This window comes from Apus apus, chromosome 4, assembly GCF_020740795.1.
Source record: "Apus apus isolate bApuApu2 chromosome 4, bApuApu2.pri.cur, whole genome shotgun sequence".
Lineage (NCBI taxonomy): Eukaryota > Metazoa > Chordata > Aves > Apodiformes > Apodidae > Apus > Apus apus.
In genome coordinates this window covers 30,185,634-30,329,812 of record NC_067285.1, presented here as the reverse complement: position 1 = coordinate 30,329,812, position 144,179 = coordinate 30,185,634, and the positions used below count along the sequence as shown (strand labels likewise).

Genomic DNA, 144,179 nt, shown 5'->3' with positions numbered 1-144,179 from the left:
AATGTTAAAATAATTGAGAAAGTATTTAAATTGAGAAATATTCTTCATTCCCATCACCTGGGAATATGCACTGTGCAAGGAAATAGAAGGTAATTATTCTAAGAACATCTGTGGTAAAAATTTTAATTATAATCATTCAGATAGAAGTTAATTAAAAGCATATCTTTAACGTAGCAGTATAGTTTTCCCTACATGCCACCATCTGGGACTGACTCTCTTCTGCCCTCTCTATTATTTAACTTAAATAGTAACAAAAACTGTGAATGTAGTTCTAATTTTCTTTTATCTGCTGAACCATTCTATGTGTTCCAAGCTGATGTTGTGCAGAAGAATGTAGCCTTTTACTTTGGAAGAAAAAGAAATAGTCTCTCTCATTCCTCATTGCTGTAGAAAGAAGTTACAGGAGTAACTGCAAAAATTAATTTTATATGCTTCTTGGGAGTTGACTTTAGCTATGTGCCCTATTTGCTCCTGTTTTCCACCACCAAGCAGGGAAATACCAATATCCCAGCTGACTGTCAGTCTTGCTAGGACAACTTGCTCTGTAAGCTGCTGATCTGGCACTACACTCACAACAGCTGCCCTGTTGCCTGAGCTCTGTGGCTTCTGATGTTTGACCATGGAAATAATGTAAGGGAGATTGAAATGCAGCTATGCAGTTGATGTCTAGTGATGAAGGTGATGTTTAAAATGCCCATGAGATTAAAACTGCTTTTCTTTAAAGAAGGAACTTTGGTAGCATTGCCTACCTCCATGTAGAGCACTGATAGGCTCCTACAGCATTTTGGTAATTAGCTGTGGCGTATGAAGGAGAACAGAGAGGACTTTTGGATTTATTTTTTTCAGAAGTAGCTTAAGAGTTTCTCAAAGGTGGAAAAGTTGACAGACATTGCAATGACTTGCAAAATCTGTGGTGTTGGATCGTGCTCCTATCCCAGACTCTTTTCTGTACATGATGTCCACTCCCAAATACTGTGGGTTTTTTTTTTTTTTTTTTTTTTTAATCAATATAGTTTGTTTTCAAAGCATTTCTGTGTTTCTTCCCTGAGTAGGCTCCAGTAGATTATTGTTAACAGGACTAATGTTTCATTTAGTTACAGGCTTCCCAAATTAGAGTTTGGTTTATGGTGTTCAAAAACAAATCAGCGCCCACACTATTGCAGCTGCCCATATTTTCTGATGCACAAAAAACAGATTAGTAATGGAATGCATCCTCTTTCTTCTCCTTGCTCCCAAAAAGTCAGATACACTGTGCAAATGAGCACAAGAGACATCAGTTCTGAAGCTTATAGGTGAGATATTAACAAGAACTTTTGAAAGGAGACTGAAAGGGAAGTGTCATAACTCCTGCATCTGCAAAATATTTGTCTGTCTTGCATGCAGTATGCCAAAACATTTGTGCCCTGTGAGGCAATGTGTCAGCTGCAATTTTAAATATGTAGGGAGTAAGCTGACTTCCAGGCTAGTGGTTTGGTACACACCTGGGGAGGTGTAGGAATTGAGCCTAGCTTTCCCATCCTGAGTGAGCACTGCAGCCATAGGGCTATAGGAACTGTCTGGTTTAGGACTGTAGAATAACTCAGGATAGAAGAGACCTCAGGAGGTCCTAACTATCTGCCCAACAGTAGTTTCCCATGCCACATAGTGTCTGCAATGTTCAGACAGATGTATTGGTTGGTAAATCCAGCACTCTGGTGCTGAAAAGTGAGACCTAGTACACTGGGGGGTCAATATTAAAGACCTGCAAAAAAAAAAAAAAGTCAGGGAACTAGAAACTACATGTATGTATTAGGAGGAGGGGAAAGAAAGTAAGTAAAAAGTCTTGGGTTCCAAATTAGCATTCTGACATACTAAAGAGCTGTATCTCAGAGCTGTTGGGTTCATCACCTTCCTTTTCTCCTGAGCATTATTAGTATTAGTAATGTAAATGGATGCAAATTGTGTAGTTCAGTGCTATGCATGAGATTCCAGTCTGCAGGTGTGCACTGCTCTGTGTGTAAGATTTAGGTCTTGCTTTATTTAACAAAGCCAACTTATTTAGCAAGTGCTGAGAATATTTAAATTCTTGAAGTTAAGCATGTGTGTTTGCCTGACTTGGGGCCTAAATCAGACATTTTCCCTTTTTATGACAATTACTGTAAGGTTGCTTGAGGCTTGAGTTAACAGAAGGCTACTTGATCACTTTTTGTGCATGACAGGTTTTTCTGTGTAGCTCTGACTGGTTATGTAGGGACTGTTTTGTAACTACATGACAGATGTAATGACAATAACATTTTCTGTCCATCCTACAAAATGGTGAGTATTTGTCATGTCCTAATTTTCTAAATTAGGATATACCACTAAGGCAGGAAAAACCATAAGAGGTGAAAGGACAAAAAGTGAAAAGGGTAGCTAATCCAGAATAGTTTTTCCAGTTTCCATTTACATCCTTAACTGCCTGGGGTCCAGATCTGATTCAAAACTCTATTATCTCTTAAATCAGAAGAGTACCACTGAGGTCTTTCAAAGCTGAAACTTAGTTCATTCTTAAATGCAAAATTTCCAGCTGGCTAGGAGATAGTATTTAAAATCCTTCCCACTTGGCTACTTCAGTGTTTCTTATAGATGCCTCCCATATTCACCTAAGAGCTCTTATTGTTTTACGTTTATATCTTCTGTTTCCCACAATGTTTACCAATTATAGGGTTATCATCACTCCTAAATTGCAGGTATCTGAGCAGAAGGGCGTTTAATGTATAGAATGCATGACATCCATGTGAAAATCTGCAGAGCCAGGCTGGGCTTGGGGAAGTAGTCTTCTGAAATCAAAGTTGAGGTGTCCCTGTTAGTTTGGATTTATTACCATTGTATAGTAGTAAAGAGAAAATACAAACCCAAAAAGGTGTCCCCTCCTGCCCCTCCTTTTTTCTTCCCCGCTTTTTAAACTCACACCTTTCAAAACAAGTCCTGTGTACAGGTATGCTTTCTGTGTTGTTTTTTTTTTTAGTACACTTCTCCTTTATTTGTGTTTCTCCTGAGTTACTGCTTTATTACATGTAGAAAAGTGCCACTAATTTAGTGGCTGTTTAAAATTAATATTTTAACATTTAAGAAATGACAGTTTATCCAGCAGATTCTATTATGATTGTGTTGATGAATTTCCTGCTCTATCCCATGCCTGTGCATCGGGAAATTGGTAGGGCGTGATCTTGACTATGACAAGACAATTACAAACACATACATGAGCAAAAGAATTTATCCTCCCACAACAGCACAACTGATCTTGAATTGAAATGCAGCCTTCTACATTTTGTTTCTTTTCTTTACACAGGAAAATGACACAGAAGATAAAGAAAGAGACCATCTCGTGTTATTAAGGTAGGATGAAAGCACCTTTTATTTAACTGCTTTATGGAAACTTCTGATATCTCACTACCAATCTACATAATATACTTCTATAATGTAATGATATCTGGTTGGTTGGAGGAATAACCTAAGAAGTGAATCTTCTAAAATTCTTAATGCTGGTGTATATCAGCTGTAGACAGATAAATGGAGGCCGAGAAGGCCAATGTCACCAGCTGATCTCCAAACAAATGTATTCTTGAGTGGGTTGGTTGGATTTTTTTTTTACCAGTATTCCCCTAATTTTTTATTCTGCTTATACACACCTATATCATGGCTCACATGTCAGTATTTCGTAAGCTGCAAGGATGGACTGTCTAATTTCAGGAAGCGTTTTGTGGGTTTGCACTGGTGTAGTAATTCACCAATAGGCTGAGATACAATCAGAGTAAATATATCAGTAATTATGTGTGCTTACTCCTGGGAAAGGGACTGGCAGTGAAACCAGGATCCTGTAAGCTTCTTTTCGGAGCGAGTTGGGGTGTGCAATGGCTGTGCTTTATGCAGATGGCAAAATATTCTGCAGAGAGAAAAACTGATGTCTAACAAAACTGAAACCCTTTGTTGTGTTTCTATCAGAAAGAGCTGGCTTTTATGAGACTTGTGTTTATGTGACCAAATAGTATTATTTTATGCTCCAAGACCAGGTTTCCTTGCATAATTTCTCCAGCATTTGACTTGTCTGACCACAGAACCATAGCAGAGCCAAAATATTTCTTAAGGGAATATTTTTACCCATAAAGCTTAAACAATACAGTAAATGCATTTTCATCCCTATTTGTATTTTGGAGTAGAAATACATGGACTAAGCTAATAGCTGCTGGAAAATGATGGTACACATTCCAGTCTTTTAGGTTTTGTGGGTTATGTTTTGAGATTCCACTGAAACACCAGAATGGAGGCCAAATGTATTGTGCTCTGCAGTGAAAAAGACAAGGAAAAGATGATGTGGTTCAGAGAAACTTCAAGCATTTCCCGGATATTTTGTAATGCCAGACCCTGTTGAAGTATCCCTCTTAATATTCTGCTTGCTTTGCCAGAAATGCAGCAGATTAATATAGCACATTAGATAGGAAATAACTTTCTGAGAGAACTAGGAAAAATAATTCAAAGTCTTAGACAAAGCTATTGAAGCAGAGACAGGCTGGTATTTCCCAAAAGCTGATCAAATACTAGTAGAGCAATAAGGGAATATAATACATCATTTGGGAGAAAAAAGTCGAGGGAGAAGATTTCAAAAGATACCATCTCTATTTGCCATCAGATAGTACCTTCCAATGCTCAGCTTCTATCACCATAGAAATTATCAAGCACAGTTGAAATAGTTGTCTGTTCTGTGAAAGGGTATCTTCTAAATCATACTGATGGTTTGGGTCTGGTGAAGGGCTGGCACATTGTCCTGACTCATTTCTGGATCTGAGATACAGTACCAGGTTCAGTACATAACAGGAATTCTGGGCGCTTTTTCTACATTTTTGATCATAATGGAGCAACTGGGAATTGCTTTTTTTTTCTGATCAAAATTAAGTCCTTTCTATCTTACACAATTGGTAAGTAATAGTTTGGATGTTCATCTGGGTTATAAACCAGCTTAATTTTAGTATTAAAATGAAAAAAAAAAAAAGAAGTGTGTATTTTATAAACAGTGGAGGACATCAACAGGAGACTGGAAATGCTCAGCTTCAACCTTTCTGGAATTTGGGCATTCTTAGGAATTTAAATTCAAATCCCTTTTTATACACAGAGTGTAATTAAAGCCAAATTTTCTATCTTGAGTTTGTGCCATACAATTTGGATTTAAAAAATAATTTCATACTCAAATACTTCTTGTTAATCCATCTGCCATGATTTTTTATTATTAACTGAAATTTCTGCAGAAAATTTCAAACCTAATTTATGTATCCTTGGGACATCCAGATTCACATTTCTCAGGGAACTTAGTGTTCAGTGGTGTTCACTCTTTTACAACCAAGGTCTGGTGAAGATCAGCAAAAGGCATTTTTTCAGGAATTTAATTTGAATATGCCTGTTTTGGAAGCCATGCCTTATTATTTTTTTCATAAGTATTACCACGTGGGCCAATTCCTGATGTAAACTTCCTCAATTGTTTGTTTTTTATTTAAAGAAAACTAAGCAAATGCTGTTGGTAAATATTCATGTTGCAAACCCTCGGGCCAGTCAGAGGTACAGGTACAAAAATGTGTAGTCATTTGTTTCTGGCAGAATAGGATGACCTAATCATTTGACCATTTAGTTTGAGTTAGTCTGGCACATTTTTGTCTGAGTAGAGAATGGAGCATCTGAGTGAAGTGACCTGACCTCCAGCAAGCAGCTGCACTACTTGGATTGAGCAACATTGTTGGTTTAAAAAAATAATCTGATGCCACAAAAAGGTCACTTCTTAAACCAGATGTGACAGTCTGCCACCCAGAAGATGTGTACTGCACAAATACTCATGAAATAAATATGTAGAAGAGATAGCTGTAGCCTCAGTCTGCTGTGATGGGAGTAGGTTTTGTAATTAAGAAATCTGCTGGATGTGCTGTAAAGTTCACTGATTCAGAACCAAAGTGTTGGTATTTGGTTACCATAAAATCACCTTCCTGTTAATCCTAAACACGTTTGAGTTCTGCCCAGGTTCTTAGCAAATACATCAGTAAAGAAAGGTGTTATCAGGAGTAAGTGACTGGGAAAGCACAGTAAGTCTGCTTTAGCTTTCCAAAATTCATGGCTAACTGATCTGAGAGCAAGGCTAATTGCTGTGCACCTGCTTTTCACATCACTGGCATTGGGCACATTATTTGTTGTTTAGCGTGCCTATAAGGTGGTGGTAGTTTCTTTTGTCATATAAGCACTCTCAGATAAAACAGGATGATGGCTGCTTTTTTTGGTTACTTGCTGCCTTTTTCTATCCTGTGCTCTTATATTCTGGAACTAAAACTTGTCCAGATGATTTAATTTTTATCAAATTCCTTTTTTCCTGGAAAAGTGAGGATGACTCACATTTTAAATAACAAGCTACGTACTTCCAATACTTTAATTTTGTGTAACAGTCGCTGACTTTGATCTAGCTGGTTTTGTGTTCTGCCGTTTTAAAGTAAACCAGGATGATACCACAAGGTACTTGTTAACTGATTTTCTGTTTTTTTGTCATAGAGGCTTAATTTGATTGTATATACAAATCTGTCAGCTGATATACAGAAATGTGTCTGATAGGTGTCTGTCAGTATGCTTAACCAGGGAATTTTAATCCCTTTAAGTTTGTTATTAAGGGTCAATAAAATGTCTGTCTTGGGAACAGACTACTGGCATATATAAGATTCTTGAAATGCTGCAGGATATTTTTATTTTGGGACAATTAATTATGGCAGATTCATTCTGTTGGGCTTTGTTTGTTGTCAATTCTTTTAGTGTAAAATCAAATTGCTGAATATAATTAGATTCACCAACACTGATGGCTAAATTAAATGATAGCTGCAGCTGTCCTTGAACCCTGTGGCACCAGGCTTATAACCAGGGTAGTGTCACTAGTCTGATTTTACATGATGCTAAATGCTGTTGAATCTAGTCAGCACAAGCAGAACTGTTATTGTTATGGGAAACTGGTCTTTTGTCCTGCCTAAGACCATTGCACACCTTCCAATGCCAGTATAATCCTGTTCCCTTTTTTTAAAAAAATATGTCCAAAGTAACCAAAGAGCTTAGAGTATAAAATATTAGCAATATAAAACCTTGTCCCACCTATCAAGAAAGCTTTGTTAGAAATTAACAAACTACAAAGAAACAGTCCAAAGTAAGAAAAGTAAAAGTACCAAAGCTAATGAAGTCCACAAATAAATGTTTGAAATGCATGAAGTGTATTTTGAAGGAAGGGATCACAAGGGTAATGTTTCACTTCCCTCCTTCAAAGTCCTAATATGCTTTTCATAAAATGTGCAAATGAAATGGCAGTTTACAGTGAAGATCAAGGATGACAAAATTTTCAGGCAAAGGCAAGAGCGTAACAAAACTTTCCAGAGTATTTTTTTTTTCTCTGATCAGATCCTTCTCTGTTTATACTTTATATTTTAAATGGAATGTTTCTTTGCTTCAGACAAGTTGATCAGGGTTTGGAAATCTGTGGCTATGCTGGAGGCTTGAGATACCAATACTTCTTGAAGTACACAGGAATGACTGCATGAGGATGCAGACATAAATTATAGAACTATTTTATGTAAATGGATATTTTGCCAAATGTCAAGCTTTCATTTTTAACTTTCACTGTTGGAAAAAAAAAATAAAAGTGTTTTTTTTTTTTTTAGTATTTTCCAAATAAATGAGAATAGTTCTCATCCAGTCTCTAGTAAAATTAAATCAAGTAACAACTGACATGCGTGCAAAATCCTTGGTAAATGTTGTCAGCCATCCGTGTAGTTTGTAGTTCAGTGGTTTATTTTTCAGCCTTGAAGGTTTCACAGTATAACTCTGCAGAAGTTTTAGGTTATGATATTTTAATATTTTAATCTGCAAGTGTAATTCTCTGAATTTCCCCCTTTTCTCCTCAAGAGCAGTCATTAAAATTTGCTAACATTGCTTTCTTCGGGGAGCATGATAGACTGAGGAAATAGCAGCTTTCCAGATTTTATGCAAAAATTTTACCTTAATTGCAAAAGTTTACCTTAATTGCTGTCACATATCCTATTTTTCTCACAGCTGTAAAGCAGGTGTCTTTGTCTCAGTATAACTAGTGCTACAATAAACTGAATGAAGCAAGTCCTAATATCTGTGAAAGCTGAAACAACTTTGAGGATCATGAGTCATTTCAGCTGCATGGGTGAAGCTGAACAAATAGAATTACATTAACTGTTTTCCTATTCATTTCTTATGAAAATAGATTTTATTTAACTTCACAGCTTTGGGTAGTTTATGTAAAAAGAGAAGTCATCCCAGTTTATAATAGGGACAGTACTGAGTAAGAAAATTCAGAATTCATCCTAAGTCTGAGACTGGGCTTGCTTTAGTTCCACCTTACACAGCCCATGTCTCATATCAAAAAGCAAATTTCACTGCAGATATACCTGGGCACCTTCCTAAACTGCTCTGGAATAATGGGGCTGCATTTGTGATGGAGCTGGTGGGAACTGAATGGGATCACCTTGGGCAGTAGATACTTCAGGAGTGAGAGGTGTATAAACCACCACAGGAAACCATTTTGTATTAGTGACTGTATTTTTATTCAGAAATGTTTTATGGTGGTGTTTAACTTGCTAAGCTAAGGTTACTTTTGCTCTTAGCTCATGATAGTTGTTCTTATGGGATAAAATTCTTTTCCGGAGAAACCTCAAGCAATTTATGCCAATGAGAGTCAGAGCTCTTGTGGAGACGAGCAGATTTCAAACATATGTTAAATATAATTTAAATTACAGATTTAGATGCTTCTGTCTGTAATTTCAAATACCTTAAGCCTTTTCTTCTTCTGAAATTTTCTTTTTTCAACTGTTTCTGAATCAAACAAAATCTGCCTGTGGTGTGAGAATTGCTAATTGGGCTTTCTAATTACTGTACAACTTGTCAGTGCTTTGTAAAGCATGTTGCTGTTGTGTGCTCTAGTGATAGTCTAATTAAAGAATATTGAAATTATATAAATAGCCAACTCTTTTTGCATCTGCTGTTCCTATCAGTGGACCAGGTGTTGGCTTCAGGGATAGGATCATTCTGGTGTTAATAGGCAGTACAAAGACATGAGGAGCAGAGGGCAGAGAAGGCTGAATGCTCAGTTCCCTGTGCACCGTGCCTGCCACCTGGTAGTGCCGTCCTTGGGCTCTGCTTTTGGAGCACTGCCTTAGCTGTAGGGGAACTTCATGGGTGAATCTTCCTTTGCACAGGAAAGGTACGAAAGAAAATGTCTCAGAAGGATTTTATTTGCTGCTGAAAAAAAAGTTAAAGAGCAGAACTGTGCAACTGATTGAATTTACCTTAGCTTCCTACTCTAGCTTCAAACACTTTTCATGACTCACACCACATGGGAAAGGTGGTATGCAAAGATTTTTCCATAAAATGAGTGCTGTCAGTATGGAATGTTTTAGCTTTTGTTTTTGTTTTTTATGGTCGAATGTTTTCAGCTTTATGTGCTCTGTTATTCTGAGAAATACTGGAGACCTGTGTTGTCCATTGACTTTGTTACTGTCCTGCTGATTTATCTTTGACAATGGCTGAACCTGGAAAACAACAGATTACGGGTTTTATTAAGTCCTTTCTCAGAAATGGAGCAGTTAAGATCTGTGGTTTTCTTCTAGTGTGACATTACTGCTGTTTGTGGCACAGCAGGACTGTCAAGAGAATTAGAAAATTAGAGGATATGAATCATCATAAAAACAGTGGCAATGTTATTTTCTGTGACTACTGATCTGTGACATAACTGTGGATCAGATCTTGCTTTATTACTGAGAGCAGAAATTCACTGGGTAGAGAAAGGTTCCCTGATACTCCTTGATAAATTTTTGATACCACAAGCCATCTAGCTCTTTAATTATTTTGGAGTAATTTAGCAATTGAGATTAATGGCACAAAAAACCTGAAAAAAACCCTCTTTACACAGAAGAGAAAGAATCTTAGTTATTTATTGCAACATAATTGCAAAATATTTCCAGAGAGGATGGAAGTTGCCAGAAAAGGTTTTCCTGTTAATTTCTCTCAGATTGCCAAATGGGGGGTCATTAGGCCAGCTGTCCTGAAAAGTGGGATCTAGCACCTGGTGTCCAAGAAGCCAACACACACAGAGAGTGGAGATACTTGCTTTAACATCCAGTTCTGCACAGAAAAGGGAGGGAGGTGGTATTCCACAAAGCTAGCTCAGCTTTCCAAAGCGTAATGACTACTTTTACACAGAAACATGTACAAGTACTTTATCTCCAATTACATTCTATCACTCCCTTTATCTTCAGTTACACTCTATCACTCCTGTACATGATTGGTTAACTAGTTCTTCACTTCCATTTAAAGTGACAGCACTTCAAAATTTTAATAGGCATGCTCAAAGAGTGGGGGGCTTTTTGTTAGCAGGGGTCCCTCTTAGCCTATGGGTGGGTATTTTAGCATGTTGATAATACACTAATACGCTGCTATGTTAATACTGTGAGTTCAATTAGTCAAGATTTTCTACATAGCGCTCAAGGCTAAAACCAAGATAAGTTGTGGGGAGTACTCCTTTCCATCTTTTTTATCTCTCTTGGAGGTCTGTTTCTCAAGGATGGATTGATGACTGCTAGGGATATGGTTTTCTCTAATTCTTGCTGTTTCAGTGTTATATAAGCTTGTTTTTTATTCTACCTTCTCTTTCTTATATGTGATTTTTCCCAAAATTTTACTTATTTCAATTAATAACCAACATCAGTCCTACTAATTAATTGTCAGGTTAAATGAAATATTCTGAATCTGGAGTTTGAAAGTGCTCCTAGACCATTAGCTATATACTAAGCCTCTGATTTTGCCTTATTTCATTAAAAATTATTAATTTGCCCTGATATTTCAAGTTCCCTGCATCTCTAGCATATTAGGATGAAATGCTATCTGTTTTGCTTTGACTGTCTTCTGATCTGAGAATTTAATTATGGTTAACTTCAGTTTTTGGCTTCTTATGAAGTACTGAAATTATTTTGCTGGTTAACAAAAATATTATTTAGCATTGCTTTTCATTACACAGTCCAGGACATTTGTGGTAAAATATTTCTGGGGATAATTAAAAGGACAAAGTCTATAATGGGGAATGCTGTGGATCTTTTGGGGCAGCTTTTTTCTTTTACCACTTAGATAGTTTAAAAGCAGTTTTTATTCTGCAGAGAAGGCTCAGACAACTTTTTGTGCTAAGCTAACGTCCCAGCTCTCTCTTGTCAAGTGCTGAAGGCTTTTGCCTAGAAGGAATAAGGGAAGGCATTAAAGAAAATCCAGATTCCGGGTGTGAGGAAAAGGGACCTCTTTCAATAAGTGTTGTGTGCAATGCATGATCCATGTTGTAAACCTTCTGTGTAGGTGGCACAGCTGTGGGCAACAGAAGAGGGCTTGGGCTGTGATATGCATTTAAGTCTTATTTTGCTGTTGAGTTAGAGGGTGAATGACCCTGACACCACTGTAGCACCCATGCTTGACCTATGAGTCTCGTTGCCCCACGGCAGGTGCTTAGGTGTGTGGGGACTTCCAGTTTTAGTCTTTTTAGGTTGTCTGTAATTCAACTGGACTTCCAGTTCTCTTCCTTGGTACCCTGGGGTGTTGGTTCTCTCCACTCTGCATCATTGCTGCACCTCCAACCTTTCCAGGTGCCCTAGTTAAACTGTTCATTGCTCAGCAAGAGAATGACCCAGAGTGATCTAAAGATCACTGTTGCAATCCAGCTCAGTGGGCAGTGTCACTCACCCAGTTCTTACACTCAGCTTAGGCAGGTTTGTCCATGAACGTGTAGGTGAGATATGACTTGCTCCATCTGCCATTTCATACTTGAAGTTGTTATTTTTTTCAGAGACTTCTTAGTTTTGTCTATGATATTGAAGATTTTTGTAGGAAACCCTTAACACTTGTTTGCTACCTACTTTTCCAAAGTATTTTCCATTTTAATTCAAGAATTTCCAAAGCTTTGGCATTTTTGCATCAAACATGTTGCCTATAAGCTTTTTCCAATTAATATGGGGTTATACTGAATTTAGGATATCTCTCAAAAATTTGTTTTATTGTTTGTTTTCATGCCCTATAACCATGGCTTCAAAAGGAATAGCCTCTTTTTAAAAAACAACACCACCACCACAACCAACAAACAAACAAACAGTATTCTTCCTACTACTTCACCTTCATGAAACCAAACTCTCAATTTCTATTTTGGTTTCATTATAATATGTTGAAATGGATATGTCAGCAGTAGCATTTTTCTTCCTAGGTTTGAAGTTTAGTAGTTTTCCATAGAAATAACATATTCCTGAATTAATGGAAAATAAGTGCTGAGCTACTTCATATTGGCTAGCTGTGCATGCCACCTCTGATGTTTCTGTTGGCTGGCAGAAATGACTGGTATTTTATCTTTATCAGTTCTTTTGACTCTTTCTCTGCAAAGCACTAAAGCTAATAGCCTGCAGGTGGAAGGCTTCAAATATCAAAAGGAAAAGATGACTACATTGAAAGCAGGCAAGCCTCCAGTCACACTGCTGAAATGTTTTAAAATCAATTGTGATATCTAATTTGTTTTACCTGTGTGATGCTTTTGAGATATATTTTTATAGCTTTGAGAAGGCTGATATGGGAATCATTTACTCTTCAATGTGTGCACAAATGAAGAAATGTGTTAGATATTTTTTATTTTGACAGTTCTATGAAGCAAAAAATACATTATACAATCTTGTTAGGCTTTAAGCTCAGCATGAAAAAAGCTATCTGTCTTCAAAGAAAACTCTGAGAAGTCTAGTCTGCTGCTTACATTTCCAACTCTAGAGACTATTCAAAACTGGTAACAAGTAAGACAATATCCTGAGTGAAATTCAGATCATAGTTTTATTCTTGCTTTCTTATGACTGTGTATTCTTCCCTCACCAAAAAAAAATCTCAGGAAAAGTTTTAACTAAGCTCTTACAATTGTCAGATTTCATGCTTTAACATTTGCAGATTAAAACCACAATGTAGTGACACAGATTCAGAATCTCATTAAAACTGCATGCCACAGATGTTTCCTCATGGATAAATCTTTCCAGTAAAACTCTTAATGTGCCAAAATGCTGCTTTTTTTTTCCATGCTACCCCCTTAAGAAAATCAAATCAATGACTCCTTCAAATCTGCCCTGGAGAGAAGCAAGTTGATAGTGGTTTTCAAGGGAGTAGCCAGAATGCCCTTCTACCCCTGATGCCATTTGTATTTTGAATTCTGTATATTGTATTTCTTCTTAATTCTTCAATGCAGAAAGTTTAGGGTTTGGGGTTTTTTTGGGGAAAGAGGGGGAAGTTGTTTTGTTTTTTGTTTGTTTGTTTTTTAAATTATAGAAATACTCAATTTTTTCATCTGTTCAAACAACTATACCCCTTCTTAGTCCATAGCATCCCATGGGAATGTTTTTTGTCATGTTTTCTTGGGTTTTTTGTGTGTGTTATTTTAAGAGATATGTTCAGAAGTGCAAGTTACTGCCCTGAAAGGCAGTAACAGGGTTATAAATAAGCTGTATAGAATTAAAATGGTAATTTGGAAAATTTTACGGAATGTTTTTTTTGAGAATATTTCAAACCCTCAGCATGGTCTCATCTGAGCACCTAGAAAGACCACAGAAGATGTTAACAAGACTTGTAAAAGTGTAATATGGCTATACTGGGAAAGCAGATGGTACAAGTACAGTGTGGGTGGACTCCTGAATAATATCTGTCTAAATCATATCTCAGGTGTCACAAAACCTAGAGAAAATAGTGTAGTTATGCAAAGACACTGATACATATCTTCAGACTGACAGGTAGAGGGTAAATTTACACCTTTTTCCGGCCGAGGCTGTGATGTAGTCAAGGAAGGGTTGCATGAACCAGAGGTGCGGCAAGTGTGTGGACTCTCTGAGCTCCAGGATGGGAGGAGGCACCCTTGTCCTGCAATTCAATGTGTGATGAACAGCTTGTTTAGTCTTCCTTCAGTGGAGCTGAAAGGTGTGAGAAAGGCTAATGAAAATATTATTAAGTAGTCACCAAGAAAATATGGGTTTCTTGCAAATGTTACATTAACATCCCACTTAAATCTCTCTTTGGAATAACCTCATCTGTTTTAGTCTTTTTTTAACTCATCTGCTCAGACTAAAGCCAAAAAATCCCCTTTGTTTTCAAATACACTTTAAAGGCAGTAAAGCATTCATTCTATGATATATTTATGGAGTGCATCCGAGATTTTTGTTCTAAAGATTTGTCTTCTATGTCTACTTGCCTACTGCAGTCTAGCAGCTGAAACTTTTGTATCATGTAGGTAAATGAACAGTATGTTATTAACTAATTCATGTTAGCTGAACTAACATAAATGTGGCTGCAGATTTCCATGTAAGTTATAAAAATCATGTTAGCATCTGATTAAATACTGAGAAAAGGAGCCCACAATGAGCTGTGACCTCACTATGGCAAAGCAGCACCTGTAGTTGAGCTAACTAGGGTAAAATTTGCTTTATGTACATGCTGTATTGCAGCTGCAACAGTGACCACAGAGGATGTGGTGGGGTGTTCCCAGGGAAGTTCTGCTAGAAATACTTGAAAATAATCAAATTATAAACATTTATGTTTAGTTTTTGTACTTCTCTGTATTAATTGACTTTTTGCTTCAGACTGCAAATATTTTCATGCAAAGTGAAAAGCCACTGTATGTACCAGTAGCATAATTTACTCTGCTTAACACAGCTAATACTGAATTTGAAAGCAGCACCTTGACAACACTTGAGAGGATGGCAAAGTTTCATTTGGAGAAAGCTAATTATCTTATGTGGCATATTTTATTAGCAGAGATCTCTCCCAGTACATTTTTAAATTGGCAAAATGATTATTAGCTCCTTTATCATCTATTAATCTAACTGAGATATTAATGCTCATCTTAAACTGAATGCTTCTAGTTGTACAGTATCCAGAGCTATATAAATATTTTTTTACAATAATGATACAATTTTTACTTAATTTTAGGGTAGCTATTTGAGATTGCATTCAGTGCCTATGCTGTTTTCTGTCACCTGGAATGCTACTGGATAATCCCTTATGTCCAGTTTACCTACCTGGTTAGAACAGGCACCTGAGCTGGTAGCTTCAGGCTTTCCTCCCTCTCTGCTTCAAACAAGCATGTTCAGGAAAATTTTAATTTCTCATGAGGAGATGGCTTTTTTAATTAATAGTCAGATGGTTCCAAATTCAGCTAAAGAATTCTTTTTTTTTTTTTTTTTTTTTTTTTTTTTTTTTTTTTTTTACTGAGGGAAAACCTTGGGCTCCTTCTACAGTCTCCCTTTGATATTATAACATAGAGCATAAGGACAGATTTATCCATCTATGTGTATCTTGAGCTTCTTGTTTTGTGTGTTCTTTATGTTGTTAAATCTTGGACAAAAACTTTTTGGCAGAGATTCTCTTTCACATGTTCCTGCTGTCAAGGGAAGAATGATTTCATCAAAGGATGAGGTCATTCCATTGTCTCTTTTGCATACTTTGAGAGATCATCATAGATTACATTTGTTATGCTATCATTCCTTAATGGTTAGTTTCAGTATTTAGGCATATATTGACACATTCAATGTATTTCCAGTTTTTTTGTTGGTTTTTTTTTTTCTGTATGCTAAGGTGGATATAATGTTTCAGCTTTCATTGAAGCCCTAAATGCTTGTTTAATTGCTCAGGCCATATTTTACTGTAACATCTTTTCTAATACTGTTAACATAATTGTGGTTAGGTGAAGTTCAAATTCCATTAATAACTGCAAGTTCAGACTTCAGGCATTGTTTTAACCCCTCAAGAGATCAGTGTATCAATTTACATGGTAAGCATGGTCCTGACAGCCAAATGCTGTGTAACCTTTTTTTCCATCATCTTCAGAGAGTATAGAAAATTATGCAGAATGAGACCTTTGGGTGGGTAATTTTCCTTTGAAACACATGCACAAATGCCATTAAGGGGTAAACAGTGTATATGTTTTACTAATGGGATCAATGTTTTATTCTTTCTGACCACTGCCTGTCAGGGAGGATCAAGGTAGTGGTGGATGAGGAAGGATGTTTTACTGCTTCTATTGGTTGTTTTTTAAACCAGTTGGAAAATGCAGGAAGTAAATATTTTAGACACAAGGCGTTAAGGTAAGGTAATGTTTACTGATTCCCAGAGACTGAGCTTCATTTGGTGCATGCTTCTGCTGGGAGATAACCACTAGTGTAAGAAACATCAAGGACAAAGTGGAGAAGTTCTTAATATGCCTATTTTAAGGCAATTTCCTATTCAGATTGATGTAATATTTTGACTAGTTTTCTCAAGAACTAAAAATAATTTCACCATGACATGGTTCTCCCCTAGCAAAGAGTCTGTCTTTCTGGACTTTCAAACCCCAAGGAATTTATAACCTACTGTAAGTTTCCTAATGTAATATCTAAAACTAAGGCAATAAACCAGGTTATCATTAAAAAAATAGATATGCAATATCACAGTTGGGCAAGAATGTCCGATATAAGTGTCTCCAGGCAAGCTGCTGTCAATTCTCAGTAGTTAAATCACACTTCATACCAAAAGATGTCACATATATTTCCCTAAAATCAATAAATTAATGAGAATTTTCTCAGTATCTGACCACACACTCAGAAAATAAGTGCCCCTCACTGAAACAGGGTGATGAGAGGGAAAGATTTACTGCTGCTCAGGATTCTCTGAATTTCTGCCAATGCAATTTCAGGAAATGTTTGATATTTGCTATCAATTATTGTATTTCTGTCTTGCTTAGGAAAGAAATATAGAAGCTATCTTAATTTGACTGACCTAGGGATTGCCCAACACAAGCAATGAAGATTTCCTAGCTTGCAAATAAATAAATAATATAACAGGAGGCTGATGCCACTGAGGGTGTCAGCACTTTCGGATGAGCCTGTATAAAGGGATCCATAAACCCATGTGAGTTATGGGCTGCTTTGGAGAAGTGTTGAGATGTCACAGCTACGCTGGTTGGGGTAAGACCTGCCAGTGCCTCATCACGTCTGCCCAGCTGGGTTAAATGAATGTTCATCTAATGCTCTTTTATAAAGAATGTCAAGTATTTTAGTGAGTTTTGTAATGTTGTTGAGGGAGGATAACATAGGCTAACTCTTGCAGTTCTCCAGTGGGAAGTAAGACATCACAGAAGAACTTTATCCACTTTTCAAAGGCAGAATTGAACAGCTGGCAAAAATGTTTGTTCAGCTCAAAACCACTCTGTTCCTAAGATTAATGAATTAAAGGAGAGGACTAGAAAAAAGGGTTGCTGCCTTAGAAATCTTATCTCTGGGCAAAAGGAAAGGGCAGTTTATACTTATTATTTTTTTTTATTTTATTTCTTTATTTTTATTTTTTAATATAGTTTTTCACTTTTTTATTGCAATACTCCCCATTACTGTTCTTTCTCTTGGAAAGTGAATTTTGAATTTTGTTGGAGATTATACCCTTATTTGTGTGACAGGTATAGTGTTCTTCAAAACTTGCAGCCCTTTACTCCTTTGAAGAAAGAGAAACAGTTTGATAACAAACTATTGAACTTTTAAAACCTTTCCCAGGAATATCAAATGCAGCATACCTATCATTAGCTATTCCTCAAAAACAATCTGAACAATTTGTGGGATTAGTTTCTCTAAATATCACCCGGTTAAATACTACCATCTTAAGTTATTTGTTGATTTATGCTTTCCATCTTATTAAATATGGTAATGACTAAAAAGATTATATATATATAAAAAAACCCAATAAGCACAAGAAGGTAAATTTGTATGCTTTCCAAAAAGCAAAAGTCAGAATGCACTAAAATAGTTTTGTGTATTTCAGTATTATATGTGGAATGTAATAAGCAGATTACTGACAAAGCACTAAGTGAAAGTAAATTCACAGCTGTAGGTAAAATAAACAAGAAAAAGCTCCCAAACGTAAAGACCTGAATTCTGTCTTAGAATAACCAAAAAATCTGTTACAATATTTTTGCCTCAGTGAACTTCAGGTGCACATCAACTGAAAAATCGGAGCTAAAGAAGGACACCTGCTATGATTGACAGTGATGTGCCTCACCACTGGATCCCAGAAAGAATTCCATAATAAATTTAGCAATATCATTAGTTGGGTTCCAGTATTGATTAACAGGCTGGACATCAGCTGAAACAATAATTTTTTTCTCAATTTTTTTCTGTGGAAAAGCTTTGTTTTTAAAACAGCCAGCCTTTCAGGAAGCAGGCCAGTAATTACTATTGGCAAGCCCTTTGCACAGCGATTCTTACAGCAAGCAAGGTCAGATTTGACATCTTCTTAGAAAGTCCAGATAAAAATGTTTGCCAAAACTCAGAGAAGGGAAAAAATAATCCTTGAGATAGTATTGTCTAGTAACTTTAGGGTATAGAACATTATGCGTGTTCATTTATTTCTTTAGTGGTGGCTCCTGTTTGATTATTTCCTTGATTGGAAAATGAGGCAAATAGAATTACAGGTTCCTGACATACCTCTTTTCTGTCCTCCTTTCCTCAACCTGATTCTCAGTACTGCCTTGGGTTATTGGTGGGGATTTTTTATATGCTAAATTCACTCTAACTCTTCATTTTTCTTGGGCCAAGACAGATATAAGTTGGCTGAATCACAGTTAACCTCAATTAGCTATAAAATTAATAATTTATAAATTGCTTCCTTAGTATTTGGGATGCAAGAAAAAGACCCATCTATGTGAGGACTTTAAAATATATATGTAATAAATATAAGGAAAAATGTATGCCTGTACATATGTTCTCCTGTCTTGCACTTAGACAATACAGGATTTCTAGGTTTGGTAAAACTTGTTTCTAAAATAATATCAAGGTGTGGGTGGATGATACTGAGAAACACAAGTGGCAGAACCGAATTCACCTTGGGATAGTTTCCTTTGTCATTTTGTGATCCTTTGCTTTTGCTTTTTGAACCTTTAGGTGGTTTGCTGTTTCTCCCATAAATACAGCAGTCTGTGCAGGGGACTGATGGAAAGATCAGAAGAGTGGCAGTGATGGGATGGTAGAGTCTTTTCCATAGAGACAGTGGGACCTAACTGCTGTCGGAAGTTATATCTGTAGGTGGTACTTTTGCACAAAGAACACATGGCAGACAAACTGTTTACTAAAAAAATACTTCTATAATTGGTATAAACATATTCCATGTGTTCACCATTATGTCTGTGTTTACATAAAAATGAAATTGATTGAGGCCCAGAATGTGAATATGTAAAGGTCAGATTCAGAAAATGTAGATTTCTAGAAACTGCAAGGAAGAAGGAATTTCTCGAGCAGTTTAGCAAGTTTAGGTTTGCTTAGCAGAGAGATCAAGTGTGTTTACAGTCTTACCTCTGGTAGAATTTCAGTGAGTCTGTATCTGTATGACAGTGACCATTCTGGCTTCTGCTTAAAGCATGAAATATTTACTTCCTTCAAGGTGATGGTATTGGAGAGTTGTACGCTTCTTGAAATGTTTTCACATTTTAAATACCGTACTAATTTCTCTTTTCTACAAAATAAAGTAATTTATTTCTAGTACTACACTTAATGGTCCCTGGTACAAATATGACCTTTAACAAGCTCTTGCATCAGGGGTATGTGCAAGACAACCAGTGAAAAATAAGTAAAGGCTGATTTTATTAGGTCAGCCAGAGAGATTAATGACTCCAGGACAGCTGCAAAGGTCTCAAGATGGCAATACTTGTTCTTTATTTTAAACAATGAGAATAAGAAAAAACCTCAACAAACACAGCACCAAACCATAAAAGACAATACTGCTGCAGTCCAGATGCTTTTGTTTGTCTGTTTATAAGAAACAGCATTGTGTTAATACTTGAAAATGTGGGGGGAAAAAATCCGCACAATTCTGGGTGTAGACTTAGACATTTATGACATTTTGGGAATTCCAATATTAGATTTCCTTGGTTATTAAGATTGGCATCAACCCTAGGATCTGAGCTGTGTGACAGCAGGTTGTCCTTCATGACCTGGTATGTTTCCTTGTTGTTTATAAAATCTGGGATTGTTTGCCAGTCATCCTGACTGTTGATGTATCATAGCAATGGTCCTGCTATTTCTCCCTACGTGGTTTATCTCTGCTATCAGCAGCACAATGTGTTCACAGATGTTATCAAATACAGTTAAACAGAAAAAAGTTGCCTCGTGCCTGAAGAGCTTTCCAAGCTCTGACGTACCAAAAAGACACTGGTGATCTCTAGAGTTCTTCTTTTATTCAGTGTGCACCGTGAAACTGACCCTTTTTTATTGAGAATGTGATGGCCTGACAGATGCTCTCAATTGTGAGGTATGCTTCCTGCGTGTTGCTACATTTTTGTTTCTGTTTGTAAGAGCTGATTAGTCCCACATGCTGAAAGGAAAGTTTGGCCAGACTTCAGAGTAGGCAATGAGGAGCTTTGATCACCTGCATAGACAAGCTGGGCAGTGAGACCACTGATGCATTGAGCTTTGACTGTTCAGTGGGAATCCTGGTGGTGCTGCTATTTGATCTGCAACATAGGAGTTTGGTGGTGGTGATGATGTGGGTGTTTGTCTGCTCTCAGGATGAATTAGGGCTCAGATGTGCGTCATGACAGATTCTGGAAGGTGATTTCTTTCAATGTTTCCTAAAACATTACTGTCAAAAGTGACATAGGCAGGTATTTAGGAGCCAAAATCTCAATGATAGATCAATGGATCTGAGCATCTGACTCACTTCGGGGCTACGTAAATTTTATACCAAGCTGATGTAAATATCTTTGATCCTAAAAGTGCTTATCACTTTCTGTCCTGAAGTCTCTTACATGCTCCAGTGATGTAAAACTCCGTAAGAAATGTGTTTCTTTCCAGCTGCAATGAGGTAGCACAGGTCCTACCTGGTGAATGTGATAGCTTTTAGTGAAAAGTTAGGGAGTAACAAAGTAGAGCAGAACTCTGAAGTTCTGCTTCATCAGTGGGATTAAAAATAGAAACATCAACAAGCAGGGAGAATACATAGAAGAAACACGTAAACGCATCTCCTTGTATGTGTGCATATATATAAAAGAATCTTTTTTTCTTCTCATTTAATAGGCTGCCAAAGATACTGCATTGAAGTTCCACAATAGTAATTTTGGTAGCTTTCTTGCAGATTCTAAGGAACTTAGATTGTGTTCTTCATTTGTCATTCTGCTTTTAGCTATTTTATTTCATGTTTTTGAAAGACTTGCTTTATACTAGTGTCTGTTTGAATGTCATCCTTGTTTCCTTTCAAGAAGTGTATATTCTGCTTATTCCTGAGAGTTTACCAGACTTTGGAGCAGTAATAGGTTGACTGATCTTGTTCATAAATTATTTGTTAAATAATCAAACATTTTAGTTTTAATTAGTGCCTGTTAAAAACAAGTAGAGGAATTTAATAAGAGCATTTCATAGTTATAAGTTTTGACTGTAGAAAAGAAAACAAACAAACAAAAAAAACCCCAAACAAAAAACCCAAACCATTTTTGCCTTTTATTACATTTACAGCTATAGTGGCTCTCTGGATGTGATATTGATCACAACTCATGGGGCCTTCAAACTTGTCACCAAATTTACTGCAAACTGTTTTCAAGAAGTTTTAGAAAGCTTTGAGATTCTTTGGATTCAATTGGCTTGAGTATTGAATGTGTGTAAACTAATGAAACATTTATAATAGTTGTGTTAATGAAACACAAATTTCATAATGGGTCTCTTTATCTGTTACTACATCATACTACGTATGACAAACCACTATAGCCCACTCTGAAGCATGGCAAAACTTTCCTTAATGCAGCATGTGCTGTCCTCTTCTTCCTTCTACATTTGGGAATAATTAGCTCTTACAAGAAGAAAAATAAATCAAATAATGCCAAGAAAATATAGGGTTCTGTTATGATAGTTCATGATGTTTCAGTCAGGTGCTCACTTTAAAGCAAAAAAAATAAAGTGCAAGTACAGTACTTTTTTTCCTCTCTCTGAATTGCTCCCTGATTACTTGTCTCAATATGTCAGACTTGTTTTCTATTAAATCAGCTGTCATTTGCTTTGAGGTATGTGGTGAAAGAAGAAAATCTGAACTTTTGGAAATGCTTTCTCCTGTGGTTTGTCTATTATGTTTCAAGCCATATTTTAGATACAATTGAATGAATAGTTTCAGGGTAAGAAATAATTATTTTTGTTAAAAGCTGTCCCATTTTTCCCAAAATACACAGTATCAGTTTCTGTCGGATTTCCCCACAGAGATACTGCCTCTGTCTCTCAATTTCTTCATCACACAGAACTGTTTTCCTGAAACATGCCTGTGGATCATAGAATCATAGAATCATAGAATCTTAGGGGTTGGAAGGGACCTCGAAAGATCATCTAGTCCAACCCCCCCTGCTAGAGCAGGGTCACCTAGAGCACATCACACAAGAACGCATCCAGGTGGGTTTTGAATGTCTCCAGTGAAGGAGACTCCACAACCTCCCTGGGCAGCCTGTTCCAGTGCTCTGTCACTCTCACAGTAAAAAAATTTTTTCACATATTCACCTTGAACCTCCTATGCTCCAATTTCCACCCATTACCCCTTGTCCTATCACTGGTCATCACTGAGAAAAGCCTAACTCCATCTCCCTGACACTCACCCTTTACGTATTTGTAAACATTAATGAGGTCACCCCTCAGTCTCCTTTTCTCCAAGCTAAAGAGACCCAGCTCCCTCAGCCTCTCCTCATAAGGGAGATGTTCTACTCCCTTAATCATCTTTGTAGCTCTGCGCTGGACTCTCTCAAGCAGTTCCCTGTCCTTCTTGAACTGAGGGGCCCAGAACTGGACACAATACTCCAGATGCGGCCTCACCAATGCAGAATAAAGAGGTAGGAGAACCTCTCTTGACCTACTAACCACACCCTTTCTAATGCACCCCAGGATGCCGTTGGCCTTCTTGGCCACAAGGGCACATTGCTGGTTCATGGTCATCCTCCTGTCTACCAGGATTCCCAGGTCCCTTTCTCCTACACTGCTCTCCAGCAGGTCAGCCCCCAACCTGTACTGGTGCATGGTGTTTTTCTTCCCCAAATGCAGAACTCTACACTTGCCCTTGTTGAACTTGGATGCCAAAACAGAAATTGAAAACCTGTTTCTGACCTGGAGATGTTGGGCTGTGAGGAGGTGATAAAAATGAATGCTTGGCTTTCATGCTGTTATTACCATCCTTTAAGTCCTGCTAAGGAAACTTTAAAATGGAAAGCATTATTTTAATTTGTAGTAGCTGTTTTGAATTGTGACAGGTTTTTTGGAAGAACAGAAGTATAAGCACTGCAAAACAGAAAAAATGTTTAATACATTGAATAGATAAAGCTTTCCTTCCCACAGGCACAGATGGTCTTGGGGCAGTGCCAAGAACCTCCAAGTGCAGAAGGCCTTCCTTTAGTCCTCATTCCTCTCAAGCAGCCCTGAAACCCACAACTTCCTGAGTTCTGGAAGTACATTGCTTTTTGCTTCTCACCAGATGATTTATAAAGGTTTTGCCAGTCAACTAGAAAGGCTGTTGCTTCAAATCCTTTAAAACACTTTGTCTTACCTGGTAAGATATAGTCAGCTAAAGAAAAAAAAATGCACATCTTATGGCAAGTCTCAGAACTCTTACTCATTTTCATCATTTTGCCCTTTAGAAGAAGGTGAAGTAGCTGTGTGATGTTGCTATCGCAGCTGCAGTTCTTCTTGAGTGTCATCCTGAAAGTTACAAGGGCCATGAAGGCTACTCCAAAGACAGAGTGTGATTAATGCTACTATATTTGTAGACTCACAGATCTGAAAGAAACCTCAGGAGGTCATCAGATCCATACTTTTGCCTGAAGGCAAGGTAAACTCCACTGAAAACATTCCCTATAGATATTTGTCTAACCTGATCTCTCAAGCAGAGATGGAGACTGAGCAACATCCCTGGGTGATTTACTCCAGCACTTAATTTGTCTCTCTTTATCTTCAACTACACAGTGCTTTTTGTCATCTGTCATGGTTCCTTAGCTTTGGTGATGTGCTTATTTCTGAGTCTTGAGCTGAAGGTAAAATAGAGTTATCGAAGTCTCCTATATTAGTTTAAAATGTATAGATAAATACATAGATAAAATAAATAGAAGCACTAGTAGTTGACTAGTAGTTGACTTCCAACTACAATTCACTTACAGTAATACAAGCAAATTGTGTTCCTGAAGCACATAATGCTGAATAATTTAGGCACTCTGGGACTGTTTATTGTACATTAAGGTATTGCAGGGCATAATATGTCATTAGATTGCACAGAGGTTTTATGTAATTTGGAATAGAATGTATACTGTATTCTAGCTGAAAATAATGTATTTTTGATGAAAAATATCTGCCTGAGCATTAGTGGCTTTGTCAAAATAACAGATAAAAAATTCTATGTGGAATTTGGGTTTTAATAAAATTAATGGAGCTGATCACTAAGATTTGAGAAAGTACTTTATGATGCTTGGACAGTGTAGTGGCCATAAATCAGCTGGATCAGTTTCCCAGAGAGCATCCAAACAGGCAAAACAAGTCTGCATTGCAGCACATGGTAGCCTGGAGTATGCCAGGCATGTTAGAGCCCAGGGGTGTGACAGCAGCTCTGCTCTAGTTATACCAGATGCAACTGTTGGTTGCAAAGACCTGTACAGCTCTGGGTACCTGAACACGGTGTCACCTGCCTGCAGGTGATTCAAGGCCGTCCAGGACTCAGCAATAGGTCACATAGCCCTTGTCACATCTCTCCCCTGGGTGGTGTGTCAGGCACAGCTTGTTGTAATGTTAAGTAGCTTCTGAGCATGTTGCTTCTGGTGTCATGTTTTTAAACAAATATTCAGTTAAAAATATTTATAACTGTTGATAAGCAAATCGTTTTTATGTTTCTCTGTGTCTGTTGCTTGTGAGTGTTATGCTAAGGTTTCTGGGAGTGTCAGGGGAGATGAGTCAAGGTTTTCTGTGAGGGAAGGTCCAGACATGTGATTAAGCCATCTGATGTGAAAGACTAAGTGAAAATGCCTACAGTGAGCCCAGCAGAAGGAACATCTCATCTATTTAATTTACTGGGAATAATTCATTAACCAACACTTCTGATTTGTGTTAGTCAAAACTACCATCTTGAGCAGGCTCTCACTTTATGGCTCTTCTGTTTCATTTGGGAATGTATGCTGGGTTTGACCTTAAAACAGCTTTATGTACATGGTTCTGTTTGATTCTGCTGAGTGCCATCAGTATTCTAACATATACCGTTACTTGAGAATTATGTTGGTCCTGAAAGTTGTTGCAAGAGGTAAGAATATTAAATTCAGTGCCACTGAAATATCTGAGTTCTGGTGTCAGTTTTAAGACTGTGATGCCTTAAATGGTGACTACTAGAAACTAAAGCTGGATGTGCATATGTACCTTTGCAACAGTCCGCTGCCCATGCAATGGACTGGCTGGAAGCAATGCAGTTGCACTGGTCAACTATAATTTAGGATTTCTCTGCAAAATACTGTATAAAGTCTGTTTAGTAATCTGCTGAAGGAAGGCATCTCTGTTGAATGGCAGTGGACTTCTCATTTTTTCTGACAAAGTTGCTGTGGAAAAAGATTGGCACATCTTTGCCTCATCCTCCAGAAGAGTATCTGCTTGTTTCACTGCTGTGGTAAGGCTAGGGCAGGAGGTCAGGGTGTGACATCCTTCCCCTTGTGTGATGATTTCTTGAACATGGCTATATGTAGTGATGCATTCAGAAAGCAGGAATGGCACCTGAGCTCCTGAACTGCTCTTTCCTGTTAGCTGACATTATGTCTCAAGTATGAGGAATAGGATGTTTGAATCAATTTCAGGTAGTCTCCAGCTAGAGGCTGACTTGGCTGTGTTTCTCTTCAGCGATGCATATTTTAGTCAGAGCTTCACTATGCTTTGTAAATAGAATAAAGTACTGAATAAAAACCATGGATTGCATTTGATGAGAAATTTAGTCTCTTAACTTTCCAAGTAATTTTTCTTTTCTAAGTTCACTGAAATATTTCTATAATGTTTAAGTTTGGGGAATGGGATTAATGTTGTCAATTGTGCACCACTAGACTAAGAGATGCATCCAGAGTCCTTGTCCTCTCTTGTGTGAAGTTACAGTACAAACTGGAACAGTTTTAACAGGTGAGGTCAGGAGAGATTAATAGGCTGTATCTCACAGGTTAGGGCAAACTGAGCTGTGATTCGTGGCACCATTTGTGCACAAATTATGTGAATGGTAGGAGACAAGGGTAGGAAAAGGGTAAGCATGGCTTTTCTTGCCATTTTTGGTAAGCCAATGTATGAGACTGTTTTGTACTTTTTTTCCTTTAAAATAAATCTGCAAATGGAAATGTTTTATTTTGGATAAAAATAGGTACAGTGTTGGTACTTTTAACTTCTTTTATCAGTTTGTCACTGATGGAGTTCTGAACAAGTGTGGTTTTAGTTCAGTTCTAGAAACCCATACAAGGGTTGCTCTTAGACACGGTATTAAATTAACTGGGCCCATTCTGATTTCGTGCACTAACATTTGACAAAAAATAAACAGTTTTAAAGAAAAATTTCAGTCCATTAAGAAGTGTTACTGAAATGTGTGAGTCCAACTGGATAGAGAACACAACTTTATTATGCGTTGTTGAAAACTTACTGGCTTCCATTTATATTTGTACTCAGGTAGAATCAAGTTCTAATTTATTTCTGTCCCCCAGTCTCATCTGCCAGTATGTCCTATCTCTTTAGCCTCTATCACTGCAGATATGAATGACTTCCGAACACTGGACATACTAGAATTTCTGCTTCTGTTTTAGAGTGAAAGGCAATGTGCACAATATCTGCAAATCAGAGCTGGCAGCAGGAGCCATTGAATTAAAATACAAATCTGCTGCGGCTGATACAAATATAAATCAAAGTACAAATATTACACTCATCTGAGGTAGTTGTATATGAAAAAAAAAATTCATACAGTCCTGTTAAAAAATTAAAACTAAAGTCAAACAAGGTTTTATCACATCCAAAAAAAGGAAAATTGTACCAAAATATTTATTAATTTTACGGAAGTTGTAATTTAAATTTAATCCAAGTTCTTATCAGTCAGTTCTGTACTTATTTCTAATTGTTCCAAACTCACAAAAGTTGTTATAAACTGTACTTCATAAAATATTCTAAAACCCAGAGTGTTAGCAAACTGCCAGAAGATCAAAGTAGGTACATACAAAAAAGTCTGTTTCCCATATAATTTGTATTAGTTTTATCATGATTTAATGCAAATAGGTATTGCACACATACTTATGCAAACAGATGATCATTTGCACATGCAGAAATCCAGTTTAATGAGTATATAAACAAAGCAGAAATGCGGACTGTATTTTCCTATTTGCTCAAACCAGGACAATATGTTACTGTCTGTGTATGTACATAAACATTGAATCACAACTATCTGGGGTGCTAAGGTTAAAGAGCAGTCACTGGGCTTGATTCCATGGCTAGAATTACCAGATGGCTTTTTAAGGTCATGCATATTTCTGATCATTAATTAAATGAAAAACTGTAACATACACAATTTTTTGAATTAAATACAAAATAAAGCAAGCATGGTTACCAACACAACCCCCTGCCCTGGGTTAATTAGTTTTGCACATTTTCCACAATCCTGCAGCGTATGTTTGGATACAGCTGGAAACAATGTCAAGCGTGACAGTGTCTTTACAATGCACAGTAAGAATATATCACCCACAAGATGTCTCATCTAAGCAGTTTGGTTTGCAGTGTCCTTATTATAGGTTTTGCAAAAAAACCCCTGAACAACCAAAGGGTGATTTGTGTGTTTCTAGAAATACAGGAAAGATAAATTACTCTGGCTCTTATAAATGTTTTTTCTTCTACTATGATATTTCTGCTATCTTAATTCTTTCCGTGCTTAAGGGAAACTTATAAATTATTTTCAATTCTCTGTATTTTGTTTTTCAAGTTCAACATGAGACTGGTTCCCCCTCCTGCATTTTCTTTCAGTGCATCTTCCCACCCTACTTGAACAAATGATGTTTTGCCAGCCTGCTTGACAACCATGAAACCATGAAAAGACCCTTTTCGGTCTTTTAATAGTTTTATTTCTTATCACCCTCAACAATTAATTAACTTTTTTTTTTTTTTTCAGGTGTAAGAGCAGTGCCATTTCTTCCTTTTTAACCTTGCCCTGAATCTAGTTTTGATACCACAAGTCAAAAGGCTTTTTTGCGTACAGGGTGAGTGGAACAAGGGGCTTTAGCAAGTTACTCAGTGTCAGTAAACTTGAGAACATCAGCACATCCCTACCAGGCACTGACATTTTTGTTCCACTCACTTATCTTAGACTGGCTTTTAAGAAAGCAGCAAAACTTTTTTCATCTCTTTATTTATAGCTCCAGAGCTTTTCAGTTTTGATCTTACTTTGAATAGCAATTGGAAAGGAATATTCAAGCTCATATTCAATGTCTAGGGATTTAGCAACGTCATGTTAAAACCAGTTCCAAGTAAGTAGTATGAAGCTCCATTCAAATAGTGCTGATATATTTCTGATTTGTGTTGATGTGAGTGGTACTAGGAACATACATTTTTTGGAGATGTTGTCTATGTCTGTATCTGAAATGGGTTTACAAGACTGTTTACTAGATTAATGGTAGGTTTCAGATTCTTAAAATTGTATGGCTGTTTTTAATCTTACAGTTGGGTAACTTCTTCCTTCTAAGGAATATGTTTGGTTGACCTAAGGAATAGCAATAAATTCTGAAAACTGCACAGTGTGGAAACATATATAGAAGCACAGATAGCTGGACTATGGTTTAAAAAAGGGAATGATGTGACTTTTAAGATTCTTAGGATGTTTCATGACTTGGCTGCTCTGCACCAAGAAATGGATTGTGCTGCCTACATCAATGCTATGATGACACTTTAAAATTATGGCAATGGTCCCAAGTTAGAAGTAGACTTGCTGCTTGCCTCCTTATGGATTATGAAGGAACCAGGTGGTTTGCTTATATATGAGGAGTTTTGAGTTTATTTCCTTAAAATCTTTAATTGTCAAGAGAGACAGCTTAAGTAACAATTTGTAAGACTTGTCCTCCAGAGAGCCTAAGCAGGTCAGCAGCTTTGCACGAGGTAGATGAAAAACGTAGGAGATAGCAGGATGACTTTAGAATATGTGCGGCGCAGCAGAACTTTCTATTGCATGAAGCTAATCTGGCTGCTAATCTCCTAGAAGCTCTGCAGCAAGGAATCTCCAGTCTATAATGTTAACAACTTGGCAGCTTTCCAGGAAAATACAGGTATGAGCTTGGAGATGGGGGCTCCTGCATGCTTTGACTATTAGGTGCTTACCTTAGGCCTGTGCTTCTGGAGCAAGGGAACTGCACTGTTATTGATGAACTCCTATGTAACTCAATACATCAGAGAGACTGAGAATTAAACTCGAGGGTAGATGCAGAGACTTATCATTTGCAGGTTTTTCACTCTGCTACAGTAAAGTCAGATTAAAAAAACAACCTGCCAAGGTACTTGACTAAGATCTGCAGGAATTCCTCAATATGCCTCCAAAATTCTTACTAATTCTTTTCTAGATTCGTAATGTTCTGTATGTAATTTCACTGCCATGGGAGGGACTATGTCCTGATGTTTTTCTAGTTGTTTACTTTGTATTGCTGTGTAAACAGGTTGCTACTGACAAATACTTAATTTTGTTAAGACTACTTTAGCACATTATGGGAAAATGTCACTATTTTTTGAGCCTAAATCTAAAATGTGTTTTTCCAGTTTTACTGTTTTAGAATTTTCCTGTTAAAGCAGAAAGATCAGAGGAACTGACCAAAAAAATTATTCATTTCAAGTGGCAGCACTGTTGTGACTCACCCTTTTCATAGGCATCATTCCCTACATTCATAATGGATTTTCAAAATTGGAACAGGCTTCTGCCAACAAACAAAATATTAATAGAATTTAGGGTTGAATTATATAGTTTTTGCATAATGTAATTTTTCCCAGAAAGTACAATGACCACCTCCTAAAATAACTGAGTAAATTCTTTATAGACTTATTCTGCTGTGAGACAAAAGATACTTGGGCAAGTGCTTGAATGTGTGTGCATTGGTGTAATTCTTATTTATGTGGATTCTGCAGTTTGATGCTTAAGATGAAACTCCTGAAGGTGTGTTCTGTGGTTTATCACAATGACTGCTGCATTGTGACAGCTGCATATCATACGTTTGAGTATGAAACAGTTTCAGATTTGTTGACTTGTACAGTGCACAAGCAAGGAAGCGAGGATGCTGAGGACTGGAAATTCAGTTCAGCAGCCCACACAAGTAAAGATTTTCTTACAAATTACCTGGAAATTTTCTTCCAGATAACAGAGAGAGATGTTTGACTCTTCTACAGCAGTTGTTAATCAATCATGCAAATGCTCCCTACAGTATTAATTAAATTTAGTATGTCCTTGGTTACAGCCTGATTCCCCAAGTGACAGCACAAACCTTTTGTTCCCTTTCTCATGCTTCTCCTAGCTGAGGCTTTTAAGTGAGGGTTCAGATCAAGGCCTTTAGAACAGCTTGGAGAAAGCAACTGGATTTTCTACAGTCAAGGGGAGGATAATAAATAATAATAAAGCCCATTAATCCTTTTTCCATTAGTGACAATGTCAGATAAACCTGCTTAGAGATTCTTGAGAAATGTTACATGGATGATTTATTGTTGGTGTAGTTTTAGATGTAAGTGTAATTTTGAAATGTGGTACCTCTATAGATTCACCAAATGATAGAGTAGACTAGAAGATGAATTACAGCAACATATAATGGGCAATTTCAGTATATCTCTCCAACTGATTTCACAGCCTTTTCCATTAGTGCTGGCTGCATTGCGTGGATATGAATATAATTTCCTGCAAAGGTGACAGGACACTTTGTGGTAAGAGCTGATATTAAAAAGCTTTCTTTGGTGATGCACTTGAAGAATAGGTTTCATTCATTTCCTTTTCTCCTGCCTACTTGCTGTTTGACTCATATGACTGTTTGTAAAAACAATCTAGTAATAAGTTCATTTGCCTACTCTACATCACAGGTGCAAGCAGCACAAAGCTGTAATGCAATTGAGCAGTGAGTTGTAGAGCACCTGCAGGCAGGGTGCAGGCACCTGATAGCAGGATTACTCAACCCTCTGTCCCTCCAGTCTGGCATTCACTGGCATTTGACTAACAAATAATCTGCTAGATTCTAGACAAATGCACTTTCCTAACACATACTATATGTTTTATCTAAAGCTTTAAGATGTATGTCATTGTGATTTGCTTAGATCTACACTGTGATTGTGCTTGGGTAATCATTTTAAAATTAGGAAATGCAAAGCAATTGAATAACAACACACAGAAATTACTTAAAGGCTGACTTTTAAGAAAGCTATTAAACAGGTTAGTCACAACCATGAGTCACTTGAATTGTGTCATGCTTACTTTTTGGCAGCTAGAGATTATCTGGTTTTCCTGTTTCTCCACACAGTTGTGAGTAATGCTGCGTTAAGAACTAGAACTGCTTGGGAAAATGGCTTTTCCCTTCTTTGCATGATGCCCTGTGTGAATGCGTTTTTTGCATTGGGCAGTTTAAGATGTCATTATTTGGCCTGTTCTTTTAAAACACTTGAGAGTTTGGTTGCATAAAACAAGCAATGGAATATGTGTCAAGTGTTGAGTCAAGGAGATGAGCAAATAAGGGACTTCACTATCAATCCATGGTTTGCACCATTTATGTGGGTGTTACTAGGAGATATTAATATTCACCCTGGTTACCTTCACCCTTTTGCCACCTACAGTGGCTGAGACAGAAGCTCTGGGGTAGTTATACAGAATGGGGACGACCTGTGAAGAACAGAAAGAACAAGTGTGTATGGGGGGGGGGTGGTGTGTGTGGGTGTGTGTGTCTGTCACAAACATGTCCTGAGATGGTAGCTGGGTTAATGGTTTAATAGCTGTTGAAGTTGGGTGGAATGTGTTGGGGTTTTTTTCCTTCTATATTTGTAGTGAACATGCAACAACACAGCTGTAGTGTTAGGCATAGCCCCAGAGTCTTTACAACCATCATTCTCCACACAAAATTTGCATAATATGTATTGGCCAAATGTTTTCAGCTTGGTGGCTACCTAAAATTAGTCTGCAATTGTATAGGTGCTTAAATGTGGGTTTAGGAGCCTGAATTTGGGTTGGAAAATGTAGGCTGTAGTTCTTCAAGCATCAGCAAAGAAAGGGAAGTTACTGTAGCTCTGAATACTCTTGAATATGCCTTCTTTTAGATTTTTTTTTCATTGCTCTTTAAAAATAAGTGCTGCCAGCTTTTTTTGGTTAATATGAAGGCAAGATGTCATTTTGTCGTACTCTCAAAATATATATATGTTGCAGTCATGGTTTTGAGGATTATTTGCTATTTTTCTCCATCTCTGCTTCTGAGAATTTTTCTAAAGCTCTAATTCTCTCCAGAAATGGATAGCTCACCTAGGAATAAAGCTTTCTTCCATGGCTGGTACTGCAAGACTGCTAGATGAAAAATATTATTAAAGTGAGAATTTAAGCATATTTCTTCTTTTTAATTCTCTGCTAAATAGTGTAAAACCAAAACAAATTTTCTCTGTTTATCATAGGGGTCAGGGAAGAGACAATTTGACTTAGAAAATGTGATGATGTCATGAAGAGCACTCAATGTGCTTCACAACAAAGGCTTTAAATGCCTTGAAAGGGAAAAGTAATTTTCATTGCCTTTTGTGACAAAACTATTGCAACAGATACCAAAGAGGTAAATCTCCTTGCTGCATAAATGTCTTTCTCTGTGCTTCTGTATCCTTTGAGCAGTTCTGTACAGGAAATACTTGAGTCACAAAGAATTTTCATCAGAACCAAATTTATATGAGAAATGGTCATTTGTTCATTGTCATTGGTTATAAAGCTCATCTTGGAGTAAATTCTTGCTTTCCAGTTTAAAAGCTTTTGATAACCTGGGCTGAGAACATATCAAAACAAATAACCAACTGGAAAAGAGAAGGTGGGATTCATTTTATAACTCTAGCACTGACTGCTATTCTCTGTGTGCGCTACAGCAGTTTATTGAATGAATCCTGGAGACCTCTGTGAGACATTCTAAGTCATAATGGGTGGACTGTCATGATGGGTGGACTGTTCAGTGGATAAGGAACTGGCTGGATGGTGGCATCCAGAGGGTAGTGGTCAAAAGCTCTAAGTCCAGATGGAAAACAGTAACAAGTGGTGTCTCTCAGGGATCAGGGCTGGGCCCAGTGTTATTTAATATCTTCATTAACAATATTGACAGCGGCACTGAGAGCACCCTCAGTAAGTTTGCTGATGACACCAATCTGAGTGGTGTGGTCGATATGCCAGAGAGATGGGATGCCATCCAGAGGGACCTGGACAAGCTAGAGAAGTGGGCCCAGGTGAACCTCATGAGGTTCAACAAGGCCAAATGCAGGGTCCTGTGCCTGGGCTGAGGTAACCTAAGATATGAATACAGGCTGGGGGAGGTCATGCTTGAGAGCAGCCCTGTGGAAAAGGATCTGGGGATACTAGACCTCACCTAGAATACTGCATCCAGCTCTGGTACCCCCAGCACAAGAAAGATGTGGACCTGTTGGAATGTGTCCAGAGAAGGGCCATGAAAATGATCAGAGGGCTGGAGCACCTCTCTTATGAGGACAGGCTGAGGGAGTTGGGGCTGTTCAGTCTGAAAAAGGGAAGGCTCCGGGGAGACCTCATAGTGGCCTTCCAGTGTCTGAAGGGGCTACAGGAAAGCTGGGGAGGGCCTTTTTACAGGGGTTTGCAGTGAGAGGACGAGGGGCAATGGTTTTAAGCTGAAAGAAGAGAGATTTAGGTTAGAGATCAGGTGAAAGTTCTTCAATGTAAGGGTGGTGAGACACTGGACCAGGCTGCCCAGAGATATTTTGGGAGCTCAATCCCTGGAGGTGTTCAAGGGCAGGTTGGATGGGGCTCCGAGCAGCCTGTTCTAGTGGAAGGTGTCCCTGCCCATGCAGGGGAGTTGGAACTTGATGATCTTTAAGGTCCCTTCCAACTCAAAAAATTCTGTGATTCTGTGATAATGGAAAGAAGACTCTTTCGCAAAGTCTCAGTAAGTGAAATTTGACTTGGCCATTTGATGTGGACTGAGGAGTTGGGAAGAACTGCAAAGCTTGGCCCCATGAAAATCACAGGCAGTTGTAAAGACCTTTCCATGGTGCTATGGATGGTACATCACCTGTGGTCCAGCTATGTCAGGACTCAGGTCTTGGTTTTTGAGGCAAGAAACTCCGTTACCTAAGAAATGGAGATGTTTCAGTGGCCCTGGTACAGGACATGTCTGCAGTCATGCTTGAACTCAGTCCTATCACAGGATATTTCTTGCATGGCGATGGAACCAGGCCAGATAATAAGATGAAAGTGCACAGACTTAAGCAGTATGCAGAGCAACAGGAGAGTGAAAAAGCCAAGAGTACAGATGGTGTGTGGGTTTGTGGATATTTCTTAAGTTTTGTAAATAAATTAGGTCCTGTGTTTCTGTGCCTACCACAGGTTTATCCCTTCCCCAAGAAACCAATAAATGAAAGCAAATGCTTTTAACTAATGACAAGGTAAATTCAAATGTGTAGAAGACATCTTTGGCTGTTTACTTATGTTTTCTTTAGGGTTGTGGTTTTATGCCACAAAGCTCGATATTATTTAACAGGATTATGCTATTTAATTTCTGTAGAGTGCTTTGTCCTGTCCTGGCTGTTTTACTGTGTTGAAAGACATAATCTGCTGAGAATGTATGTTTGGGTGAACTAGAATTCCCTTTGTCATTCAGTCAAAAAAAGAAAAAATCATTGGCTTCCAGAGAAAAACAAAACAAAGCAAAATGTGTTGAGAGTTAAACATTTTCTCAAACTCAGAAGAAAAAAGCTTTTATCTGGGCTGAGGAGCAATGCATTGGCCTTCTTTTAAGCTAAAATAGTAGGTGACAGGGCATTAGCACAGATCATGAGCATGGATGGAAGTAGCAGCCAGAGGACTACTTGCTAGGAGAAGAAATTAGAGCAGCAAGGTAGAAGCTGAGCAGGAGTTTACCACTGAGTGTAGCTGCTGATACCGAGTGAAATACTGGTGCAGGGGAATATGCCATAACTGGTGAGAATTTTCTGATGTCAACAGATCATGATCTTGGAATCTTCAGTCCAAACCTGGGGTTTTCAAATGTCAGGGACTATACATTTTCTGAAGAGAAATTCAGAAAAACAACTTGGGAAAAAAATAGTTGTGGGACTCATTACCATGCATTTTTTGTGGTGGAAGTGAGAATGAACAAATGGAGTTTCATAAATGCCCACAAAAACAGCTAATGTCCAGAAGTGAAGGGACCTCCTCCAGCTGCTCCATCACAACTGTTTTACATTGTTATTGTTTGCTTATGTTGTTTGTTGTGTGTATTCTGGATTTTGTTTGTGCCCTCCTACTGTATCCTTCAGTATCAGTTTCATTCCTTTTACCCACCACATTATTTTGTTTTCTGTGTTTCCCTTCTTTCTGTCCAAAATTGTTTGCTCTTCCGTGTTTGAGAGCAAAATCTATTAATGGTTGTCTAGTTTTCTGTGGTTGTCTTCAGATGAAGGAAAAAAAGGTATGGAACTTCATAATTGTGGCTTTCTTTAATTTTGATGTTCACAAGATGCTAATTCATCTGAATAGCTTTACTACATGTTATACTAATTAATATTGTTAATGTCTTCTGCTGTTTTAGTAGTTTTCTAAAATAATCAGACTGTGAGTGTAAAGGAGGAACACATTCCTGCACTACTAGATAGCTCAGACAAACAGGAGGGCAACCCTGTATTAAAAAGCCACCACCACCAAAACAAACCTACCAAAACAAACCAATTAAAGAAACATTTCTGCCATTATCTAAACATACTGTCCACCCATGTTCTGCTCCAGGGAAGAAGTGTTATTTTTTAGTGTCTTTGCCTTATTCTCTTCCTACTGTCACCAGCAAAAGGAACGTGGTGACCTTACAAACACATTGGGCAGATAAACTAAATCAGAGAGTTAATTTTTGCAACTCTGATGTTTTCTTAAGTATGTAGTGGTAAAGATCAAGGTTCTTAAATAGGAATGTTTACTTTTAGGTGTAGTTGATCTGTAGAAACATTCTGGGCATCTCAGTGGAAACAAGAATTATGTAGATGTGTGTATATATTCTCCCTCATCTCAAAATGCTCAGAAGAAAAACTGATTTTAAATTAATGGCGTGTTGAGTCTAGCCTGATTTTGGTGTAAACTGGCTGGAAACAGTGTAGTCATCTGTGGAAGTATTATCTGCTGTGGATGACTGCAGTTAAGCAAGTTTTAGTGCCAGTAATGGCTCAGTCACTAGCATCAGTTTGACTGGTACAGTTGGGTTTGTCATGCAGCCTCATGCATGCTGGACAAGGATTCGTGGGCATCTCTACAGAATTTTTCAGCAGAGCTGATGGGCCATCCTAAAGCAGCTTGTTCTTCAATAACACAGGCACAGTTCTGTATTTCCTGCTTAGCACACTTCCTCAAACCCCCAGGCCTATTTCAGTAGGCGTATGCTAATTAGCCAGAATACCAGTAGCAGTGTAGGCTTCCAGCAGGGAGCTCAGTGTGGCTTCCCTGCCCCCAGCGATTACCTGTGTTCTTGGGAGGTTTCCCCATTGGCAGGGTTAGTGCTTGCTGAGGTGTGTACACCTGAGACACAGAAATGTAACCCAACTGATGGGACTGAAGTGGTTCACAAATCAGAATGGTGCATTTCTATATTTTTCCCTTTAAAAGAGCAGGGATCCAACTGGTGTATGGCAGTGCCTTTGGAGCTACAGGGTGGATGTACACTCCAACTTGGGTGTATTGTGGAAGTGTGGGTGGGATTCATGGGCACACTGCTTAGAAGACTTGAGTAAGGAAGTATGTGCAGTTTGATTGCTCACTGAAATATATTAAGAAAATATAACCCTGAGGGTCTGTGCAGTGGCACATAACTTTATTCAACCCAACATATATACGCTTGACAGAACTGCCTTGGATTGGATTATGGCAACAGCGTCTGTACCTACACTCAGCTCAAATCTCTTCCTGCATGAGCTTGTCTGTGCATTTTAAGACATACAGCAAGATCAGCTGAATGTTTACCCTCCCCGGGTCCATTCACTCAGATGATGTGGTAATTAGGTCACTGAGAAAAACCAAAGATATAGAAACTGGATTGAGTGCTCACCAACCAGCTCCTGCATGTAATTGCTGTATTTTACTTTAATTTGTTTTAGGATGTTTTCTGATGTCTCTGAGAATGTTACCTATAAAAAGGCAGACTGCACTTCAAGAAGGCGAGTCGGTGAACACATGAATATTTTGAGCTGCAGAGTGCAGCATTCAGTATTTGTCACTGCAGGAACAAGGCATGTGACTTCTCTCTCACATGGCAGCTCCTTGGTTTATGCCTTACTGATTGGAAAAGAGAAGAAGTACCCTGCAGGATCACTTTTGAAGAAAGAGCAAGGCACTGGAATGATACACAGTGCTAACATTTTGCTGCAGAATGATCCCTGCTCTTATCCCATTAGAAAGCTCTGTGTGTTGGAAGAGAATGGACTTGCTAAAGGTAGAGATGAGTTGCTACAATCTCTCTGAGAGATAAAATTAAAGTGTTCAGTCATAAGTGTGGCTGCAGAAGTTATGCTGACAAGCAAGCATATTTAATCTGCTCCTAGGTGGAGTCGAATGTATTTTGTCCAGGAAGCATAAGCTGTTTAAGCATATAGGTAGGGTTGAGTGCATCTCCTTGTTGGTACAATTTTAAAGGCAGATGAAGGACTGTTGGAGCACTTCAGGGTATTGCTACTTGGCAGGAATGTACATACTCCAAGGCAAACAGATTTGCTCAATATTTTTATGAGTCTCTGAGCTCAGCTGGTTCTGGCAGGGATGGCGTGACTTCATGCAGTGTGGCAGTAGTGGGGGAGATCATTCCAACTTTCCCTTTATTTGGGTAGCACAACACCAGTAACTTCTTCCCAGAGCTGGAAGGAGGCTCCTCATGATACACCCTGTGTATCATACTGTGACTCACATCCCTCCGTAGTCCCTGGGGCAGGTCCCTTGTATGGCCTAACCATAATGCAAAATAGAATTGCCTCTGATGCAGCACAAGCACTTTGGACTCTGTGGGATAACAAATAGTAATAACTAAAATAGTCTTGCAATAAATGCTAATCATGCCTTATAGGATTGCACTGAATTTGTCATTAGCAAGTAGATATTAAATGCAGAAATACTAACTTTCCCAAAGCCTTGGAGAGTTTAGAGTTCTTTGTAAACATGTAATACTCCTCCCCTCTAAACATACAGTTTATTTCCCAATACAGTTTCTTAATTATTCTGTAGTTAAGGCTGAAAGGTCTCATAATTTACCTGAGTCAGAAATGCCTTTAAGAGAACCCAGTAATTTACTGAGATGAGCAAATTCTGGAAATTGAGGAAAAGGTTCTGCTCTGCAGGTGAAACCAAGCTGCAGCAAAGTCTGCAGGCTGTTTTGTGTGTGTTTGTGGCCGTACAGACAACTGTAGCTTGGCAAGCTTCAGTATCCCTCCTTTTTTTTTTTTTCTGGTCTTTTGATCTTTATTGTTGCGCTCCCTTATGTTCTCCTGAAGTTGGATCTACTTCTGCCCACTTTCATCTCACTACCTCTCTCTTCTTTTGCAGTCTTCTGCAACTAGACCGTATTGTCTTTGTAAAGTATTCTCTGCCTGATGCATGCTTATAGTGTTAACTAATGATATTCTGAGCTTATGAACTTATCATTTATATTGAGCATGAGTCTCTGTTATGTGCGAAACTGAGCTGGAGGCTGATTCCCATTTCAGTGTCCTTCCTGACCTAGCAGTAATAGATGATACAAACCAAGTAAAGAATGGAATTTCTATGCCAATCTATTTGTCAGCCATAAATATGCAATATATTAGTAAAATTTTCAGAAGTAAACAGCAACATATTTCTGAATCATGGTATCTCCAAAATATACGTAGATGTTTGCTTTGGAATTCTCCACCATTTTTGTTGTCAGCTGAGAGCTGGGATGTGATATTTATCTTGGTTCAATCAACATTTGGCAAAGGAGGTTAATAACAAAAGTGGGTATAAAATGGGAAGTTTTTATCAGAGGATGGAAGTATGTTTCCATAGATACTGAAAAAATATGAATAATTTAAACTGTTAAGCATAAATAAGGAAAAACTGATTTTAAAACCTGTATTTTCAGAAATTCAGAAAGATGTATTTTAATTACTTCAAAACATCAAGTTTTAAAAAGTATATCTGCTGCTCACTGGTGAAGTCCAAAGCTAACTGCACATGCAGGTATAGCATTATTTTCATCAAGGCTGAAGGATGAGGAGAGACCTGAAACATCATCTGAATGTAGTGATGAAATATATCTGGCACTGAGAATTTCAATTTGTTGAAGAGCGATGTTTTATAGCATCAGAAGCCTAATTGGCTTTAACATCTTTAATGAAAATGAGGAGGTAACAGCAGTATTACGTTTTCGCTGCTCCTGGGAATTAGAGGGAAACAGAAATACAGGTTCAAGGGTCTTTGGCTCTCCCTTGTAAGGCAGGGTAGGGCCAGGGGCTCTGCCTGCTTTAGTCTCACCCAGAGCACACAGGTAGGAAGCAGGTGAAAGGATGTGGGGTCAGTCAATAGGCTCGAGCCAACACCATTGGTGAAATAAGCTTTTGCCCCTAAAGAGAAGTTACATCTGGGAGGAAAAGAAGTTATCGTGTGCCTACTGTAGTTCCTCTCTTGGGTTCCCTCAGGAGCAGCATGGCTTAGTCTGTCTCATTGGGAGATTAGCTCTGAAACAGAATCCTGGCTTTAGTTGGCCTTTAGTTTCATGTATTTATTAATATTATTCTGTTTTACATGAAATTTGCTTTTTGTTGGATGATTTCACAACCTAGCAAGAAGAGACTGTCCAACAACACTAGTCAAACACCATCTTTAAAAAAAATGGAAGTTTGTGAGTGACCTGAAATAAATGTAAAGTGCTTGCCTAGAAGAGATTTAACAACAGCTGTGTAGCATTGAAGTTCAGACAAACAATAGAAAAGTGATGACATTTTAAACTTGGTCTCAGTCCAAAGCATCGCTGTTCTGCAAACTGATCTTCAATCATACCCTGTTACCAGTAATAGCAACAAAGCTCTGCAGTATGTTTGGACAGGGCACGAATTAGCAGAGAACGTGACCTTAGTTTTTTCACTTAGAAATGGAGAAGTTACACTCATAGGAACATTCTCTGTTTACCCCCCTTCTTATGTGGGTGAAAGCAGGGGCCTGGACATAAATACCCAATCTCTCTTTAAGCCCTACTCTAACCAAGCTGTGATAAACTTTGTATAAAAAGTTGTGATTCCTCTGTTGCACACTTGCAATGCTAAGTGTAAACCTAGCCTAACTATTAAAAATCAAGAGCCAACCACTTAAATGTCTGAAATTTATCTATTAAAGATAGTATCAGATTTTTTTTAATGGCCCTCTACTTTTTAGCATGTAAATTGAGGTTTTGATTGCCACAACTAGAAGCATACCTTTTGTTAAGGTACTCTGCTGCAAATGGGAAAACAATAAAGACATTTATATTTGTATGTGTTCCAAGAAACTGGAAAAAGGAGGAGGAAAAACCTGAAACTTTAGGTCTAAGGCATGATTTAAATGCTAACCATTAAATTTAGCTTTTCTGTTCACCCTTCTTCAACAAAATCTGCTACTTTTTAGGGCAGCAGACTGGCTGTGATATTCTGATCCCCAGGTAACATGTGCCATCATGTAAACTGACATAAATATGGGAAAGAAAACAGCAAAATACTCTGTGCAAGCAAGTAGGAAGGCTGGTAAGAGGTGAAGAAAAGCTGCATTGTTAGCAGTGTAGCTGGGAGAAGGGAAATGGTCAGGGCTGTGGCTCCTGGATGCTGCTGCTGCTGCTGCCGCCGCCGCCTGGGAAACGTGTCACCTCCACACAGCGGCACAAGCTGCTGCCGGGAGGACACGGGCTGCTCTGTATCCCTGCTCCACTTGGTGCTGTCGTCCACGAGGTGCCATTGTCAGAAACAGGAGTGCTCACAAGATGCTGTTGTCTGCATTGTCTTCTCCTCCCCCATCCAAGCAAAAAATGATTCCCAGCTCCGGTATGCAGCAGTGAGATTATGATTGTGTTGGTTTCTTTTCTAAGGCTGTAAGATTTCAGGATGATCCAACAGGGTATTTACTGGATTTGAGAGGTGTTGTTCAAGGGGGAATTCCAGCCCTGCTGCAAATCCAACAGTTTATGGTGTCCTGAGTTGACCGCTGCTAATATGTTACCTCAGGTCTGAAACATTTTGCTGCAGAGCACAGCAGCCTATTCCTTTCATAGGAATGGTTTCACCTATTGCTTGCTGTTAGCTTAATGACCTTTTTTCACTTGAGCTGTCCCTCTGCCAGATTTTTTTTTTTTTTTTTTTGTAGCTTCCCATGAGGTTTGGCCACGAGCTGTGTGTGTAACTGACTAAACAAGAAGAAAAATCCTCCAGAGATCTTAGCTGAGCCATGCTATTTAAGTAATAAAAACAACTGTATTTGGTGAGCCAATTATATAGGGCAAATGTCTGAAGGTCAGAATGCCAAATACTTGTTTCTAAACCTAAGGCAGAAATAAGATGATGCTTCTCTGAGCCTCACAGACTACCTACATCTCTGTATTAATTCAAAGCGCTGCTGGTTGGGCTTTGTGAGTGTTGTAGGACTAATCCCTATGGTGACTTGATTATGAGCATGTGCAGAGCAGCCAAAGATAGAGTCGTGCATGTAGAGCTAACACAGAGGCTTGCCTTGCAATGCCATGTTTGTGCATATGTTCCCACAACTGAGAAGGATACAGGGAGCCTGCCTGCCTTGCTTACTTATCTGATGTTTTCTTGTTTCTGTTTCAGCATTCAGGATAGCTCCTTCAACACGACAGCTTTACCAGAGTAAGTGAACACTTTAAAGATGTCCTTATTTTTTAATAAGAATTATGTGCTTAGTACTGTAGAGAGTAATTGTAAGTAGCATGTGTGAAGTCTCAAGCTATCTATCATATATTTTGATTTGGTTTTCTGTAATCTAGGTATATTTTTGACTGTGTGGGGAGGTTTGCATTAAAGAGATGCCTTTATATTCTCTGGGACCACCTAGATGTGACATACCTTTCTGCAAGAATATATATTTGATGCACATTACACATATTTAAATGCATGATTTAGAGTGTAGGATAAATCTGTGAAAATATTGCTCATTTTTGGTACTGGAAATCTTGACAAACACAAGTATGTCAGTTTTGTAAGAACACATGGTCTGCATTTCCAGCAAGCATTATTAGAAAAAAAAAAAAAAGAAATATTTTGGAAAAAGAGAACCATACATTATTTAGACAGGCCAAGTACTAAATGCATAATTTCTTTGTAATCAATTTCATAAACTCATTAGAAGGCCTTTCATATATATCATTATCATAAGAATATATATGTTGTTGTTCTGTTGGTGATGTTTTACAGAGACAACAGAACAGGATAAGGGAAAACATTAAAAAGTTAGAAAGTCATAGGCCTTAGGAACTATTAGAAATGAAGTAGTCTTTGTTTTATATCAGCCTAAAACACTTCAGTTTTGGTGTTCCCTGTATTAATATTATTTTGTATACTTTTGATTGCTTCAAAAGCTTTCAGGGAAGATTCTTCAGCAGTAATATGCCAAGCAGTTTTTCAGGAAGGAAATTATTTTAGATTTGTTTGTACATTAGGTGAGTTTTGCACTGCAAAAATGCTCATAATTAAAAAAAAAACCCAAAACCCACAACACCTTCACTGAACAGTGAGCTGTTTGCCAAAGTGCTGTGGGGACAGGATACTTTCTGAAAGCAGGCCAAGTTGCAGTCTTCTGAGCCATCCCTAAGTATTGTCAAAATCACTACAAGAAAAGTAACACTTCATAGGAATCCTAATAATTTCCCTCTTGTACATTGCTTTGCTTTATTTGCTTACCTAGCCTGGCTTAATTTCATATTTTAACTTAGTCGCTATTTTTGTGTCATGGTGGCACATATGGAAAGATTTAACAGAAGCTAATATATCACTAAGTAAGTTTTTTTCATTTTCCTTTGTCCATATTAGCTAAGCAGGAAATTGTTATCTGTAAAATTCAAGGATGTTTCTCTTTTACAGAAGAATAACCAGATTCTAGACAGTAGATTTTTCATATTTTTTGTTCCTTCCCTTTTCTTCATCCCTAAGTACAGGCATTGTAGAGATTCCCCTGGAGCAACCCCTTTGTCTGCCTCACCTTAGAGGTTTCTGGGACCTGAAAGTGATGGCCTTTCTCTGTGGTGCTTCATGTGACCATTAAGACAAGGGCCAGGATGGCATAAAAGCTGACTGTGCAGTGCCTGCGCAGCCCCTGGGGAAAGGGAGAGGGGTGCAGAGGGTGCTGAGCTGAGGGGCAGCAGCATGGCAGAGCTGGTGCTGGGCAAGGCTTTGCCTGAAGGGTGAATCTCCCTCATTTAAGCTCTTGTTTGTTTTCTTTCAGGGGCTTTAATTTGTAATCTTCTCTTCCCAAACAGAAAAGTAGAAACAGGCTTTTAGAAAACAAAGCAACAGAACAATGACATATGAAAAGCATTGTCCAAATGAATAAATCTGGTTTCCAGAGTTGATTTCCCTAAATCCTGTTTAGGTTCTCCCAACAAAGCCTGTTTTTGAGAACTGCTGAGGATACGCAATTCTTACTGATTTCAGCAGTAGTTGTTTTTGCTGGTGATATCTGAAAATAGGTTACATTTATTTAGCAAAACAGAGAGCTTGCCATGCAACTTTAGACATCCTCATTTGACAGTTTCTGTCTTCACTTGAGGCAAAGGCAAAATCTGGGCTTCTTGAATTATATACAATCAGTGATACAGGACTTTCAGGAACATTTCTCCAGACAAGGCAAGTGCCTGAGGCTGCCAAGCTTCCAGCAAGCCATGCATGCAGCCTGGTTTAGAAGCTGTTCATGTGAACATCTTAAAGGTCAAGTCAGCATAAGGGAGCAATTTTCAAGTTGTACTGAAATTGCTCCTAAGAAAAGGTGAAAATGGAAGAGACTTTAAAAAGCTAATCCCATTAAACCAGAGATCTCTGGAGGAAACAAAGAGTCAGTACTATAAAGAGTCAGAGCAGCAGTCCATCAAGACTAGGTTCCCATCTCTGACCTGACTCTGGCCTGTGCCATAATGTCAGTAGTGGATGTACTTACTTTTAAGAGCATATCCATAAGTCGGTAGTTAGATTGAGCACTGAAGGAAAAAGGATTTACACCACTGGTTTTGTTAAAAGGTGTACTTCCTAGCCAATGTAAGATTTAAACCATATGGATTTATGACTTCAAGCTGTTCTGGCATATTCTCTGATATTTTAGGAATGAGTAAGATGCTGCTCCAGTTTTTGGGTTGAGGGATATTCTGGGTACTCTTTCTGCTGAGTGGCCACAAGCTATCACAGAACTTATTGAACTCTTGAATATCTGTCTGTTAAATATAGATACAGTTGGACAACAATATTTACAAGTTTACAATGCAAGGAGTGTGTGCATGCTTGTGTTGGTATGTGTAGATAGGTGGCATGAATGCATAAGCTGCATGTCTTAAAGATGCCAAGGTGAAAACACTCTCTGCTTTAATGATGAGAACTTCCATTATATAAGGAATTAATCTTTTTAAAGGTCCTGCTATGATCTTAGCCTCAAGCACTGTCTCATCTGAGTAAGTTTTCTTGGTTGATATTTATTCTTTCAAATAGAAAAATTTATATTAATAATTTGAGAGTTTTGCTTCTCAACTTCCTTGCAATCTTCTTATTACATGATGGACATGGTCTTCCCTAATGCATTATTTCTTATCTTTCTTATCCAGTTATTGGAATGCATTTTGTCATGCTTGCTTATGTTTATAAGTTCTGTCTTGTTTTATTACTTTTATTAGTTGCTGGATGCTAAGTCAGGATCTCTACTTCACAAGGTCATGTTATTACATCCAGCTCAGGGAAAGTAACTGCCAGGGCACTTCCCCATACACAAGGATCCACACATAGCCTTGGCTGATGAACCTGTGCTCAGTCACCAGCTGTCCCTCCAGAGAGTGTTCTCCATTGCCAAAATGGTCATTCAGGACCGAAGATGGCCATGTGTGGTGACTAGTGAGAGGAGGGGCTGAGTGAAGCTGGTAGCAGAACTGCTTTCTCCCACCTCCTCTTACTGTGGCACATGCGGGAGGGAGAGTTAATCCCTTTAGAGGCTTCCTGGCCTTTGCTGACTGTTGTAAGAGTAGAGTAAGATAAACGTGCCTGACATCTTACTCTACTCTCATATCTGTGCTGGGAGCTCTGTCCATCCAGCTCTGACCTTGCCACTGTCTCTTCACAGTCATAGTTTATTTCCTTACTGTGTTTTTTTTTTTTCCCTCTGAAATTTTCCATCATGTTTTCCACCTAGGTTCCTGGTTCCTGTCATATTGGGCTTCCTTCTTCATACCCCCAGAATGTCCTATCCTCACACCTTGCTGGTGTCACAGACACAAGAGATAATTAGTCATAAACCAGAGAGAAGGTGTGACTGGCTTCTGGAGGCAAAGGCAACTAGAGTTCTACAATGAGTTTACCTGTTTTGTGCATCAAATCTAGTCTTCCATCTGTCATCACACTTTGTCTTGTGGGGAGAACTGCACCTGTTGCAAAAAATGGTGTCACTAAGGCGAGATCTGCAACTAATTATATGACACAGGTTTAAGCAGCAAATGCTTTCATTCATATGCTGATGTATTCAGGAAGTGTGAACACTTGAGTGCCCCTTCAAATATTTGCTGCTGCAGTCTGGCTTTTGATAAGGAAGACTGTTCGGAAAGAGGAATATATTCAAAACCTTGCCATCAAATTTCTGTGCAGAAAAACACCCTTAGCTAATTGTTTCTAATTTTTTTTTTTTTTTTTAATGTGAAGTATACTACAGGCAATTAAAATAGAGAATTTCATGTTATTTTCCTGTAATGTTTATGGCAACATCTGAATTATTTGTCATCATAATTTCCATCTGGCTGAAAATTATATTAAAAATCGTGTACACTTAACATGTCAAATCCTCTTCTTCCTCTGAGACTGAGACTACCATGGAGCAGTTGTAGTACTAGATGACCCCAGGTAAGGTGTGAGAAAGAGAAATGCTTTTATACTTTGAGCTCCTTTGTCATGTTATTAAAAGCTACATTTCTGCAGCTGGTACAAAGTCAGCAAATACTCTGTATCAATTTCCAAGTTGTGATGGGGATTCAGACTCTGTATGTGAAGATCAAGCAGGCAGTTCCAGTCCCAGGTATTCTGCTGCAAATTTTGTCTGAAATTCATTGCCAAAAAACAAAGCTGTCAGAGTTCTTCTGTTAAATCACTAGAAAGAAATCTTCATTCTCAAGGGAATGCAGAATTTCTGGGGTATTACCTGTTAAAGCTATTAGTATTTCTGGGAAATGCATATTTGTCTCGTATACTTTTGCTTAAACAATGTTAAGATTAATTACCTCTGTTACCAAGTAAATATATTGTGGTTTGTGTTCTTAACTTCACATCTCATTACTTTCATTCAAATGCAGCTCTGATGCTATTACATTGAATTTTACTGTACAGCAGCTGCTAAAAAGTAGTAAGCAGAGTTTTGCAACTGTGCAAGGATATGGTTGTTGATGAGTGTTGCTGTGAAAAAGAAAATCCTTCACATTGTAATTTGACTGAAGTATTCTTGAGGCATGTCTCTCTCGTGGCTATGTTAGTATATGTTGATTGCTGGAGGATGCAACTTAACCTTCCAGAAAGATTTTAAAATCAGATAATACCTTAAAATTAGCACACTCTGTATGTTGCTGAAATGCCAGTAGGCTCTAAAGCACCTTAGCCTGTAACTATAACAACTGCCTTGGACCACACTTGCAGAAGGCATGGGTAGCAATGGTGTTTAACTCCACAGGCATCCTGCAAGCATCCATCTGGAGGCTGATGAGCCACAGATGGAGGGTGAGTTTGGCAACTCAGAATCCTTAGGGGAAAACATTGAATTAGCAAGTTATGCTTTCTAAAAAACAAAACAAAACAAAAAAAACAACTCAGGTTTAATTCAGTAGTCCTTGAGTCCTTCCAATGTGGGAAGAGCTCATCTCTCAGCTAACCATTAGGATTTTACCAGCTGAAGCTGACATCTGAGATTCCACCTGCAAACTAAGCAGCAGCCAGGGATTTGGGAGCAGTAATGCTGATCTGCTCATCCTGCCAACTAAGCAGGAAGCCTTGCATTCTGCATTGTGGTAGCTTTCTTAATGGTCCCAAGGAGATGCTCCCAGTGGAAGGCGTTAGACCAGTCTAAGTTTAGATTGACTGGGTGTAGATAACACTAGCAAGCTCTTCTTAGGATTGCACCTTGTAGGCTAGGTGAGATTGAAAATATCTGTCCCAGATTCAGTGGTTACCTAGGAATCCATGAGCAGCAGTGTCTGTTTAAACAACCAGATGTGCTGTTATGCTGGAGAGCTTTTTCTCCAAACTGGGAGCACATTCTACTTGTCCCTTCCACCCAAATGTGTTAAACACAGCATGTCTGGCTGTTCCAACCCTAGTTTGTATGCCTACCTTCCTCACCTTGTCCAAAATCCCTGAAAATCAGAAACTGTCAGAAAGGAAGTATGACTATTGTATGTGACAATATTTTTGTGCGTTTATAACTTAGTGTGAATCATTGGATGGGGAAAGGTCTTCTGTATGTAAAAGTCTCAAATTTTATTTGGGGAATATTAACTCTAAAACTAGTGCCTCTGAACCTTGTCTTATTTAAATGGCTTCACAGTTGAATGTGTAGTAATATGAACAGTAGTTTTGCTTGTGATTTGACAATAAACAGTGACCTCTCAGACTCAAGTTACTAACGTATGCAGTATTTGATGTGTAGACTACTCAACTTGGTAAAGTTAAAATGCTATGAATAGCTAAGAACTTGTTGCTATTAATTCTTCATAATGTTTTGATAGGTGTCTGAAGTCCTGTCTGATGTTTTTAAATTTTATTTTCTTACAGAGTTGATGATAACAAAGAAAATTATCCGGACAATGCTGCTGTCTTAGAGGAAAAGCAACTGCCTCTGCAAGATACTCAGCAGCACCAGCAGCAGGTTGTCATTGACAACGCTCTAAAGCCTGAAATGGGCAACTTAAAGCTAAGAAAACCTAGGCCCATTGCAAAGCTAGAAAATGGAAAAAGCCATGAGGAAAGTCAGGTAAGGAACTAAACTTATCAAGATTAAGTTTTATGATACAGTGTCTGAGCAAACATACCTTTTGAAATGCAAGTGGAACTCCCTGGTAATCCATGATGTGATTGAGACCCTACAATAATCTACTCTGATTTTCTGGGACCAGGGGTCCTGGAACACTCCTGTGATGACAGACAATTTATTACAGTCAGGGAATTGCAGACAGTTTGTTGCAACTATCAGAAGTGTGTGGAGAGCATCACTGAAGATGTGCAGTTATCTCTCTCTAGATTTCCTGTGACTGCTTCACCAAATCTAAAAATCTTGTTAGTTGCAGCACTTGATTAGACTTTTTCTGGTTTGTTTATTGACTGAGGATCTCTTCTGCTGGTGTTTTGTGTACTAACAGACATATATTGTACTTTTACTTTACCTTACTTTCTGTTTTTTCTTAACTTTAAATAATTAATCTATTCTAGTGCAGATTCTGTTATTAATGCTCTTGCCCACAGGGTTTCCTGGGTTGAGCTGAGTGGGGCAAAACTGTAACTTTTTAAAGGCTATAAAAGAACACTAGAAATGAAGAAGCTTTTTTTGCTACCTGGGCAGTACTTTGCTATGTAAACTCCAGAGTTATCATCTCTCAGCAGCTTTGGGAGGTGTCTCTGTTCTCCTCAAGTGCTTCCCAAGTTGTTTCCTGTGCAGTGTAAGGAATAGAGCTCTGGTCCAGATTAATCCCTCAGCTAGAAATATTCTCATAATTGAGGTAGTTGATGTTGGTAAATTGTCAGCTTGTAATAGACACAAGGCCCAAGAGATGTCTGTGTTTATACCTCTTCTTTGATGTATAAAGTATTTGGCTATTTTCTCCCTTTTTTTTGTGAATAGAAATTTGCAGAGCACCTTCTGAAGTGCTTTGAACCTATTATTAATTTATTCAAATTCAGAATGGGAATTAATTTTGAATGGCATGTCTTACTTTCTAAGTGAGGAATATCCTTTTGAATCCCAGGAGAAAAAAAAAAAGCAAATGGCATCCCAGTGGTATTATTGCAATTTCCTTCAGCATAGCAGTGTCAACGCTTGCTCTCATCTTCTTCCATGTTTTTGCTGGAGTTCATCCCTGAGATGAAGTAATAACTGATATTTTTTTGGTAACTGTATTGCATTAATAGGAAATGTTATTTAGGCTGCAGGGTCATGAGTTGTCCATGTTTATCAGGAGGCAAGAAAGATGATAGGAAATTTTGCCCTATGAAGAGCAAGTGGAATCATATCAGGATGACAATTCATGAAGTAGTTTTAAACAGGGCAACACCTGTCCCAAAGATAACCTGTTGCTCTTTCAGGGACTTTGAGACTCCTGTCTGCCTGCTCCCTGTGTATGTTGTGCCTCACCCAGTGAAAGCCAACACAGCATGGTTTTGCTGCTCTGTGGTATTTTACATTTGTCTGGAGTGGTTAACTGAGTATGTTGATATTCTGTCATGGGAAAATGTTTGAGTTTATAATTGCCATAAAATACCAGTGTAACTTAGATATTCAGCCTCTGGAAGGAAAATCAGTGTCAGGCAGATAATTGACTCAAGGGCTCGAATTAGGAAAGTCAAAGCGGTCCTGGGGTCCCACACTACCCATTGCTCCCATCTCTGGCATACTGGAAGAGATAAGTTGTGTAGGCACTATTTTATCTCACCTTTGATTGGATGGGAATACTTTCAGATGAGAGCTAGTGTAGAGCTTTGAGTATAAATAAAAACAGAAGCACAAAGAAAATGTCTTTCATACAGTAACTTCCCCTGTTCATAGAGGGAATTGTATCCTGGTACTGTGAGAGAGTTTTCAGTGGATATCTTCTATGTTCACTGAGTTCAGTGGTGCTTGCTGTAGAGGAAAGAGTTTGCCTCTTGGATGCTTTTTCAGAAAGATGCTGTTTTGGAGAAAGCATTACCAGGCCCTTCATTTTGTGTAGCCTTCATTCTCATTGGTAAGGATGTGCTTGCTCCTGGACCCTGAGTGCCTTGCTGCAATCTGCAGCTGCCTTAAGGGCTTTTGTTCTTAAAGAAGCAAGCATCTGGCTCCTGGATTTGTCAACAGTGCCTATGGAAAGCAGAAGAGACTCATGAAGGGTCTGGGTTTGTTTTGGAGTTCTCATTGGAAACCTTGATGTGTTATCACCTCCCAAACCCTGGTTCAGCTATCTGTGTTGGTAGCCCTAGTCATGAGCTAGTAACAACTGCCTCTTTCCATTCTGAAGCTGGAATCAAAGTGCTGCTGTGTTGTTTCTAGTATCTGCTGTTTACAAATATATTTATTTATTTATTTATACATATATATCCCTTTTAAAGGTGTTGCTCTGATAAGCCATGGAAATGTTTACTCCTCACCCCCATGTGTTATAGGCCGATGAGTTATTTTTTTCAGAAAATGGTCAGTAAATGTACACTCAGAATAGGCCGTTGGGAGGTATACAGTTTTGGTGCATGTGTTGGAAGGATTAAAGTGTCTTTGGATGCTTCTTTAGCAATTCTGCAGTGTTAATCTACAGAAAATCAAATTAATTAGGGTTTATTTGACCTCAAGAGGTGAGGAAGCATATGCTCCTGTGAAGTCAGTGTGAGAACAGGTGGTGAGGAATGGAAAGTGGGCTTTCCTTGCCTAATGCTTTCTCCTGTCACTTGCTTCTAATTCACAGTCATGAATATAGATCATTAAATGAGTCATCCTCAAATTCCTTATTGATATAGATATATACTTATTAAAATTACACTAAACGTGCTAGCTAATAGGTAGAGATAGTAGAAAGTTCAGTTTTAAAGTCATATTGTCAAGGTAAATGATTGAAAATTAAGTGGTGGCTTCACATTTAATGCCTAGAGATTGGAATGCTGAAATTTTGTATTTTGAGTATAAAGTAAGTGGGAAAATTGCATGGCTTTCAAAGAACTTCCAGTACTTTGACATTAAAATTGTGGTTTTAAAAGCACAAGAAGTAAAAAAAAACAGAGCCCATACTAAGACATTAACTACACAAACACAGGAATGTGTCAGGCAGTCTGCAAGTTCCACTTCAGTTTTTAGGTATACTCTGTTTATGTTTACACCATACCTCCCATCATGGATTAAATGTATCTGATTCACTGTCCATTAAATGTACCCACATGTTTTCATGTATGAAATGTCGTATTCTTCAGGGGTAGAAGGAACCTCTGCCAGGACTTCTGTTCTGGCTGTTTTCTCTATTGACACAGCACCATGAGATGTGACAGGGCTGTGGTCCCAAATGCTGGTACAATATTTGCATGGTGTTTGTGTTTGAAGACAGAAGTGTTTGTGTGTTGAATAAAGCACACGAAGGGTGCAAGGCACTTTCTGGAGTTCAAGAGCAGATTAAGCTGCTGTGTAAACACAGCAAAGGTTTGTATGCCTGTACCACAATTCAGATACTCTGACAAAGATGGGTTATGACATGCTGTGATTTTTTTTAAAGAACAGATTTTTAAAAAAAAATCAAGCTTGTGAAACAGAAATGGTTTATCTCTACATGTGTGTCCATTATGTTAATTTTTGGCTGCTTCCAAACCCACATATTTTTTTGTGTACAAAGCAAATATCATGGCAGTGATCATGCAGCACTGAGTCTTCTCAGCAGTGCCTAGAGATTTCCCTCTTCACAGACTGGTTAGCAGATGCAGCCCCACTGTAGAAGTTTCACTCTCCATGATGAAGAAGAAATAAAAATACAACAGAAGAAAGCCCTTATACTGTTGGATGCCTTGACACATCAGAAATGGATCTAATTGGTCTTAAGAAATACAGGTTCTATTAAGGGTGTTTCCTTACGGTTACTCTTTAGCATCCTAATGACATAGCTTATGAGCAACATCAACAGCAAACAAACAAAACAAAAACACCAAGAAAAAAAGAAAAAGCAACCCAAACCCACCCAAGTCCTCAAACACCAAGCCTGTGAGTGCTTATTACCAGCAAATTCTTGTCCTCAGCCTTCCTTTTAATCTACAGAAACCATCTTGAATTGCCATGTTTTCTCTGCTAGTATTGGAGATGGATATTTGTTGCAGAAGAAGTTTACCACTTTAACACATTTGGTTTTGCACCTTAACTGAACTGACTTTCTTTGGCTTGTTAACTTAAAAAGTATAACACTGAGAAGGCTTCAGCCACAAGGTACACTTGCTTAGCTTGAGATGTGCTTGTTTCACTCATTTACATAGTACCCAAAGATTTCTTTTTGCCTGTATTAGCAGCTTTTCCAGCCAACTTCTAAAGCTAAGTGCATCCAAATGTAAATGTTGCAGCTGTTGCAAAAGCTCTAGATAAGGTTGTCAACTGATATAGGTGAATGACTGTTGCCTCTTTTGGTATTTTATTGTATCCTGGAATTCCATGTTGTCATATGATGGCCTAAAAAGCTAGAATTCAAGTCCCAACTAGAAATGTCCCCTAATGATGCTACTACAGTTGTAAGAAAGTCAGCTCCTGAACTCCAGTGTCCTGACCTCTTCTCTCTATCCGCCCAGTCTACATCCCTCAGATTTACAAATAATACAGATTCCTAACTTTATTTCCAGAGTTTTTTCTGAGGTCTGATTTACGGTCTTCCTATGTGTCTTGTTAAATCTCTTGGGGAGAGAGTATTTTCAGTAGGTATCACAGAGATGACGCAGGATTATTTCTTTCAGCCTTTCTGTTGCCAACACAGTAGTTACCCTTCTTACCTAGTATAGTCTTATTCTTTCTATTTTCTGTTTTGTCCAATTCCTAGCAAAATGTGACCGAGTCCTTGCAGGAGATTCAAAGCATGAATAAGGAAAAATGCCTGTTCTAACTGGAGACCATCAAAGCATGGAAGATGTCTGTGCAAATAAAACAAGCTGAGAGGGTTCAATCCACTTCTACCTTGAACTTTAATAAAAACTGTTGTGTTGACTTGTTTAGTCCCCAAGAGCATACAAATATTTTTATATATGTAGGGGAAAATAATGTTAGGATAGTAATGGAAAAACTAGAACAACTGTAAAAATTTGCTGCCTATTTGTAACCCAAAAGTTACAATGTTATACAAGTATAATTTAGTTTTGTTTAAATACTATGTATCTCTAAACAAGCCTAATTCACAATCTTAAAGATGTCACAGACTAAGCCCAAAGTAAATGCTGCCACTGTTTTTGTAAATGTAGAATGGCCTCAGCCCTCCAAGTTCCTGTTCAAAAAGTCTTATCCAAACTTCCAAAGTAAGCTTTGAAAATGGAGAAAAATCAGTTTTATTGCTTTACCAGGGGAAGTGAAGACTATTGTTTTGCAAAGCACACTGTATTTTAATTTTGTCAACTATTAGAATAAAATATTGGATGATAAAACCTAATGAAGAAGTAGGAAAAAGGCCCACTTTGATTATCAAATTTTCAAAGAACTTCATTAACTTATCTCTTTACAATGAAAGGGAAATTTTATAACCCATTTTATAAGTAAAGAAATTAAGATGTGCTGAACATATCTTGTCACAGCCTTACAACTGGTTTTAGCAAACTTGGAGTAAAATGCATACCTTTCTAATTCCTGGTCCCTTCCTCGCTTTGTTGGACTAAATTGGCTTTTTTATTTTCTGTATGGCAGGTTGGCTGCTGTGACATTTTACCTCACTGCCTTTCACTCCTGCACTAATACCCTATTCGTAAAGCTATGCACGTCAGAGCGAAAGGAAACTGGTTATATCTTTCAAATCTTATTTAAGTGATCTGAATTTGCTTTTGTCAGCCCAATTTTTTCTAATACAGTAATTCTAGTGATAAAATATTATTGACATGTGAGTAAATAACTTCAAATGAAACGTGCATGTATACATAAACAAAAAAAAAAAAAACCCTGAACTTGGTATGTAGCACCTCTTAGCTCAGAAGATGACCTCTGTTACCTAACTAATAACCAGAAAATGGGATACAGTCTGCTTTGGTTTAAAAAAATGTTTTACAGTGAAAGAATGTCATGCATTCTGCGTTGTTCAGAACCTTTTCTAGTCTGTTTTTTCGTGTGTTTTTTTTTGTTTTGTTGGTTTTTTTTCTCCAGATTATTATAAAAAAATATCAAAGAACCACAATCAACATCTAATCTCATGGATGCTTTTTTTCTTAGAACAAAATATTCAGCTAAGGCTTGTTGGTACTGACAGAGCAATTCAACTGTTTTTTTGGCTTTATGCAGGAGCTGGAAAGTGCATTGCCAGGCCTCTCAGAGTGGCAAGGGAAGGCTCGATCCTCAGCTAAGGACTCTGCACAGAACATGGCTTTAAGAAGCCAGGAAGCAATCGTGAGAAGGCAACCAAGGTAAGCTGTAAGATAAGGCAGAGCATTTCACTTCTGATTAACTGAAAGGATAATTAATTTGCTGCCTTTTGTATAAAATATTCAGACTTCTGGCTCTCATTGAAAGTCATAGTCTGTATTTATATGGCTAGAACCATTTGGAGAAAGTGGAAAGGATCAAGAAGAGAATGCAGATTTCATCATTCTTTAAACTTTTTATATTTCAAGCAAGAGGAACGTTCTTAGTTCAGAAACTTCAATTTCAATTCCAAGTTTCAAAAATATCTTTGCACTTTTTTTTTTTAACTTTCTCCCAGTGCTGCTGAATTGCCTCATGTTTTCTCAGAGCTGTATGCTCACTGAGAAATGAGAATGGGAAGCTGCATATGTGATTTTAGCATGTGTATGCATTGCTGTATAGTTTAGACCCTGGGTGCTGCGGCTTGCTCCAGTGCTGTGAAGGGTGCAGGGTGTTCAAGTCAGGCATTAGCTGAGTCTTGTTGGCAGGTAAGACAGCTGATGATGAAGAAATTCTGCTCTGGTAACTACTGGAAGTCACAATTCCTCCTCCAATCCTTCATGGCTGTGCAAAAGGCTGAAAACGGGGTTTCAGCTTGCCCAACTGAGCTGATCTACTGGTGAAGGTGCATTCTAAGGATACGATTTAGCTCTTACTGGCAGGCCTGGACTCTGTAAATGAGATCATGCTCTTCACAGCCATCAGTTTTGGGGCACTGATGTACAGATTTCCCATGCTCAGGTGCTGTTTTAGCCCTTTCTGCTGTGTATGTAGAGTTTCAGGCGGGTTAACCAGGTCTCTGCTCTTTGTTCTCTGTTTCCAGGTGTGTAACAGCCTTGGTGCTGTGTGGCAGAAGCTCTGGCTCTCTTTGGAGGGATCAGAAGAGTAACTGTGCATCCCAGGGATGCTCAGTGGGTCATCAGGGCATGGCTAGTTGACACACAGAGCTCATTGCCTCTAAGGTCTGTTTCAAGTCAGAACTAGGTTAGTTAGTAGTGACGGTATCCATCCAATGACTGCTTGATACTTTACATGAACTGGTTGCCTTCACCACAGTTTTAGTAGGTGATGTTATAAATGACATTAATTTGTGTTCTTGAAGGGAGCTTAGTAGAATGACCAAGCATTTAATTAGCTTTCCCAAAGAACTGCTTTCACTCTTTAGTGCTTGTATGTGCAATTGAAACTGCATCTCAGAAAGCTTCTAATTAGCCCCAGCCTAGGAAGCCTGGCTTCTCTTTTTCTAGCATTCTTTATGCTAGGAAAAAAAATATTGTAAAGGGGAGCATGGTGAGTTTGGTATCAGAGAGTTAGACTTAGCTAGTGGCTCTGCTGGTAGGAAATCTGTGCATAGGTAGATAACGAAATAACATTGGCTAATTTTGGTTGATGAAAGGCACATGATGAAAGTAACATGGACTTTAAAGATAAGAACTAGAGCAGAGTGTGAATGAATAAACCAGCAACAACAGCAAAGCTCTTCTGTCTGCTTCAACAGTTTTGCCTTTTAAGGTTGCCTGGTCTTAAACCATTGCTCACTATGCTATTTATTCTTGTTTAACACCAGTGTAGCTCCTGAGGAAGAATGCTATCCACAAAAAGTACACAAATCTGTTAAATAATAGTACCTGGTTTTACCATGCTACGAGCTGTGGAAGCATAGTGATCAAATCTCAACTCTGGCCATATCTTAGTTTGATTATATTGCAATAAAACAGAGGCAACATTACTCTCAAATAAGGAGCTTCAGACATGGTGTAGACAAGCCCTAATGCATGGTTCCTGGCCTCATATACACTCTTTATTTATTCTAACAGTCTTAACTGTCCTTGGAAGAAACATTCCCACCAACCAGCTGGGACAGGGGACTTTGGATTACATATGCTGAAACTACCACTTTCAGTTTGAGGGTCACTGTGTCTGGTGACTTCTTGTAAGGGTGACCAGCAGCTTGCCCCATCCCTCTGCTGTCAGTCAGCTTTGATAGGGCCAGAGCAGCTACACGTGCATGTCTGCTCATGCAGGCCACTGGCTGCTGCATCAGGCTCACAGAACTGGCTGTGAAACATACTGCCAGGTATGACATCTTGTTTTTCTGCCTTCCCTGCTCTGGGACATGGCAAAGGTTAAGTATTTAGGCTTGGCAGCAGGCAACAGTCATAGCTAGATTTTGACAGAAAACATCTGTCAGCCCCACAAAACTTGAGCTTCACTATCTTCCACCCTGGTTTTGCTAGGTTACTGGTAAAATTAGCAATGCTTTGGAATGCTAGATCTGCTAGGATCCCTAACACAGAGAGCAAAAGCTTTCTGGTCTTTTGGAGAGGAGATGGCAGGGTTGCCACTGGGCAGGCTCTTTTGTCTACCAGATGTGTGTGGGGAGGATAGAAGAAGGATTTATTTCTGTCTCGTACTAAGAAGCAAGGTTGATTATTTCTATTGTGGCTTGTTATTCTCACTTTAATTTAGTTTCTGCAGACTGCCATAGCTCTGTCGTTAGTGTCATTGGAGTTTAATAGGCCTAAAATGCCTCTGAACTGCAGAGTTTTAAAAAAATAATATATTTTCTAGTGAATATGAGGCAGCTAAAACCAGGATGGTTTCAATTTGTCTAAATATGTATTAAAAACTACCGAAATCCAAAAAACTTTTCGGTACAGTCCCTGTTAAGCAGAGTAATCAAAATATAAGATAACCTGACAAGGGATGTTCCTCAATAGATATGTGACAGAGAAGAGCAGAACAGGCAATATAAGAGAAACAATCTCAAGAAATATTACTTATATGTGTTGATTTTTTTTGTTTATTTTTTTGGGATGCTTTCATTTTAGGATAACCACTGAAACAGTGAAGGAAAATTTTAGTGGGATTTGAGGGAAACACAATAGACTTAGTAAGAGGTTTAGTCAGAAAAATGAGGGAATACTGTCTTGTTCTTGGCTAAGCTATACCTGACCTGTGAATCAAGGGTTTTCATTTCAAGGGGTGTTTATCATGCATGATTTACGATCATCAGTAATGATTCAGAATATGAAATGCCATCTGCATGGAAGGAAACCTTTATTGTATTTCAAGATCTTGAATTTCTAATACTATCACTACTGATTACATTGAGTACTGCTCTTGTTATTGTATGTAGTTGGGTTTGGATAAGAGGGTAATACAATCTGTACTTTTGGGAGGTAAAAGTTATATGCAGGCTCCAGGAACAAATGTTACAATAAAGAGCATTGCCTTTTTTTTGTAACAGAGAACAGGAAAGCCAGTATGAAACAATATGTATGATTAGAAAAAGCTGCTCTTGCTGATTGCTTCTCAAAGGCAATCAGCAAAACTGATGTGGATTGCAGAGCTGTATACGCAGTTACATGAATAGAGGATGGTGTTTTCTTCAGATGCCTGTTACTCAGAGAGGGAGCTGAAATGTAGGACTCCTGGGTGGTGGGAATGTCAGTGCTTCAGGAAAGGCTGCATTCCAAGTCTGGGTGGGAAACTACACTATGGGGTTAAGTTTTCTGCCAAAGAAAAATCCTGAAAGTTCCACCTCTTCTCCATTACCCAGATAAAATGGGAGTGGTGTGGTTATATTTAGTAGAACTCAGCTGGTCCCTGAGTTGATCTCTGATTTCTGTAGAGGCTTTAGAGTGGCAGTTGCTGTGACTGTTCTCCAGGAACTCTGGAAATGGTGGGAGCCTGGGACTGCCCCGGATCTTGGGATCAGCCCGATTCTCCCAGGGTTTCTGTGCTCCCCTGAGGGAGACCGTGCTCTAGTGAGACTCTCAGTATTTCAGTTTTCAAGGCAAGTAGCTTTTGAGAGTTCAGCTCAAGCCAGGACTCTTCTAGTTTCCACACTTTCTGCTGATCAGGGCTGCATGGGAGGGAGCAGGGAAGATGCAGAAGTCTGATGTCCCCTTCCCACATGACAAGCGTGTGTGGGTGAGGCAGGGCCTGTGCAGCTGGGCTCCCACACAGGCAGCCAGGTGAGTAGGGAGAAAACTTGGCTGGGTTCCCTCAAATTCCTGCCTCAGACCTGGCAAAAATTCATCACAACCAGCATGTGTCTGCAAATAGCTCTAGGTCAGCAAATCAGGATTTGCTGGTGAAACATTGCTTTGCTGACATATGACTTACCAGTTCCTGAAAGAGTTTCTTCAGGAATCTTGATATTGAAATATTGGTGTTTATGGTTTTTGCATGGAAAATCCCTGAGCGAGCTCTTGGGTTGCAATACACAAAGAAAAGGTGAAATAAAAAAAAACCTGAAAGAAAAAAGAGAATGGGGAGAGGACAGAGGAGCAAAAAGAAAATAATCTTACTGTAGCCCCAGTAAGGACAGTGCATGGTATGAGAGGCATTCACAGTAAGAAAAATAAGTGTGACCATTCACAGCCAGCAGTGAGACAGGCACTGCTCCACTGACTCTATTTGGCTGCTCATTCCAGCATTCAGGGACTGCCCAAGAGGTAACTAGGATGTATCCAAACAGCCTTGGGTAATCAGCGGTGTTTCTTTCATTGCAGTGTGCAGTTTGTGCAGTTCTGTATTGCTTGTTCAGGAGTCGTAGGCGTGCTTTTGAAACATTCACCTGCAGCCCTGTGTTCAGGTGGTGATTATGTTTGATTTTCATAATGGTTTTGACATTTGTGGATGTCTCAGAAAGGACATTTTTGTTTTCCTGACACTGAGACGCATTGGTTGTGCCTTTCTGCGAACTCGTGTGATATAACCTCTGGATAGGCTGAATCTGCCCTCTGATGCAGTACTGAGACTAACTACCCTCTCTGTTACCCTGGGCGACCACCCTCATGGTGGGAAGGGTAAAAATTATTACTAGACTGGAAGCAGGAAGGACTATGGTGCCAGGATAGACTGAAAGTGATTCTGGAAAAGAGGTTTCATCCCCCAGCACAGTGCGTGGTTTGCTTGCCAAGATTTCTCCTGATATCTCTAATGCACTGATTGGCTCTCAACACTGAGCACATCTGGCATTGTGCTACATCAGCATGAAAGTCTCCTGAGGATGGGGTTAGTGTAATCCAGCATTGGACTGGATTGGGATTTGCAAATTACAGAATGTAATGCTCCTTTCTGGGTTTAGTCCAGCAAGCAAGAAGTGAATTTGCTTTGGTTATCTTTTAACATTTTTACTAGTTTTTAAAATGACGTGGTTTTATTTGAACTTCATGCGAGTTTGTAAGTGGTATCGTGTATAATTCAATAACTCACAGGTTCTTGTCTGTTTTTTAAACAACACACTGCTCATGCAACTTCATCTTCCCCTTGAAGACTGGTGGAAGCGCTTTTATGAGAAATAGTATTTATATGTTTAGGGTTTTTTTGCTATATCCACAGGCTTCAAATGTGCATGTTACTGTGTTGCCGCTTTGCCTTCTGTGCCATTCAGAGCAGGATATTTCTGCCAAAGTCAGAGTCTGTAGGGAGGGTGAGAGATCAGGCCTTTCATATTTTATAAAGAATGATATAGCATATATTTGAGTAGTAGCCATGGCAAGAATTCAGTTTTTATTATTTTACATTATGTAAATTATGCAAAAAAAAAAAAAAGGATTGCCTGAAATTATTCAGAATTTAAGCTAAGGCTTAAAATAATTTTTATGTACTCAGCACAGATGGAAAATTAGGGCTTGTTCCTGCTGCTTTGAAGTTAATGGATATTTTGTGATTGACTTTTAATGAGAGTAGGATCCAACCCATAGTTATTAAACTGTAAGCCCTTTGTTGCCTGGTGACAATCAGATAACCTGCATTTCCCTTGCAGAGCAGTTAATCTTGGTGAAAACAGAAAAGCACACCCCCAAACTCTCAGTGTACAGTAAGATCAGCTCCATGTACATATGATGATTAATGTAAATGGTCTTCACACAGAAATGGTTACTCACCTTAATTACTTCAGTATCTCCAGAATCCAAAGAATGGAAAAGTCAGAGCATCTTACTCCAGTACTTTTAGTAAGAAAGAAACAGTAAAATGCAAGTTTTCTGTATCCCTAAAACAGCAGACAATAACATTAACCTGAATGAGAGGTGGCACTTCAGAGGTGCTATAAACATTTTACTCTCCAGAGTGCAAGAATCATGAGTGATACAGCTGTGAATTACGTAGAACTTCATATAGGACCTGTAAGAACTGCTGCTAGGTTTTTTGTTTGGTTGTTGTTGTTTTGGGGATTTTTTTGTTGTTGTTGTTTATTTTGTTATGTGTTTTTTTTTTTTTCAAGGAGGGTTCACGTTTGCTGTGTGTTGTGCATACTGAAAGAATTAATCCAAATGAATACCAGAAGTGTATGAATATGACACATTCTTTTCTACCCTCCCTTTATGTCTAGCTCAGTGCAATAATCACTCTAAATATTTTTTTTCTTCTTTAGTGAATTAATTCTTCAGCTGTTTGTAGCCTTGCCAGTCTTCCTTACCTGTTATTAAACCAAACTATAAATATGTCAGTTTTTCCTATTAAATGAGTCCTTTTGCTCTCCCCATGTTTTTTCTGTTTTCTTTTAACTCTTCTGCCTCATACTGTCCTTTCTGCTTCCTAAAAGCTAGAGGATGGTTGTTAGGCATCAGTCTTTTTGCTTCTGTAATTCGTTTTTCCTTCTGTTACCTTTGCATTATGGAGACATTTGCTATTCATTTGCAGATGGTGGAAATAAAATATATGTGGAGAGCTACGCAGAGAGTTAGACAAGTACCTGTACAATGGTCAGCCAAGAGACCTTGTTGCTTAACTATCTTGCTCACTTCTGATCATGTACCTGTGCATCTTGAGGGCAGTGCAGGCTGGCTGGCCTGTGAGACCTCCCATTCTGGTGCAAGATCTACCACCACCAAAATGACTCCCTTTTGTTCCTATGTATATTGCTCAATTTGGATCCTGTTAGGAGGCAAGTGGTTATTCACCCTGGTGTAGCTATCTAATGTGTCTGTTTTGGTAAGGAAAGTGGCATATACCTCATTTCAGTCTTTAAATGCCTCATACATCTATGAAGAACTCAAACAGATGTCTGTGCGTCTGTCTGTACTCTTTTTGAGGTCTGTAGAGACTTTTAAAACTATTTGTTTTAGCTGGGATGACTCTGAGCACAATATGTTGAAAAATAGGAATTATTTTTTCCAAAGGAATCAAAGAAATTTAGGTTTTGTGTTAGCTTTGATCATGCCCATGTGAACCCATCTGAATGGGCCTCACAGGGGCCAGCAAACATTGCCACTTCCTCAGCAATGTGAAATCTTGTTCTCTGAGACAGTAGGTGTTTTATTGCTTCAGCTGAACTGCAATTAAACTTGTGATACACCGATGTCAGACTTTGAAGATGAGTGTGGAAAGTCTCTGTTTGCTTTGGGGGAAGACAGAGCTGTGGTTTGAGGCTCACCTAATCCATGGAAATTTTTTTAAGGCTTTATTTTCATTCATTGGTAGAGTGAATTTGTAACTAGTACTGAAGCTGGTGTGTGAAGCCTTAGGCCATAACCACATCTGCCTGGATGGGGCCATTTGTCTCATTAGCCATAGCCAGAGGAAAGAGATTTTCTCCTTGCTGGACCAGGAACTTCCTTTCCTATTTCCTTGTGGAGAAGCAGCAATTCACTGAGGGAAAACCAAAGGTAGGCATATCTCTGAGGCTTTTGCAAAGTGACACTCCTTAGAAAATGTGGATGTTTCTCTTACTCAAAAGATCTCCAGCTACTCATGAGAGTCCTTGGGTCTTTGTGAAATTTGCAAAATAGAACTTAAGCAGAAAGCTGAAGATTGGGAGCCCGAAATACTATCAAATATAAATATGGAAAGATTTATTCTTTATGGCTCTGATACAGGAAAACTCTTGTTCCTGACTTAAAGCATGTGCTTAGATTTAAACATATGTTTGAGCTTTTTCTTGGCTTTAACCCAACTAGCTCAGCAAGATACTGAGAGCTGATGATGATTCCATAGAACTTTTTGGGTGTGACAGTGAGCCTGGATTTTAATGTCATAGTTTCCAGGACTTCATTCACAGTTTATATGTATTATTTAGGATTCTGGTAAAATCACTGTTGTTTTGAATGAGTTATATATTAAAGATGTAACTTTCATAGATATGTTACTTTTTTAATAAAGCAACTTTATCCCATAGCTTTAATTATGTACAGACATGAAGAAAAGTTTGCAATATTTGCAGCACAGATAAGCAATCTATTGAGTGAAAATTCTTGTTTTGTTTTGTAGAATAGATCAGAACACATGCATTTCACCAAAAGAAGCTACTGAGCAATTTTACAGCTTAAATGAGGTAAGCTTAACCAAAATTTGAAATATGATGTTACAAATTTTGAATTAAATGTTTGAGTCTTGTTAATTCCAAGGTCTTGGAGTAAAGTAATCAATTTAGATTAGCTTTAAGATAATAGAATAATTCTAGAAATGCTTTTGGAGAAAAGCTATTATAACAAAATTGTTATAGTAGTTTTAAAGGCAAAAGCAAGATATAAAAAATATTTTAAGCCAACTTCTGGCTGCCTTCTGCTTGTGCTCAATTCAATATTGACTGAGTGAGATGCCATCTTCCAAGACCATTTGACTTTTTCCTCATATTACAGCTCAAAAGTGCTCAGCTATCAATTCTGTTTTGTTTAAAAATGTTCTCAAGGTTGCTACATGCTGCATAACTAAACTGTGAACAGAACAATGTAGTCTAAAAGGTGTTCTTGTTGTAAGATGGGATGATAGGAGAGCTGGGGTGAAGAGAGGCAGCAAGGAAAGCCAAGTAACACCTTTATACTTGAAACAAGATCTGTTTTCACAGGAGTTATGCCAGGAATATGGTGTGAGTAGAGCACAAAGGAGCTGTTTGTTTGATCATGTCAAACAGTGAATGAGCCTGGGCTAGATTCTCACAATCAGCAATTTACTGGAGGCCAAAATCAAGCTTTATAGTTATTCCCAGAAACAAGAGTATCTGCATCCTAGCATAGAGTATGCTTACACACTGCAAGGGAAATGAACAGTACTGAGTTTAAACAAGGAGCAGACAATGTTTTTAAGTGTAGACCAAGACAACAGAACAACAGAAGCGGTGGAAACAAAAGAGTTTGGGTGAAGGGAAGTCCTTTCCTATCAAACCATGGAAAAACAGCTTTGTTTCCATAATGAGCCAGAGAACATCTATGTCTATTAACAGATGCCTGATTTTCATTAGGGGAAAACCACAATGTGTTCTTTTAATGGAATTCAGACTTAATCTTCTCCTTACAATTATTTCCTGAGTATTTGTGTTGTTGTGCAGCTCACTGTTGAAAATCTCAATGCTAAGTACGAAGGCACTTTCCATGACCAATACAAGTGAGTGTGCTCAGCCTCTGCCTAGCCAGTTAAGGCCCTGAGAGAAATGATTAAATTGTTTCATTTGAAAAGCCTCATTGCAAAGAATCACCAAAGTTTCCACTTAAAAGCTTCCATTTAAAATTCTTGCAAAGGATTCCTTAAAGGTTAAGATAAAATCCATAGTAAATACATTCAGTTTAAGAGACTAAGCCAGAGAATTATATCAGAAATTTAAATAAACTCCTAATAGTTTATGGGGAATGAGCAAGAGCTACATTCTGGTGCTTTCTTTTGCAAAATCCTAGATTCTCTTGTGTCTGCAAAACCATGTATCATAAGAAAATAAATTCCCTTTTTGGATTAGAGAAGGTGGTGTCTCTTTTCATTGTTCAGCCATGATACCAGTCTAGGGCATATCTTGTACCATCTTATTGTCACATGTTTGTTCCCCATAAAGGAAGTTCTGAGTTGAGAATGTCATATGCCTTAAGACACAAATATTGCCATAGCAGATACTGCAGAGATTTATTGATGGTCACATAAAATATGCCTATCTTATTTTAACCTGAACTCTCAGATTAAAAAGCAAGGGAGATGCTTTTACACATTGCTGTTCTAATGTGACGTAGAAAAGCATTAATTTCCTTGGAGTGAAGAAATTTAATAGCTTGATATTTGCTCAGTTTCTTTTCTATATGAATAACTTCAAAGGCCATTAAATTCTGAAAGCTTGGATTATTCTCCTTCTCTGCCTCAGCTGATTTCATAAATCAAGTAAATCCATCAATAAACTGGATATAATAGAACAGCTGCCTTCCTGACCTGGAGGGGCAGGGTGCAGGCATCCTTACTGTTCAGAAACACTCTGTGCAGGGCAAAGTAGTTTCAGTTCATGCAGAAAAGCACCTCCCTTTTCCCTGTCAGCATCCAGACTGAGACTGGACAGGGTCCATGGGTGGGGCAGGCCTGTTTCCCTTTTCCTCAGTTCTTAAATTTACTAAACTTTAGCATGTTCACAAGGATGAAACAAAAAATGCTGATAATAGTAGTGTTTTATCAGGAAAAGAAGGTATTTCTAACAGCAGTGGCTGTTCTGGCCATTGTTGACTACCTGCTCTCTGCGGATACACAGTATCTGACTGAGTAGCAGGTTTGACAGTGCTGTAGCTCTTGCTGCAATAAAGGAGAGTGTGAGGCTGCCAAAGGTCTGTTTGGAACACTGTCTCCCACCAGGCTATGGCCCCCTGGACATGCTGACCAACAAATTACATGGTGCTGATCCTGCAGGACTCCATGCAGGGACCTCCAGCTGGAGAAGAAGTTACTGATGCCACCTACTGAGAAAAAGTTTGTAAGCTCTTTCAGGGGACTCACACTCATTGCCACAGCACTTTGGTGATAATTTGGGAGTGTTTGTTCATTCAATGTCCCATTCTCCAGAAGGATTTTGCAGTGTGAGTGTAGGCACATGGTATTTATCTCTAGATGTAAGAGGTTATTTGTCATCTCAATACTTCCTTGCCCTAAGCCCCCAGCTCTTTATTTTCAGTAATCATGAATGAAAAGATAGACTGTCAGTGGGATACAGTTTACAGGCTTACTTGTTTGTAAAGGTGGTTTCTTTCTTACAGGCTGAGCTTCCTCTGCAAACGGCAATGCGTTTCTACTATGTTTTGTCCAGCAGGCAAGAGTATGATACCTTAATGACTGTCTTTTCTTAAAGCATTAGCAAAAATGACAAATATGAGAGAAGTACCACACTGTCTCTCTTTCTGTTTTCCTTGGACTTCCTGTAAATGTCTTTATTTTTTCATTATCTTTGATCTGGAATAATGCCAGATGTTTTTCTTCCTCTAGTGGCATTGCCATAGCTCAAGTTCTTTGACATGTCAGTTGCTCTAAGAGGACATAAGAAGCGATAGAAACCTTTGTCCAAGAGAATTGTAATTGCTGCTTTTTCAGACTTGAAAAACACTAGTCTTAAGAGGCAACAATATGGTTATTTTTCCAAAGAAACTTAAGGATACTTTAAGAATATTAATCTGTCCTTTCATTGGCATTAGCATGGATCAGGGATTACTGCATCAGGAACGCTAGTGTTGGGCATCAGAGTAAAGCTGGAATGAGCACCAAATCTGAAGTATTTGAGCTGAGATCATTAGCTGATTTAACATGTCAAAGCTTAAAAAAACTTCTGTGATATTGGTTTTCCATGTAAGAGCTTAGTAAAATGTATGATGGCGCCCACCATGACCTAACATTTCCCTCTATGTATTTTAGCTCTTTCTATTTGTTTCTAACATGTTTTGAACTTCTTTTAAAATGGCCAAGAGCAGAGATGACCCCAGGGATAGGCCTGGACCATGGGAGAGCTTTCAGTAGCATGTGCACACAGGCTGGTTCATCTCCAGATGAGATGTATTGCTGAGTGTGTGCAGCACTGAGGAGTGCACACCCCCACTGCTGTGGCAGGATGCCTGCAGTCACATCGGACTGTACAGGTACAGGAAAGCACTGGAGAATTAGAGGGAAGTTGGAAGTGGTCAGAAAGATTACAGATTAACTTGGAAGGCTTGAGAAGATGAAGACAAGGCTCGGACTTGATTTTTTTATCTTGCCTTCCTTTTGCTGGCAGTTGGTAGCATGTTGTCCTGCCCCAAGAGAGAGGACCAGCTGCCAGTTGCTGGTACCTGGCCCTGTCCCCTCCCAGAGCACCTTGATACTCTGCTTGGGCTGCAGTTACAGAAACAGAGGGCTGCACTGCTCCTGCCACAGAACGTGAGGTCCAAGGCTGTGAGGATCCAGCCTGGTTGCTGTGGCATTGCCAGTACTTCAGGAACTCTCTGAGAAGGGCAGGACAGCACATGCAGCAGGGCAGGCAGCAAGGTCATCCCTGACACTTACTAGGATGCTCCTGTTGTCCAGGAGTTGGTGATCCTGGGCAACTTTTTGCTTGGCCTTTGCTTAAAGCTGGATCTCTACATGTGTTCTCATAAATATGTGGTAGTGTTTCATGTATGGTGTGCTGTAGCAGGACTGTAGTACTCAGCTGTGTTTTAGAAGAGGAGGTTAATGGCATACTCCAGATTCATTGTCTCCCTGGTAACATCAAAATTACCAAAGCTACTTACTCTTTTTCTCCCTACATCAAATCTCTGTCAAGGGTACATTCATTAAATCACTGTGTATTATTATTATTATTATTATTATTATTATTATTATTATTATTATTATTATTATTATTATTATTATTATTATATGAATTTTTTTAAGATTTGGCAGTGACTGGAAATTTGCTATCCACCCACCTTCGCAAGATGAGTGAAAAATGTAATTTAAGCAACTCAATGTAAAGCAGCTGGGGAATTACAGCATAAGCACTGCTGAAATACAGCGTGTAACAATGTAGAGTGTGTGAATGCTTTTATACTGAGCTTGCCATAAATGTTCATGTATCACAAGAAACAGTAATGCAAAACAAATGAATTTTCTTTCTATGGGATTTTATTTGTCAAATGCTTGAAGTATCAGTCTGTGAGGGCTAGGTATATTTGATAGTTATTTGCCTGTGTTCACTTTGTTGGTATGTTCTTCTGGTATGTTTGCCCATGTTTTCCTTACTTGCCTTTGGCAGTTCTTGTGTTAATGTCCTCACTGGTCTGTAACTGGTATACTGATCTTTTGCTAGATACCTTAATCACTGTAAAACATGGTCTGTCTGCTGTGATGATTCCACAGCCACTCATTTAGGTCTAGCTGGGGTGAGAGGCAATGGAAAATGAGACCTATCATGTCATGGAAACTCTTCTCAAAACAGTGCCATGGGCACAATTCAAGTCAGCACCCTTCCCTTTGACAAAAATTCACTGCCACTTGAAAGCTGTTGAAGGTGAGATGGCTTCCCTCATTCTGTTTCTTTAATCCTCTACAGAGCTTTCTTTAATTAAGAAGATTTTGAAAGTGCCTTGTAAAAGATGCTTAAATTAGTGGTAAGATGTCTACTAAATACTTCAAAAGCAGGAAGCCAGGTAGGGTGTCACTGGGACTGGTGGCTGGCTGACATGTAAAATAAGCACTAAGGTGACAGGGCTGTAGATAGTGAATTCCTTGTATTGGTCCTCATTGATAAAGCCCATGTTGGGGACATTTGCACACCTGAGATGCTCTTTCTAGAAGACAGGTCAAAGGAACCGGAGCAGATTGAAGTAATATGTATAAAACATTGGACTGAACAGTGTCAGGAAGTGACAAGGAAAAGATGCCAGACATGCAAGGGTCCTGGAGAAACTGAGGTGAGAAGATGAGGTATTGCTGGTCATGATGGGCAAAATATCTTCACAAATGGCAGCTGAGCCAATGGATGGTAGTACATGTTAATACAACATGTACCTGGGAATAGTAAAAGTGTCTTCTGCCTCTAATTGTGGATACTGCTCTAGCATACCATATTTTTAAATAATAGTATTACATTTAGGCATTTTATTATGAATCAGTACTTGATTTTGCAATCTCTTCTTTCCTGGTATTATAGGATGAGATGTCAAAATTTATCTTGACAATGGATGAGAGGAACTTAATTCTAAAATACATCTATAACTCAAGCCATTTCTTTGCTCACATGCCTCTGATATCATGTTGCTTCTGATAGGAATGGCCAGAGCTCCTGTTTGTTCTGGGACCAGGAGGAAGAATATATTCCTGGATTTCCTTTTTGACCTAAACTGATGCTGAAGTCCAAGCGTTTGATTGTAACCTAATCTGTTTTGTGGAATGGGATATGGATATTGAAGCATTCCTGACAGCACATAGAGGGCTGCAGGATCTAGTTATGGTGATCTTGTGCTTTTCAAAGGTTCCCTGTTTCAAGGTATCTCCTAGAAAGAGCTACTTTCTGCTCCCTTTTCACTGCTTGAATTCTATAAAAACAATGAAAGGATTAAGGCTGAAATCTTCCCTGCTGTCTCTGCCTAATTAGTTTCCTTTTTATTATTTTTATTTTTACCTAAAACCACTGGCATCCTTGGATTTATACAAGGGCTGTATTGCAATAAAAATAATGCAAAGGCATATTAAAGTACTTAGTACACAGGTGACATATCGTTACACAAAGGAAATTATTCCAATATATAAACTCATTATTTTGTTGAATGAATCAATAAATTGGTTTCAGGTCTTTGATAGAGTGGAGAAAAGAGCTTTTCAGAGTGTAAACTTGAGGGATTGTTTTCCTTTTCAACTCAGGGGTTTATTGTTGTTGTTTTTTTGTTTGTTTGTTTTCCGGAAGTGGCTCTTCACTAAAATATAACATTTGAATGACTTCACATTTTACATAAAATTCAATGTGTGCAAGCTGTGTGATTATTAAGTCGGCCTTCCTTGTGTGATTTTGTTTTATGTAGCAAGTTGTATTTCCCTGGAGAGATGGGAACTGACTGTGTGGGTTGTTGGTAGTGACTCATTTTGCCCGGTCAGATGGTGATTAGGGCTTTCACAGCACTTACATCACAGCAAGATGCTTGTGTCAGATTGTACAGCTGAATGTTGCATGCAGCCTCAGAGATTAAAATGAGAAATGGACCAAGCATGACACAGTAGCTGGAAGTGATGTTACAGATAACTAGCCTTGTCCTCACTGATTTGTCTGCAGCAAGTGACAGTGATCTGTTAATCTTACTTTTGCAGTGGAAAGGAAATTATCTGGTTGCCCTGTAGAAGCAGCAGCAGCCTACACAAAAGCTCTGTCTACATAAAGAAGTATGTTTAAAAAAGCCAACTAAAAAAATAGCTCTTCCAAGAATCCCGTGAGGGAGCATGTTGTCAGTAACTCTTTGTTCACTGCTGTGTCCTGCACAATAGGCTGGGGAGGGAGATTTGTTTTTTTATGAATGGTAAATGGGGAGGGACATAATGTCATCAGATCGTGATGTCAGCCCAATGAATGAAATGCTTTCTTAATATATTGCTTCAGGACCAAGAAAAGGGACACCATCTCAGTTTGGCTTCCTAGAATAAATCGTCCTTTGCTAACGAAGTCATCTTTCCCACGTGTCATGAATAATCCCTGTGAATTGCGACTTAAATAACCAGAAGTCAGGAAACTCGTGGAATCCTGCATGTTTGCTCTCTCGCAGAGCTGCTAGTGGAACACCCCTCTGCAGGCACTGCTAATGGGCTCAGTCAGTTGAAGAGCTACCGCTGCATTCTGTTGTTCTCTATCTAGCCCAATGTTCTGCTTTTGTCTGCAGAATTCTTTGTTGAAGCTACAAGCCCTTGAAACCGATCTGTGCTCTGCATTTCTGCCAACCCAGGAAGAAACTCCTCAGCTGCCAGCACCCAAGGATCCATCCCCTTCATCAGTCCAAACCAGTGGCCAAGCTGATGGGGCCAGTTGTGGAGGTAAGCGATCGTGTCATGGTGTCTTCTCATTTGCAATTATAAAAAAGCCTTGTGACTTGCAGTTTAATGTCAGATGTGCAGTCCTCTGAGAAACAGTGCAGAGCTAATGCAAATGCTATGGAATGTAAAGAGGGGGTGATACCTGTTTAAAGAATGGAAATTAATGGTTATAACCTTCTGTTTTTCTGAGAGGGGATGTTGCTTTTTAGAAAGGTTTTAAGAATCCCAATTCTTTTCTTTTCAGTTTTAATTTGTTGTTGTTGTTCAAGTGAATTTGTGCTCTTTACTTCCTATGTCTCTATTGTGTGAGATCACCTGCCATATCGTGTAATTCTATCTTTGTCATTCTTTTTGTCAGAGCAATATCACTTCATTTCTCCTATTATTGATTTTAATTTAATGCATCAGCAGAGAGATAGCGAAGGTGAGTTTTACAGCATGTGGATTTTAATCATTCATGAACTTATATTATTACCCATCTGGGCAAACTGTGGTGTGTTCTCTTTCCCTTTTTCCTCAATATGGAAACCAGTCCTTGCAATCAAATAGCCCAAAGGCTCAGCACTATTTTTGTCAATTCACCGCTTGTAGAAACAGGGCTGGCAGAGTCGTGATGCGCAGCAGAGGAGGAATCACGGCTCGTGAAAAATAGGTCAAAGGCAACGTGACTAATGCATCTCACAGACAAGCAGCATGAATACACAGATACTAAAATCATTCACCATATATGGTACAAATTAAGGCAGATAGGTCAGTATCTCCTTTGCAATTGTTTTTTTATGTCAGAAGAAAGGCTGGGTTCAGAACTTATTTCAGAAGCCAATCGCTCAGAATTTTCAGCAAGAAACTACACTAAGTTCTTAACCTAAAAAATTCACAAATTATAGTGTTCTGCTTAAGAAATTCTAAAGTTTCAGGCTTGCATTACACAATTAAGGAAAATGGTATGTAGAATCCAAATTATTATAAGATGAAGTAATGGAAAAAATACCAAATGTCCTGGATTTTAGCTATAGAACAATTTAAATATATATATATATACACACACACACTTTATTCATTTATTTATTTATTTTAAGATATTTTAGCCCAGCTAGGTAAATACTTTAATAGAACTTGAATCCAGGTATGGCATTTGCACTGGTGCCAGTCCCTTGGTGTGGATTTGAGGCAGAGGGAGATCTCCTCTCTGAACTGCACAGGCAGAGACATTTTGCAGCCCATGCAAAATCTGCACTGACTCTTTTGCTTTATGGCAGGGTGGGTTTTTCCTCCTTTTCTAGTAGTTAACTGAATTATTTTGTTCTGGTAGTTCAATGATTTTTGTTAGGGTAGTTCATAAGTATTTACTTAGATAATTTTTGCCATTTTGATTGGATTTAAAAAAAAAATTCAAACTGTTAGTGACCCCTATTTCCAATACCCTCTGTAGCTCCTATTTGCATATCTCCAGCTACAGAGGCAAATTGTGGGTGATGTAGCATTTCTCTCACAGTTGAGAGCATGCTCTGGCACTCTAGCAGTTCAAACTTGTGCTTTAATGAAAGCTTACCCATTAAATGGATTTTAATCACAGATTCACAGAATCATCGTGGTTGGTGGTTTGTAGGCTTTTAAAATGAATTGCCATTTTGCATAAATAGAGCTAGTCTTAATTCAATTACTAATGAAATCTTCTGATATATTTAGCTTAGGTACAGTTTTCACATGGGACTATTGGCCATTTCAGCTTGAACTTGGATGGAAGTCCAGAGATTTGTACCAGGCTAGGAACAGAGTTTTTGAGGATGTGCCGTATATACTGTGTCTAGTCATTAGCCTTTGCTCAGTGAATCAGGCAATAAAAAAATTACTAGAAACAAAGTATGAATGTAATATTTTTAAAATAAACATGATTTCATAGTCTACAACATTTCTTTTGTTTCCCATCCCAGTACAGAAAAAATAGAAAAAATACATTATCTGTATGATGAGTGAAGCTAGAACAGTCTAGTAAAATGACAGGGTGCTTCTGGATGCAGATTTTAAGAGATGAAGAGTAACTCTTATTTCTGGAGCAAGGTCAGTTTACTTTTGAACATGTGAAAACTTGGACTAGGGCTGGCAAAACTAGACCATAAAGAATTGCAAGGCGGTAATAAGGTAGTTGTTTGGGTTTTTGTAAGGGAATAAAAAAGCAGAGTGTAATTTTCTTATCTTTTGGGTATGGGTTATCATTGAAGTATGTGATTTGAGCCATGAGCAGCTGAACTTAACCAGAAGGTGTTCTATATGTCTTTTAAAGTAAAAGTCCTGATGCTGGCATTCACGGACATAACATGTTAAGGGATGATACATCACACCTGCATATTCCTTTTCTATACAGCAGATTTTAGTGTATTGTTGTTTTACTTAAAGAATATCATGTGCAGGAATACAGGCTTGTACCATATGACTTCTTGTCATGATTGAAAGCCACATTATGAAGCATACGGCATGTTATAAGGTACTAGACCTTGACTAGACTAGTCTTGTGGTGAGCTCTTGCCAGTGCTGAACTGGACCAAGTAGATGAGATGGAGGAGGTGCAGGCTAAGGGACAACTTACTGGCTTGGCTAGAGGTGGCTTTAGTTCCCAGTTTTGGCAGAAACAAGAGGCTATAATTAGATCAGACACATGAACACAGGTAGATGGTTGGTCAGTTCAGGGGCTACCTTCAGGACAATGCTTAGTGCCTATTTTAGGATCTTGGAATCAGTATGGTGGCCTTAAGTTGTAATTAAAACTGGGGTTAGTTATAACTTGCCATCATCCTGGGATGTTCTCCTATTATAGTCATCAGGTCATATAAATGAATTGGTTTGAATGACTTGCTGACCACTGCTGGGCAATAGGTAGCAGTGTAATGTGTCTGTGGTAGGGTAAGGAGTAAAACCTTCCTCGGGGCCATAAGAAGTTGCCCCAATTTGCAAGCTTTAGTGGATCTTTGATGTCAGGAGGACCCTAATGCCAGAGAAATGGAAGAGCCTTGGCCTTTGAGAAATACTCCCAAACTCATCTAACCATGCCAGTTTTCTCCTTTTCATGTTCCAGCTGAACATAAAAGCCTCCTTGAACTCTCTGCAGCTCTGTGTGTTTGGTGTTACACTGGGGCTGCTCCAGCTGCTACTTGTTCTTTGCATTTGTCTTCCAGCAGTATTTAGTCTTGAATATGTACTTTTCTTCCATTTCTGAGATGGCTGGGCTGAGTAAAATTTCCTGATTGTAAATGTGAACAGGAGCAAATGCCTGTGACCTTATAGTTTATTAGCAGTACAGACTGCCTCCTGCAAGAGGGGAGTACACAGAAAGCCACAGTTCAATTGCTGGAAACTTTTTTCCTGCACCTATCATACACAGACTTTTTTATAATGTCACCTTCCTTTCACAGAGACTGCTACTTAACATTAATATAAAAAAAAAATAATAATTACTGCTTTTAATAACAGAGCATAAGAAATAGTCAAACTGTTCTTAGTCAACCTACTTCACAGTTATGTTTCTTTAAGTTCAAAGATGGTGAAATAAAAGGAAGGAACCCAATTTCTTCTTATTGGCATAATTGTTTTTCAGAAGTTTAAAAAAACCCCAAAGCCAACTGAAACTATTAAATTTTTAAGTCTTACAGGGTTAGGAAAGATTACTTGCCAGAAAGAGGCAACACTTTTGTTTGCAGAACAACATTTATTTCAGCCTCTCTCAGAGTATGTTGTCTGTGTATAAAATTTCCTGTGACTGGTACAGTGCTCTACCCTTGCTTTTCCCAGATATCTTTCTGAAACTCTCTATGGGAGGATTTGAATCTCACAGATAATTTAGAAATGTTGGGTGTTGATATGGTTTGTTGGAGAGTTCTATTTGACCTTCAGAGGATGAACTACTTAGAGGAAAGATGCTACGTTAGAATTAATAATCAACTACATTGACTCATGGTGAAAACATGGAACATAATTGTAATTGATGGTTCTGTTAGAGTAGATGAACTAACAGATACAAGTCATGTGTAGCTTCTGCATGACAGACTAAACTGTGATTATGCAATATGGAATTGGATTTTTTGTTGTCTGTAAAGCAAAACCAGTTGGATAGTGCCTGATAAAATAATATTTTAGGCCACTCTAACTATTATTTTTGAAATCAGTAGTTGCTTTCTATGAAGGGTGACATTCAAAGCTGGTTTGTCCCTATTGTCCCAGTGCAGCAATAGAGATTTTTACCTTCAGTATCTATTGAACAGAGGTCAAAGAAAATGTACTACAAAAGGTCCATTAAATTCCTGAAGGAAATAGCCACTCACCATGGGAATGTCATGTCCCATGTACAAAAGAGAAAACTAAAAGAAAGTTAAGGTGAAAGAACTTTTAGAAACCTGCCTTCTTTTCTATGAGTAAATCCATGCACAGTTGTTTTTCTGTGTAGTTTCACACTTTTATTGAAGAAAAAGATTCTGTGAAATGTATTAGCATGTAAGCTGTATTGCAAATATAATACTGATTAAAAAGAACACACATGCTGCCTGGAAATATAAAATAATTTATCTGAATTCAAAGGCTGTATATATATATATATATATATGGTTTAATAGGAAAAATATACAGTAGCTGGTGTAAAATACTATGTACTAAGGAAACTGATGTAGGCAAACCTGAAAGAGAGCACATTCTTTGTCTTAACATACGGTAACTGCTTTTTGGGGGAGAGCGTTTGTGAGAGAGCACGGAGTTTCTCCCTAAAAATACAATCTGCTTTATAGCACAAATTCCAACTAGGCTGGATTATCCTCCCCCCTTTCACCCACTGAGGATGACGAAGACTAAACGGTTCTTCCTGTTAATGCACAGAAATACAGAAAAGGGAAGATTCCCTGTGATGTGCCCGTTATTTTCCATGTTACCTACAAACAGAATCAGTGTGATGAGGTTCACCAATTCCTATTTTTTCAGTCCAGAAAAAATAATTCTGTCTTCTAGTCTGACCATCTCTTTAAAACAAATCTTACTTTTTGAGGCACTGGAGGCAAGGTCTCCATGGACAGTCAAAGACAATACTAACATAGTATCATGAGCGTGACTCCTCCAAGCAGCAGTCACTGCACAATACCTTGAATAACCACCTTGAATGTTACTGGTTGTTGTTATTTTCATGTCTTGTGTTCTTTAGACTCATGGATATGTTGCTTCAAACCTTAACAATTTCTGCAGGGTACTGCAAACAATATTGGAGGACCTTAGCATCAGGACAGATTATTTTTTTGATCTGCCTTTCTCTTGACCAAAGGACTAAATGCTTAGTCACAAAATTAAACTTGTTTTGTACATTCAGCATCTTCTGCAGGAATGTGGCTTTCAGAAGCAAACAGATCTATGAAAATATAATAAATGCTACTATTCTGGGAAACTCTCCATCTTTGTATAATATTTCATAGTTTACAAACTCACTTCTGTGGAACTCAAAAATACTTTATGCCAAGTCAGTAACATTCCTTTCTATTTTCTCACCCTCAGTATTATGCTTATCCTGCGTGTGATACTTTACTGAACTATATGCTGCTTAATTTTAATACTTATACTGTAAATACTTCCATAAGTTTATATTTGTATTTATCTAGGTAGGTAAAGATCTTGTGAGCAACCCTCAGACCATATTGGTTTATGTTTTCTTTCTAGAGCCTCTGCCAGCCCACAGAGACTGGCAGAATGACATGGACAGCAGCCCACAGGAACATCACTCCCTGGGGAGCAGTCGACTGCTGTATCACATTACAGATGGAGACAACCCTCTTTTGTCACCACGCTGCTCTATCTTTAGCCAAAGCCAGAGATTTAATCTAGACACAGAGTCTGCACCTTCTCCACCAAGTGCTCAACCTTTCATGATGTAAGAAAATGTGTTTCACTATATATTTTAAATAATTTTTGTACAGTTCATGATCTTTGATTCTTCATGTTTTTCCAGTTTCTGTTATGTCATAAACAATGAATGTTCATATTGTAGCATGTTTTGACTTGGTTAATTTGCAATACCAGAATTAGGACCTAGCATTGTTCAGTTATAACACAGTACAACAACGTTTGAAGTTGTTGTTAATTCTCGTTAGCAAGGGTGGTTTTAATTGTTAGTTAGTAATTGGTCCGATGAGTGAACATAACATAGAGAGGGCTACTGAGGTATAATACCAAAAAAAATCAGCTATAATAGAGCTAAATCTTGAATCTTTCCTATATATGAGTGTCATAGAACATATGAACAGTCCACACATATGATCTCCAGGAACTAAGTTGTGAGTTTCAGACAGAAACCAAACTTCCTTAAAAGTGCTAGGAAAGCATTAAGTGTGCCTGAAAGAAGGCACAGTTGATTTATAGCCAGTTCTTTGATGTGACTACTATGCTTTTGGCTTTTGCAGGCCAAGGAGTTCTTCTAGATGTAACTGTGAAGAGTGCAAAGAACCTCAAACAATAGCACAACTTACCAAGCATCTTCAGAGTCTCAAGAAAAAGATTAGGAAATATGAAGAAAAGTTTGAGCAAGAAAAAAAATATCTGGTAAGCTAATAATTGAAAAGATAAAGGGAAATACTGCCAGAGGCAAGCAAGAATCCAAATGGATATAAACGTATGTGAAACAATAGAAAAAAGGATATTTTTTATAAAATTAAATAGGAAGATCATGAATGAGGGAATATATTTCTGACATATTTTAGTGTATGCAGTAGTTCTGAGAGTCTAATTTGCATTTCCTTTGGATTACCTTTGTTGCAAAATGCCCATCTTGTAGATGTGTGAGAAGTAAGAACCTGGGAAACATAACTGACAGGCTTGTGAACCAAAATCGTTCAAAAGATTAAAAGCTACTTATTTATTTGGTAAAGTCATTTGCTTGGAAAATGTTGCTCTGTTGTGCAGATTCCTACATTCAGGCAGACTCCTGTGAATCTCCAAAGCATTAGGGCTCGACAGAAACTCGTGGCAGAAACAGAGACCTACAAATGGAGGTGGCTGGTTGAGGGGAGTGGTGTGCTCTGTGCAGTGTGTGCACAGCGAGCTAGTTTGTGTAATGTGCGTGGTGCAGTACTAACACGCTGAGACATCTGTGGTGCTTAGGATGTGTAGACTGTGAAACAGGGAAGACTGTGAGACTTTATGACTACATTAAAAGGAAAATTCAGCTAATCATATATTACCTTGTAATCTTGGCAATGACTGCAAACTTAAATGTCCATTTGTGAACTGTACTGCTCTTTGTTCATCAACAGTCATCACACTGTGACCAGAAAAGAACTTATTTCAGAGGTTTAATTTTTCAGAACTGTTTTGCCATGTATGAATTTTCAATTTGCCATGTATGAAGTTTCAAAATGCAAAGAAAGAACTGATATACAAAGCTTTTGTAGTTTTTTGCTTTTGAAATCAATCAGTTGAGTGGGATTTTGTCATTTGATTAGTTAAGCAGTTCAGCTGAAACATTTAAATTGCTGTTTCCCAAGAGAATCCCTGTCTTAAAGCACTAAGGACTTATCCCAGCAAGGGCCAGAGTGCCTCCATTACCATCCTGGAAATCACTTAGGAACTTGACTAACATTAGGTATCTGATCAGACCTTTTGAAGTCACTGAGATTACTTATCCAATTAGTCAAGGATGTAGATGTGTTCTTTTGCCTAAATATTCAGATCCATGTAGCACTGTGCCACAGGGGGGAGAGATAAGACATGATAAATAAGTACCCTCATCAAGCCAAATGCTCTGCTTGGCACTCTGACATAGTGCAGTTGGAACTATGGACATTTTTTACCACATTGTGTCTGGATAGGTTTGTATCTGTTTGATTGTATAACCATCAATTCCGTCTTTCTTATTCTCTGTTTTCTTTCCCTTTCAGCCTTCACATGGTGACAAGACTTCCAATCCTGAAGTTCTGAAATGGATGAATGATTTGGCCAAAGGTCATAAGCAGCTCAGAGGTACATAATAGCATGTAATTTCATGTTATTGCTGAAGCTTTTGGAGTGTACCTGAAATATTGTAGAGTTAGTTTTTTAGCCTCAGTGCTCTGTTTATTTTTCACTAGTGCATAGTCATAAATCTCCCAGAGATGACAAAGATATTAGGTGATGTGGCTTGCCTTTATTACTAAAAGCAGGGATTAGAATAAGGCAGTTCAACACTCATGAGAAGGCTAAAAAGAGGAAGGGGAAAAAGACATCATCTCTGCTTCATCACTGTAAACATTCATGCAAAAAGCAATGTTATTCTGAATATATTTATGAGACCCTGAAATACAGAAGCACAAAACTAAAAGGGTCCTTGGAATAGTACCAATGTAGGTGCAAAATGTTTCATTAGGACTGAAGTTACACACCTCTAAAACTCTATGTATGTATTTACTTATTTCTATCAGAAAACTGGATCTTTCCCTGATATTAGATTTGCTCCAGAGGGTCAAGTTTTGCCCTTGACTATGTGCATATCACTCCATTAATGTCCGTGGGTCTGTCACATGCTTGCCCCGGGGGAGAATGGAGCCAGGACTGATTGATTTTTATTTTTTTTTAAAGCTATTTATAATATAGATAAATATTTTTTCCCCACTATACATGGATTATCACTACTAATTAAATGGTAGTATTATGTTTCTTTTCTGTTTTGGATATAGTTATGAATGTAGATCTTTAGTGTATGATTGTGGTAAATAAAGAATTAGAAACTCATATTTCAGGAAATTTCTTCTGGAAAGTTCTCCTTTATATGTTAGGCTGCATAATTGCTAGATTTTTTTTTTTTATTTTTTTTTTTCCCCCCCCCCCCTTGAAAGTTGTGTTAGAAATCCAGGAAGGGAAAATGAGAGGAAATGGCCAAACTACATAAACTTTCTGAAACTTATCTTTCTGACTCATGCATTGCTTCAGCCTGACCTGCACACCTAAAACACCTCAATCCTGTGAACACTCTTGATTTTATTATCCTGAAAAACGACTCTGCTTTTAAGCAAAGCAAGGTTTATGAGGTTCCTGGGACAGGTGCAACTGAAATAGAAGAACGCTCAAGTGCTTGTAGGTCCTTCTTCAACTTTGTAAGGCTTGTCCATCCTTCCTAGCTCTACAAGTTTTAAAAAAATGACTATTTCTCCTACAAACCTGGTCAGACTGTTGCCACTAAAAAAAAATGTTACTATTTCTGCAAGGATTTAAATAAATGTAACACATTTGGAGCCACCAGTCTCTACCTTGCTCAAGGTCCTTCACCAGCCAGTTATATGCTAGGAGCAAAGCCTGGTTTTACAGCAGATAATTCAGATCTTTATTCAATTTCCTTGTTGCTCTGTGCAGGTTCCTAGAGCTCCAGGGTCTTTGGCTTGATGTTAGGCTGATACACATGTTACTGCATTAGGGCAGGTTGCTGAGGTTGTTGACTGGAAAGCTAGGACAAACTGTAACCTGTAAGTCTTCTGTGGGGTTGCTCAGGGCTTTGCTACACAACTGTGGTATGATAATAATTGTATGCAAGAAGTAGGGCTGTTTGTTTTTTTTTTCTTGTAGTGTCAGAGGAAGCTTCTTTGCAAACATTTCCAATAAATTTACTTGCCAAGCAATTTGCTTTTCAGAGCTGAAACTCAAAATGTCAGAAGAACAAAACTGTACCTCTAGAGCACCCCAAAGAAATGGTCATTGTGAAAGCACTGGGACCTCTAATGAGGCTGAGACACAAGAGGCCACAAGCATGGAACCATCCTCAGTAGAAGAAACCATGGACAGCGTATTGAGAAGATTAAAGGAGAAAAGACAACACTTTAACCTTCCTGAAGCTATCAAGGTATGTAACAAGTATGGCTGTTTCTTTCAAAACTTTATCATCTGAGGCAGATATTAATTAGTGTGTCAGGGTAAGCTGGTGAATGTGCACCCTGTGTCTTCTGGTACTGCCGTGCATCGCTGTGCCTGGTGTCAAATTATGTTCCTACTCTTGATGCTGTACAGCCAAGCAAGATCATAAATTCTGTCCTCAAAGGTATGTAAAATCCAAATGTTGACATTTAGACTCTGGCTAATGAACAAAAAAGGGGAGGGCACGAGAGGGACAAGGAGGGGTGAAGAACTAAATGCTAAACTATGCAAGAACTAAGAAATTATTCTGGGTGGATTTTGGTAGCAGAAAGTACCTGGCAGAGATGATTTTTAATTTGTTTTGTTTTATCTCTTCTCTTGGTTCTTAAACAACTAACTACTGTATAAATCCTAGAACTGTTCATAACGATGCTGCACTTGTGAGATCTTGAGCTCTGCATACGTGACTGACTTGTTACTTGTTTCTTTTTATAAACTACTTAAAAAAAAATCTCAAATGGAAAAAGTGTTTTATAACCAGAATTCCTTTGCGCAAAAACAAAAGATGACAACAAAACTATGCTGTTCTGTATATAGTTCTAAAATCCCAACAGTGCAGACTGTATAAGAATATTTTCAGTTGTTTGGGGTTTTTATGTTGTTTTTTTTTTATATTATTATTATGCAAGTGAAATCAGATGACACCAAAACAGATGTCAGGGAGGAAATCCTGTCCAGAAATACTCTCTCACAGGAGTAAGTTGAGTGTGAGTTTCAGTCTTAACCATTTGTCAATTAAGGGACTTCTGATTTTCCAAAAACAAAAGTCTTAAATCTGTGAAATGCCAGTGCTGGCTTGAAATACTCTCACAGAGAATTCTGTAATGTAAATGAAATGTTTGCACAAGTTAATATTTTCAAATATTTTTTTTAAGTCTTATTTTCTTTTTATATTCTTGTAGCAAGAACTTGTGCTGAGAGAACTATCCGTTTGCTAGCAAAGGTGGTTTGATAACAGTTACATGAAACTGCTATGGAACAGAGGCATGAGAAAGAATAAAATGAAGTAAAATTGATCTACTTTAAAATTCTATTTTTTAGTAGGTCCTCAAGTGTAACATTAAAAAAGATTGGATTTTGAGTATGAGTCATCCTGGACTTTAGGAGGAGAATGAGATTTGTAGCACTGATGATGTGAAATTAGTCAAGGATGTTTGCTGGTTGCAGCAAAGATCAAAGGCTTTGTTACAGCTGCATGAAACTTTGGTGTTACTGGAGGTATTATTTATGTGCAACATTTTAACTTTTAGATAACGTTTAGGACCTGTACCAGAATCTGAGGTAGATTACTAGTACACTAGTAGCAGCTATAAGTTTCTTTTTCTAAAGATTTAGTTATTTCAAGCAAGGATAGTGTTTCCATAAAAGCCTTCAGATTTCTCACCTGAAGTTCAACTGCAGAAAGCCTCTAAGGCCCGGCTGAAATGAAAATGAGAGACGGGGCATCTCTGGGAGAGGCGTAGAGTAAAATCCTTGAACACTCTGTATGTCCAAAGAGGACAAACCACAAGGTCTGATTATGAAACAGCAGAATGTGGTTTATAGAAGAAAACACCACTCCTGCAAAAAAGCTTGTGAGTAAAGCTAATGAGTGAGAAGACATAGGGAAAACTGGGATTATCCTGTGAATGATTCAGTAACCCAAAATGGATGGCTGCCTCTTACTACTTGTGTCACGAGCTCCTTGTGCTGGGAGCTGGTGATTTATGCACCAGTTCACCTCATTTTAGGTACAAGGCTTCAGAAAAAAAGGATTGAGACCATGAACGTAAGAGTCCAGGAGCCAAAGGACAGACAGACATAATTTGAATTATATTACTCAAAAAAAGCACCAAATCCCAAAATCCGCATCCTGACTTTTAAGGCAGTTGGAATGTGCCTGGAAAAACACCAGTGAGCTTAAAAGCCATAAGCATTCAGGGAAGGGACTAGTAGGGAAGACAACTGCATGCAGTAGTTTGTGTGGCTTTGTCTCAAGTTACATAAACCAAACTACTACCTTAGCTTTACATGCAGTCTCCTTTTTCTTTCACTATATGCAACAAACAACTTTTACCTTATATTTAGTGTTTAAGATTTGCAGTCTGTCCCCCAAGGCTTTTCTCAGACTTTGCCTTGATGTATCTGCCTCTCATTATTGATCTGCTTCAGTTCATCTTTTCCTTGGCCATCAGACTGTTTTTATTTAATTAGCATTGAATTTCATGTTGCTGTATGCAGCCAACGGTCCTAAGATGTCTCAGACAATTCTGTAGTTTGTGATTCCACAAAAATTCTCTGATTTTGAAACTACCAGCCATTTTGAACTTAGCTTGATACAAACCAGTTTTGAGATTCCTAATAAAATGAGCTAATGAAATAGACCCAAATGCTAAACCCTCCTGAGATTGTTTCTCATGTTTAAAATCAATATTAATGATCACTCTCTGTTTCCTCCTAACTATTCAGCTGCTCCAGGCTTAATAGTTTTGGAAATAATTAGCCTTCTATTAATTGCAGAACTAGCAATAAGTAAACCAATTAGCTACTTTACAGCACTCCTACATTCTTGTTAGCAGCTCTTCTCCAAACATGAACGACAAAATTCTGGTGTGATTAACTCCTGCAGACCTTTAAGGTGAAAAGTGATTAGTGGTTAAGCACCGTTTTTGCATTTGGGCAGCAAAAAAAAAAGGTTTTGTTACTGCTGAAGTTAATAGCAAGGCAATCCATTGATATTAAAAGAGCATTACTTCTTCAGGGCTTGATATATTTTTAAAAAGTAGAGGCTAATTATTAAAAATACTCCCAAGTTGTCAATAAAAAACCCTAGTCATTGACTTTCTGCAGAAAGGCTTACCTCGTCCTCCCCAAACTCCATCATTTTTCCCATTACTTCACTGGGGTAGACAAGCTCGTCTCCAAACCTCTGAACTCTTGGCCCTTATACAGATCTCATTAACTGATTTCTCTCTAAGATGAGAAAAATACTTATTTAGTTTTTCAACTATTCATAAATGTTACCTAAACATTGGAAAATGTTCTAGGAAGTGCTACACTGATATCTGTGGGACCCCAATGACAAAACCTTCTACTCAGGTGCTGCAGTTATCTTTTATGAGCCTGACTTTGCAGCACTCAACCCATGAGAAACACCCCATGTCCATGCAATTTGGCTCTGATGTTTAAGCAAAAATTCTACTTGTTTAGACTTTCTGTCAACTGGTATTCCCAGAAAAATGTACATTTGGAAACTTTCCAGATAAGGATGCAGTGTTCTGTCAGTAGCCTAATAACCATTTCCTGACTTTAAGCTTGTCAAACTGCTTTCATGGAATAGTAATTTTGAAATAAGGCAATCAAGTATTAGATCTTTATATACTGACATCAGGAAAAATAAGTTTCCAACCTTTCAGTACATTTTTAATTCATGCATCTTTCTCCAGAAGAAGGAGCACGAGTTCTGGCCACTTTGGCCAGACAAAGTGTATTTTCCACTGGGTGAAGGTGTGACCCAATACCTGCTCTAATCAGCAGAAGTATCTCCTAGCTCATATCAGCTTTGCATTAGGCCTTGAGAGGGTGACTTGTACTTTGATTCATTTAAAACTTCATGTACATTTGGACTCTGTTCTTGCTAAGTCAATGCCAAGTCCTCATTGACCTCAGTGGTGACAGAAACAGAATTATTAATATTCTCTGGGGAGAACAGATTACTAAACAGATACCTACCTGTACCCTTATCATAAAAACCTGACTCATAATCTTGTAAATAACTTTTTAAAATAGGATATGACAAAAAAGCAAATGGCTTCAGAAAAAATTAGTCTTCAGAAATGTCTACTATAGTTTGAGAGTATCCATGGACAACCTGTACGTATACCATGGAAAGACTGGTAAATTAAAAATTATCTAACTTCTCTAACAAATACTTTTTGTTAGAGAAACAAACACCCTTACTCCTGATGACTGGGAATTGGTTTCTGAGCAGCTCTGGGCTGCTGTCCCTGCTGCCAGCCAGCCTGAGTCTCTTCAAACCTGCCATGTGCTCACTCACCTGGGTGAGTGTAGCTGGGCTTCAGTGTACTAGCACAGCTGAAGTGTCAACAGACCAAGAAATTGTACCCTGTGGGTGCTGATATGCATGTAAGTTGAGGAGCAGTCTGATGGTGGACTAGTTTACAAATGACCCTATTTTGACATTTAATTACTGAGGAACAGGTCCTTCTGGTCTTTGTTGTGGTGCTTGTTTAATTTTTTGTTGTTGTTGTGGGATTTGCTTTCTTTCCTTTTATACACTACCACACAGTTTTCAGAAGGCTTGCTTTTATATTTACAAATACTTGTGGCTGGCTCAGGCTCTCAATACCTGATCTGAAATCATATTCTCCTCCGAATCAATGCTCCCCATGCAGATACACGACCAGACTAACTGAAGAGATGGCAAACCCTGGCTGTGGAAGGCAGTTCCAGCAGTTGTTCCTGGAGCCAGCTCACCCACTGAGGCTGGTCTCAGCTGTGTTCTCAGTGGGCCTCATCCCACTGGGATGCTGAGTTGAGTTGGTTGGCCTGGGCAGACCACCCCATTACACTAGGAGCCTGTTGCCTCTATTACAGTTAGTAATTGAGATATCAGTGCAATGCACAGTTGAACCTTTTTAACTCATAACTCTGTGAGCATCTTCAGAAGGAGGCAGAACAGTTTGGCTCAAGGAAGTGAGGGTTACACATTGGATATTTTCCATTAGAAAATAGATTGCCATTTTCCTTTTTAGAAATTGTATGGATTGAACTAGTTCCCATGGCATATCTGTGGAAGCAAATTATACATCAGGTCCTACTCTTCTAATAAGTTTCTCAGCTTCACAGGAGCAAATAAGAACTTTAATTTTTATTTCCAATTTTTGAGGAGTATATTTTGTTATGATTTCTCTTTAGGTAACTAAGCAAGAAAAGAGTCTCATGAAACCTCTTTACGACAGATACAGAATTATCAAGAAACTTCTCGCGACTCCATCTTTGATCACAACAATTGTAAGTTGGAAAGAATTCATATCCATGGTCAAGAAAAGAAGCTAAATGCTGTGTTTGATTTGTACCCATATGTCAGTTTGGCAGCAATAGAGCTATGGATATTTGAAAAATGTGCTTAGTGCTTAATATGGGGTGTTGATATCTCAAATAGAGCAACTGCTCTGTAAAATGCAACTTCTAAGTCTAATGCCAGAGATCGTAACATTGAGCAGCAGTTTCTGAGGCAACCACTTCAAGTGACAGGGTAAGAGATCAAAGGCTGCATCGATTCTCTCTTATGGATAATCTAGGCAACAGGGAGTGAAACCTCTCTCTTGCCATGAAGTGCTGTCACTGTATCTTCTGGTTGTTGTAGGCAATGCTTTTATCAATTGTGTAGCATATAAATATCATTAGTAGTACTTCAATTAATAATGTGTCGATGTAATGTAACAGGTCTCACTGTGAGTAGAGGTGAAATAGGACTATTTGGAAGTTAATTGGTATATCTGTATCAAAAATACTAATCTAATAGTATTTGGGACCGAGCTGATTTTTAAAATTAAGAACTATTGCCATGTGAGATGACAATGGAGCTTTATATTTCTTTGAAAAAACCCAGTGTAAATATTTGTACACATTCACATGGATATTTTATTAATTTTTTAACTGAAGTTCTCTTGTGATACTTATGAGCTTTGTTCCATGGAGTTTTTCTGTTCAAGCCTTAGTTTTAAAAGCTCAGCATTTCTTCTGAGGATGAAGGAATGTGAGAAAGACAGCAACATCATGCTGTTTTGGTAGCTATAAAACTGTGGAATCTCTGCCTCCAACTCTTGTTACAGTCAGAATTTCTGGACTTATTACAACCAGTAGATGGTATACAAGAGGAGTGCAACTTCCAGCAAGATTGCAGAGCTTCCATAAATATAGTGTTCTTAAAATCTTTGCTCCTTATAAAGGCTTTTAAATAAACAGAAATAAATTGCTGGAGACACCCAAAAGCAGGGCCAGCTTCTGTCCTGTTTAGTCATGGTGGACAAGAGACAGTAACTCAGTGAGCCCCATAAGACCTCTCATGAACAATGTCAGGTAGACCTGGGTAAAGCTCTCAATATATGCAAACTATTTCAGTGATTACATCCAGGAATTTAGGTCCTTATTCTTTATGTTGTAATTCTATTAATTGTTAGTATGGTCATGCAAACAACTAATTGAATTATGTTTTTACATTTTACAAGCAGGAGGAGGAAGACTCAGATGAAGACCATTCTCAAAACAGCCATGAGTTGTCATCTGGCCCAGTATCTTGCCTTCCTGTTGATGAGCACCTGTGTTACGCTCAGGAGGAGAGTGAGCCTGCCTATGTGTCACCTCTGGATGAAAAGAAAGGTTTCAGGCAAACAGCCTTGTCTATGTCCAATTTACATGAGGCAACAATGTAAGTTCAGTCTTTTTTTTCTTTCCCCTGAACATTTTAGAATATTTTATATAGCCTTAAAATGAAACATGATCCACACTTATTACATGGGAATATTCTATACCAAAGCAGTGATTCAGTGTTTTCTTACGGGAGAAAAGTGGCAGAGGCAGTTAGTCATTTGGGCAGCATCCCTGTGGTTTGAGCTATTGATGCAAGCAACTTTGTGCCAAGTTCATGAAGTGAAAGGGGAAGGAATATATGCAGATCAGAGAAACAACTACAGAGTAGTAGATACTACCTATTGGTATCATAAAGACATGCTGGCCTACCTATAAATATTTGACAATTTCAGATATCTCACTACTTATCTTCTTAAAATGCATAAATGAAGTTGATGAGGTGCTACCAAAATTGAGAGTAAAGAAAAATATCTTGCTTTTCTATGTATCTCCACTGAGTATGCAATAGTTTCTCACAAATGCTGTGAGGTTAGGCCTGTGTATTTTGTTATTATGGAAAAAAACATACAATCCAGCTGCATATGGTATAACAGAATTCTTTTTCTTTTTTTTTTTTTTTTTTTAAATATTATCCAAATACCCGCTAAAAGATGCTTCCAGAAATGCTAATTCTGGGTAGCATTTCCACTGCATCACAGTAATGCTTGGTAACAGCTGTTTTTAGGATTAGGGCTTGGACGGTGACTATTAATTCAGTTACAGAGATGCAAAGCATCTCCTGCGAGATGCTGAGCCCTGTCAACTGCAATTAATTGCATACAAAATTAAGGCCACTAGCAAGACACAATTCTGAAAGCTTTTCCTCCCATGTTAGCCATAGAGCCTCTGCCTTCACTTGATTAGAAGCATGTGGATACTAGTAAACAGGAAGGAGCAAAACTGTTTATTGTGTGATGGTGCAGTCAGTTCTATCCGTAGCTGGGAGGGATGTGGTGGAATGTTTTGAGGCCCTGAGCTCAGGGCCTGCCATGACCCACAGCAGCAGCCTGCTTATTTGCCCAAAGGCACAGCTCTTACAATACTTCCAAGCACATGATCATGTTCTTGTCTCTGTTTTACAGGCCTGTCCTGCTTGAACATCTCAGAGAGACAAAAGCAGATAAGAAAAGGCTTCGTAAAGCTCTGAGAGAGTTTGAGGAACAATTCTACAAGCAGACAGGAAGGTAAGCAACCAGCTCAACACAAGCTCTCTCCTTCCCTTTGGGCTCCTGTGCACAAGTGTGTGTTTCTGCCGGAGAGGCTACTCTTAGGTGAGCAGGCCAGAGAAGCTGGAAGATACCATGAGGTGTCTGGTCTCTATGAAGATGTCCTTCTCCCTACTTAGTTCCTTCAGGATGTGGACATCCCTGAGGACATGTCTGTAAGAGGTATGAACCTCATCTCAGGATGTTTCTTGAGCTGAAGGGAAGCTGTGTGTTACTGAGGATGTAAATCTGCAGGGATTACAGCTGGCAGATGATTAATTTTTGAAAGGCCAGACTTGAAACCAGAAGCCATTGGTTACACCCTCACCAGCAGAAACACACACATCTTTTCCTCCTCCCTTAATTTAGAAAACTTTTGGTGGAAACTATGGAAGATATGGGTGGTTAGTATTCTGGTACCAATTTTCAGAGCACTGCGTAATAACTTCTCTGCATATTTTAGAATGAAAAAATTAGCTGCATAGCTAACATGAAAAAAAATAACCTGTTATAAGAAAATTAAATATTTTTAATACTATCCTTTAAATTCTGTCTTTTTAGAGCTTTATGGTCCTGTCAAATTCTCTTTAGTCACCTATGGTTAGGGGGGAAAAAAGGTAATCCTACGCAGTCCTCGTTAGTTGTTGCAGAATTAATTTTAAAGTCTATTTTTCCTCTTACTCTTAAAAGTAAGAGGAGACTCTTAAAATGGCGTTTTTATTTGCTTTGATCAGGAGTCCTCAGAAAGAAGATCGGGTGCCGATGGCCGAGGAATACTCTGAATACAAGCACACAAAAGCCAAAATCAGGCTCTTGGAAGTTCTCATCAGTAAGCACGATATTTCCAAAACGATTTGAAGTTAATGCAATGCTGTGGTATTGTTCTCTAGCAAAAAAACAAGTAAACACACAAGTAATGAAAAAGAGAAAGTAATTTTACAGGTCTTGGTCTTCTGCACAATTATTTGACACCACTGAGATTTTTGATGCACTTTACCAGTTATGCTAGCTGGGATGAGAGAGGACAGCAATATGCAAGAATACTACGCACGGGTGAGTGGACTATAGTATATCTATTTTTTCCTTTTGAAAAAGCCTTGAAGTGCACTGTGAGAAAGTTAGAAATTAAAAGGACACTGAAGTATTGTAGAGTCTCAGTTTGACCTGCTTTTTAGATTTAAAAAGTGTGAGGACATGCTTTCCAGGATTTTAGTCCATGGTAATGTACCACCCATTTCTTTCCAGAATTAACATGCACTATAATTAAATATTAATATCAGTTCTCAGTCTGCTTATTCACTAGATTAAAAGACACATGAGCTTAAAACAAATGAAAGAAAAACTCATGGGCAAATGCTATATTTCAAAATAGAGTTGCCACTCAATTCTAATAGGTTCAAACAAAGCTGCCTATGCAACAAAAGATAGAAAGAAAGAAGGACCTGGGTGGAGCTGCTTTTTTTTTTTTTTTTTTTTTTTTTTTTTTTTTTTTTATGACATAGATACAGGTTATCAGGAAGAGCTAAAGTGAATGTCCTGGCTGCTGTCCTTTTCACTATGGTTCACAGGACCTGGCTCACAGTACTTAAAATTCAGTAAATAGATCAACTATATGCTAATTTTTATTTCTGTATTAAACTTTGCACTTTATTTTGCCTGACGCTAAAACATCTGCTTTTCTAACTACCAAAGCTTGCTTAGACGCATGCACTTTGTAAGATGTTGGAGTATTTCTTGTGTTCTAAATTGCCACATATATATATTATATATATTAAAACAAGTCTAGATTATTGCATTATGCTAAGATATTTTGGATAGATGAAGTAGATGGTATATAATTGAGTGTCATAGTTTACCTGATGAAGAACGTTAGACTTCTTGTTTGCTAAAAATAAGATTATAAAGAAGATATTTTTCCATTGAAATTATGCATCTTTCTTAACTTTCAGAGCACACACTTTGTAATATTAAGGAGAATTTTTCACTGTTTGTGATAGACCATTTGTGTGAAAAGTGGACTGTTAACAGAATTATCAATGGCTTTTGTACTAGAAATGAAAAGCAGGGATTCTGGGAGTCTTAGCCCTGACATAAAGAGAGAAAGAATTGAAAAAAAAAAAAAAAAAAAAAAGAAAAAAGAGGAAAAAAAAAAAGAGACTTGAATAAAATGAATCATGTTTAATGGTTTGCTTTAACTGTCATTCTGTATTGGCCACATACAATAAGCAACCTGTTTTCTATCTTGGCAAGTAAATCTTCATTTTATAAAGTCTATTATATACCACCCATATTTGTATTTATATTGTCTGTAGTGGCCCAGCATGATGTGGAAGACGTACACGTTTCCAAGTAGTTTGGAGGAAAAAGTATGAACTCTAAAAAAGGATTTTTTTTATTTCTCAGAGGTTTGTTGTTTCAGTGTAGTGACTTGATAATTTATAACAACTTTTATGAATCAGAAATGGTCTCCTTCGTAAATTTGTTTTAATTAAATCTAGAGCAACAGGAACAGATACAGAGCTATTTGAAGTTTACAAACTACATCTTTGATAAGGGAAAATGATTTCATGACGTATGTATACAATTGATATTAAAATGTAATCTATATATTCTATATGATTGTATAATATTTTATACAACGGTACAAATAAAATATTTTTCTATTATATTTATTATGTCGAGACACAGTTTCTGTTTTCAGTTAGCTAATATAAATAACATAAATAACACTGTCAAACAACACGTTGGAAGTGCTGACATTTCTAGGCTTTGAAATTTAAATCATGCTGCAATTACAACCTTTCATGCTGTTTGGAGTTATCCCAGTATTTGTTCAGTAGTTAAAATGAATGCATATTTAAAACACCACTTCTAAGCCATTATTTTTATTTTGCTAAAGCAGTTTATATAGGATTTTGTTATGTTTGGCAAGAAACTGAAGACAATTTTTGCAGCATCTAGGTATAAATGGTTGCCAGAAAAAATCCAGGACTCCTAATCATTTAAAGCATCGGGGGAACAGAAGGGAAAGAGGGAGAGAAGAAATACTAAAACTCTATTGGAGACTCTGAAGACTGGTGTTTGCTTTTGGTGGCAGTGGCATGTGCATGCTTCCGACAGAACGTCTGACTATGGACGTGGGCAACAGAGGTTTGGAGGCTGCTACATATAAGGAAGGAGCTTTCAACGTCCAACACTGATGTTGCAGGTCTTGCAGCTGGGATCTTTCTTTGCATTTGCAGTAGACAAGCTCATTAGTTGGTGACCAGTAATCTCTGCAACTGTGCCGAGGGAGAGATCCACAGGATCAGTGTAAATTACTTCCAAAATAACATCCTGGGCATGATGGTAAACCATGACACCGTCTTCTTCATCGCAGGTCAGAAACTTATTATCTTTTATGTTTAGCTGGGGAAGGCGCTGCTTACAGAACTCGTCTCCTGGGGATCCAACGGGGGCGATCACGAGGATGACGTAGTGGTAGGCTGTGTACATGCAGTAGAAGTCTCCAAAGTACAAGTTAGTATTTGGGTTGAAGAGTTTTTCAGCTGCAACCTCAAACCTGTATCTTCCGTAAGGTGAATCTTGGGGTGGCTTCCCAGTGTTAAACTCGGTGTTGCAGCTAAAGAAGATGCCTTCCAGCTTCCCACTGATTGGAGAGCCATGGCTGCCACTGTTATCCTTAACAGAGGGCTGCATAGCATTCCCATGATGCTCTCTACAAACGAAGGACTGGTATTGTTTATTTTGTAACACATACTAAAGTAAAAGTAGAAAGTTAGGTTGTCGGGCTGTTTGCTAACAGTATGAAAGGGACCCAAAGGAAAATGGTTAAACTGAAAACTGGTTAGTGTCAAGATCTTAGGAGCATGAAAATCAAGGGACACCAGGCTCAGAGAAAGCTAGAATAACTTCTGCTCATGGGAAAAATCGGCTTTTCCAGTCTGGCTTCGCTGGCAGCTGTGAGCTGTGTGGGTATTATATGCAGGAAAGAACAGCACAAACAAAAAAGCCCCAAACCACAAATATCTTTAATTAGCTGATTTGTTCAGTCTTCCACTACAGTTCTAACAATAAACACAGTTTAATCACATGTTGAAAATTGCAAGTCGGTCTCAATATGCTGAACATACTGTTAGTTAATGTATATTTTTAGCATAGGCAGTATATAGTTCATGTATAAAACTGCCAGTGAGAGTTATTTCTGAATGTTTTTCAGAGAGCTGATAAGAAGGAATGTACTCACTGTCTGCCATATTTTTCCCCCCAGATGATAATTTCAGGTCTAATTTGTCTACTGCTGACTTCAATCAAAGCAGAGCTGGGCACAGACTATTAGGTAATTTGGTTAGTTTCCACTTTGGTTGGTATCCAGCTTCTGCAGTCACTAGTCCTAAGGGGTAAAAATGTACACGACTCACTTTTTTTTTTTTTTTTTTTTTTTTTTGTCAGCTGTGCTCAGATTGGTTCCAGAGAAAAGAAACATTCAATGTAACAAGTGAATTCTTAAAACTCTAAATCCCAAATTGCACTCATCAGCATTAGACTGCTAAATTTAGGAGATCAGTCCAAAACCCCCCATCTAATTCCCCTTAGCACCTAAGATTCTATGTATAGCAGGACATTCCCCAGCCTTCTTGTGCCTCACACCTGTCTGGAAGTGCTGTAGTGACAGCTTTGTCTCTTTCTGCACCAGCAACCATGTGATACCAGAAAGGGAAACCATTAAGTCAGTCCTGCAAAACACCAGCTTCACTAAGCACCCTTAAGAATTACCTTTATTCACACAGAGATTGAAAACGCATGAGGCCGTGGGGCTTAAGAGCCTTACATCTCCCTCTCACCTTATTTTTACTGTTTTCTTCTTTTCTCCCTGCTTTTTTGTTTTGTTGTGGGTTTTTTGTTGTTTTGTTTTGTTTTTTTTGAGGGGAGGGGAAGGTATCCAAGAGAAACTGCGCTCTCTTTGCTTTGAAGTTGCAACAGCTCCAGGTAAGATGGAGGTTTTACTTGGTTCAAGCAGGAGGTAGCAGTCAAAGCAAATGAATTCAGTGTAACATACAAAATAGCTCTAATCAACTCAGTAATGTCTGATGATTTTTTTTTTTTCATTATTTTCACTCTCCTCAGCAGCATCTTAATTTGACTCTAAGACAGATAAATTTAAAAATTTTTCTGTGCCATTCAATTTATATGTAGTTACTGTTTATTTCACAAGACATTGCTTGGGGTGTGGGGATAAAAGCATGAATAACCACTGTTTCTGCAACCTGAAAGCCAGGCTTCTTGCAGTTCTATTTCTGTGGCAAGATACTGACATCCAGTGGCCAATTAAGCTAATTATAGGTCAACTTTTTTTCCTGGGGTCTGAGCTGCTTCATGGTGCTCCCAGCTAAGGTAAGCAATAGAGTGACACAAACACTACTTATGAGTTCAGACTTCAAACCCTTCATTTAGGGGTTGCTGCTATAGCACCACGAGATGACACCACAGAAGCCATTGGCAGGCATGCTAGGACAAGGAATGTTCCTGAAAGGACGCCTGTGGTCAGGGTTTTTAACATATCATCCAGAAGGGTGGATTGTGCAAGGACTAGCCCCTGTAACCATATTATTACAGTTTTTTTACAGTATTACCTGTAACCAATATTATTACAGTTCTGATTGGAACAAGCAACCATCAGACAGTTACATATATTCTGGCTTCACACTGACCTGGTGACACCTAGTTTTTTCTCTCTGACTTACTGACAGAAGGGAAAACAAACTAGTCTGCATTTGTATCCAACCAAGAAAGAACATAACAGGAGCGAGGGGAAAAGATACACTGCAATCAATTAGAGTCACATTTGGCAGAACCAGATCAAAACCACAGCTAGAAATGCACCTCAGTGGCAAATTTCAAAGCTCTATGAACACAAAGGCAAGTGCACTATGATCATACAATAGAACACAAAATTATGAGTATCACAACCACCATGGGCACATCCCTGCTGTGGTGTCTTGGCCAGGATGGCAGTAGAGATGTAAGGGGTCCTTAAAAACCCTCAACAACTGCAATTCATTACATACCTCTGTTGACTTTTGCAGCTTTGTCACTATGTGACATAAAATAATTCTTCCAAAACAGAGAAGGGAAAGACCAAACCCTATGCTCTGGAATATGCAGGACACTCCTGGAATCAAGCAGATACTCATGACTGCAAAGTAGGTAAGTTTTCAAGGGTGCTGGAGCTTCCTCTTTGGAATTGGATTCCCTTGAGTATTTTTTTTCTTCATCAGCTTAAAAATACTTTTAGTTCTAGACAGGTACTAATGTGACACCCACATAGAACTGGAATTATGTGGCACAGCAGCAGCCCCATCTCTCCATACATATTGAAAAAGTACAGTCAGTGCTGCCACCCTTCTGACAGTGCTGAAATAGATGTTGAGACACTGCTTACCTCTCATCCAGGTTCTTCTCATGGTGGAAGGTTACCTCTGCATGCTGCCTGCTCCTGCTAAGTCACTACAGGAGCTTTGACTCCTATTGACAAGTCTCCTACTGTAGTGATGTTTCAGGTTGGATGTGCAAAGGCACGCTACACCTCCACCAGGAATATGCTCCTACCCTCCAACTATCCCATTTATTCATTCCAACTGAAGCACAGTGTTGTAAAATGGTCTAAACATTATCCCCTCTGCTTTCCCACATGATCTGTAAATTAACATTTGGATTTCAGAGCCCCGGTTACTACATATGGGCATAAAAATGGGGCTGGTTGCATGTGGAGAGCAATTATTTGAAGCGGAATTCTTATAAGCAGGCAAATGCCTATATGCACAATTGTGCACTACTACTACTATTAGACATTTCACTCTGAACTTCTTATAGAAGTATCTGGCTACTAAACACTCTGTTATAACAGACACTTTAATCTGGCTGGAGATCCTGCAAATACTTCAGTTCATGCTTTAAAAAACAAACTTGTATTGCCTAATGGAAGTGCTCAGTTAAGCAAGGTGAAAGAAGTTCTATTTTATGTTTATTTTATTCTGTTCTTCTAAACTGGCCATATAGCATACAGACATTCTGCTCTAGCTTTAGCACAGCTGCCTGCATTTACTTATTCTCATTACTCCCTTAAGATGCTGCACAATTTTGCATATGTTTATTCTCTTACCTGATATAATCAAAGTATTCTTTGTGCTGATTCCGATAAAAAACAGACAGTTTAAGCATACGGCCTGCAATCACTTCAGCTTTTTCCAGTAGCTGTGCTAGGTGAACTTTTGAATAATCTGGAAAGAAAACACAAGCTGCTAGTATGAAGGGCAAGAAAACCCATAATACTCTCCAAAAGTTACACAGATGTGCAGACTTAAAATTGGGAACAGAGCCTTGGTAACATACCTCGCATCATGCAGTAGCTATAGAGAAACTATATAGCCCAGCACCAGTTTCCAATAGTGGCAACAAACAAATGGCAGGAAGACACATATCTGATCCTCCCCACGAATACCCTGCAAACCTGCAGCCACTTTCAGCTCAGCATTTCCTGCATTAAAGTTGGTTTCCTTGTATTTGGGACTGCAGAGGAACCGAGAATTGCATCTCAACCAACGTGGGATCTATGAAGAGATACCTTCAGCTTTCACACAGGCAAGTACATTGGCACTAAGGGATGAACATCTAATGGAAGACAGTAACTCATAAATTAATGACAGGCTAAACTGATCCTCAAGGCAGGTTTTTGTGATGCTCAGGCTTTGCAGCATGCAGAGAAGGGAGAGCAGCAGAATGTCTTAAGCAAGCTGTCTGTTAGGGAGCTGCCACTCTGCCTTCTCTCCACAGGTGCTAGCAGAAAGCAACAGGCACACCAGTGTCTTTTCCTCACCTGGGACAAACTGGTGCCAGGCACAGCACCCTGAGGCAGATAAGCTACTGTGGAACAAGGAGGCACTCCAGCTGCCTCCCACCTCTTACAGAGTGCATAAAAGCATAAAGTTAGAATTCCAGTTTCCAGGAGTGACTGGTGATAGACAGGTAACCCACTCATGGTACAAAGGTTAATTGCATACATCTTATGCTGCAAATTGCCTCAGCAACATTACCTGCTGTGCAAAACTCGATGATTTCGCTCCACTCAGAAACAACATAATCACCGTCCACTTGCTTTGAGGCTGTCTGCACAGCTACTGTGTATTCTGTCCTCGGGCTCAAGAACCAGTGCCCACGCACTGTCATAGGCAGAGGAACAGCTTTGGCCACCAGCTTAGTGGGTACATCCTGAGGGAAACAAGAAGACAAAAACACAAGTCAGCAGTACAACCAGACCAATCCGCCACCCCTTCCTTCATTGTGTTTGCAATGATTTTACAAGAACTGAAATGTGATTGACTGACAATCTAAGGTAAGATTTTGTTGTTGTGATTTATTTTTTGCTAATTCTCATTTAAATAAAAAAACAGCTGGGAGAAAGCTTTCTCTGTAAAGGACTCAGCTGTGCATTCTGAAATAAGTCATATATAAAAGGTAAAGAAAAATTGCAAGGAAATAGAAAAGCAACCTCAAATGACATTTAAAGCTGCCACCCTGGGACTATATGCAAAGGCATCCCACTGGGCTGAACTGGCTAAGGCTAAAGCAGTGAGCAGCTGCTACAGTTACAATCATTAGTCTTCCTGTCATCTTTTCTTTGGCGACAGCTACTGTGGTCAGGGCTCCGTGCCCACAACCTGGTGGAGGTTTTTGCCCCTATTAATTCTGTCAGTTTCCATGTAACATTAGAAGTCCCATTACCCCAGCGTGTCAAAGCCTCACCCTCCAGTTGTGTATCAGGAAATGTTTCTAATGGTACCAAAAAAAGGGCAGACTACCTAAAACCAGATTAAATAGAGGGGTTTATCTTTTACACAGTTAGGGAGGAGGGGCAGATATATTGCTTTCCATAACCCTAATCTGTTCATCTGCTACAGTGGCTCTACTTTTTACCAAAAAAATACAGATAAAATTACAACTTTAGACCAGTTTGCACAACTGAAAAAATGTGTAGATTAATAGAATGAAGGAAAACCAACAGACTCTATCCAAGTAAGCATTTATATGAGAACGCCTATTTATTCCTGCAGTATAAAATGACAGTTTGAAGGATCCTAATCCAAAAGCCATAACAGTAAGAAAAAAAGCCAAGCACACTCTATTTGCTGCCCTAATTAAAAATGGTGATAATAAATGGCTATTACAACATTAGGTTTGGTAGCGTTTCACATGCTGGCTCCTAGCAAACTGCCACATCTTGGCCAAATGTAATTTTTCTTTTTTAATTTCAAGCAGTGATAAGTGATTTTTCATTACACTTAATTAATGTTACTTCCAATCACATTAAAACCAAAGGAAATCAAATAAGGAAATGCAAAAACTACACACATGCTATTAACAGTAGGCACAGGAAAAATACTCTCACAATAAAAAGACTCAGAGAAATTGGTGGAAATATTTCCTGGTTATCCCACTGGTTTATAAACCAATAATAATTTAGGTGTTGTTAGAATTAGAGCTCTCATGTTTGCGTGTATGGTTATGTGTGCCTTGGCAAACCTTACCTTTTAGAGATATTGCCAACACTGCTTTTAAATTTGCTGATGATTGTGTTGTTTATCTGTTTACCTCATTCCATGTTTCTCTAGATATCTCAGTATTTCAACTAGTCTGGGGTCAAATAAAATTTTGCTGCGTTTGATAACTCAGATTCTGCAATACATTCAGTGTATGTCCCTGCATCACTGGCTTGAGTAAAGAGGCCAGATGAATATTCAGGTCACAGTGCTGAATGCTGCAAACTAAAATTGCTGGAAGCCTTCCTAGAAATGCATTAGAATTTGTGACTCTTCTGTTGAAATGATATGTGTTGCTCTCATGAGTCTGTCGCTGCACAAGGACAGGCACAGAATACATCAATTGTTCAAATAATGATTAAGAACTAGTCAGGAATAAAAAGGTCTGTCTTGCAATAAACTGTACAAGTTTCAAAATTGTTCCAGCTTCAAATGAAAGAGAAAAGGTAATGTTCAGTTTTCTATTAAGCAAATGTATTAATTAGAGAAGGCTAGAGATGGAGAAGGTATTCCAAGTATAACAAAGTTACTAATCAGATTAATCAAAGCCCACCACTGCTGTGTATCCAATGCCTGTTTCCCATCGTCTGGCTTTGAAAGAATAAATAGATTAGTCTCAGTGTTTAATTAAAGTCAAGTATATCCACCTTGATTTTAAAATGAAAATTACCTTGTGTTTAAATTTGTTGGAATTCTTGTTTTCTTTCTTGTTGAGATCGATGAAGTAGTGAGTAATGCGGTCCTTGGATTTAGAATCCATTTCCCAAGAAATCTTGAAGGAATCACACGTGATGTTACTTATTTTGATGTTGTGTGGGACTGGAAGTTCCTCCATCTCTGCAATCCCACTATCTTGTGATTTGTTCCCTGCAAAAGAAATAAACATGATTCATTCAGTTAAAGGCCTATTAGATACTTGTTTTCTGAGCTCCAACACAATCACATCTCTGAACAGCCCTTCACAAAGTACCATGGGTGGTACTCAGAAGTAATTATGAGGTAGCAGTTGTGCAAGTCTCAATTTCAGGGATGGGAAATATTGGGAAAGGATGAAATCCCTCATGTGAATAAACACCAATAAGCCTGCATAGACTGCCTAGTATTCCAGCTGTGTGCAGTTGCAGTTGAGAATAAGACACATCTGACACTATCTGGTGCTTCAGCACTTAGTTAAGATGCCAGTAATGTCCACAGTTAATATTATTAAGAGCCCTGTGCATACTGTCAGTGAAATAAATACGAACAGAAATCATATTCAACATAAAACCACTTTTAAAGCACAAAGTGAACCCAATCTCTTCCAGATTTATAGATGATGCGTGTGTGTGTATATATATATATGTCTCCTTCACAATGAAAAAATTAATAGTGATCACTTTGTTGAGCACCACAGTTAAAGGGACATACACACCAGTTTCATTTTCTGGTCCTTACTCTCTCTAATTTTTTTTTTGCCCATTTGAGACCCTGCAGTTATCTTGGGAACTTTTTTCTAATTTCTCTAAGTGCATATGATAAAGCATCACATGTTCTAAGATTAGGTCTTCCCTTAGATCCCAGGTAGATCATGTAGTAGACCATTCTGTGAACATTAAAACTCAGATTAGGTCATCTTGCACTACATAAGATGCAAGTCAAAAGCAAACAAAAATAACTTAAAAAGCAGAAAGCCAATAAAAATAAGAGGGTAAAAAAGGAAAAAAAATAGAGAAGAAAATGTTAAGAGAAGGAACAAAGAAACAGGGCATAAAAAAATTAGAATAGAAAGAAACAACGGATAAAAACAAGGCTAATGTCTGTGTAAGAAAGAAAGGAAAGCTCCCAGATTCTGTCCAGATGAGGAAGACTGGAAGCCCATGCAAAGATTTGAGGAAACACACCGTCAGAATCATTTCTAGTCACATTTAAGTATAGAAAAATACAGCGTTTGTATTTTCCACATAACTAATTTAAAAAATGGACACAGAAGGTGACTCTAGTCAGTAATAATAATAAAAGTTTGATGTGGAAAACATTAGGGGCATTGCAACCAATCAACATATGTTGTCAGAGAATTACACCAACACCACAAAGCAGGCATATTAAGGTTGGCTTGATTGTTCAAAATTCTACTCATGGATATAGGAAATTCAATGGCAGAGTCTGCAAAATCCATGTATTTCCAGCTAGGACTCTGAATAAAGAAATTTTACTGATAACTGCATTAACAAATAATAACACTGTTCAATTTTTGATTCATTTTATGCAGGGTGTCTATTCTTTAAACATCTTATTGCACTTTTTTTCCTTTTCAACCAATATTGAAGTAAGTCAGATGGTGCATGGTCTTGCTCCAGTTCCTATCCTATTTGTGCCATCTACAATGACATTTTCAACAAGTGCACAGGCTGCAGTAGGCTAAAAAATACCAGACATTACTGAAAGCTTTCTGTTCATATAAAATACAGTGCTTTTAATATTTCAGAAAGCCAGCAGGGAGAAAATGGCTTTCCTTTTTTTTGTAAGCATTTTGTATTTGAAAAATGACTGAAAGTTCTACCAGGAGCCCTGAAAAGGCTACATATGCTCACTCTTCCAGGAGCGAGGGTCTGTGTTTAAGTAGAAGATGGAATGATGCTGCTGAGGTGCTCAGATCTAGAGAGCTGGATGGACTTGGATCCCAGTACACTGAACAACCAACTAAAGACCTGAACAGACATGCAGTCAGGAAATCCAAGCTATATAGATATGTGTGTATATATATATACACACACACACGCAATACATTAGTGTGCAACTTCTTTGCTTCAAAAGCAAGCTTATGTACTCGTAACTATGAGCCCAAGCCATATTACAAACCAAAGCAGTTGGTTTAGCTAGTAGGTTAAGCTTCAGGAGACACATACAAAGCAGAAATGACACTGACAAAAAGTAACAGAGACAAAAACCCCAGGTTTTGGAACATACCAGTGACAGTCATAGAGCAATAGTGCTTCTATAAATGGCTATTATTTTCTGTACAATCTTGGAAATAATGTCTGGCTTACATATTTAGATGTGTGCACTCCCAGTCCTTTTAATTTCTTTGCCTAAGAAGAACTGAACAACTGGTTTAAGTGAATGTCTAGCAGAAAATCTCCAGGTAATTTTTAGCAAAATTTTTAATATGTCAGAGAAAAAAAAACAAAAACACTTGCATAACTCAGTGGTAAGCTAACCTTTTTTAGTGATGGAACAAAATCCAAAATAAACTCTTTTCTGAAATCTTTAAAGCTCTTTGAAAGTGAAAAAAAACCCAACAAACACCATTCTGTAGATTTTGAAACACAAACAGAATATGAAATAAGAAAGCAAAATATCTCACAATTATTACTAGCAAGCAATAGTCCAGTTTCCCCTCTTTTTAGACTATGAATTATCTGCCATATTTGCAATCCATGCATATATTTTGATACATATTTGTGTAGTCCTCAGTGTCAAAATCCATTGCGTTGATAGGCAGCAATAGGAATTTGATAATGATACATAGTAATAATATGGAGGATGAGGCTCAGTAACTATTGATAAATTGCGACTTTTGAAAAGCAATTGGTGTATCATTGCATGGGAACAAGGGAAAAAAGAACAGAGCATGAAAAACATGAAAAGAGAACTCTCTTGTTCTCTTTGGATTTGACTGATCCTAGGAACCAATCATGCAGGCTTTGCCCACACCAAACACACTAGCATTCACACCATCAAGAAATTCTGAAGCATTCTCTTGTAAAGCATAAGCTGTAACTCAGAATCTGGATCCTGCAAAAACTAGTGCTTTTCAGTGTGCAATCTCTCCTAAGACATACTGGAATACAACATAAAATGACATCACTGCATCATAATTAACTAGAAAGAAATGAAAATGCTAGGATAGCACAGGAGAGCCAGAATATCCTTTCCAGTATGGTAATGTACATACATAATGTATAACAACTACATAATGTGAAATATTTCCATTAGAGTTTACCAATTTTATAAAAGCATTACAGCTACTAGAACATAAAAGTAAATGCTTATAAGAAAATAGTAAGAATGGGCAGAATTTTCAATAGCAGAAAGGTAAGCTGAATTTGGAAATCAGGTGTTTAAGAAAATACTACTATCTGCTCTTAAAGTGGGGGTTCAGGTAGGTGTGAGAATATTGTCAATAAACTAGGGTCTGATAATATTGTCATGCATCTGACTACTTAAAAATGCTGACTGCTACAAAAAAACTGATGAGCAGCCTACCCACTAGTTAAAGCTGAAGACTGCATGTTTGTGGTGAGTGAAATATAGGTGCCGTGGAGATCAAAACCTGACAGATACAAGTGACTAAAAATGTAACACATTTGTATCTTGACTTCCACTTGTGCTACTAATAGCAGAAATAGCAGCTGGACTTACTCAAAACCAGCATATAGTTGCCCTAAAGCACTCTGAAACTCCAGCTGAGAAGTTACTACTGTTACAGATGTGAAAATAGGTGGAGAAAGCTTTAGAACTGGCTGCTTTCATACTTGTCACTTTGCTGCTTCACTGAAGCTAACCTGATCTTTCTTTGATGAAGCATCACAATACAGACAAGAAATGAAAGTAGCATAGAAAATGCTGCTCTGAACAGCTTCTTCTCAAACTAAAACAGATCAGCTCCCAATTAAAATGTCTACTTCATTTTGCACATTCATGTTGCTTCAACACTGGAAGCTACTGTGGAACTGGATAAAAATACTACTGTCAGGTCTCTTTTGGGCAGAAACTTATTGAAGAATTAGTAGTCAAACAAACCTGGCCTCCCCTGCCAAAAAACCTGGGCATGTTTCCCCCTGTGCTGCAGATACAGCTCTGCTTTAAGAAAAACACAGTTCACTTCTAGAACAAGCAAAAGTGCCTAGTGATTCTTGATCCATATAGTAAGTCAAAGACCACTCGTGTGCATAGGTCACACTGGAAGCATAAGACTTTAAATTTTTTCAAAGCTAAAGAACAAACACAACATGCCAGCTTTACTGAGATCAGCTGGAGAACTGCAAGATTAATGTTTTATGCTTCTATTCACAGGCTTATCTCTTCCTGCCATATCCAGAGTTAAATTTCAAGTTAAATTGTCTAATCAATTTTAAAGTGGTTATGATACTTACTGCTGCAGCTGAGCCAAAATGCTGGCAAATGGATAACAAACCAGTTTTATTTATATCACATAGACACACTTAATTTAGTATCCTCATTATATCATCTGCTTACATAAATTATCTCTGAATGGGAAAAAAAAAAAAAAAGGCAGAAAATTCCCATTCAACATTCATGCCTTTCATCTGTCACTATTGGAGTCAAATCGTAAGACTTAGAAATTGATAAGCCCACACTGAAAAGATTTAGAAAAGGATTTTTTAAAATTTATTTTCCTTGTCACTCAAAACAAGCTGAACCATTACATCTGCAGCAGTGAAAGGATGATGGAGAACCACCTCAGCACAACCTCTCGTTATTAGGTAGTAAGCATTCACAGTCCCTGTGTTGTTATTAATGCTATTAAGCGTTACCAACGGCAAAAAAATTAACGGAAGCAGTATGACACACATTTATAGAAACCCTACATATACCTCTGAATTTCCCATAGTTTGAATGTAATTCAGCATTTGGAAACATTAAAAAAGATAGGTTCATGCTCACAGGTTGCATACCAGACACACTGCAGTAGAACTCCGAAGCACTCAGAACTCATGCAATTTGTATTCAGCAACCAAATCACATACTCCTCCCCAGAACTCCATCCATAACACTACTCTGCCACCTTTCACAACATTAACAATGTAGCTTGGTGCATCATGAGAAAATATCCAGCAGTCAAGAAACAAATTCACAGAAAACAGAAGCTACAAATGACCGAATACAATGACGTAATAGCCATCCATCAACAGGGAAGAAACTATAAATATTACAGTCATAATGAGTGTCATTGCTTGTACTCAGTGTGAAGGAAACTCATGAAATACTCATTCAACTGCAACAGTGTCCATTAAATCTGGAGAAACTAAAAGAAAGCAGGACTGGGTGAAATCCTTTTTTTCTGCTGGAACAGTGAAAGGATCCCTTTGGTAACCATGGATAACAAAATATAGCTGTGAAATACTACAGTTTATCTGCAATTTAGACTTGGATACTAGGGGGAATGACCATCAAAGTAAAATATTTTCAGATTGCTGTTTCCCGTTCCAGGAGTTTAGATTCAGCCAATTCAGGTATTTGTCCAATATATGAACAAAAAATATTTATTTTATATGTGGAAAAAATGTAAACATCTAAACAGAATTTGGAATTAAGGGAGAATCTGAAACATAATTCAACAAAATTCAGAGCTGGTCTAAGTAGTGGTGGAAAGTTACACATCCCTGATGTAAATGAGCTTTATATCACAGACCCCAAACATGCCAGGAGAACAACCAACAGAAAAGAGAAGGAATGGATAAAATAGCTCTTCCTTGCATTACTTTAAAATCTCTTGTTGACTGTGTTTTCTGCAAAGGCTTTGTCCCTCTGTCCCCCAAGATGCAAATTACATCAGCTTAATGAAGTGTAACTTACATTTTCATTTAATCCCCCTCAATTTACCTCTTTTCACATCACAGTGGAAAAAACTCCAATTGTATAGACAAAGACAAATTATCTGATTCTAGGTTTCTTAATACACAGGAAAAAATCTTCAGTGTCTTTAAAGTCTTGTTGTGGGAAATATGGACTCCCATGCTTCTGGAGCAGACATTCAAAAAATTACTACTATGCCTCTCCTAAGCTGTCAAAACCATTGCCATGGGTCTTTGAAAACATGTTTCCAGAGGATTTTTTTAAAAAAATTCTGGCATTTTGGGCTGTCAATTTGTACTTTGTAAATCTCATTCTTGTCTTTGCATCTAAAATTGTTAGCGTTAAGAAGCTTCTTTATCTGAGGATAAAACTCTGCATTTAATATGGTCTAGATTTAAAACCACAATACAACATGAAGAGTGGCATGCTTTAGTGATTGCTATTTCCAGTTACAACCCTGTCTTTTCCAGCTGTGAGTTACATTGAAGAGTGCACTAGTCTATATACTACCACATTCTCAGCCTTGGTGACTTGGGAATTTTTGAGACCCCCAAAGATCAGGTTTACATTATACACATACCAATAACACATGAAATGAACACACCAAAAGCCAAACAAAGTCTTGTAACACAAATCCCATTTTTAAGACTGTCACCTTTCCCAGATCTTAAAATACATCTCAGTTGGGGAAAACAGGAAGTGTTTTTCTGAAGTTAACATTTTCAATACAACGAGCAACGTTAGCTGTGACCTTTTTAAGTAGAAATGCTTGATGATAGGGGATGAGCTTCATAAAGAGCATCTAGGTATGACAACGTAAGAAATCCTCTTACTAGATACGGATACTAACAACTGAAAACAACACATGTAGAAACAGTAACTCCCATTAAATGAACAGGGACATCTTTACACTTTCTGAAACAGAAAAATTTCTACCTTTCCTTGTCTTGATAATTCAGCTGATTGGTTATGTATCATCTTTATATAAAGGCAAATTATTAGGTTTGTAATTCTAGAAAACTGACATAGATTGACAATATTTGAGTGCTATAATTCAGACTGAAATCTCCAACTTACTGGAGAGGTATTTTATTTACTCAAAATTTCAATAGGAGGGATAATTATTCTTTCCCTATAACTGCAAAAAATGTCAGAAAACTGCCAGGAAATTATATATTAACTGCATACATCAAAATCAACTAAGCAAAAATACAATATAGTGGTTTTGTGCTGAGCTCTGGAATGAGTGGATAACTGCTAGCTATACAAAATTGTTTTAAACAACCAGGGCAACATGTCCCTACCAAACAAACAAGTAGCCTGAATATGAAGAATTTCAACATTCATTGCAACACTTGTTTCAAGAGAGACAAAATATTACTGAAGAAATACAAATACAATATTTACAAAATTATCATACCAAGGTAATATAAGCAGCACTTCTCCATGACGGCTATACAATTTTGAAGTTCAACTTGCTGTCCATAACTACCTAAGTAGCATTTATGCTTTATTCATGCTTCACGTACAAAAAGTGAGTAAATAGTCTCAGACTCTAGTGTTGCTCTCTCCTCTCCACCAGAATCTTGGTAAATTAACTCCCAATACAGATTTTCATATTTATATAAGTACATTTAAGAATATTTTCTAAATAATTATACTTGACAAACATTAGATAAAGAGAGAATGCCTGGCTCTATAAATCCTGTTAGAGGGATCAACCCCTCTAAATCTTCTCCTCATTTCCTCCCCAGGTCTGATACTACTGTTGTGCATTTTCTAGTAAGATAAAAAAAATAAAATAAAATAAAAATAAAATAAAAAAAAAAGCAGCACTCTGTCCAAAACTGAATAATTTTGAAAATAAAACAATACTTATTTGTAATTGTGATGTGTATCAATGCTTACTGAGTGTTTTTTAAATGTTCATGTACATTCAGATTCTCTTCTTACTTGCTTTTAATTCAAGCCTTAATTTAGCTGCTTCCTGCTAATCTACACCATTGACTTCAGCATAAATGTTCCACATTGCAAAACAGAGAGAATAAAGCCAGACTCTGCCTTTAGTACAATCATTGCCTTCAGCAGAGAGGGTACCCCAAAACTGTGCCTACATATAGCACAGAGCAATCTCCAGATTGTCTAGTTCCTCTATTAAAGAATTTCTCTCAGTCTCTTAGAAAGGACCCAATTCTTCCTCCATCTCACATGGAGAACAAACGTGCTCTACAAAGGGTCCCATGATTCAACCCAAGAGCAGACCAATATCTCAATCCTGCCACCGACAACAACAAATGTGCAGGCTCTTAGTTCCCACCAAGCAGCGTCCTGCTGTCTCCCAGACATCATTTCTCACTGCCTGCTGTCAACTACAGGACTGAAACTTTGTTCAGCAAGCAGGCTTTTGTTTCACAAAGACAGCTCAGAGACTTGGCTGTTACGTGGCAGGAGATGTAGGACAGTGCATAATGAACGAAAAGCATTCAGCACAGCATTCGTTGAAGGTTTGCCATTCCCTCAAATATTAACTCACTCAACTGAGATGCTCATTTCCTCTTAGCAAAAGCATTTGTCTATCACATATTTTGAGATCTTGTGCAGGTGGGACTTCAGGGGCTTAGTTTCCTCAACTGTGTATGTTTTCCACTAACACCAATGAGAATACACGATGCAAGTGTGGACAACCTGACAGCTAGTAGTAGCAAATAAAAGAGTTACACAGCCATATATTGGAATATGATTATTCCATCAGAACTGTCAGGCTTTGGTTTACACCGCAAGCATTCCCTCAGTGAACACTGCATGCAACATTAAGTTAAACAGAAAATTAAGTGCATCTGTACAGAGAAGGTTACTCTAATTAGCAAGCAGAAATCAAATAATCCCATTACAACATTTCTGTAGAATACGAATTTTGGCTTAGAAACAAAATTTTCAAGAGCGTATTTTTTGGTCACATGCACTCCTTCAAAGTTAAAGATAATAAACATTTCTTCACTTCTTAGAAGTACAGTGAAAAGGAAAAAGCAGGAACAACCATTCACTCCTGCCATGAGACACAGATTTCTGTAGAATTACACCAGGAATGAAGATGCACCCTCTAATTCAAAAGCAAAGGCTGCTGTCCAAAACATTGTATACATATGACTTGGGAAGATGTTCATGTGCAATATTAATATGATGTACTACTGTGGAAACCACTAGCACTCTTACTATGATAAGAAAGAAGAAAATACTTTTTAAAGTTTTTGTTTGTTTGTTTGTTTGTTTTGGTGTTTTTTAACATCAGCCTTGAGAGATTAATCTCTACAGGGTTCATTTAGTACAGAAAGGCAGTTTCCTAAACTGGATAATATGAGTACCTACATTTAGCTCTCACATTTAACTTTGCCCTGGAGGAGTCTAATTCTTTTCAGAGACTAGAGAGGGATGTCACAGAAGTTAAGACTTAGCTGAAGTTACATTTTGTAATTACTTCCTAAATTACATTAATCAGTTCTCATGATGCAACAGCAACTTCTGATAATTTGCAAGATTGACACCAAAAAGAAACAAGAACACTGGGGGGGGAAGTATTAAACTGCAGTCAATTTCTAAATTCCCATAGCAAAGAAATTGACATCTCACTGACTCAGAAATATACTCTGAATTGATACTTTCAAAGGAAGAAAATTTTCAAGAATAATGTATTTGAATTTCTATGTCAAATACTTCAGAGTTTTTCACTTCTCACCACAGTATTTTTTCTGAAAGCATTAATAGGATCAAACATCTCAGGACCATTTAAGCTTGAATGTGGATGAATTTATATCTTGCCAACTGTAATTATCGCTAAATTATTTAATAGCTGTAATTTAATTAATTTTAATTAAAAATAAATAATGCTTTCAATTGCATCATTACATTAATTTATCAAGATAATAATTTCCTCTTCTGTTATTATTGTAAAGAAAATTCAGATGTATCACTGTGAGTTCTCCTCTGCAACCAGCCAGTTGTTCTCATTCCATGCCAATTCACCCTTTGATTTTTGACCCATCCTTATTTGAAGCAAAAATGTAAGTAACATTTATTGACCTCTTCAGAAGTGCCTAAACGATTTAGAAGAGTCTTACTGAAATCAATGGGATTTAAGTTGAGTTACCTGAAGGCTTCTGAAAACTTGCCTGCAGATATCTAACAACTCATACTTAGAGCTGAAAGTGAATTGTGGAGACACACAAGCTTTACAAACTCACAGCATAAGACAAAACCTGACAAAATCTGATCATCAAAAATCTGTGCAGTGCTACACTGCACAACACTGATGTTATTAAGATTAAATTCTTATTAGGTAACTTGATGTCTTGGAAGTATTTAGTATTTATACTTTGCTCATTCAAAACTAAATAACATTTCCAGATTGTCAATAGCAGTAGAAAACCTAGGCTTTTTGATACACTGAGTACTAAACATGGATGCAAGTCCCTGCTGATACAACTACACCTTTTTAGAGTTTCCCCTACTCCTTATGGGTATTTTTTGGAAGAAAATTTTTATGAAAACTGGGTGCTTCTATGCTTCTATAAAGTACTTGGTGTTCCACAAGGCTGAGCCCCTATTACCCAATTTCTCCTCTTTCCTTTTCACATTATTGCACATAATCAGTAAAATGCTGAGCTGAACACACACATGTACACATAAAATTTAATTTCCACTTTGTTAAAAATTAAATGGGGAAATAACAAAGAGTAAGAAATTTCATTATGGGTTAAAATATGCTACAGGAAGGCTGTGAATAATCACGTAGGTAAGCATTACTTCACTAAGGACTGGGAAAACTGTAAGACATTAAAAATCACCTAGCCCAGAAGATTAACTTGGCATGCCATCATGCCCACTTTCACCCGTTATCTAAGATATGCAGATCTACCGATCCTACTATGCTGTAAAAATGACCAAATCTTTGTGGCAGAGGGCTGAGAAATGGTGGGATCTCCTTTTATGATCCATGAATATCAAAAACAAGTAAACTTCATTGGCCAGAAAAGCTGAAATAGAGTGCAAACAACACCAGCAAACACCTGCATCTTGCTCCTCACCCTGTCTACTGAATGATTCATTTATGCAAATAGATTTATACCGATAACTCTGTTCCCACTGAGGTTATCTTAAACTGTTAAATACTATCGTTTTTATTTTTTTGCTTGTCATGTTGAAGCTAAATAAGCTTCTTTGCAATCTTCTATGGAATGAGAATTACACTGTGACAAAAATAGCTACAGGTGAACTACAGCTCCTATTGGTACATCATGGGTTTTTGTGCCTGTGACCACCAGATCTAGAGTAGTGCAATTCTACCTTCTTTAAACCAAACAGGTCATCATAATACAGCACAAACACTGAAGTCACTATAGTATTTACTATTAATTTTGTTCAGCACAGCAAGCTTGCAGTACATGGGTGGTAAGTGGCTGTTCTCAGCATGTGTTGACTACAAGACATTTTAAAAACAAATTTTAATTAAAATGAACATTTCTCAGCTGCTGAAAGGCAATGAAGTTAATAAGGATTGCAAAAGACTCTAAGCCATGTTCTAGCTTAATTTAAATGTCATTTAAAAAATACAGCCACTTACACATACTAGAATTTGTGTATAATGCATAACTTCAGTTATATGGAATTCCAAATTTTGGAAGCAAGTAACTACATCAGAAACACTACTGTAAAAGCAGCTTAATTTATCACATGTACTTTACTGCAGGAGAAGCCTGTCAGGCATCCATGAATCCTTATAAAGCTCTGACCATACTTCAGACTGCCCTCAGCGCCATCCTGTGATGTGTTTTCAGAAGGATGCTATCTTAGCAAAAACAGGGAGTGACATTTTTCAGCAGACTCCCACCCTCATGATTACTAAAGTGGCACATTTTCAAGCAGGAAGGAATCTGGACCTTCTTATGGCATGAAGTTTTTCTCTTCTGATGAATAAACAACTGAGACTGTGGAACTGCCTGTCGCCAAGACTAACAACAAAAGAAAACAGATCTCATAGATGAAGGCACTGACTGTATGACCCTGAACAAGTTGCTCGAGGCCAGATTCCAATCCAAGTTACACAGCTCTGGGTCACTGGCCTAATAGCTCCAATGCTCCTCCATCTAATACAGTGTAACTAAGGGCAAAGCATTAGCCTTAATCTTCTCCTGCTTTTAATATTAACTGTATATTAGAGAGCGGCCTTTCATGATTTGTACTTTCACTTGCCACTAAACAAAAGAGAGAGGCAAACAAACACTCTGATTTTGGTTTATCACTACAAACTTTATGCTTGGACTTTGAAATCTCATTCTTATTTGGTCATCAACAATTTGTGCCATTTACTGCAGCTGCATCTTAATCAAAACAAAAGATATGTTCTCTTCCTCAAGTTAAGTCATGCAAGTTCAAATCTAGCAAGAAGAGGTAGTCTTGTATTCACATAAGCTTTAATTTGACCTGCCAGATTGTCTGAAAATTCCAACTGCCTTGATCGCAGAAGGGTTTTCATTTAAGACTTATTTCAAGCAAAGGGTAGCCCAGAAAGAAAGGCAAAACATCACTTGAAGGGCAGTAGACAGAATTCAAAGCTGACAAACACAATTTTACTAACCACATTTCTTGAGAAAGTAGGGTGCTCAGTGTGAGTGGGCTTTTGTAACTCCCTGGATACCCTGGCAGTCTGCAGCATGAATGAGCATTTCTTTAGTTCAGCACACTGGTAATTGCTGTGTGCTTTCACATAGATCTCTTGTGAGGAAAAGGATTTGGCTCTGGTTTACACCAGTTTGTGCTTTTTAACTGTTATTTGAAATGTACTACATCTTCACATTAATTTAGAAAATTCTACTCTGTAACCTGTACTATTTTTCTTTAATTTAACTTTATGCAGGTTTCAGACTTTCATGTTCTGACAAATAACATTGGGCTTTTGAGAGCCTTTTATTGATTTATTTTTGGCAGAAGCTGGATTTGTTCTGTTTTGTTTCATTTTTAGCTGGTTTCCTAGGGCAACAAAACAGTCAAGATCTTCAGATGTGGCTCTGCCATTGGATGACTGTTACTAACTTTTGAACCTCTGACAAGAGTAGAGAGCTCATATATAATTTAGGTTGCTGCCAGTTGCATTAAGGTAGGTGAGCATGCAGAAATGAAAGAGGACTATGTTAAATACTTCTTATCCAGGGGAAGGCTACAATGAATGAAAGATTTTCACAGACACTAGAATGTAAAAATGACACAGCTATGAATACTGTACTCAAAAGAAATAATTAGGCAGAGTTTTCACCATGTGAGAATTCACCTTTCACTCAGACACAGTGTATCACATCGACTGTGTGGGATTATTAAGTCTTGACTCCAGTTCATCATTTTCCTGTCCTAACAGCATTTGAAACAATCATGGAGATTCTCTAGTGAAGATTGTCTAATGACAAGGAGAAAACTAAAACTGAAGTTTTGATGTAATTAAAACAAATCTACAGCAATTCTAAACTGTCAGATTCAAATCCATTGGTATGCCATGGTACTCAATAGTTCTGGAATTATTTTATCTTTTTAAGTACAACTTGATTGGATACTTTAAGTAGTTTCCATTACAAAGTCCTCTATAGTCTTATCATTCAGGCTATCAAACAGTCATTGGATAATGACAAGTTACCAATCATAACTATGGTTAAGGCAAAATTGATTTATTACCTATAGAAGAACAGAGCACAACCTGCTACAAATTCGCTAAGCCAACCAAATCCCCTTGGGTATATTACTTTAAAATAATTCATATTTAATTTTTCATATTGTGAATTTACATCAGTTAAAAGCATCCCAAGTAATGCTTTCCAGCTCACACTCCCTACTATATGAGCTAAATATACCAAGCTTACTAAGAGTTACTGAAGACTATTTCCACTGAATGGCTTCCATCTCAAGCACTGCATATTTACATTACAGCTGACAGCCTCACCAGGCAGCCTAGGTGGTTTGCTGATGGTGTGCTTAAGGAAGCAACCCAGAGTCAGCCAAGCATTACAGAATATACAAAAATAGAAGGAGGAAAATCAGTATTTCATTTTTCACATACAGGAGCTGATCCTCCTGTTTTCCTTGCACTTGTACAGGTATGAGAAAGCACAGGGTACCAGACATTTTCAGCTCACACTGGGGCACTGGTTTCCTGACATGTCACAAAACTTGAAGTTAAACTCTAATACTCTCAAAAAGCTGCTGTACTCAAATTCCTGAAAATCAAGTATGATTTAAGAACTCCATGCTGTCTAAACAGAGTGACAAAGTGAAGTACAGAAGCAACATATTCAATGGCTTCAGGTTCCCAAAGCATGGTACACAGCAGTTCACAGACAGAGGAAACAAAGAAATGTACCTGGAGTTTCAGGTGCCTCCATCTAGGGTGTGAAAGAAAGTAACCTCTACACATGTGCAGAAATGAGACAACCCCAATGAACTGTGTGTGAAGTCTTACTGCTCAAAATTGTCCGTTCATGAAGGGTAAGGTTGTAGATGTGTCATCAGAGAACAAGGAACACTAGCTAAAATTCCAGAATGTTCCACACAAGAGGGACAGAACTTTCACAGAATTGTCATGGTTGGAAAGGACCTCCAAGATCATTGAGTCCAACCATCCACACAAAAAATCCCCCCCCCCAACCAAACCCAAAAGCACACCCCACCAACAAACACCCACAAAAACCCCCCACAACCTCAGCCACTAGAGCATGGCTTGAAGTGCCACATCTACACATTTCTTGAATACCTCCAAGGATGGCAACTCAACCACCTCCCTGGCCAGGCTGTTTCCAGTGCCTGACCACTCTTTTAGTACAGAAATTCTTCCTAATATCCAATCTAAACCTCCCCTGCTGCAACATCAGACCATTTCCTCTTGTCCTGTCATTATTCACTTGGGAGAAGAGGCCAACACCCACCTCCCTACAACCTCCTTCCAGGTAGTTGTAGAGGTTGATGACATCTCCCCCCAGCCTTCTCTTCTTCAGACTAAACAACCCCAGTTGCCTCAGCCGCTCCTCGTATAACTTGTTCTCTAACTACCTTTTCTGTGATGCAATGGTTTCCGTGAACAGATAGCCTTGGGGATTTTCAATTCCTTTGATTAGAAATATGCCTTGAAATGACATTGAAAGTGTAAAGACTAGAAATTTGTCAGAAACGTTAGCGGCCTGAAAGCCACATGTTTAGTACTAAGCATTTATATTAAACTACTAGCATAAATTCCATCATAAAAGTGTGTCTAAACTTTATGTCATCAGGTGCACCTTAGTAGCATTAAAATACAATCTGCTGCTCACTCTGTTCTTAATTTTATCCCAAAGTACTCATATATACACTCATGCATAATTTTTCTTTACATAAGCTGGATTTAAAAAGACCACTGACACAGTGTGAACCACTCCACTGATACTTGTATACCAGTACTTATGGCTGGCCAAGATCGAAAGAACCATTTAACATCTTTTTATCCTGCTGGATTTGAAGTCTATGTGTCTTCAATTCTAATAAGTATGCATAGAAGTGAACTGCAAAGAAACCCAGAATAATCTTTGAAAATGTTATTCCTAGCCCAAAACTAAAGACTGATTAAATCCAGACAAACTGTGATCTAAAGATAGAATACACACAACAAAAGTTAAGAAAATACAGTAGTTGTAAAATCTTAATTGTGCTGCCTTATAAAAGCAACTTTGTTTTTACATGGTATAATTGATGGCAACGGTGCATCTCAGGGAATAAACGTACGGGATGTGTGACAATTGCAAACTGCAGAATTCTCCTAATGAGAGTGCAACAATACACAAAGCTTAGCATGGTAATTCCTCAAACTAAAACTATGCTTCTTCTAGAGATGGCAGCTGTGTCTGACTTAACAGTATTGGAAAAATAAACTCCAGGTACAACTCCATACATGGAACTAAGAAAGAATGCAACTCTGATAATACTCTCTGCCATTCTGAAGGAATGAAAGAGTAACACCAAACTAGTTTTAAGGTTTCCCCTTTTTGGCAGCAGCTGGAACTGTCAAGGCTCAGAGAAATTGTTGTTAGGTTATAAAAACAGTATAGCTAATAATTGTTTTTGAAAACATCCATGCAAAAGAGCTCGTTCATTCAAGCATAAATAAAACAAGAACACTCTGTGAAAACAATAAAATAAAATTGATTAATGATTCAACTACAAACACTGCTGTGAAAACTGATCCTGCTACAAACACTACAACAAATTCTAACCAAACCTTTTGTGCTGAAGGAAACATTTTCAAGATCAAGTAAAGGATAATCCACTGTATAAAAAGCCTAGAATTGAAACCACAGGAAGTGATCCTGGAGCAGAGCTTTCCTTAGTTCCAACATCATAGACATTGCATTTCTTCATACTTTCCTATAGCAGTGACATATTTTATACATGTATTTGTATTGGGTTTGTGTGGCAAGGTTTTGGGGAGGGATGGGGGAGAGGGGCTATGGGAGTGGCTTCTGTGTGCAGCTGCTAGAAGCTTTCTCTGTAGAGCCTAGGCCAGTGGCTTCAAGATGGATCTGCCACTGGCCAAGGCTGAGCCCATCAGTGATGGTGGTATTGCCTCTGAGATAACATTAAGAAGGGGAAGAGTTGCTGTGCAACAGCAACTGCAGATGGAGAGAAGAGTAAGAATGTGTGAGAAATGGCCCTGCAGACACAGAGGTCAGGAAAGAAGGAGCAGGGTGGAGTGCTCCAGCCACCAGAGCAGAGATGCCCCTGCAGCACATGGTGAAGACCATGGTGAGGCAGGTTGTCCCCCTGCAGCCCATGGAGGTTAATGGTGAAGTAGATATCCACCTGCATCCCATGGAGGATGCCATGCTGGAGCATGGGGATGCCCAAAGGAGCTTGTGACCCCTTGGGAAGCCCACACAGGAGCAGGTTTGCTGGCAGGACTTGTGACCCCATGAAGGAACCATGTTGGAGCAGTCTGTTCTTGAAGGACTGTACCCTGTGGAAAGGACACACACTGGAGCAGTTCATGAAGAGCTGCAGCCCGTGGGAAGGACTCACATTGGAGAAGTTAACAGAGGACTATCTTCTGTGGGAAGGACCCTATGCTGGAGCAGGGGAAGAGTGTGAGGAGTCCTCCTCCTGAGGAGGAAGGAGCAGCAGAGAAAACATCCCCCTGTGTTGCTGGCAAGGGAGGAGGTAGAGAATTTGGGAGTGAAGTTAAGGCCAGGAAGAAGGGAGGGGTAGGAGGGAAGGTGTTAAAGGATTTGTTTTTATTTCACATTATCCTACTGTGATTAAACTAATTTCCCCAATTCAAGTCTGTTTCGCCTCTGATGGTAATTCCTCAGTGATCTGTTCCGGCCCCTACCTGGACCCATGAGCCTTTAATTATATTTTTTCTCCCCTGCCCAGCTGAGGAGGGGAGTGAGAGAGCAGCTTTGGTGGGCACCTGGTTGTCCAGCCAGGGTCAGCCAACTATTGTATCATGTAGTGACAATGTTAACACTGTTTATTCAGACACGTTTATACATTTTTGAAGAAAGCAGTCTTCAAGTAAATGCTTAAAACTTCTATCACCAGAGAAAATAAAATACAGTGGAAGAGTCTAGGCTGTGTTCAGCCAGAATTAAATATAGCCTTTCAGGACACATACAGCACAAAAGGCCATGCATGCTTGGCAGTACAGCAGATGTACCTGCTGTACCAAGCAGACTAAGAAAAACAAACTCAGCCTGTAAGGACTTCTAAGGATTGCTTCCTCAGTTGTGGTTAAAGACACTGGCACTACTTCAGCAGCACAAATGGAACTGAAAACTACCTTATTCAGAAAAGCTGGGGCCTCCAAACCTGCTTTATAGAGGCCATGAATAATAATAGGTGGAAGAAATTACAAGGAATGGATACAGGAGGAGATCATTCTAGATTTTGGAAGAAAAAAATAGAAAATTAATGAGGCAGAGAAGTCCCAGAAGAAAAACCAAAGGTCAGCATGGTAAGTTTCAGCAAGCCTTTGGAGACAATTGAACACAACAATGTCTGACTGGAACCCACTGAAAAATGAATGACAAAATACTAGAGAACTCTAAATAGGAATGTGATACAGTCTTTCCTACTCCACCTCAAATGACAATTGGTCTAGAAGCTATGGCTCTGGGACTAGGGACCTCACTGGAAAGCTACTGTAAAGGCTGAAGTGGATTATACAGGCATAACTGGAGGATAAAATACTTGCATTGGTGAACTGAAGTAAAAGATATAAGTAAATAATTGAGTTTTCTTCTCTCCCACAAATCTAAAGATCATTTATGAAGACTTCAAAATAGTTGCTTGGCTCCATTTAGTATTTTTCTGTGTCTTAACAGTAAGGAGTATTACATGTGAAAATCTTAGTCTCTGACAACCATAACAAGCATTTTTCTTTGCAATAAGAAAGCATTTAAAGCTATGTACTAGATTTTAGCTCCTACCTGAAGCAGCATTATTGCTTGCCACAAAAAAATTTAAAAAATAAAACAAATTAATTGCTAATTTGAAGCTCAGACAGGTTAGACAAAATGTTATGGAAGAAATAGATTTCTTATTCACCATTCCATCATTCAAACACTAGAAAAGTGATACAGTTTGCATTTTGAAGAGAGTGAAATTTAGTATCCAAACTTGCAGCTGAATAGATTAAGATCAACAATAAACGCACCTATGAATTTTGTGTCCCATCACATTATCATAGCTACAAGCACCTCTCTATAATGCTGGATATGGAAATGTGAATTGTTTATTGCTGTGCTCAGAACTCTCAGTTAAAAAAAAAAAAAAAAAAAAGACACGCAAAAAATTATGCAAGGCCAACAATTCAAGACACTTAAGTATTACTGCAAAATTTTGATCTCCCAGTTGTCCTTCATGTGTGTGTCTACATAGAAAGTCAGTATTCCCTATCTCTGATACTTACAGGATAACATTTCAGAAATAGCACTGATATTGCTACATGATGCCAAAAAACTGGTTCAAAGAATGCAGGCAGAGAATGGATGATGCCACTTTATCCCTTCTGTTTGAAAGGCAAATGTGTAAATGATACAGCCATGAAAACTCCCATATTCAAACTCTAGAAATAGCTTTCAGAATACACCAGTAATTCCAACATAATAAACTTCTGAAATTAAGAAGGAAACATGAGACATGCTCAAATAACATGGAAAGCCACAGATGCAAGCCATTTACATAAGACAGAAATGACATCTTATCTTGTATGATGTAATGCTTTTATCCAAGCTTGTTAAACTGAACCATTTTGATGCTGTTAAGTGTTTGGAAGGTGATGAAATCGATTTATTCAATGGAAGCTGGCCAAGACACCAATTCCAGTTCTGATCCTGATTCCCAAACACTGTCTTCAAATATATGAAAAAAACAACTTTAAAAGCACTCCAGTGAAATCATATAGTTTAAGCCATCAATAGCTAGAAAACATCAGAATGAAGCATATGTGAATAACCTGAAATCGGCTCCTGACATAATCTTTAACTGCATGATTGCATACTATTTTTTCCACATAAATTCTGACTCATTCAGAATACTTAATGAATAGTGCATACATAATTAACTATTTTTTCTTGTAACAGCTATTTGTTATTGTTCAGCGTACAGATGCAGGACTTATTTGCTAAACATTTTTCATATTCTGCCCTGAAGACAAAAATATTGATTTCATCATGGGTTTTTCCGTGCACCTCATAGGTTTTCCAGGCTCCTAAAGTGCCTGGCTGCTTAAAAAACAGTCATTATTTTATTTTGAAAACATACCTATGAGGGGAGGCAGTCATACTGATTCCATGTCACATATAGAAAACTGAGGCACAGAGAAATTAAATTATGGCTCCTATTTTTCAGTGCCTATTTAAGGTATTTAACAAAGCTCCTCAAAGCATTTAGCATGGTTCTTTGCATGTTCAAAGTTCTGCTTTCACTGAAGTGAGTCGCAGCTGTTGACTCATCATACTGCTGAAGCCCTGACACCATGATACCAGGATCAAGCACCCAGAAAAGGAGAAACACAAGTAACAAACTCCTTTGAAAAGTAGGCAGTTCTTGCTCACTTCTATGCAGGAAGTCTGGAATAAACTCCAGGTTAGAACTAAATTTCTCTCTCTTTTCTTTCTTCTCCCACCTTGTTTACAACATGACGTATCCCCAGCATTCACTGCACAACACAAACATCCCAACACCATGCTGGTTCCGCACAGAGGACCAAACTTTCACCATTTCCTAGCTTTGAGTGCCTAACTCTTTAAACTTGATAACCTATTATGCCTGCAATTTCTTAGGTTTTACAAAATGGCAACTACAAAAAAAAAAAAAAAAAATTAAATCTACCTGTGGCTTCATATCAATTGCCATATGGGTAGCCTGCAGCACTGGAACATTTAGCTGCACAGAAGAAGGCATGGATGCTACCACTTGAGCTAATGGACCAACTATCAGCTGTACCAGACTGCCATCCTTCACATAGATAAGCCCTGAAAGCAAATGCCATGCTTAGCCAGTGGATTTTAGAGCTCTTTGCTGGCAAATGAACAAGGAGAATTTGGTATTCTGAGTTCATGTGGGGCTTTGGAAAATGGCACTTGCTCATACACACTGACGTCTCTCTGGCTGTCACACCAAAACATGGACACTTCTGCCCTGTTCCTTGAGCTTGCTCCTGTCCCACCCCTTGCTGTATCTACCGGTCACACTTAAAAACTCCTGTTCTTCATTTCTACAGCTGCCTTTTCAGTCCCAGTCTCTTTGCTCAGCAAATCCTTGTTCCATTTCTTTGCTCCTAACCTCTGTGGTTGAAACTGCCCAGTTCCCCCTCTATATTCTCGATATTTTCTGTCTCTTCTTTGCAGACACACCCCTAGGTTTACTCTTCAACAAGTTCCCAATTCTCATTTCATCCTTATGACTTCAATTCATCTCATCTTTTTCTCAGTTTTACTTTCCTGGGCACCCTGCCTGAACTTGGATTACCTCTCTTGCTCTTTCATCTTCTTTTCCTGTTCTCATTCAGGGTTATTTTGCCCACTTCTGTCTTCCCGTTTAATCTTTTCCTCACAATTATTCCCAGCATTAAGTCTTTCCTGTTCTACCCTTGATCAGGTACTGTCTCAATCTCTATAAGAAGCAAGCCCACGTGCCTTCTGGGCCAGTTTTTTTGCCCTTCTCCCCAGTTTGTCTCTCCCAAATTCCAACCTCCTCGTTGCAGCATTTCGACAGGTGTCTTCCACTTCCCAGCTCTCTGTGGCAACTGTAAGAGCACGGAAAGCAGATGACAGCGTCACTGCTCTCACCCTTGCAGAACCCCAGCAGCTGAAGTGCAGTATCTGTAGGGGGAGCGCTGATCAACCACAACGTTGAGCTCCAGGAAATTCAGCTGCTAAAATCCAAGACTTTTCTACCAAGTCCATGAAAAGCACAGTTTTTTCAAAGCCTTATGATTTTCTGCAGTTAGATATATTTTCATAGAATTGGCCTGCTCGTGACAAAAAGATCAGCTGTCTACTAAAGGTTTCATCCCTAGGTAGGGCTAATACAAATTTTATAAAAAGGTCACCAGAATTTTTAGCACAGATTAAACTTTCTTTCCTGTCCTAAGTTTACAGAAATATGGCTGCAAAGTTCAAACACAGCACAGAAAATTAACAAATGATACACTTTCTCCTACACACAAGTCAGCAGACCTCTAAGGAACTACATGTTAGACTGTGCAGTAGAGTAGTATCAAGCTGTGCTACTAAGCTCACCTAAAATAATAATAAAAAATAATATAAGATGCATTTTTAAATAATAAAGAATGCTGAAAACAAAACCTGATAATTTGCTTTATAATTTTCCATTCATTTTAAACCAAATATTAGCAGGTGTTTGTATTTTTAAAAAGTATCTCAAAAATGCATACATTTGTTTTCTTTCATTTGATATTTTTAAGTTTTCTAAATGGTCCTGATTCATTAAGAGAGATGACAATGCTTTCAAAAACAACACTGAAAAAAAAAAAACAAACAGAAAAAAACTGAAAATACATTAATTGTTGTGGTATTATTAATTGCTCACTCCAGTTCTTGGATTTCTGGCTCCTGAATACACCTCCATAAGAGGTATAACCCAGATTTTTTTTAATACAAAATGCTTCGACAGTAATTCCACCATCTTAAAAAACAAGAAAATTATGTTGTTATCTGTATAAATATTCCATTATTGCTTGTGTTTGTACTGCAGCACTTCCTGCATTTCCAAACTAATTGCGCTGCAGAATTTATCATAGTTGGATATGTAATGTTACAATTTTGTTGGTTGCCTTTAAATTTACTACATCTTAGAGATCAAAGACATTTTTAAAACATGAAAATCCAGCATATTTTTAATTTGTTACATGTAACATATTGGTATTCATCACAAAACTTGTATCAACTTCAGTGATGCCAACATATTAAGAACTACATCACTTACAAAACAAACAAACAAAAACAAAATGAAAAAAACACCCTAAAATAGATTATTAGTATTTATAATATATATGCCCTCACTAAACCCAAATACCTAATTAGGGATCTAAATGTATTGCGTATACTTTTGCACGCTCATCTAAAAGATTAATTCCCTAACCTCTGCTTTCTTGTTTTTATGTTTAGCTTTTTGATGCATAAGTGCCACCTGTAGGAAATCCTGAAGTATGCTCAAGTGCAGTCATGGGCCAAATTAGGCAGTTACATATTTTACATGCCCACTATAGGTGCCTCCTTCAGAAATTCAACCATGTAACACAGGAAGCAATTGCCCTGTATGATAGTGGCTTACTTGCTGAAGATGAGTTTGTAAAGCCAGTTCCACAGGAAAGATTTTTTCCAGTGAAGCCCATTCAAAAGGGAAATAAAGTAAAAAATACTACATTTTTCCATTTGCTTGCCTGTACAACGCTATTCCATAGAAATCAAGCAGTCCTTAACTACAATATGTTGAGCCAAACAGAGTCTGCAATGACTGAGTACTTTGCAACAATTACTTGGGGTAGACAAATATGAAGGATTGCATAATTTATTTATCTCTAACAAATATATGTTAAAAAGTGTTTTAACAAAAAAATGGTCTAGCCTCCACTATTATAAGCATAGTTCACTTTCTCAAGGCAGTAAGGCAGGAATGGATGTAAGTGCATATTGCATCTTAACTCAAACACACACAAAAAATCAAAGAATTTCCAATGCAGCTATAAAAACACTGAAAGGACTTTTCGACACCTTGTCAGTTTCTTGAATGTTTCAAGAACAACAAAGAGCTTACAAAAATTTAGCATTTAAAATATTACATGTGCCTAGGTAAAAAAAAGTGAAATACTTAATCACAATTAATTTATAAAAAAAATAGCTGGAAAAGCTGTACCGACCCCTTTCTACAGCCATCACCTACAGCAGTCAGGCTCCAAAAATACAGACATGACAAGGAAACTGCTTCTTTAATTCAACTATATCATTCACTGATACAGTATCTCCAACCCTTGGTATATTTACCAGGTAACATATATTCCACACCCAAAGCACGTTTTGCATCTAAAAATAAGTTATTTTTGATGATGAGAAGACGCGAATAATCTGGTACACGAACACACGTGATATGCCCCCCTACGAGAAAATATTTTTTGGTTGTCTGATCACCAGTCTCTCAGCTCAGTTTAGCAAGGCATAGTCGTTCACAGACAATACTACTCTTTCCGCCACAGCCAGCTTCCAGCATTGTTTCAAGCCCGTACCTGTGTTTTGGCCGCCCCTCGCCCCCCCAGGGGACCCCTCACGCCAGAGCCAGCCCGGCCTGCCGGGCGGCCTCCCCGCGCCCGGCGCTGTCCGCGGTGCTGAACCGCCGGCCTCCCGCCCCCCGCCCGCCTCACGCCTCGCACCCGCGGCCGGCAGCAAGTCCCGCCGCTGGCCCGGGCAGCCGGCAGATTCGCCTGCGTATTTTGGGCAGAGGAGCTGCCCTACAATACAAAGGAGTTTGGAGACCGCGAATGACAAAAAGCCCGGCAGGCCACTACCCGTCCCTAGACCGGGACCCTGCAGCGCCTGCTCTAGCCCTCCCCGCTGCCTCTCCCAGAATGAACCCCGGCGCCCATGCCTGGCAGCGGCAGGGCTGTGCGGCAGGCTCGCCCAGGGGAAAACGCGCTGCAAAGCCGGGGATGGCTTAGGGAGCGGCGGGTTTCCCTCCCTTCCCTCCAGCGAGGTGCAACCCTCTCTTTTTTCCTTTTGTTCTCAATGGCAGGAGGGTGGCGGCAGCGAGAGGGGTGGGGAACACTTGCACCTACAAGTAAATGGGGGAATAACAAAAGACCACACGACGCCGCGAGGATTAATTTGCATTAGCATCCATGAGGGCAGCAGCACCTTGCGTCTGCAGGGATTTAGCCCTGTGGATCCCGGACTTACCGTCCCTGTCGCAAAGCTGAATCGCCTCCAGGCTCAGGTTCTTGATCACCTCCTCGCAGGGGCTCGTGGGGCTGCTCATGGTGTGCGCCAGGCGCGGAGCCTCCATCGCGCCGCGGGCTGCCGGGCGGGCGGGCGGTGCAGAGCCCCGGGCAGCGCAGAGCCCCGCGGCAGCGCTTCCCGGCGCCGCCCGGCTCGGCTGGGCTCGGCGGGGCGGCGGGAGCGGATCTGTCGCTGCGGAGAGGCGGGGAGGGGGCAGCAGAGAGGCGCGCTCAGCGCACCCCGGGCGCCGCGTTTAAAGGGGCCGCCGCCTCAGCACGGCCGGGCCCGCTCCCCTCCCCCATCCTGCCTTATGTAACGGCGCTGCCCCTGCGCCCTGCCCGGCAGCCCCGGCCCCGCCCGGCAGCCCCGGCCCCGCCCGCTCGGCTCCCCGGCCCCTCACGGCCCGCCGGCTGCCGGGCGCGCGCCGGCCCTTTCGCGCGACCGACCGTTAATAACGGCCGGCGGGAGGCGCCCCGGCGGGCGCGCGGCGGGAGGGGCTCGCGGCCCGGCCCGCGCGTCCCCTCGGGCCCAGCCCGCCCGGTGCCCGCCCAGCCCGGTGCCGGCCCAGGGGGGCTGATTTCCCTGCCCCGAGCACGCAGTGCCCGCAGCCACTGCCTGCAAACCGCACGAAACGGCAAGGGCTGCGTGCTGTGATCTTCCAGTCACGCAGTTTGACGAAGGAAACACGATCCGCTGCTACAGCGGTAGAACCAGAAAAGCAAGAGGCTGCGGAGGGCAGGACAGGGTGCGGGAGGGAGTCCTTTCTGGCTGCCTGCCCTGCACTTCCCTCCCCTTCCCTTTGTGAGACATAGCTAACCCTCAGTGTGTGCCTGCTCTTTCTACCAAGCTTCTGCAAACGTTCAGATCTCTCTTTTTTTTTTTTCTTTTAACTGGGCAGAAGCAATTCCACCTCAGTTAACAGTTTCAGGAACAAAAACAGGGACGGAAAGGACAAAACGTAAATGAAGAGCCACCAGAGAAGAAACGAAAACCTGCGCAGCACTGGGTGTGACGGCTTGGCTCCCTCCTCAGCACGGGGCTGCAGCCTCAGCGCCTCTGGAGCTGTGGGACTGTAGCCCTTTCTCCACATTCTGGCTGGACTTTGGGATCAAGCTCATTGTGCTCAGATGGGATCCCAGTCTGCAGGCAGAGTGGTTTCCGCATATTTCCTACCACGGGTCACAAAAAGCAGCGCTGGCACTTCTTTGTTGCCTCACGAAACCAAAACTGGCAACATTTGGCAGTTCGAGACACCAGTACCAGCTGCTGTGAGGAACACCAGCTCGTCACACAGTGCCCCACCAAGAAGCTGGAGGCAGTGATGTATCTTGGTCAACATCACATGCCACCCAATCTCCTACTGTGTGACCCTGCTGATATGGTGCAGTAGCAAGGTCCACATGCAGCCAGATGTTTGTCACTCAGGAGTGGCTGCCGGATGGATTTTGGGATTATTCAAGTCTTTATGAAGGTTTCTAGGGACACTAATCTGAAGAAATGAGCCCTGGGGTCACCTTTCACAAAGCCAACTGCTGCTGCCTGAGAGAAAGGAACAGCCTTTAAGAGTCCTAACTCCTAAGGCACCTGCAAAGATCTGTAGTGCAGCCTGGGGAGAAAGTCCAATGCTTAGCGCCCTTCTTGCACCATCTCCTCTTCACCTCCTCCCTTCCTCACTACTCTTCTATTTTTTCCTCCTCTGTCTGCTGTTGTTTCACCATGGCAGGAAAAGTGTGCAGAGGGGTCAGGCAGAGGAGAAACAGAATTAAGTGGGAAGGAAATCTAAAGGAAGAGAAAATTAAAAGGAAGCAGTAACAGACCGGGAGAGAGAGCATGAGTCAATGAGGAGGTGGGAAGGGAGAGGAGTATATGAATGAATGCAGAGACAGAATGAGGACAAATGTAGAATCTGAGGGAAGAAATGAAAGTGGGTGAGACTGCATTCATCAGGTTTTGTCTCTGACAAGCATTCATTTCTTGCACAGAGGCAAAACCTTCCTCCTCAGTATCGCAACTGTTCTTAGCACACAGTCATCTCCTACATAAGGCTGGAAAATTTCTCTCTAAAGGTGGTGTATTTAGTCTCTCGGCCTTAGGTTCCACATTCATTCCTCTCCACAATGTGGCAGATGCTTCAGCAGCTCACACAGTCTAGTTACTTCTTTGCTTCGTTATATAAAGTCCATTTGAAGCAGATCCTGGTTTTGAATACTGAGAGAATCCTCATTTTCTTCTCACTCTATTTTATACAGCTTTCAATATCTACCTTTATTCTCTGCAACTGAAATCAGGTTTCTAAGACGGGAGGGATTTTGCATAGCTTTTTGAATGCACAGTTTTGGGATGTTCCCATTCCTCCAAAGCTTCTCATTTCTCAGCTGCCTTGTAGCAGTAACCCCTGTCTGAGCGATATCTATTCATCCCCCCACACCATTACACATTTTTTTGGAAGAAAAGACTGGTTATTCTACAAGTACTGGCAGACTTCAGTGGAAGAGCAGAGAAACATTTTCCACAGCTCCACTTTACTGAAGCATGAAACAAGCTGGACCTGCCTGAGAGTATTTTGCAGAGTCACACTTCAGACTTCATGCTTCCTTCAGCCAACCGCTACTCCCATCGCCTGGGCTTGGGCACAACGTTTTTTAAAGCTCAGATTATTCACAGATGTGATTCTGTGCTATCATTCTGCAGTGAATTTAGTCCTAGGTATTTCAGTCTCAAAACACACAATATTCTCTTGGTGTTTTTCTTACCCAAAAGAGCTGGACTCGGCTTGTCTTAACAAGGAATAGCACTGTCTGAAGCACAGGTTACATTTGTGCTAAAGGATGACAATGTCTCAACATATAGTCAGAAAGTTTATTTTCTGATGGATTATCCCTGACAGTCTTTAGCAAAAAATGTCACATAACACAAATATGGGTCAACATTATGTAATGGGAAGTCTGCCAGTGGCAGCACAACATTAGAGACAACAGTGTCATGTGTTTAGAATTGCAAAAGCTTGCATAGAATTTGCCACAACAGCAGCCTTTAGCACTTTCAACATTAAACAGCATATTATCAATTTCTGTAGTTCAGTAAGAGTGGGTCTCTGATTAGCACAACCCCACAGAAGGAGAGAAAAGAAGCATTTTCTAGCATGATACACGAACCAGGAAACATGAGCTGTGACGCACACCTCTTGCCTGGCTAGGTTCAACCATCTTGGCTCTCATGCCCCAGCCTGGCATTCACAGCCCCCAGGTAGGTCACCGAGTCCTTGCTGCAGGGCTATAGCTCTACAGCAGACAGGCAGGGGTTGCCAGCCAGCTGGAGAGGTGTATGGCTTCTTTCCTAAAAGCCGCAACCTCATTCAAGCTATAAAAGAGCGAGGTGCTGTGCGCTCCTCTACTCCTCACAAACCAACCCACACAACATTACAAAGCTCTGTCCTGCCTGTGCTGCACTCCATTTTGGGAAAATCGCTCCACAGTAGCTGCAGAATACAGCACAGAGCTTTAAGGCAACCCCACTCTTCTTACTTGAAAACACTTTTGTATTTCACAGTAGCAGGGTTTTTTTGCAAGTCATAAAAGAAACTTCCTTTCTTAGACTTTCAGCCAGACTCAGAGTTCCAGCTCTTCCCTCCCACTTGGGAATAATAAAAAAAAAATCTTGTGTTATTGCTCAGTGGACTATGCAAGCAGAAGGCAGAAAGGCTACAGAAATAGTTTCTAGGAAAGGAAAACAAGAGAGGAGATAAATGGCAGCCTCTCTTTTTTCCTTCTTTTTTGGTTTGTTGTTTGGTTTTTTTTTCCCAAAACATACATTTTCAGCCACTGCTGAAGAGACCATAATGGGCCAGGTAAATCTTTGGCCTAACCCAGCACAATCAAGGAAATGTCCTATTAGCTAAGCCTTGATTCATTACCACACACCAGCACATCATCCTTACCCATCCTGAACACTTCAGAGTATGGAGCCCTTCAGCTGTATCACCTGGGTGTGCAACTCTGAGCAATGTAAACAATTAAAAATATTTGTTCCTCTCAAATAAACAGATATCAAGCAAATTATCATTTTATTAATGCTATTTATGCTGCTGCTTTCCAAATTTCAGTTTTCTAATTAGTTTTATAAAGCCTGAATAAGCATTTAAGAAAGGCAAAAATAATGTATTTGTACCTTAATAAAATGTATTTGTTGCCTAATGGAGTCAAAGCACTATTAGTGCTTAGCATTATCATTTATTAATTTGCTTGTCTTTTAAGTTTAACCTCACTTTATTAGATCCATAGTATCCCTAGAGCACAACTAGAACCTTCTGTTTCCTCTCTCCTCCGTGCTGTTAACCATTCTTCCTACCTTAGTATCATTTTCGTATTTAATTAGTGCTTTATCTTCCAGATATTGGGCCAGATCTTGACCTTTAAAGGATACTACCAGCCGCTTATCCTTGACCATGCTGACTGCTATTCAAATTTACTTTCTGCCTACAGTTCAGTGGCCAGCCTGTGATACCTTTAATTGAATTTTAGCCCAAGCTGACTTGTTTCAGTAAGTCCCTTAAGATATTATGTGACAGAGCATCAAATGCCTTTGTAAAGTTTGGATGCTATTTTGCACTCTACTAATCTTCTGACTTCATCTTAAAGAGACGTGGAGGGACAAAGGTTGAAATCTGTCTGGCTTAGTTTACTGAACTACACCTGTGTCATATCTGGGTCTCATGATACTGGTCACCTCCATATGACTACATATTCCCCTTTGCTTTAATATTTATACTATTTATTTCAATTTGGAGCCACGCCCATAAAACAATTGTTTCCATAGTTACTCTTAATTCAATTTTTAAAGATTTGTGACATTCTGACACTTTATTAGTCTCTTTATACTTCCTCAATTCTCTGTGGGTTTTTTAGCAACTAGTTGTTCCATCAGTTCTATAAATACCCAAAGGGAGACCTCAGATGCATTCGTATGAGTGATGGTATATTATTATGTATTTCTCAGTTACTTTTTCCCTGCAGTTCACAATAACATCAATGATTTCTTAACCAAGCCATTAATCAGAATTTAATCCCCTTCCCAATAAACTTAATGGCAAAAGTCCAATTTGTTTGGTGGGAATAAGCACTGGTCCTAAAATGTATCTCCATATTATAGATTAATTACAATTTAAATTTTCTTGGCCAAGAAATTTTGCATTATTGTGCCTTCAGGACTTATAACAGTCTCTTCATAATGTGTTTAACCTCTTGGCACCTGTTTCAGTGTCCTGTCATGCTGTCCGCGTTTCTCATGTGCACTAAACTTGGAATATAAAAGCCTGTTTTGGTGGTCCTCCAGTTTTCTGTTTCCTGTGCAGTTCATATTTTACTTTTACTTGCTTAAGTAGCCCACAGTGACCCATTCGCTCTTCAGTGTTTCCCATTTTCATTGGAACAAGACCCATTTCTCCTGGCTTTCCATTACAGTATTTTCTAGAGTCTTTCCTACTGCCCTCCCCCTTTTCACAAATGCTTTTCTTACACTCTCCCAATAGATCCTGTGCATTAGATTTTTTCTTATATTACTTGATTTGGATGACATCACAACTCTTCAAAGACAGGCAGGAAGGAGGTACAGTTCAGTAATATGGAAAGTTAATAAAGAATGTCTAAAGTGACTAGCTCCTCAATGTTATCAAACAATCTAATTTTCTTGTACCTTTAGAGCTTTCTCTATAAGCACAGAAGATAGTAATTCTAGATTAATATTGCTGCCTGCCAGCTTTTGTACCATCAGCACCTGCTATGACTGAGGTGACATGGCAAGACAAGAAAGACACCATTGTCTTATTCCCCACTTCTACTATGAAAACAGATAACTGCTAAGGAAACAGAAGGAAAATTACGTTAAATGAATGAGAGGAGGAACACCCAGACATTCCCTCTCCTTGGCTCGGAGCCTGGATGTGTAGTGAGACTAATCTTAAATTTCACTTGCTTGATTCATAGTCACTTATTACAAGCTCATAGCACCCATATACAGGCAGATTAGCTAGAGAGAGTACACAAACAGATCATGAAGTGACAGTTAGTTTATACTACTGTTTTGTTAATAACATCCGCAAGTATTTTAATTAAACCATATTCCTCTCTAAATGGTGTCCTATCACCATCATTGGTGTTCTGAATATATGGCAGCCCTGTAGTATGTAACTTATTAATAGCAACCCTTACAGATTTCCAGTTGCTGTAAATTTGCAGTGCCCTGAAGTGCTTTAAGTCAGTGGGGGAATTGTGAGCATTCTGTGAGCCATGAAAATCATAGAACTGACTCTGGAATCTGTTAGTGACTGATTTGCTGCTCCTGGTTCTTAAACCAGGCTGCATGGGAGGATAGTTGCAAAGGCTACCTTTAGCCTAGGGAGCTTAGGATCTTTCCACAGCTAGTGGGAAGTGGTAAAATCCTCAGCAGAGTGTCTCAATGGGAGCTTAGTGTGGGTGCTGTGGGTTGCTCCAGAAGAAATACTTTCTCTTCATTCTACAAGAAGCTGAGGAGAAAAGCATCCTGAGGCTAAATCTAGTCTTTGTGAATACTCCCTAAATTATTCCTCATGTGTTTGCAGCAGCTGTCTATGACAATCTGCAGTATATTCTGGAATGAGAAATGAGAACAGCAAACAAGCATGGCAAAACTCTCTGTCCCAGGCTAACACCAGCTCTTCAGCTCTTTGTCAAAAGTTCAGGGGGCTTATTATACACTACATGCTCACAGGGACAGTGATGGTTGCAAAGCAGAGCAAGTAGTCATTTATCGAGGCACAGCTGTTGCCTACTGACAGAGGTCTGACAGTGGCTCCTGTATGATGGAACGTGGATCTGTTTTCAGACTTGTCTGATCACTGCTTATCTGTGACCTGATGAATTTGCATCAAAAGTCCATCATCTGTGAATTCTTTTCCTCTAATTTCCTTCTTTTCTTTCATGCTAGCTGCTAACCCGATATCTTACATGAGCTTTTACCAAATTTACTAGAGTTATTTATCTATTTTTTTTTCCATTTTAGTACCACTAGTATTTACCTTCCTAATTATCTCTGCTCTTATTTTTCTTCATTTTTAGTCTACCCCCATCTACTCCTATCTGTCTCAATGCCAGCTTTTGATTAAAAAGTTGCCACAAAAATTCCATGTAGCCACTGACAGTACTTTTTCAGGTTTGACCACATAATATCAACCTGGTCATTTCTGGGGCAGGGAGGAGAAATGAGGTTGCAAATGTATATAGTATTGTATTTAAACACTAGTCATCTAGATTAGCCCTACTATTTTGCATGGGCAACAGCTAAGCTGCTACAGGTTTTTTTCTTATTTTTTTTAGAACAGTCACTACTCTTTAAAACATATTTAATAGCTGTAGCTCCATCAAGTTAATAGAGAGGTTGCACCAGTCTAATTACACACACATCTACAGTGATGTAGCTAATGTAATAGAAAAACTGATCTCAAAACCCTCTTAATTTCCATATACCATTAAACAGCTCCTGCTGGGAATGAACTAGCCCTGGTATTAGGAAAGTACTGAAACCCACAGAGTATTTTTGGAGCAGGGACAAATGTTCATTTATAATAAAAAAATCTAGAAACCTACTATTACATGTGCATTTACATTCATAAAATGTATTCAAACAAAATAATTGAGAAAAGGCAGATGTGGCACAGAGCGAGTCTAAGGAGAGACAGAAAACTGAAATTCTTTAGCACTGACCAAGAACTACTCACATTTGCCTAATAATGAAATAGAAATGAGTGTCAGTGGCACTAAATTATATCCAAATCCTCCATTCTCTGCAGAGATTTCAGGCCTGAACAAAAATGCTCCATGACCACTTTTTTATCTACTCTGTGGTTTTGTTCTTTCTTGAAGCTGTGTAATATATCACTATAAACAAGAGGGAGCAAACGAAGTATAAATCAAGCTAAGTCTGAGCGTTAATGAGATTAGCAGCCATCAGACCCATAGGCTATCTATAGCCTGATCACTAAGTCTTATGCCCTCAGGAGTTAATAACAGGGTTATCACAAACACCAAAAGGGCATGTGACTGGCCTCTACATGAATTGCAAGCCAACCTCCCTGCTTCCAGCACAGGAGACCTGATGTCTGATAAAAATGTAACAACAAATAATTCAGGGATAAAACACAGGAAGGTGCTCCAAGATGTTTTCAGGGCTTCTTACTGACAAACATGACACACATTGGGAAGCCCAGCTGTGAAAGCAGAGTTTGGTCCCCCACTCTTCTCACCAAGTAGTGTAAAACAACCTTCTTAATTAAAACTTGCAAAAAATAATCTAAAAAATACGCAGGGAACATGATGGCTGAACTGAGTAAAACCAAGCTATCTGGGTCTTGGTTTTATTTGGTGCACAGTGCTTCAACACTTGAAATTGTGCCATCTAGAACTCATGAGAACAGTTGTTATCAGCAAGTGTTATTAAATAGCACAGTTTGGGCAAAGATGCTCACTCCCAATCTGCCACTGTTTTGTTGCAGAAGGCAAATGCCTGAGAGGTGCCAGGAGTGTCAATACAGAAATAGGAGCAAGCAGTGGGACCAGACTACACAGCTGGTTTGGGCTTTTCAGCACTCATTAAAATGACTGACTGACAGCACTGTCTATATGGAAATATTATGCAAGCTTTATGCAAATTGTGAATTAATCTTGAAGGAAAGCCTCCTTCTTGTATCTTGCTGGGAAAAGCACATCATGGACAAGTCTATTTAGACTGAAATTGGTCATGCAGCCAGTTTTAGAGAGAACTTATGGTCTTATCCCTATTTTCTCACTTTGGGTTTCTCCACCCTCTCTAGGGAGGGTGGTCTGAACTCCTCATACTGTCAAACTCTCATCGACCTCAACAGAAAATTGCTCATCTCAAAACACAGCTGAGCAGAGCAGACAGCTGTCTCTCAGTCAGCCAGTTGTTCCCAAACCAAGGTTCAAATCCTGCATGCAGCTGCAAGGCAGGCAACTGAGAGCTGGGTCAATTCCACAGGCTGTGGGAGAAAAAGCCTTGCTACAACGAGCTTGGGTATCTTCTTTCATTGCTTTTAAACTGTTTTCTCCTCTTCCTCCCCCTCAACTAGCCATGGCAGTCTTATTACTGCCTGATCCATTTGAACTCTAAGGCAAAGTTTTCAGCACTGGGCACACTCCTGCCGAGAAAGTTTTGTATGAATTATAAAGTCAGGGCATACAAATAGTACATCAATTCCCTTCCCACAGGCTGCCTTCATGAATGCTTATTCATCTTGAAATCACGGTATGCTAACAAGTCACTTAAGCTCTTAAGCTTTCCTGATCTCATGTCACAACTTCAAGAACAACCAAAAGGGAGAAGGAGAATGCTCAGAAAAGAAAAAAAACCAAAAACTTTAGTCAGAGACATTTATGTTGCTGCAACTGCTGTTAAATAAAGAGATCACTCCTCACACAGATAAAGCATAACATGTCCTGCTATATAGCTTATAAAAAATTTTTATTCAGTCCAATGTTTTTTGTCACCAAAATATTATTGCTGTGGTATCCTCCTCATTTTGGGAAAGCAGACAAACAAATAGAAAGCCTCTCTGCATGCACCCTTTTAGAGACTGTAAAGGAGAAGGAAATGGCAAAGTTATCCAGTCCTCTTCCATTGTGGGAGGATGGCTGGCTATTTCTGACAAACAGAGTATAATTCTGACAAGAGACATAACTCAACAATTATTTCATCCTGTCATTACATTTAGCAGTATTGGTAGCCTTTGCAAAGCACCATTGCAGTTCAAAGATAATATTACCACTTGAACACTACCTGTGCACTCCCAAAAAGGCTAAGCAACTCATTTCCTACAGCCTTAAATCATGTCTTTCAGGCCTGCTGGAGATCAGAGGAGTTTGCACCAGGGAGCAGCGAAGTGCAAGTGACTTGTAATGTTCTACGTGCTAACTAAAGAGTAGACAAACACTGGCAGGCTGGGCTGGAGCTGCAGGCACACAACCCTTGCTCTGCTCCATTTCAGAAGTATAGCATTTCTTCTCTTTCTCTGATGCCCTCTGCCACATGGCAGCAAGCAAACAGGAGCACAGGAGCAGCTGACCACTTCTGATGCCAAGGCACTGTGTGCGGCGGGCTCTAACAGCCGGTGCTCGCCAGCACTTCTCAAAGAAAAGGAGGCGGCAGCATTCTCTCAAGCCTCGTGTGAGGGCTGGGGAATGAAGGGGAAAGGAAGCTGCTCTCTATACTCATTATGCTCTTGTGTGAGCTAAGCAAAGGAAGCCAGGTTTGGGTAAATGTATAAGACCATGGTGACTTGTCCATTTCCACACAACACAGCAATTGCAGGAATGCTGTCAGAGCCATGACAGCAGCTCTCAATGCTGAGCATGCATGGTTTGGAAAGTGGGCACAGGAGCCTCTCTGTACTCTGTACTTCATCCCTTCCCAGGGCACAGCATGGGGGCTGGGACAGCCTAAGAAGTACACACATAGCAGAGGATGTCTGTCAACATCTTTGCCCTTCTCCTCCTCAAAATGCTCTCTTATGCTTGCGCTCTTTGCTTTCTGGGAGAAAGAGCAAAAGGAAGAACACGGAAGGTCAAACATTACTTGCCATTTCCAGAGACGACACAGCAGTGCTGCAGGGATCAGCAGGCACATGCTGGTCATGTTCCTCTCCACAAGGACAGATAATGATACACACAGAGAAACCCTAACTCTTAGGGGGGAAGTGACTTCAGCTTGACATGTACATCCTGACTGAATGACTTGCACCCCCAAATGAGTACTCCCTCGCACACTGCCCCAGCTCTGGATCTGCAGAATCCCCCAGTGGCAGGAGGCTGGTGGAGTGAATGGACTCCACACATTTCCATTGGTCAGAGGCAGCTTATCAATTGTTTGAGAACCTGTCCAGATCTAGTTTGGTTCTATTTTCAGAGCTACATAATGACTGTTGATGACATCTGCCCATGACTGGGAGCAAACATTGATGAGTACTGTAAAAAATGTAGAGCCATGTGTCTCCTTTCTGCTCCAGGCAGCTGATAAAGAATCATTGATGGTAGTTGCTGTTTAATATAGTAAACGATTTCGGAGATTACAGCCTTCTCTTATGTAATCTCCTTACATAAAGACTAGGAAAGAAAACATGTAAAGAGCAGAATATGAACAGCAAAACAGCAGGGTATCTGGAGCTCAACTCAGGTGTTGCCATCTTGAAAGTCTTTTCTGTATATCCAAAACCAGTAAAAAGGCAACAGAAATAAAATTCACCATCTTTTAAGTATACACAAGAAACCTAAATAAGAGTTGCTCCTCACCACAGAATCCTGTGTGATAATCCATTACCTGGTACTTAGCTAATCAGATGTTCAGTTAATGAAATGGAAGGTAGCTAAGCAAGTACACTTTAATCCTAAGCAAAACCAAACCAAAACTGAACAAAAAGCTCCCAGAACTGGAGCCTAGAGATTGCAAATGAACTATCCCTGGAGTAGATGCATGTTGAAGAAAAATAGTTTGTTCTTCCTAACCAGCTACCAGGAAGTCTGACATTTTTTGCATGCTGATGTATGAAACCATGCCATGGTACTCCATCCACAGTCTCCCCATATGCTGTGTCAGAAGCTCCTGTATTGCTTGCTGCTCTGAAGGAAGAGTACATTCATTTATTTTTGCTCATTCCTCATCACTCATGCTCGTAGTAGAAAAAGACAGAGAAAACAACTTGAAACACTTAAAATTTTGATGGCAGAAAGAGGAGACTGCAAAAGAAAAAAGAGGGGGAAAAACAGCAAGAGGAACAGAATGGAGAGTAACAAAATACAGAGGCTCATTTGCCCTTTTCATTCATTTTTATTACTGTCTGCTCTGTCCTTTATCTTCCTTTGCTCTGTCATGCCAAACTGCAAGCTTTAAGGACATTGTGCTCAGACAAGATGGCAGAAAGCCAACACATTCAAGAACTGAACATACCAGAGAGATTAGCAATGCTCATGGGTGGAGGCTGTTTTTAGTAGAGAGCACCTCAACAAGTATCACACCTTCAAAAAAAAAGGTCAAAATCAGGAGAAAGTCTGTCCTGTCTTCTGACCATGGGGTATAGAAGGCTCATAGATTTAACAAACTCAGTAAGGGATGTAGTTTTTTCACTGCCATTAGATGACATTTGAATCAGTTCTTAAGTGAGCTGAGAAAATACTGGAAAAAATCCACCAGCATTTGCTCAAACTTTTTTTATTAATTCAGTTCAGCTGTGTTCAGATCCTTCTATGTTTGTCCTTTGTACACATTCTAGTGAACAAATTTCTAGCCATGAGAGTCACAGAAACTGAAATAACTGTGCATATGATTCCTTGAACTATTTGGAATAATGCAGTGGTAAAGTCTGGATTCTTAAAGATAGAAGCAACTAAGAAAATTTCAACTCTATTTGGTCGTTACACTAGTTATAAAAAAAAATGGACTCATAACTGCTTGTGTGTGTGTTTAAAAAGCTGTAATTATGAAATAATTTAACTTTAAAATGCTTTTTCATGCTGGAATTTATCAGCTTCTCCAATGGAAAACACAGCCTAAACATGCATATTTTATAAAACCTTGTCAATTTTTTTTCTGTTTGCGTTTTTTTCTCAAAATGCAAAATATTGTTTACTATACATTTCCTTTGGCAGTAAGATCAAGGCCAAGCTTCAGGAAAAAAAGGTTAAAGATCCTGACATTTTTTTCCATTTACAGAACAAAGCCAAACACAGTACTTGCACCTGTCTTCTCTTAAACCCAGCAGAATAGCTCTGAAATAAAAGGCAGAGAGAATGCCTAAAAATAGGGAAAGTGAGGAAGAAAAAAACAAAGAAAAAAAAAAAGCAAAAGTAGGCAAAGATCCTGCATGTTCACTGCTGACATACCGATCATCTGACTAGACTCAGTCAGTGCAGATAATGAGACTTTCACATGTTTACTAGCGAATTACTAGCTGTGAGTAGACACGTTAGCAGTGTGAGATGCCATTAGCCCCACTGCACTGTTGCTCAGTGCATTTGCTGCCCACACCAGCACTGTGAGTCTCCTGCTCTGCCTTTGCCCAGCAAGTCCACCTGTGTGTCTTGCTGCTGCTATAGATGCAACCAAGTTCATCACACCTCAGACACACGCCTTGAGACAGTTCTGGAGAGCTGATAACCCACAGTGTGCAGTTTCATACTTGACTGAAATTTCTAAAAGAAGTGTTCCGTGTGGAGCAGGTATCAACAACAACAACAACAACATTTAAAAAAACCCACTGTATTTAAAGCGTTTTGCTATGGTCACACTGAGAAACAGAGACGTGAAGAGTTTCAAGAAGCTAACTTTCTGCTCAAAGGTGCCTTTTCTATTGAAATTTTTCTTTAAACTATCTCTGCCAATATTATAATATTCTTATAGTGCTCATCTTTCTTCCACTTGCTGTCTGGTTTTCCATCACAAGCAGTAAGTTAGCTGTCTGGATCTCTTCATTCACTGTGACATTAGGTACTTAAGCCTAAGGCACCACTGTCTTCAGAAAGGTTGCACAGGGTGGCAGTGCTTTGGTTCTAAAGATGAAATGCACCCAGGCACTGAATTCTGAATTCCAATTATTTCTTGACCGATGCTGACAATTTCCACTTTTTTTTTTTCCACTCCTTCTATGATGGAGACATTCTGTTATCTGAATATTTTTTTTGGACGCAAATATAGCTTAGTTGCAAAAATAACTGAATGTATAGGAACAACTGACCTTGATTATAACTGCTCTGTTCCATATGTGATTGATTGCCTCCAGTAAAGATATTTAAACATAGCTGAGCTATTTGTATTGGAAGCAGTGGCTGCAGAACATTATCATTTGGCAGTCATCAGATAGCTGAGCTTTCTTAGTGCTCCTCTGTACATGTCCCAACAGACATTATTATTATTTTCAAAGTCACTAATACTGCTCATTAGAATTCTAAAGTAACAGTTTTCTCTGCTTCTCCAAGTTTTTGCATTTCCTTCTGCACTGAAGTTACAGTTTTCCTGCTTCCCCTTTCAACCCTCTTTTGCCAGTTCACCTTTTAAATTCGTTCACCTAATAACATAGCATATGCAATATAAATATCTTTATATTTGTATAAAACACCTATATATTTGCCAAAGTAAGGAACAGAGGGTAAGGCAAGGTGTAAGTATTAAATATCTCTTATGAAGTCCCATAACACAGAGATTATTTTCTTTCTTCCCAGAGCAACAGCAAGAAGGAAGTTCACTGACTTAAATGCAGGGGTTGAAACAGAAGAATCCAGCCCAGTTAGCCTTGGTGGAACAGTAAGGAGGATTGTCATAGGAAGACGTTCTAAAATGGCATCTGGATCTTGACAGCACTGTATTTCAGCACTGATTAGAATGATTAGCTTGTACGTGTTATGACACTATCTCAAGTAATTTAAACTTAATAAGCCCTGAAACTATAAGCAATTCAGCAATGATCTGAAGGAATGCTTTACATGCAACAACCCCTGAATACAGTAAAGGAATGAAGATATCAGAGAGTCTGAGCCGCAGAAGCCCCACTACTTTAAGAGGTGTCCATGTGGATACCTGTTTCTAGGCTTTGTTTCTAAACTATCAAACACACCCCTAAAATAACATTACATCAAAATACAGGCTAGGCCAGAAGGGAATACTGACAAACACCATCATGACGTAGAGACACTTCAGGTTTCTATTTCAGAGACAAGAGCTCCATGCAGCCACGAGTACGCAACTACAACTGCTGAAAAGAATAATTATGGCCTACTCATGTTTCATGTGGTCCAGTAAATGTCCTACTGAGAATAATTAAATACTGGATAGCAAAGGATTTTAACACCAGGAGTTTCGAAACCAAGCAGTGACACTCCGGAACAGCCCCTCTCCAGACACAAATGGTACTGCTGGTATTTTGGAAAGATGTTGGCATGTCATTTAGATATGTTTTGATATTCTGTATTTCTACTTCAAAATATTGAAGTGACAGTTGAGTTCTGAAAAGATGTACAATGAAAGCTGCAGGGTTTTTTCCTCACATTTTGGTGATCACCACAACCACAGTATAATCTTTAGGTGCTGCTTATTCATCACAAGTCTATAGAGTATGAAATCCCTCCTCCTAATCAAAATAAAGCTTCACAGAGAAAAGTGATTACACAGCCACAGAAACAGCATGCTCCAAATTCAGTTGTGTTTTTTTTCTTTTTTAGATATAAAAAATTAACTCTATTAGAAAACTGTACAAACATACCTAAAAATAAAAAGAGACACAAATTCAAGTCCTGAATATGGCCTTGCAGCATGCTTTAGAGGTCAGCAGACAGTTTCTTAGATTAGAGATGATTGTCACTTCCACTTCAGTGCACTCCAGAGGGCAATGCAGGTCCCATGCTTTGGGTTGACAGTAACCATACTGTCAAGGGCTAGAGGAGCACAGTCTATGAGCAGGAAGGCAAATACCATGCATGCAGTTTAGATACAATGCTGATGATGGAAGTCACCTTGTTACAGAGAAGCACCATGCCATGGGCATTCTTGTGTAGCTGCATGTTTCTATGCTGACCAACAATGTGTCCTACAGCAGCCACTGCAGAAACCCACCCCCTGGGCAGGATGAGAGGTAGGACCTGCGTAACTGCGGGAAGACTTCTGTTCCACTGCAGCCGTAAGAAGAGTTGTCTGCCATATGTACTGCATAAATGTGCTCATTTTAATTAAGGTTTAATCTCCTCAAATCTCTGCATTAATCCTTGGTTCTCTTTCATAACACTCCCACAAACCACTCCAGGGCAGTTTCTGGCATTGAAAAAGTGTTAACTTTGCTAGCTTTGGTTTGACAGTCTCCTTTGTATCCATATTAATCTTCTATTTTCTGACAGAAATCTGCTAAATATGTTAAGGAATAAAAAAAAGCCAAAACAACCCACCACTGTTAGAGCATTAATTCAATGATGATGGCAATTTGTTGATTTGAAGAACAGCAAAGGTGCCACTAGAGTGTGTAAGTGGGCAGCTGGCACAGTAGCTTTTGCCAACATTTGTGTCAATGTGGGAGTACAGCAATATGGTAGTTGTTAACATTGTACTCAATAAATATCTCATCATATGTGAAGGTATGACTAGCCTTTTGGAGGAAGAAGCTGAGCATTGCCTACATCCACAGCAGAATTTTTTTGTGTAATACAAACAAATGTGAACAGGCCTTCGTGGGTGCTTAAATAAATACTGTATACATGGAATTGCTTTCTTGAAATCTAGTGTATAGGGAAACAGTGACATAATACTGAAATAATTCACACATTGAATTACCCAGAGAAAAACAGTGTAATGCTCAACATGGCACTTTTTCTCAGCTGACTTAAGCCTTAAGGAAAAAAGAGGCCTGCTGTTGTCAAGTGCATGTGACAATTCCTTTCACTACACAACTCGGTTTCAATGCGCTATATATATGTCTATCCATAAGAGCAAAGTACTTCAGTTATTTCCAGCATTTTTTGTTGCTGTTAAAAATAGGAAGGGTGTTAAAATTATTGGTTTAGGACCTAAGAAATTGTTTCTGTTTGACATTAATTTAATACATTTCATAACTACTGGAGTTAAACAACAAAGAGAAGATCGTAGATAAAAATTGCACTAGACCTCCATGGGGTGTGTTTCTGTAACTGTTTCCTGCCACAAGGTTTCCTCCTACAGGTCTCTTACAACCCTGAAGATTAACTACATTCTTCTCTTAGGGGAAAAAAAAATATCTGGTGTTAGGTTTCTGTCTTCTAGTCATGTTCCGTTTACATTTTGCCATGACATTTCTCTGTGAGGAGTGTGCCTACCCTTCTATCCCCACCTTCTTCAAAGGGCTTTCTTTCTGTACCTTGATCCACCACTGCTACTCTTCTGAATACCATCTTTATGCAAGTATGAATTTTAAATAATCCCCAGGGTCCAATGCTCTATACTTATGCCACATAAATTCCCTTAGAAAAAATATCTCTAAAATAAAAATTTATCATGACATCAACAACTTCACCATCACCATTTTGAAGAGCCAAACCCACTGAGATTTTAAAGAAATTTTGTCTTTGAAGCTTCAAAAAGGTTGACTACCAGACACAAGTAGTAACAAACAAAGAACTGGAGTAAACTAAAAATACACTTAACACTTGGGTTGACCTTTTGGTCCATTTAATTGAAAATAAACCCATTAGATTTAGTAAGGTGATGTAAATTGTTATTTGTTTTTAGGAGCTATGAAAATACCTAAGTTAATAAATTCTGAATTTTTATTTCTTTCTACATTGTCCACTAGTGGCTTGCTGCTAGCACGTACATGAATCCCAGGGTAAGCATGTTTTTTAACACCAAGAAGTTCTTAAAAACCCACCAAAAAACAAATAAACACCCCCTCCCCAAAAAACCCCAAACAAACAAACAAACAAAAAAAAAGCAAAGTACTATCAAGCCATTAGTGAAGCTAGCTGTTCACTCAGGTAAATAAATTTTTCCATTCAGTAGCAATGGTGCTTATCCACTCTCCAAAACAGCTTCCAATGTGAGGATTCTACACACGGACCATCACCCATGTTTTTATTTTTATATTCATAAAAATGATACACTGACTTTCATGAAAGAATTTGGGAATGTGTTAGAGTAAAAACTGAAATACAGCTGCCATTTAGCAGTCAAACTAAAATGACTTATAAAAGTGCTTCAACTACTGTGATGGACAAAAAATGCTCTTATATGCACAGGAAATTAAGTTGCAATTAAGCAAATAAAAGAATTATGCAAATGTAAGAAGGGCCCTTTACACTTTTTTAGTGAAAAGTTAATGACTTGCACATTCCCTAATAAAATCCTTTGAAATAAGCCTCACTAAAGTAGCTATTTACATTACAGTTATTGTCATAAGCATATAAAAGGAAAATACCTTCTCCACCTTATCCTCTAAGTGTAAAAGCTTGACATTTATATCTGTAGAGAAACGCCAAATTACAACATTCCCTCACACCAAAAGCCAAGACACAAAATTGCACTTTCAGAATGAAAATGAAATGTTGCTCTGGAAAGTGAGGTATCAGCAGACTGATTTGAGCAGCAGGCAGCCAAGACAAACTATGGCAGAGGTGAGTATCAGTTTTTACTGCCAGTGTGCGGTCAGCCCCACTGCCTGAGAGAAGTGAAGGGCACATGGGGAGCAGCCAGTCCCAGGAAGAAAAGAGGGGTGGACAGCCTGACCACCCTACAAAGTCATCACTTCTCTTCCAGATGAAGACCAAGGTGTATTTTAAGCTGCCTCATTTGTATTTGCAAAAGAGGTGAAAGAAGAGCCTCATGCCATCACCAGCCTGGCTGGACAGCCAGGAAGTTGAGGGATGAATCTACTCATTCTCTCCCAGGGCATTTCCAGTGTCCCAAGGACACAGGAGAGCCTCACCAGCCCAAATGTGTGCACTCATGCATTGCTCAGAGGTGGCTTAGATGTATCACTGTATCTGCTGTTCCCAGCTCTGATCTCTCTTTTCCAGCTGATGCTACCTAAGGAGTTAAGTTTGGCTTGTAGCCCCTCCATAGACAAAGATCCTATCCTGCACACAGTGCTGTAAGTTTTGTGTATTTGATAATGACAGGATAAGGCTTAACCCATGGCTGTACTGGCCAGCTGTCTCCAGAATGCCTTCCAAGCACTAAACAAGTCTTAGGAGAAAGGCCAATAGGGAAATACTGTAAAATAACATTTTGCATAGAAAGTACTCTGCCGTGACACATATAGTGTTATTTTGGACAAGTTTTCTTAATCAAACAGTAAAAAATCTGGTATCCAAATAAGGACAACTGAAACTTAACAGCCTACATAACTAGCTTTCCAATATGAATTTAAATGGAAAAAACAAAACAAAGCAGTAAATCCAAGCCTGCTGACCTATGGCTTATGAGAAGATCAACCATGTAGAAGAACACACTGTTACACTGTTCAACTCTGGAGACATGGGAACCAGACAAAAACACATAATGTCAGTAGAGTAAAAAGTTAAAGAAAAATGCATATCAGATTTGCCTGTATAACGTGGGTATTCCCACTCAAATCCTTCAGTCATTGCATACTCAGATTAGCATCAAGTCATTAATTCTACAATAACTTCTCCTGCTGCTGCTCTGCAGCATCACTATTCCCTACTTTCCACACATCAGAACTTCTCATTGAATCTCATTTTCCATGCAGGCAACGGGTCATGTTCTTTCAAGATAGTCTGCCCTGGTTTCTCTGCTCTTCATCATTCTCCTGTCCTAGTTGCTCAGCTCTTTTCTAGCTCCCTTTCTGCCCCCTTTCCAGTCTCCCTCTGCCCCAGGACTGCCATACCTCGTGCACAGGCTGACTGGCTGGGATCCTTGCTTGAGGAGCTGCCCTTGCTCAATCTGGAGATGGCAACTTCTCCGTTGGCCCTTTCCCTCACAGAGGGCTCCACACTGACTTCCTGGTGCTCCTCCTCCAGCTCCCACCAGTCCCCTCATTCGGGCTCAAAGAAGAGAGGTTTTGTTGAAAGCAGTGTTTGGGCCTCATGTGGAGAATGGTCCTGCCCACTCTGGCCAGCAGCCAAACACCAAAGACACCCAAAGGGAAGGGTCAATAAAGGCCCTGGGATGCTACCAGTCCCATCCCAAAGCCCCGTCGGTGTGAGCTTTCCATTCTAACAGCAGCTTGGCTCCCCAGATCCCTCTGCAGGCAGCGTTCCTCCTGACCTCCCTCTCAGTGCATATACTCTCCTGGTACCAGAACTGGAGAGGGTGAGCAGGGGAGAGGAGGAGGTGGCTGCACAAACAGGCTTCCCCTGCTGCTACTGTCATCGTATTTGCATTGCAGGGAGATGATCTGGCTGCCTCTGCAGGGCCCTTTGGCAGGGACCCAGCAGCCTTTCTGTGCCACTGCTCACATTGTACTGCCAGAGTATAAACACGAGCTTGTCACAGTGCTCTCAACAGCTCTGAAGGGAATCCATGAGTGCCCAGTGTGGAGCAGACCAGAGAAGCTGGGCTACTTTCTGTACATCAGCTACTGCCCGTATCCTAATTGCCTAACTCTAGTAGGAATATGGAAATTTGCTGGTATCAGAGAAATAGGACAAGTATTCACTTGGTAAGACTTCTTACTCAAGAGTTTGGTGCTACAAAATTGTCTTTAATGCTCCTCTGTTTCTTAAGGGACAGACTGGACAGTGTTAAACATTTCTTAGGATCAAGGTGCTGCAGAGATAATAAATGAGGCAGAAAATATGCAGTATTTGAGAAGAAAAAAAAAGAGTTCCTAGTACAAGGAGAAAAAAATCTAAAACCAATTTCAACCAATCCTCTTTCTACCCTACAAGTATTCAAAAGCAGAAAAGATATCAACAATTTACTCCCTCCTGTTTAATCTCACTTTGAAAGGGAGGATAATCCTGAAAAGCATAAAGACAAGATCTTTCATCAATCTAGAAGTCTTAATACCCTACTGCTAGGCACTATCTATCAGCAACCAGAGCGTTATATTGACTTTGCACAGATTTGAGTGACCACCTAAATTTCAAGGCCTGAGAACACGAGAACAGATCAGAAAAAAACCAGAAAGGTCAACCCTCTCCAAGCTTTGAGATCTCTAGACTGGAAAAAAATCCCCTGTACTTCCTGAGCTTAATGCACTCACTTGAAACACTTTGGCCTTTCTTGTTGAACATTCTGCCTCCTGCAGCTGTTACACAGGGACTGGTCTAGTCTTCTGCAAATACTGCTTGTCAAAATCAAAAGCTGGCGTATGCATTGCAACCCCAAACTAAGTTTTTTCATTTCCTCTCTTATCACTTCAACAGAGTTGCTTTGCCTACAAGGAAAGACCTTCCTGAATGCAGAACCTGAAACCTAGGAAAGAGTAAGTGTGCAAGCAGGAGCTCCATCTGCTCTCCTTTGCCCATCCCACAGTGGAGCAGGCAGAGGGATGAAGCACACATGCTAACATAATGTAAAATAGCCCTTTAGGTTTCTGCAAAGCAGAACATGGCATTTCATGAATAACCCTTTTTCTGCAAAGACAAAGGGCAGGATTCCCCTGCCAACTTTCCCATTGCTGCAGTGATCAGCTGATCAAAGTCTTGAAGACAACATTTGAAATCTGCTATATTTTATTCCACTTTCTTCAATGAAGCTAGATGAATTTATAGCCACTGAGAAACTAATCCTTACATATTATTGCAGTAGTGTACTACTGTACAAAGGAATAGAGTTACAAAACTGCAATGCAAATATGGACAAAAGAAAAAGAATCACTTTCCTAAGAGTTGTTACCCCATCAGATTTCTACAGGACCATAAAAGCACAGACTCTAGACTTTATTCTTTCTACCTTTTCTCTGAAATTAACAGTTAAAAAAATACCAGCCACATTTTATA

General features: G+C 38.9%; 2 protein-coding genes across 5 annotated transcripts; one reads left to right on the top strand and one right to left on the bottom strand.

The window, feature by feature from the left end:
• Nucleotides 1-42,010: 42,010 nt before the first annotated feature.
• FAM13C (family with sequence similarity 13 member C) lies at nt 42,011-89,522 on the top strand. 3 transcript variants are annotated; one of them, XM_051617602.1, is made up of 15 exons: nt 42,011-42,137; nt 48,285-48,483; nt 54,682-54,803; nt 63,025-63,088; nt 70,365-70,515; nt 70,874-70,939; nt 76,201-76,411; nt 76,941-77,079; nt 78,414-78,495; nt 80,136-80,344; nt 85,333-85,428; nt 86,649-86,848; nt 87,912-88,013; nt 88,769-88,863; nt 89,035-89,522. In XM_051617602.1, exons 1-15 carry the CDS (start codon nt 42,076-42,078, stop codon nt 89,100-89,102), a joined length of 1,866 nt encoding a protein of 621 aa, XP_051473562.1. In that variant the 5' UTR covers nt 42,011-42,075; the 3' UTR covers nt 89,103-89,522. The 3 variants fall into 3 exon arrangements, with proteins under 3 accessions (XP_051473562.1, XP_051473564.1, XP_051473563.1); XM_051617604.1 differs by lacking the exon at nt 70,874-70,939 and having other exon boundaries at nt 86,652-86,848; XM_051617603.1 differs by lacking the exon at nt 70,874-70,939.
• Nucleotides 89,523-90,496: 974 nt separating this feature from the next.
• Nucleotides 90,497-142,260, bottom strand: PHYHIPL (phytanoyl-CoA 2-hydroxylase interacting protein like). Of its 2 annotated transcripts, none has more exons than XM_051617607.1 (5): nt 142,121-142,260; nt 98,301-98,497; nt 96,128-96,302; nt 95,197-95,314; nt 90,497-91,752 (listed from the first exon to the last, which is right to left on the bottom strand). In XM_051617607.1, exons 2-5 carry the CDS (start codon nt 98,463-98,465, stop codon nt 91,218-91,220), a joined length of 993 nt encoding a protein of 330 aa, XP_051473567.1. In that variant the 5' UTR covers nt 98,466-98,497; nt 142,121-142,260; the 3' UTR covers nt 90,497-91,217. The 2 variants fall into 2 exon arrangements, with proteins under 2 accessions (XP_051473567.1, XP_051473566.1); XM_051617606.1 differs by lacking the exon at nt 142,121-142,260 and adding an exon at nt 122,686-122,832.
• Between the last annotated feature and the right edge of the window lie 1,919 nt (nt 142,261-144,179).

What these genes read in the sequence shown, in the direction of transcription:
- PHYHIPL (XM_051617606.1), bottom strand. Translation starts at nt 122,791, where the DNA reads ATGGAGGCTCCGCGCCTGGCGCACACCATGAGCAGCCCCACGAGCCCC. An exon ending in TCAGCTTTGCGACAGGGACG is followed by an intron (nt 98,498 to 122,685) that starts GTAAGTCCGGGA and finishes TTTCTTTTGCAG; the next exon opens with GGAACAAATCACAAGATAGT. An exon ending in GAATACTTTGATTATATCAG is followed by an intron (nt 91,753 to 95,196) that starts GTAAGAGAATAA and finishes CTTCGTTTGTAG; the next exon opens with AGAGCATCATGGGAATGCTA.
- FAM13C (XM_051617602.1), top strand. Translation starts at nt 42,076, where the DNA reads ATGTTTTCTTGTTTCTGTTTCAGCATTCAGGATAGCTCCTTCAACACG. An exon ending in AATTTTACAGCTTAAATGAG is followed by an intron (nt 63,089 to 70,364) that starts GTAAGCTTAACC and finishes TTTTGTCTGCAG; the next exon opens with AATTCTTTGTTGAAGCTACA. An exon ending in AGCAAGAAAAAAAATATCTG is followed by an intron (nt 77,080 to 78,413) that starts GTAAGCTAATAA and finishes TTTCCCTTTCAG; the next exon opens with CCTTCACATGGTGACAAGAC.